The 128264-nt window shown below is 38.0% G+C and overlaps 4 protein-coding genes, 2 non-coding genes and 1 pseudogene across 9 annotated transcripts; 4 read left to right on the top strand and 3 right to left on the bottom strand.

The window, feature by feature from the left end:
- The first annotated feature begins 5881 nt into the window (after positions 1 to 5881).
- Clec4d (C-type lectin domain family 4 member D) lies at positions 5882 to 18846 on the top strand. 4 transcript variants are annotated; one of them, XM_076940539.1, is made up of 7 exons: positions 5882 to 6055; positions 8116 to 8208; positions 10200 to 10307; positions 11210 to 11361; positions 13117 to 13230; positions 18199 to 18294; positions 18537 to 18846. In XM_076940539.1, the coding sequence occupies exons 1-7, from the start codon at positions 6028 to 6030 to the stop codon at positions 18558 to 18560; spliced, it is 615 nt and encodes a 204-aa protein (XP_076796654.1). In that variant the 5' UTR covers positions 5882 to 6027; the 3' UTR covers positions 18561 to 18846. The 4 variants fall into 4 exon arrangements, with proteins under 4 accessions (XP_076796654.1, XP_034368386.1, XP_076796653.1 ...); XM_034512495.2 differs by having other exon boundaries at positions 13117 to 13232; positions 17651 to 18846; XM_076940538.1 differs by having other exon boundaries at positions 18199 to 18846.
- Positions 18847 to 21034: 2188 nt separating this feature from the next.
- Clec4e (C-type lectin domain family 4 member E) lies at positions 21035 to 29199 on the bottom strand. The gene is made up of 6 exons (XM_034512247.2): positions 29027 to 29199; positions 28198 to 28293; positions 25718 to 25804; positions 25493 to 25644; positions 24747 to 24862; positions 21035 to 22945 (listed from the first exon to the last, which is right to left on the bottom strand). The coding sequence occupies exons 1-6, from the start codon at positions 29061 to 29063 to the stop codon at positions 22789 to 22791; spliced, it is 645 nt and encodes a 214-aa protein (XP_034368138.1). The 5' UTR covers positions 29064 to 29199; the 3' UTR covers positions 21035 to 22788.
- Positions 29200 to 31682: 2483 nt separating this feature from the next.
- On the top strand, positions 31683 to 59168 carry LOC117715374 (vomeronasal type-2 receptor 26-like; annotated as a pseudogene).
- Positions 51447 to 51578, bottom strand: LOC117715853 (small nucleolar RNA SNORA17). The gene has a single exon (XR_004607656.1). It is a non-coding gene; the product is annotated as a small nucleolar RNA SNORA17 (small nucleolar RNA).
- Positions 59169 to 67923: 8755 nt separating the features above from the next.
- On the top strand, positions 67924 to 87407 carry LOC117715364 (vomeronasal type-2 receptor 26-like). Its single transcript, XM_034512142.2, has 6 exons — positions 67924 to 68228; positions 69047 to 69344; positions 72912 to 73718; positions 79910 to 80134; positions 81434 to 81557; positions 86515 to 87407. The coding sequence occupies exons 1-6, from the start codon at positions 68011 to 68013 to the stop codon at positions 87405 to 87407; spliced, it is 2565 nt and encodes an 854-aa protein (XP_034368033.1). The 5' UTR covers positions 67924 to 68010.
- Positions 87408 to 99057: 11650 nt separating this feature from the next.
- Positions 99058 to 126685, top strand: LOC117715372 (vomeronasal type-2 receptor 26-like). Its single transcript, XM_034512152.2, has 6 exons — positions 99058 to 99355; positions 100139 to 100436; positions 104014 to 104820; positions 110812 to 111036; positions 112324 to 112447; positions 125793 to 126685. The coding sequence occupies exons 1-6, from the start codon at positions 99138 to 99140 to the stop codon at positions 126683 to 126685; spliced, it is 2565 nt and encodes an 854-aa protein (XP_034368043.1). The 5' UTR covers positions 99058 to 99137.
- Positions 114856 to 114987, bottom strand: LOC117715844 (small nucleolar RNA SNORA17). Its single transcript, XR_004607647.1, has one exon. It is a non-coding gene; the product is annotated as a small nucleolar RNA SNORA17 (small nucleolar RNA).
- Positions 126686 to 128264: the final 1579 nt, after the last annotated feature.

A 128264-nucleotide genomic window follows, 5' to 3' on the forward strand; every position in this document is an offset into this window, starting at 1 on the left:
AGTCCTTCGCAGTTTTACCAGGTGTTTTATAATGGTCTCTGTCTACACCAGTCTACAGCTTAAAGCTGCTTTTCGAGTTGAAGGATTAGAGATAAGGATAACTATTTCCTGTCTGTCCTAATCAGACACCCCAACTTCATGGAAAGCGAAGAGGAGATGGAGATATTTCTTAGAATTATTTTGTCTTGTCTCTACAAAATAAATCTTTCTTGAAGAAGCACAATTTATCTATGCTGATCTGTGAAGTCGTAGTTTATGAACTTTTAGTGAATAGTTAAGTTGACAAATCAAAGATCACGTTTGTTTTCCTATTGACATTTTCCCTTCTAGAACAGAGTCTCTTCTTGATAATTAATTCATTAAAATATTCTGAGCTTGTGAACTATGGTTTGCAATTCTGCTACTTTTATGCATAATGGTTTTGTTTTCTTTGTTTTTAAGGCTGGGTTACATTATTTAGTCTGGAGGGACTTAAACTTAATATCCTCCAACCTCAGCCTTATGGGTGCTGATAGAAAAGGTTTGAACACCATGTCTGTATTATTTTTTTTTAAAAAACTTATCTTAGTAAAATAGATTCTAATCTCCCATACCATACAAAAGTCATTTCAAAATGTAAGATCCTGTGCACACTACTCAGAGAGGAGTCAGTACCAATGTTATACAACTGTGAACCCTGGCAAGATATGCCCAGTCATGCAATAATAACACCCATGCTACGGGACTAACCAACCATGTTCTGATTGAACTTAAAGTCTACTTTACAAGATAGAACACATGACTGGTAGTGTTAACAGGGTCCCAGATTTATGGCTGGATAAGTCATAGGCCCGGGGGACAACCTAGTACTACTATTCTGCTAAAAACACAGTATTAAACTGCTTCCTAAGATCTTACATTTATATCCATAGACTAAACCCTCATCAGAGAAGCTTCTTTTTACAGTAGATGAAGATTAATAGAAACTCACAGCTGGTCAACACACAGAGAATAAGACACTGTTCAGTGATTGGCTCTAAATATGAAATGCATATCTCATACTGTCATCCTCCAAGGCTCATGAATCATCATCACAAAGAAGGAGGCAGAAAGATGGCAAGAGCCAGAGGGAGTGATTTTTGTAGTTATACAGTATTTTCCAGATGTGACAGTGCAGTTGCTCACATGAACTCAACAGCTGGCACTATAGACACAAGCCTTCCATAAGACCAAACCAGTTAGCATCCCAGAATGAAGTCCTACCCTTTGCCATGGACAGTTGAGGGTGACTGGGAGAGGGAGAGCCATTTTCCTTCAGTGATATGGACCCAAGAGGCTACCATGCTCTAGTAAATGGTGTGACACTCATGTACATGCAGGCAGCACTAGTGGACTTAGCAAATATTAAATTAAAGAGGGCAAAGTGCCTCTGTGTGTGTGTGTGTGTGTGTGTGTGTGTGTGCAACAGCAGGGTGAAGAGACAACAGAGTATGAGAATATATTTAATAGCTAACTATATGACAGAATTAATACCCAGGATGTGTTAATAACTCAAATAATTAAACATCAAAAAGCAAATCATACGGGCAATATATGAGCAATACATGAACAATAAGTACATGAGAACATTCAACATCTTGCACCATTGTATAAATGAAAATCAAAGTCGCACTGAGAAACCTGCTGTGATGGGGCTCTCTGTCCTTGTCTCGCTTTGTCTCTCTGTTGCTCTTTCTTTGTATGACAAAAGTTTATAATTTCATTAGATATTTTCAGCTTCTTGTGAAGGAAGTGCAATTTAAAAATAGGAACAAATGTCTATTAACCCTAGTGACCTTACAAGATAGTCGGTTCAAAAGAGTTCTAAGTAGGTTCTAAGAGTTATATGTAACTCTCACAGAAAGAGAACTTCTTTTTTCCTTCCTGGAAAGAGATTTTTGCTTCTCTATAAGCTTTTTCTTGAGATTCAGTTATTGTCATTTCCTTATGTGTGTGTGGATGTTTCGCTTTGCACATGGTGCAGTGCCTGCTGAGGTCAGAAGAGGGCATCAGACCTCCTGAACCTGGAGTTACACTGGTTGTTAGCTGCCATGTCAGCGCTAGGAATAAACAAACCAGTGCCCTCTGAAAAAGCAGTCCATGCTCTTAATTGTTGACCCATCTTTACAATCCCCGCACTTTATTTATCTTGCCATTATACTTCGAGTCATTTTGAAGCAATATAAATAAATAAACAAACAAAAAATAAAGGATTTAAGAAAATGACCATTTTCTAGTTAAATTAATACTAACAAGGACTGTGTAGTGTTATGGAGTTCTTCAAGATTTTTATGGAATGCATAAAAATTACAAATGTTATCATATGTTTTTGGTCTAAGAACAATGAATGTAGTACTTTTTATGAGAGGCATAGCTCACTGGAAAGTTTTAGAACCACTTCAGCAAGTGGGTGTCACCTGCTGACTTCAAGATAGGAACGTGGCTCTTTCTTAAACCAGGACGTGGCATTAATGTCTTTGTAGTGAAGAAAAGAACAGACTGGAGAAGAAGCAAGCAAAGCTGTACTAGAGAATACTTATCTAAGCGAGAAGGTCTGACTGTAAGGGGCCTGGTACTCAGTCTTACTGCTGCTATTGAAAAAGCAGTACAAGAAGGAAGTCAAAGCAACTTTGTTAGCACTGTCTTATTTGTGCCAAATAGCCTTGTCCCTCACAGCCACTGTGGAACTGAGGCAGGTGACATTCCACAGGCGAGGACATTCTGTTGGATGGAAAAAGCTGCAGGCCGCTTATCTTGTCTCTGATTCTTGGGCTCGTATTTGGTGTATTTAAAACAGCATGTTCTCAAAGGAGCACTGAAACAGGCTGTCTGCCTCACTTCTTGTCAACTGTTGCACTTGATTTTCACTAGACCTTTATTTTATTAGCCAATAAATGCATTTACTTATCTATTATTGTGTTTATGGTGTACACATGTCCATGTGCATAGAGTCCTCCTCTATGGCTCCCTCCTCTGGTCTCTTAAGACAAGCTTGAACTTGGAATTTCTTGGTTTTTTTTTGTTTTTGTTTTTTTGATATGCTGGTGGCCAGCAGGTCCTAGTGCAATCCTCTTGTCCCCAACACTGCACTCTTCTAGCATTCCTCTAGGTTCAGGGGCCCACTGTTGTGACATTTTACATGTGATGCTGAGGATGTGAGCGCAAGTCCTTATGAACCATCTCGTTCAGCCTTTCGAGAAATCCTTTCAAATTTAACACTGAATTTCTAGGTAAGATGGAAATGGCGGCCTGTTCTTGGTATCTGCAACAGTGCCTAGGAGGTGAGGCTTGTGCATACGCATTCTCTCATAAAGATCAATCTTCCCACATTACATTTCTACTGTAAAACTGTGTGTATGTAGCTTATAGTTATTGCTAGTGTTGTTTTTAGCTTACCAAAAATTGTGTATACTTAAGATCTGAGTGTGATGGGACACAGCTATAATCCAAGACTCACTCAGGATTTAGGGACAAACATATCATAATTTAAACCAGCTTGGGCTTCATCTTGGGCATAGAAAAACCCTTTGTTCAAAAACCAAACTTGCAAGCCAAGCAACCAAACCAGACTGAAACAGCAACTCCACAAACATCAACATAAACAGCTGACACAAATTCAACAATTACAAAAGTGGACGCTACATTTAAAGGTATTATGAAGTGCCAATGTCACATGATCAATTTTAATTCATGAATGAAACAATTTTGAATTAACTTTAAACATATGTACTTACTTTTCTATTTACTTAACAGAGACGCAACAAGCATATCGCACACTGGCTTGCTTGCTAGCCCCACAAATGGTAGAGAAACTTCTACACCACAGTGTTTAATACATACACACACCACCTCCCCATTGCCACCATGTTCCTCTCCATGAAACCCACAATAAGAGCTTGCTTGAATGTGCTCTTCTCACCTAGGTTGACCTCTACGAATCTGTCTGCAACTATACCTGCCCACCTCTGGCACCCTCCATATCATTTGCCCAGCTCTCACTAGAAACATATCTTACATGGAGCCTATAGCTTTTACCCAATAGCTTACCAAATAATGCAGCTATGATACAACCAAATATTTCTCAGATGACTTAGAAGATTTTGTCTCTTCCACAACGATATGCTTACGATAGCACGCCTGGCTTGTGTTATCTGCTTCACCAATTGCCTATTTCCCAAACCATAAGGTACTTACATTACCACAACCCAGAGGGCCATGTTGGGGTTTTATCTTCTGGAGGGAAGCCTGCATTGTTGACTCTTCTGATGAATGTCTTTGACTCCCTCTTGTTGTACATGATGAACCTTCACTATGTGTGGGTGCCTGGCTTCTTCTTCCTCCTGTTATTAGGTGTAACAGTTTACACGTGTTGGCCTTTCCTGTTCAGGGTACAGAATGGATTCTCCTGCCCACAATCACTTGCCTTATAATTTCTTGTATCTGTTATTTAATTTTCCAAAAACAAAACAATAAATATCTATACTGAAAATATATATGTAGTCTTCATTTAAGAAAATAGTACATATTTTAACGTACATAATCATAATTATTTGCTCACTGAGATCCATTGAAAACAGATGAAATCTATAACATTTTTTATGTTTTATGACATATAAATTATTCCCTCTCTGAATAATTGTGAATCCAGGGTGAGTCTTATACATTCAAATAACAACCACATATTTTATTGTCATAATGAAATAAATTATTTTTATTACTGAAGTTAAATTTGCTTGTCAAGATGGCCATTTTGCCTTTTACCATTTATAAATTTTTCTTAGCATAGAATCTCACATTTCCAGTTTTATCTCTGATTTTGTTGCTGCTTCCCCTTGACAAACTTGCTATCTGTCATTTTGGAAAATTATGGAATGTAGCCAACAGGCCCACCACTTAGTTAATTTTGACACAAGGATAATATACAATAAGAACTATGATCTTTCTTTCTCCAAGCCTCCAATGATGCTAAGGAAAAAGAAATCAGGAAAAGTGTGTTATATGCTGTACAATAGACTTTAAAAAACATTTCTCTATTTATGTTAATAGAGTTCAGCCACAACAACAGTGTTATAGAAGCATAGTATATATTTATTATCAAGATTATATGGAGGCTACATGAGCAAGGTCTCTTTGTGGTGGGAACCCTTATCCAAGCTTGGAGAAGGCTGCTCTCTTGCTGTGTCCCAGCGTTCTAGAAAGGGTTAGGGAATGAAAGGAGAAGGAATAAGGAGAGGGAAGAGGAAATAAAGGACTAGGGAGGGGGAAGAAGAAAGAGGAGAGAGGAGAGAAGAGAGACAAGAGACCAGATAAGGGAGTAGAGAGAGAGAAGACATAGTTCTAAGGATGCAAATTTTATCAGAAGGACTCCTTCCTTAAAAACTTTGCTAACTCTAACAACCTCCTTGGTTCTACCTTTAAACACCAACAGAAGTGTTTATGGCTTCAACAAATAAAGTTTGGGGGAACACAAATATCCATTCTTTAATAATCCTGTAGGTGGAGCCAAGAAAATGTTGAAATCAATGTTGTCATCAACCTCTTCCTCAGTTCTAAAGCAAAGGATTTCATGTCTCCACATGCATCATGTGCACAAAATCTACATTAAAAGCTTTGTTCATTGTCATCTTGGACACACCTCATTGAGCTAGAGAACTTTCTAAGCCTTATTTCACCTAAAACTACCTTTGAAAACATGACATATGAGTAGCAAAAAACACATTAAGAAATCTTACATGACACACTTCTGGAAGTTTCCACTGACTGTTTTGGGGTTGCTTTCTCAATTTCCTTTTCCTCTTTGCTCCATCTGTTGGAGTACATTAGAGGAAACTGTTTTTAAGATTTATTCTATTTCACTTGGCCCTCTTGTACTGAATACTTACTGATCTTACCAGAATAAGTCAGATGTATTGATGTCCAATCTTAAGTGTTTCTGATGAGACACCTGTGATGGAAATATACACTCTGGGCAAGAAGTAAAGAGGACTCTGGAATCTCCTGACACACATAATGTGGCTGGAAGAATCCCAAATGAAATGTGAGTCTTTCTTCCTTGTCTGTCTGTCTGTCTGTCTATCTATCTATCTATCTATCTATCTATCTATCTACTTTCATTCCTCCTCTCTTTCTCTTCTCCCCTTCCTTTCTTCCCCAGATCCTCCTCTCCTTCCTCATTTTCCTCTTCTTCCCCTTAATTCATCCTTCTTCAAGATAAAGTCTTGTTACATAGCACAGGCTGGTCTTGAATTTTCTGTGTAGCCTGGTATTGCCTCAAACTTGACCTCCTTTTCTTCAACTTCTGAGGGCTGAGTTGACAGTTGATATGTGATCATATTCCACCCTTTTTCACATTTAACTAGTTGAAGTATTTAGGACTATGATTTTAAAATGTGAATTGATGATAGTGTAAAGATTTAAGATGAGGGGGATGAGAGCACAATGAGGAGAAAAAGGACGTGGCTGGATCCTGGTAAGCTGTATAACATTCTAAGACCAAGGAAAGGAGATACTAAAATCAGATAGAAGCAAAGGGGGAGATAACGTATATTTTTAAAAGAAACAAGATAAAAAGGAAAGGAGAATTAAATACTTTGAAAGATTCCTTTGACAGGAAGGGAGAGAAATAATATATAGAACACATAGACATAGGCTCATAGTATGCCAGAGACTCTATCAGGTTTCCTGATTGATTTAAAGGATGTTACTGGATCTGCACTGTGAGACTGTTAAATAATACTTTGTTATAGTGATTATATTTCATTATTGTAAGCAAGCTATTGATACATCTTCTGGATACAGCATGGCCATTGAAGCCATGAACTCCCAGCAGCTGTGGTCACTTGTGCAAGACTTGGTGTAAGATTAAACCAACAAGATCAGTCAATATTCCAGCAGACAACACTTAGTGGACTCATTGAATTACAGAGACAAAGCAGCAAAGGAGAGAACATGAAAGGAGAAGTGGGAATGTGTAGGGGATGCCAGGGGATGGGAGAAGGAGGGTGAGATGGGGCGGGACTTATGGATGATCAGGATAAAGTGCTTAGATATATGAAATTATCAAAGAATAAATAAAAGATATTCTAGTAATAAATATATTAGAAAATATTAAATTATGCTTACAATTTAAATCTTGCTTAATCTCATCAGTCTGCTAGAGCTAACTTCACCAGGACCATGCTGTAACAAAAAACCTGCTTGTCTTTTTGTTTTGTTTGTTTCTTTGTTTGGTTGCTTTTTTTGTTTGCTTGGCTGGCTGTGTGTGTATGTATGTGTGTATATTTTGCTTGTTTGCTTTGGGTTGTTATTTTGTGCTGGGGATTAGAAACAGTGTCTATACCACATGCTAGAGACTTAAGTGCTCCACCCTGAGCCATACACACCAGCCTTTTTAAAAATCTATTCACAGACTATCACTATGTTTCCTAGGCTAGACTTAAACTCCCTCTATAATCTCCCTCACCTCCTGAGTAGTTGGTATTACATTCCGCTTGTATCAGACCTGGCTGAAAAAAAATAGTGCATGAAGTATCTTTTTATAGAAAAAAAATGCAGTTATTTCTGGATCATGGAGTTTTAGACTGAAGTAAATGTAATGCATTTAAAAATGGGTAAATGCTGTGCCAGCGAGGTGGCTCAGTAGGTGAAGGCACCTGCCATCAAGCCTGAGGACCCACGCAGTGGAGGGACAGAACAAACTCCCACAAGTTGTCTTCTGACTTCCATACGTGCACCATGGCACATGCACACACACACACACACACACACACACACACACACACACACACTACATACATACATACATACATACATACATACATACATACATAGTTAAGAGTGAATAAATGCTGCTCATTGAAGGTTCTCAGGGTTTATTTTTTCCTTCCTACTCTCAGCAACACAGCCATCTCTCTCCTTGAGTTCTTTCTGTCAGCCATGCCAAAACACTGCATGCTTTCAATATGCTTTTCGAATAGGTATGAAAAATCTTGCCATAAGATACTTTACACACTCTCACATTTAGCCTGCTCCTTGATAATCTTGACTTCCCTCATCTATGGCAGAGAGAAGACTAACGTAGTTTCCTTTTTGTTTTAGCAAAAGGTGCCCGACATCCCCAGCTGATACCTTGCGTCTTCGCTGTTGTTTCCATCTCACTCCTCAGTGCCTGCTTTATCTCAACTTGTCTGGGTAAGCCACTAGCCAGAGTGAAGCCCCTTTTGAATACTCTTCTCCAAGAATTTCCAACATGTGTTCCCGAAGCCTCTCTTTTCCTCAGCTTATCCACATACAACAGATTTGCTGTCTAAGGCTTACTATCAGAGCTGTGCATTTAATCTTTTTAGATTTGTATGATACTGCTTGTTTGCTTCCAAAATAATTACTTTGCTGAGGTATAACTGACATATAAAAGTCCTAAGCATTAAATGTGTCCACATCAAGATTGGGAACAAATATGTATCCATGAAGCCAATGCCACCATTAGTGTCATGGAAAATGTTGTTCTTTCTGACATCAAGCTATAAGATGAGGTTATGACTAAATTAGTGTGTTGTAGGCCTAAGACAGGCTGGAGGAAAGAATAAAAGTGGCAGCATAGACTGAACATGTAATTCCTAATCTAATATTGAGGGGGACATTGCAGAGTTATGGGGAAAGGAGCATTTTGTTGACTTAATGTTGTAGACTTTGATTGATTTTATTTAATATATTTATTGATTGATGATATTTAATAAATGAAATTGATTTAATAAATGACATCATACCATGTACAAACAATAACCTGCTATAGTGAAAACAGAAATCTGTAAGATAGATATTTATACTGCTTTGATGTGTGAAATGCATATTAATTTGTCAAAACAATTGGAAACATTCAGCAGTATAATAAAAATGGACAGTCTTAAGTAGGTACTACAGAAAAGGAAAATACACACACACACACACACACATACATAGACACACAGACACATAGACACACACACAGACACACACAGATACACACAGACACACACAGACACCCACACAGACACAGAGACACACACACAGAGACACACACACACACACACACACACATGCACACACATACACGGTGTCAACCTCCTTGGTTGATAGGGAAGTAAAAGTGCAATTCACAGTGAGTCACCACTGCAGCAACACCAGGATGGTAGTGACTCAAAATACACGTCTAATGACGAAGGTACAGAAAATTTGCATCTGTCATGCTTACCTGTAGGAGGAAGCCCAAGTAAATCTGTTTGGAAAGCTTTCCCAGGTACCCCATTTATCACACTTGCATACAAACACTGACCATCCCACTCCAAGGCACACACACCTTACAGGGATGTGTACTTACTCTCCTTAGGATGCAAGGTCAAAGATGCTCAGAGTAACACAGTTCACAACAGCTTAACATTGGAAGCCACGTAGTGCTAGAAGCCGAAGAAATCAGGGTATTTTATTCCATGAAGATAATAGGTCACTGTCCAGTTACGAAAATGGATGGGCTACAACCGTAGGCAGTAGTATTGCTTCAGAAACAGTGTGGGCATAAGACAGCACCAAAGGATGCAGGGCATCTGAGTCTATTCATAGAGAAGTCTAACAAAAGTCATTCTGATCTGTGTAGTCTTAGCTGAATCTGTGAAGCAAAGCACAAGGTGAATATTCTAAAAGCCACAAAATGGAAGAATGGGTTGTTCTGGGCTATAATGGCTACCTGAGGTGTTGACAATATTCTATTTTTTGAACTGGGCAGTATTTGCCAGGAGTGTTCACATTACACTAATATATTAGCCTGTACATTTATGGTTTTCTCTTTTACTGTTCAATATTTGATTATATTTCAAAGTAAAGATATTATTAAACTTGTGAAGTTTATAAAACTTTGTGGAACTAGCTCAGGGTTTACCAAAATCCCCACTCTTATGCAAATTCTGGAGAAATGAACCGGAAGCAGCATGCATCTGAAAGATTCCAAATTTCTAATGTAAATCATGGACAATATGATCATAAAATATTAGCTTTCATTGAATTTACCTGGGATCATGAAATGGCATACGAAAGAAAGAGAGTATGGGAACCTTAACTGTGAGGGAAGGAGAAAGGTGGGAAGATCAGCCCACTTTTCTAAATCGGTGGCTACACAGCAAAAGAAAAACAACTGCTTTTCCTGACAACAGTGACTCATCATTACTTTTTACGCTGGAAGAGAGGAGTTGTGGTGAAGCTATCAGACTACCACACAAGGCTAACATGCATCGGAGAGGAGCCACAGCCCGGAGCTACAGGTAGGACAGGAAACCTCTTTATTTGCTTCCTTCCAGCCTTTTAGGGAGCATCTGTAGGAATGAGAATTGGCTGCAAGAATGAATATCAGTCAACTAGGACAGAGAAGTTTCTCATGATTGTAGTCAAATGCTGCAACACATTATTGGTGTTTTTTTTGTGTGTGTGTGTTGTGTATGTGTGTGTGTGTGTGTGTGTGTGTGTGTGTGTGTATGCGCGCGCGCGCATGCGCGTGCACGTGTGCGTGTGTGATGCTGAAGATCAAATGCAGCACCTTGTATTTGCTCCACGTCAACAGAACTGGTTCTTAGAGACAGGTTCTCACTGTGTAGCCCAGGCTGGCCTGGAATTAGAGATGTTCTTGCCTCTGTCTCCTAAGAGCTTAGATTTCAGGCTTGCATTATTATTTCTAGATTGTGGGTACTTTTGATATCTGAAATATAACAAGAACTTCATTCAATTTTTTTCCTTGACTCAGATATATCATGAAGACAGTTTCTTCTTGCTGAGATGCCTGTATCTTTATTTATATTCTGGAATTTATAAGGTTAGGAAGAATAGAGAAGTGTTTGAGTTTTCTATAGTTTTTGTTTTTCTTACAAATAAAATATCATGTAAAAGGCTTTGTTATAGGAACATTTTGCTTAATTTAACTTACCCCCACCCCATCTTTCAATTCCTTTCTTTCTTTGATAAATATCAAACTCAGGACTTTTCACATTCTAGGAAAGTGCTTTACCATTGAGTTGCACTGCTAATTTGGGAAATATTTTAAATATGAAAGCAAAATACATGTAGGGACACTGGATATCTTCTGAGGTAATACTTGAAGTAAGATGACTGTGTACCTGTCACAAATTAAATGTTCCTTGTTAACTAACATCTATGTCTATTCTCACCTGAGGAGGTACGTGGACCTGCTGTCCTGTTAGCTGGAGAGCCTTTCAATCTAACTGCTACTTTCCTCTTAATGACAACCAGACCTGGCATGATAGCGAGAGGAACTGCTCAGGGATGAGTAGTCATCTGGTGACCATCAACACCGAAGCAGAACAGGTATGCATTAGCTTAGTTTATCTTGATGTTCTGGTTTCATTCTACTGCTGTGGCAAACACCACAACCAAAGTAACTTCAAAGAGGGGAGAGTTCATTTCAGCTCACAACTTAGAGTCCATCGTTGAGGGAATTCAAGGCAGAGATCCATGCAGGAACTTGAAACAGAAACTAAGGAGGAACACTGCTTTCTGACCCAATCAAAGACTTAGCTTAGTTTCTTTTCAGCCCAGGACCACCTGCAGGAGTGGTGCAGGCCACAGTAGTTGAGACCCTCCAATACCAATTAACAATGCACACAATTCCACACAGATGTACCCAAAAAGCCAATCTAATTTAGATACCCATCAACTAAGATTCCCTTCTCAGGTAATTCTAGGCTGTGTCAAGTAAACAGTTTAAGTTAACTAGGACCATCAGTTATTCTGTTTCTTTAAATCTCTTCATAGAGGAGAAATTTCCTGGGTCTCTAATGTTGTTCCTTGTCTTTCTGGGTAGAAATGTAAATACTTTATATGTTAGAAGATTGGTCAGTTGTTTTCTATATAGCTAATTTTTAATCTCTTTAGACTTTAAGGATGTGCCAGTTCTCCCAGAAACCCATCTTTTCCTCCTCTGTACTCACTGGTCTATGAAGTAGGCTCTGCTAAGGCTCTTTGAGCACAGTGGGGTGTCAGCATCTACTCCAGTAAGTGGCAGGCCTTCCAATGACTCTCACTTGATGGAAGGCTCAGACCACACTTTCCTTACTTTTATATTTCCAATTATCTGTGAAAAGTCAGGCATAGAGTAGAACTCCTGAATATATAATTACATGAGTAGTTAGTTAATTAGGACTGAAGTGGTTTCTTGGAAAATAGTTCTGGCATATGGTATTAATTCTAAATGCATGCATTTGAAAGCAAATTCAGTTTTTTAAGAGCTGAAATTGCACTCTTTGTGTGATACATTTTCTATAGGTGCCCCACCCAATCTTCTGTGTTCTGTTGGTCAACAGAATTTTTTTAGGGATCCTGTATTCTTGACTACCATCTATAAGTTTTCCAACTCTTTAAATGAAATAGAATTGAATGAAATATACAATTAAAGGGTTTTTCTTTTATCAAAAACAGATTCTTTGCTCATATAATATATCCTGACTACAATTTTCCCTCCCTCTACTCCTATCAGCTCCTCCCCACCTCCCGTTACCCACCTCCAGATCAACTCCATTTAGGTCTCTTATTAGAAAAGAACAGGCTTCTAAGAGATGATAAACCATCACAACAAAATAAAATACAATAAGATGAAGCAAAAAGTATCACATTGAAGTTGGCATGCAACCCAACAGGTGGAAAAGAGACCCAAGAGCAGGCAAGAGAGTCAGAGAGCTGTAAATTCTCATAGTTAGGAGTCTAATAAAAACACTAAGCTAATAGTTATAATATATACACAGAGGTCCTGGTGTAAGCTCATGTAGGCCCTGTGCTTCAGTGCAAGCCCAAGTAGGACTTGTGTTTATATGAGCCTTTGCAAATATAATATCACTTAATATTTTACAGTGATCCTATGTAGCAGTGGAATTGTTAGGAGACTCGGGGTTTGGTGAGGTTAAAGCTCCCCCTACCACAGTGAGCAGATTTGAAGACAGACTTGTCTGATCCCGTGATGTTTATGCTTAGCCAGCAATCTCTCTCTGAGCTCTTTCCTCCTTATCGGCCTAATGGACATTACAAAAGTGCGTTTACTAAAAAAAAAAATGTATATTTTGTATGCAGAATTTTGTGACTCAGCTTTTGGATAAACGGTTTTCCTATTTCCTGGGACTTACTGATGAGAAAGTGGAAGGTCAATGGCGATGGATGGACAAGACACCATTTAACCCACGCGAGGTGTGAGTATATTGGTTGGGGATAGGGGCATTTATAGGCAAACATGAGAAGGATGGTGTTGGAAACCGCACTAGCCCCACGTTGGGTTCCAAAAATGTCGTGGCCCGAGCAAAATGTTGAGGCCAAGGCTGCCCTGCGTTTGGCGGCCACTGTATCCTGGTCCAAGCTGCCGCTCTGGTCTGCGGGTTGGGGTTCAGCAAGAGAGAGAGAGAGTGAGGCCGGACTCGAAGAATGGAGACCAGACAGAATGTGTTTCAATCCAGTTTATTCTTCAGTCTCTCTTCCTCTCTCTAAGTCCCAAGTCCTAAGTTCCTAGTCCCTAGTTCCTAGTGCCTCCAAGTTCCAAGTTTCTTCTTCCAAGTGCCAAGTGCCTAATGTCTAATAACTAACTCCAAGTTGTTCTCTCTAACCTAATTCCTAGTTCCAAGTTGTACTCTCTGAAGTATCTGCTTCTCTGTCTCCTCTGTCTGATTCTCTGATCTCTGTCTGCCTCTGCCTTTTATATGTCTCACTTCTAAGCCATGCCTTTTGGTCACACCTATAATCATGCCCTTAGGTCTTGTCTCTAAATCTGATCTCTACGACACTCTTAAATCACACACCTTTAATCTCACACACCTTTAATCTCACACACCTTTAATCTCACACACCCAAGGTATCTAAACCAAGATTATCGGAGTGTGCTCAGCTGTTGTAGGCTATTGTAATCCAAGTCTCATGTCAGGATATATGGCTCAAGATGGCTGCAAAGCTGATAGCCGCTTTCTGCTAAAAGTCGGCCCCCAACAGGATGGCAAGGAGAACTTGTTTTAGAATAGGATACACCACTGTAAGTGCTTACTCAGTGGAGCACCAGCAGCTGGGCAGTCTCTGTATGCTGTGTTCCCACTGCAGAATAACCCTATGACTTTGGCACAGTGTTTATGAAAGAACAGACAGCATGAGAATAATATGAACAAGGGTTTTTTTTTTTTTTTAAGAGTATCATTTACATAAACAGTATTGTAAAAGCTAAAATTAATTTTGAAAGAGTTTTTATTCAGTTGATAATTTTTTTCTGATTTGTAATTTTTTATTGGATATTTATTTACATTTCAGATGCCATCCCCTTTCCCCATTCCATCCACAGAAAACCCCTATCCCATGCCCCCTTTTCCTTTTTGCTTTTATACACTTTTTAAAAATGTTAATCAAAGGCTTTATAAGTTTGATAATTCTCAATCAGAACTGTAACCCAATACCCAGCCCAGATATATCAACTATCTTTGACTGGTGGAGACACAAAACATCTCCCTCCATGTCCACCCCTCCCTTTCTTTCTCTTTCTCTCTCTCATCACCTAGCTTCTCCTCTCCTTCTTATCCTCCTCTCCTTACTCCTTCTCTTCCTCTCGGTACTCCTCCCACCTTAGCTCCTCCTACATATCACCCTTCCTGTTAAAATAAAACTTTTCTCTCAAAATACAATTAGAGCATAATTATACCAATTTGTACCAGTGAGGTACAAGATAGTCCTAATAGCCAGTCCATCATTTTGTTGACTAACCAGAACCTCTGTCATCTCTCCTAACTAAGACACTTAGTTCTGAACCTGGCTTTTTTCTTGGCTTTAGAATGAATGTCAGCTGAAAGCCATCCACTCAAATCTTTTCTCTCAAACTAAATAGCCAGGATTGGCTATGAGACTATAGGTCTTCAACCCCATCAGAAATCCAGAATGACTGAGTTAACTGAAATTATGGGAAGCAACAAAGCATAGCTTCTAAAACTTAGCCAATTTATAGATACCGCTGAACACCTGGACAGTCCCTATACTACAAAATGTTGGAGCATCTGATCTTCAGCCTTCTGGCCCAGGATCATCTGAAAGACCTTAGTGATGCAGAATTATTAAGGGCTGATTACTCTGTCTAGGCAGACATAATCAGTCGACTATTCTGCAAGTGTGTCCTTTTCTGGACAGTAATTTGTCTGTAGATGGAAAGAGGCAATTCTTGCCTAGTGGCTGTCTCACCACAGCTGGAGCAACTCCAAAGATGCTCAATTTCTTCTTAGAATCCACAACAGGAAGCTATCAGGAGCAGACAGGTCTCTAATCAAAATGAACATTAATACAGAAATGTTTGTAACATCAATTCTGTGGACTTCTGATGTTTTGAAAACCAATGATCCATGTAAAGTAATCTGGACTGTTGTCTGTTAACTCCACTCAGCTAAATATTTCTAAATAAAACATAGAAAACACACAAACAATAAACTCCAAGCCATGAATTTGCTATAGTCCCTTAACTCACAGGCTAACCATCAATTTTGAAAGAGTTTTAAACTGTTAATTTTCTTTTTTGAAACCGTCATATTTTAATAATATAATTCCATACATATAATTTGAATTTTCTTAGAAGTCATGTTAAGAAAGTAAAAAGATGCTAGACATGGTGGCACACACATATAATCTTTGCATTTATGAGTTGGAATTGAGAGGGTTGATATATAGGGAGTTCTAGAAAGGACTTAAGTACATAGCAAGACAATGCTTTGAATAGAAAAATAACAAAACATAACAGACACACAAACACACACAGACACACACACACAGACACACACACACACACACACACACACACACACACACACACCAGAAGAACAAAAAAGGAACAACTGGTAAAACTTATGGTAATAATACATTAACTATCAATTATTAATCATGTTTTAATACAGTACATTCAGGTGCACCTAACACTCAAAGGACATCTCAGTATGAAGAAACCGCATTTCCTCCTTTCTCTTTTAATATCATTTTCCCCCTCTGAGAATTTCATACAATGTGTTTTGCTCATTGTTTTCCTCTCCCACCTGGCTTTGTGTCATCTTCATGTTTTTCCCACACATTTTGTGTTATCTGTATGTTCTTGGATATATGGTAGAAGGTCTACCAGGAGCCACACTGTAAAAATTGGCTCCCTCCCTCCTGGCAGTTGTCATTTCCCATGGCTAGGGATGGGACTTGGTGCCCACCTCCACTCTCCATGCTGGGATCTGATTTGCTTTGAACTTGCATGTTAGTACATGCTGCCAGAGCCACTGTGAAATTGTGTGTGCAGCTGCCATGCTGTGTCTAGAGAACACTATTTCCTTGTAGTCACCCACCTCTTCTGGCTCTACCACTTTTTTCATCAGGATCCCTGAGTTTTTAGGGGAGAGGATGTGATACAAATGTCTCATTTAAAGCTGAGCTTTCTTTAGCCTCTCATTTATACCTTGGCCAGTTGCGGATCTCTGTGCTAATTTTATCTGCTGCAAACAGAAGCTTCCATGATGAAGACTGAGAGATGCACCAGTCTATGAGTATAATATTAAGTCATTAGGAGTTGGGTTAGTACTGTGTCCATTTATAAGACTAATGATGTAGATTCTCTCCTAGGACCTAAGATCTGTACCACAAATTCTTGAGCTGGCAATGGTGTCAGATAAGAGGTTCATCTTGTGGTGCAGGACTTAAATCCAATAAGGAAGCTCATTACTCCTATAATGTTCGTGTCACTACCATAGTAGTTGTGATATCTTGCCAGACAGTTGTTATTATAGCTTGCCAGGTTTACAGCTGGATAAGGTTTACCCTGATAGCATCCACAGCACTTTCCAGCACTACAGAATCGAGTCAGTACGGACAAAGCTTCCAAGTAGTACCAACTTTATTTCTGTGACTCAGTATGTCGTTGGCCATACTGTCACGTTGTGGAGTGTAACCACTAACATTAGTAATAGGTTGTAATATTTAGGAGTCTATTGAACCTCACTGGCCAAAAAATCCAAAGGAGGTGACCTGGCACCAGGCTTTTAATTTGTTAGCTTGAGGTATTTAAAGGGGGCAAAACTTAGGGTAACTTCATGTTAAGTCTATCTATTTATATCTGTCTGTCTGTTTCTCTGTTTGTCCTTATGGGTTACTTCACTCAGAATGAATGTTTCCAGCTCCATCCAGTGAATTTCATAATTTGATTTTTGTTGACAGCCAAATAATATTTCATTGTGTAAATATGCCCCATTTTCAGTATCCATTCATTAATTGTTGGACATCTAAGTTATTTTTTATTTCTTTAGTTCCTTGTTAGTGTATTAGAGTCTTCATTATATGAGTCTTTCATTTGCTTCATTAGACTTATTCCAATTTCTTTGGTTAAAGAAATGAGGGCTATTGTGAATTGTGTTGTCTCCCTGTGTTCTTTGTGTGTTTGCCATTGTATATAGGAAGACTGCTGACTTTTATGTGTTAAGGAAGCTGCACACTTCAAATGCTTAATAGCCACATATGGCTGGTGACTCTTGCAGTGCAGATTGTAGCTCTGCTTTGCCCACATGTTCTATTTCTCTGGGTTGTCCTGGGACAAAAATCCTATTTCACTGCTCTGCTTCTCTTTCAGATTCTGGCAAGTTGGGGAACCCAATAACTTTATGGAAGAAGACTGTGTTGTCCTTGTTTATAAACAAGATAAATGGGTCTGGAATGACTTTCCTTGTCACTTTGAAGTGAGAAGGATTTGTAAATTACCTGGAATAACATTCAATTAGAAGCCTTATGATGGGAATGGAGAAGATCCTTTCAGAATAAGCAGGCACCTCCCAGGGATAGCTACTGAATATAACATAACAAGTTACAGCACACTACACAGAAACCCTCATATCAAGGCTGGATGAAGCAACCCAGTAGGAGAAAAAGGGTCCCATTTAAACCTAAACCACAGTTTAAACTTTTAACAATTTTAGTGATTGATATTTTACTTCCACATTTAAATATTTACTAAAGATCTCCCAGGAAAACGGTGTAAAATAGGCTTCAGTGATGATATTGTACTGATAGAAAAGAATTTTAACAATTTTCTTCTTTTTTCATTCTAGCTGCTGAGTCAAAGCAGGTAGTCTCAGGATGACCTAACATCATTGTAATGGGCTCTTTTCAACCCCCTTTTAGCTGAGGAAACAATGTCCTGAGAAGTTAAAGAACCCGCATTCTCATTGCTTGTCCATGGCAATCAGGACTCTGGCTCATATCTACCTTTTCCTGGAGGTGAGCTCTGTCTCCTTTGTACTTATAAGAAAGTTAATGGAGATAGGCTGACCTTCTTACTTGGCTAAGGACTCAATTTTCTTAATTATTTGAAGTTTCACTTTATTGGCATTTTTATTTTGAATCATAAAGAGACCACATTTTAATTCATTTGTATAAACTATTCTAATGTTTAAGAGCTGTACTATTGGCAAGAAAGCCACTGAATTAACAACCTACAATTATGATATTTGTACCATTAGTGGTTCAGTCGTGACTTACCATGAGAAAGCCTACTGGGGGCTATGAAGATGGATCAGTGGTTGTGATTGCTTGATCGTCTTCCAGAAGACCTGAGTTTGGTTCTCAGTACCTACATCAGGTGGCTCATGGTAGCCTACAGCACCAACTCTGGGGGGGTCTGACTCTTCCTTCCGGTCTACACAACACAAGTTCTTCTGCATATACAATACACACATGCACATTCACACATGCACATACACATACACACATAAATAAATAAATGAATAAATAAATAAATAAGTAAATAAATAAATATTTAAAAGAAAAGTACTGTTCTGGTTTGGTCTGAAATTTGATTTGCTAATATTCCCTACATCTGAACTGAAGAATTTCCAAGCAACAACATTTTAACCTTTTTTCTTCTCCCCCACTTTGAAAGACAACAGCTACTTTGTAAGTTTGTTAATGATTTTCTGGGTTAAGTGTAGAACATTAATGTTTGGTTCAGTGTGACAGTGTGACATGTGTTTTGCATTTGTTCACATTAAAGCTGATATGTTTAAAAGAAGTGGAACTAATTAACTTGACATTGGGTTGGACACGTTAATTAAATCATAAAGCACAAGACGAGTTGAAATAATTTTATGCATTAATGGGATTTATATATTTATAAGTATATATTAAATATTTAATATATTTAATATTTATATTAAATATATTATATATAAATAATATATAGTAAATATATTAAATATTTAATATATTGATATATATTAAATATATAAATACACATTAAAATATTATTTATTTTTATGTATAAACCATACACCTGTCTAAGATGAAATCCAGTTGTCAATAAAATATGACCCGCCACAATTTTCTTCACTGTTTCGGTAACTCTGTCTACAGTCTGTTCCTGCTGCGAAGGACAATCATTCCCCAGAGCCTTTGCAGTGCCTCAGGCTCCCACCTCCCAACTGGATGAAGGCAGCAGAGTCTTTCCCTTTCCACATTTCACTGATAGAAAATCAATACATATATGTGTTGAAATGTAAACATTAGACACATTAATAAAAACACGAAGTAATGTCAATGTATGAATGTAACCCTATGTAGGAGGAGTTGGACAACGTGGCTGTTTCAGCCACTTGCTGCCCCTGCTGCAGTAAATAACCTCCCACCTATGCTTGAACAAGGTCCTCGGTCTGCTCAGTGGGTCACACACAGGAAGAAGACATGAGAATGGGAGAAGGACTAATTGTGAAGGATTCTAGATGGAGAGGAAGGAGAATGATAAAAGGAAAGAGAGAGTGTGAAAATGGCTAAATATTATGCAATTATATTATATATAAAATCATATATAGAATCATATATAATTATAAAAATATTATATAGTTATAAAAACTTATGAAGCAATCAAACAGGAAAAAGAGAAAGGAGAGAACTGAGGGGAGTCTCTCTTCCTTTAGGAAGTCTCATGCCCTGGTGCCTCTTTAGAGTAATTCCAACCATTAGGTTTTGTTTCTGTATTTTAAACATTTTTTCTTTAGAATTCCATAATGAGTACTGAATATCCATGTGTAGAAAAATGAAACTAGACATGTATCTCTCACTCTGCAAAAGTCAGTTCCAAATGGATCAGGGACCTCAATTTAAGACCTGACACTTGCAAACTGCTACAGCAGAATCTAGAAGAATTTCAAGATATAGGCTGCTGTTCAAGGCATGCAGTCCATGGATAAATCGTTGAGGACACATTGCTGTCTCCTAAAGCTGAGAGTGTCATCAGATAATACTTGAAACCTGTCCCAGTATTTTCCCTACTTTGCTGTAACAGTTCTACATTTTTTTTCCTACCAATACATTTGAAAAATGCCTGAATTGGATTCATTGTTTGGTGTTTTTCTCATTGTTATACTAATTTTCACACAATTACTTTCATGTAGGGACATTATCTAAGGGCAATCTGAATTCATGTATCTAAGAGGATAGATTACAAGAGAAAGATATACAAAAATATATTTAGTTCCACAAGACACACAGTTATTCAGAAATAAAGAAATGGAAATCTGTTTTGTTAAGTCTGAAAAAGAGGGAAGGTTAAAATGTGAAATTTAGGAAATAAAGACACACTACTGCTAATAAAGTAGGGGAACTTATAAGGCCTGGGAGTCTTCTTAAAGGGGTAGAGCCCTTGAAACCTGAGAGTCTAGAGAGGGTAAGGGGGAGGGGCTCAGGATTATATCTTCATTTAGGGAAGGCAGGTATGACCACCCTGTTTTTGCTACTTTGACTTTCTGAGGTGTCATATTGTGAAACAGTACTTGTTGCACCAGTCAAAATTCACATACTCTTTTCTGGAATGATATTTAATGTTCATGCTAAGTATTTCTCTAACTAGAGAGGTTTTCATTCATACATCTTTGCACTCCATAGAAAAATTTCATAATGAGCATGTATAATTTTTATAAAAAGTAGTAAAGTGACTATTCTATAAAAAAAATTGGGGCCATGAATGTTGTATTTAAATTCTAATGTTGTCTTTATTGAGGAATATGTTGTTGAGAATATGAATGGTTTATTACTCCATTTTTTGTGACTAAATTTGTTTTTCTATAACTTCATGTAGAAAACAGTAGATTTTTAAAATTTCAATTAGATGATCTCCCATCTCTAATTTTCTGAATAGGAAATTTATGTTAAATTAAATTAAACTTTTCCCTGCCCAAGCTAGTTTTTGCTCATGTTTCATCACAGCAATGGAAAAGTGGAAACACCCAAAAGGTCCTCACGATCACATCCTTGAGACGGAGAGATGTCACAATATATACAAGTCAATGAATGTATTCAACCACATTAATAAACCCAATGACAGAAACCACATGGTTCTTGCTGTTTCTTTGTATGACCTTTGATGGAATCCAAATCTTTTATGATGAAACTCCTAGAGATTCTAGGGACACAGGGGACATATCTTAATATAATAAAAGCAACAACAACAAAAAAAAAAAATCCCAAATTCCAGCATGAATGGCATGGAGCTCATGAAATTCCATCCCCAGCTGAGGAATGTCAGTTGGCAATTGTTGGCTGGTTGCCGAGAGGTTATCTATGTTCCAGTAGAAAGCCTTATACTCAAGTGCATTCAGGAAGCACTGAGTGGACACAGTGGGTTTAAAACAAAAAGGAGCACATGAAATTGGGATGGAAAAGCAGTGAGGCAGATAGGAGCAGGTTGTAGTGAGGAGAGTAAGGATGGGTTCATTAAAAGTGAATTATATAAATGCATACAATTTTCAAACAAAAATAATTAAAAAAGAAAAGTCAAATGTATGGTTGTAATATGTCTTTGTTTTTAAAAGAAGGTTATCAATTTCAAAATCAGATTGTTGAAAAGTCTAATGGAAATGCCTATCAAAAATGCTAATATATCAAATTAATTTATTTAGTTTAATTTCCCTACTCAAGGATACATGTTTATTACAACGTGTGAATGCTGCTGAAGGTTTCTGAAAGAAACATGGTCTACATTGACAGAATAATAAATGCAAAGTCCTGAGACAGAAAAATGTGAAACCGAATTTTTAAAGGATAATTTCACTTTGAACTCTGGTTCTACTTGAGCAGTAGATACAAATTTAAGTGTAATCCAGTTGATAGAAGAGAACACCGAGAAAACAGGGGTCCAGAAGAGTGGACCACAGTCTGTTAGGAGCTGAAGTTTCACTGGCCTTTCCATATGGAGATGCGCTGAAGGCCATGCCTTTCTCCCAAGCAGCAGGTAAGTTTCAAGGCTCAAAGATGCATCTTCCTCGCTGTTGGAGAACACGGAAGTGTCCTATGCATCCATGGCATGAGGAGATAAATTAGACCCAAGGATGTAGAAAGAAGAGGAGGATGAGACCATCCAAAGTCTCTTTCTACAGACAACTTCTTTGCCTGACAGGGTACATGCTCTCTACTTGTCCCTTAATATCATTTCTCAGGACCCAGACAGATGTGAAAAGGAGAGTTCCTTTTCTTTTGCTGTGTTTATTAGAGAATTGCTTTGTAAGGTCTGAAAAGAGTACTTGCAGGTTTTGGTGAGAACATCAGACAATATCGTGGTTTTTTAAGAATGGGAACAAGTCATTTTACTTATGTCAGGGTACCACACACGTGTGCAGCCCTTCTGATGACTGATGGACATTTTCTCATGTTGGATTTTGGGTGTTACATTCACTATTGTTCTTCCTCATGCATGTAAATCATGTCCCTTTTATTCCTTTGCACTTAGCCCAAAGGACTTATTTCTGGCATCTCACAAATCCAAGGCATATTGTAGAAACAGGGTATATCATTCCAGTTCTTTCTGGAGTTTGAAGAGTCCCTTATGGTGGCGCAGTCCTCCACTAAAACTATATTGTTGGGCTCCCCAGCATCCCAGAAGCTGTGAAGGGAAAACACAGGAGATCTTAAATCTCAGCAACAGGAGGCTTAGTACAGTAAACAACTTACATATTTGTTATTTAACTATCATTTTGGGAGATTGGAATTATAATCTCCATTTTCTCAATGAATAAAACCCATTTGCCTGTGTCATCAGCTGATGGGACCTTACTGGATTTCTATGCTGTCATGCAGGTCCATGGATTTGAACCCAGAAAAAGTCATCATGGTGAGGACTGGTGGCCTGGCAGATGTGCTGCCTCTGTACTTCTACCTCACTCCACTCTCAGTCTCTGTGCTGTGCTAGAGTCTGTGTTTTCCTGAGGAATCCTTCCTGTATAGTTTTCAGGTTTCAGGGCAGCCAAGCCTCCAAATCCACAGCTGCTGCTTTACTGAAATGTGTGATTTCAATAAAGAGAAATAATGAAAACCAACTGCAAACTCTAAAACATGGTGTAAGAGGGGGGAGGGAGGGACCTGGGTGGGAAGGGAGACAGGGACGGAAAGAAGGGAAAATGATCAGGTATTGGATTGGGGGGTGGGGGTGGGGGGAAGAACAGGACTGAAGCCCTGAGGGCCAGGAGAAAGAATGGAAACAGGCAACCTCGGAAAGTAGGAGGTGGGGGGACCCATCAGAATGCACCCAAGACCTGGGAGGTGAGAGACTCTCAGGACTCAAAGGGAGGGACATTAGATGAAATGCCCTGCAGTGAGGAGAGGGAACTTGTAGAGCCCACCTCCAGCAGAAAGACAGGGCATCAAGTGAGGGATGGCTTGCCATCCCACAGTCAAAAACTCTGACCCAGAATTGTTCCTGTCTGAAAGAACTGCAGGGACAAATGGAGAACAGGTTGAGGAAAAGGAGGTCCAGCAACAGGTTCAAATTGGGATCCAGCTCAAGGGGAGGCTGCAAGGCCTGACACTATTACTGAGGCTATGATGTGCTCACAAAAAGGGGCCTATCAGACTGCCTTCTGAAAGACCCAACAAGCAGCTGAAAGAGTCAGTTGTAGATATTTACACCCAACCAGTGGACAGAAGCTGCTGACCCCTGTAGTTGAATTAGGGGAAAGCTGGAAGAAGCTGAGGAGGAGAGCGACCCTGTAGAAAGAACATCAGTCTCAACAAACCTGGACCTCCAAGATCTCTTAGACAATGGGCCACCAACCAGGCACCATACACCAGCTGATATGAGGTCCCCAACACATATACAGCAGAGGACTGCTGGGTCTGGGTTCAGTCAGAGAAGATGCACCTAACCCTACAGAGACTGGAGGCCCCAGGGAATGGGGAGGTCTGGTGGAATGGGGTGTGGGGTGGGTGGGGACGTCCTCTTGGAGACCAGGTTGGGGGAGGAGGTATGGAATGTGGAACAGTCAGAGGGTGGACCTGGAGGGGGATAAAATCTGAACTGTTAAAAAAAGATTAAATAAAATTAAAAAAAGAAAAAGTAAAAAAAAAAAAAAGATTATTCTGTCTTTTCTAAGTTATTATTTTTCCATTATTTCCATTTTAAGGCATAATATTCCATTTTACCCTTTAAAAACATCTGCACTGTAAGTCAATGATGCTTCAGTTCCTTATCATTTTCCCCTAATATTTCTCTTTCCTTCCTTTGGCAATCCTAGGGGATGGGAAAGCTAGGAGCCTGTGCCTCCCAGCCTCTTCTTTCTGCATCCACTGTCATCAGTGATGGACCTGAACTTGCATGACTGTAACAAAAGCCAACCTGAGCATTTCCCTCAGTATGCTTTCACTTTAGGACTATGTAATGAGACATTTTCCTGCATAAGAGGACTTACCTCAGGGACTCAGTGAAAGGTGTATCATCCACCCATTGCCACTGACCCTCCACCACCTGGTCTGTCAGTCCAATATAAAACTCTTTCTTTTTAGGTTTTGTGTGAAAAAGGAATTCCTAAGGAAGACATATAAATTAATAATAATGATGATGATGATAAATATTAATAGATGAAATCAAGTGTTTTCTGAAGAAATGTTAAAAGTGATTAGTTTTTGGAAGAGGTGAAGCAGAATTGAGATTAGACCTGATAGATTAAGCATGCTTAAAACGGTAAGATTACTGAAGGCTATCTATTAATTTTTTTATGGTAAGAAACTACAAGTAACAAAATTCAGCAGACGAAGACCCTCTAAGTTCTAGGAGATTCTTGGTAATTCATTTAAAGTTTCTCTATTGTTAATGGCGATTACATATGATGTCTCTATTTATCATGAGAAAATATCAGCCTGAAGACAGCCTGTATTAGAGGTTTGCCTTCATTAATATAAAGTGTCCTTAAACAAAACATTATTCTAGAGTTAGCTTCTTAGCCCCCACATTCCAGTTAATATGGGAACTCCTCATTTAAATTAGCATTTTAAAGGCTGTAGTAAGGCTGAGACAGAATATAAGTTATGGGGAGAACCTGACAGGAGCACATTTCAGCACACATCATTGGGAACAGTTGCAGCTCAAACATCACAGGTTCAGGTGAACATATCTGTGAACATAGCATCAGCACTGCTGAGCCTATAGGCCAATTACCTGTTCTTCCTGTGTGTTAATAACCACCAGGTGAGCCCCCATGTCTGAGCAATTCCTTAAACTTGATGACCAGCTCAAGGTTGTCTTAGAGAAAAAGTAACAACTAGATTGAAAATGTTTCCAGTTCAAAGGACAGCAATTCTTGACTGAACCTAGGAGGAGAAAGGCTTTAGACGATGCCCAGCAAACTTTGCTACTGAGTCTGTGTGTTGCAGATGGTTATACCTGGTGCTTCACTGAAGCAGGAAAGCTCCTTGATAGTTTCATATGGCTGTAACTTCTGCCCGTAAATTTGAAAGCTTCGATATGTTACTGTAAGAGGAAAGGGAAGCGGTTAATGCTTTGCGTCCTTTTCAGTGCTGACACCCTCGCCCTCTGGTTTTGCGCTCATAACAAAACAACCGAGAATCGTTGCAATGTTTCCTCCCTATTCTCCCCTCCATACTGGAATGGTTCTCCTCAAAGAAAGAGTAATTCCTATTTGGTGGCTTTCCTAACTTAAAAATAATAAGCTTTATTTCCGATACATGTTTTCAGTCCCTTCTGAACCATGTCTAGCCGTCTAAACCTTCCATTCATAAAGAACATTGTTGTGCCCTTTGTCGTTTCCAGGTATCTCGGCTGAAGGTTAAAAGTTCATAGAGAAAGCTGACCTAATGATAGTGGTCTGAGAGGAAGAAATCCAGAGCCCCAAGGGAATGGGAAATATGCACTGCAAAAATATGTAGAGATGACTGAAATTCAGTTATAGTTGAGTTTCTGGCTTAGGAAATAGCCTATAGTTTGAGAATGGATAGGGAGAAAAGTGAAATAAAATGATGCTATACATCTGATCAAAAGACCCACAGCAGGTAACATCACAAGCCCTAACTGAACCTATGGATATTGCTGCTCAGGTAGATTAGTGGTTCTCAACTTGTGGGTCTCGATCCCTTTGGTGGTTGCATATCAGATGTCTTGAATATCAGATATTTATTTTTATTGCTATTCATAACAGTATCCAAATTATAGTTATCAAGTAGCAATAAAGTAATTTTACACTTCAGAGTCACCACAACATGAGAAACTATTTTAAAGGGTCGGGGCATTCAGGAGGTTGAGAACTGCTTAGCTGAATTAATGTGGGGGCATGCAGACCATGCCACAAGAGGACCCAGTATGGAACTGGTGAGGTAGAGCACAGTCAAACCCTGGAAAGCTCAGAATTTGAGTGTCAAGAGTAGAAGTAGCTCCTTCCCTGATTCTGTGCCTGCTTCAGAGCATGGAACCAGGCGACCCTCAACCAAGTGGTCAGTCACAGACCCAGCACCTCAAACACCTCTCCATGAAAATGAGGCATCTCAGTAGCCTTAGCTTTTAGCCAACGACCTTTACCCCCTCTGGATATTCTCATGTACTTCCCCAAAACTATATAATCCTTGGTTCACCCTGAATCAAGTGTATGCGTTCAACCCTACCACGGAAAACAGAAATACTAACAAGCTAAGATTGTCTCGGAGAGCTGCTTCATTAAAGATGTCAGAGAAGACCTTCACTTAAAAGAGTCATAACACTAGGAATCTTAGAGAACACACACACACACACACACACACACACACACACACACACACACACACACCACTCAATCCCAACCAAACTGGGATCCTGCTTCAATCTGTCAGCCCAGCCTGCAGCAGCGACTCACAGCACCAAGGGAAGACTGTGGACCCCATGCTTTCAGGACTTTGCCCTGCCCTCCCCAAGACAGTGTACCAGCAGCATCTGGACTCCCTGAGGGGAAAGGTGAAACCCAGAAGCAGAAATTAATATAGTATCAAGTTGCCATTTATATATTTGTGTTTATGTCCACAGATGGTTAAACACAACTCATCCTCTATCCGTGGAGCAGAGCTTGTCATTCTGGTGACTGGCAGAGGATACAGAAGTTCAGGACCACACAAGATGCTGAGACTATATGACAGATAGTGTTCATCTCTAAGCCAGATATTAGTCACCCACTTTATGGCCCTGGGTACACTTCAGAAGAGGGAAAAGATGTAAGAGCCTGAATATAAGGAGAATAGTTGTGAAACATCATCTTCTGGACAGAACACAGCTATTGCAATCACAAACCAACAGTAGCTGTACTGGGTTTGCCAAAGAACGGGTCCACTCACTCTCAGACATGGTTGGAGGAGGGTACATCCTCTGTTGGAGTATTTCCTATTGATATATTTGGGGATTGAGGCAATTGCTCCCTTCAATTGTGTACTCCGAATGATGATATCATCCTCCAATAAATGCCCTCCTCCAATGGATGCCCTCCTCCAATAAATGCCCTCCTCCAATGGATGCCCTCCTCCAATAAATGCCCTCCTCCAATGGATGCCCTCCTCCAGTGATCACACAGATGGCCCATATTAAACGAAACGGGTCACAAAACAAAACTAAATGTCATGAAACTGTGAAAGGGACCAGGTGTAATTGATAGTAAAGGGAGGGATGTAAGACAGAGTGTGAGAGAATGAGTAATCTGAAAACATTATATACACGAAGGAAACTGTTAAACAACAAAATCGGTCAAGAATAATAAAATATAGCATTCATAAAACTTTGTAAAAACAAAAACAAACAACCTTTTTATAGAAAAAGTGATGTGCCAAGCAAGAATCTACTGCTAGTATTTGCCATGGAGAAACAGAGTGGATTTTATTGTCAGGACCCACCGACACATCTGGTGATGAAACAGACACTGAGAAACAGGATGGAGGCCCCAGCCATAGTCCAGGAGAGCACTTGGGAGTTTCTGAAGCATCCTCTCTCTGTAGGAAGAAAGGTAAAATACTCAGTGGATCTTCCTAAGGCAATATGCAGAAGAGATTTGAGTTGACTCTATCTTTATTCATTCCTGTTTTCCTTGTCTATATCTTCTAGACCCCAGGCTTGCCCATGCATCCGTGCCCTCTGGAGATTGCTGGCCCTCACCCCCAGAGCTAACAATCCAGAAGAGTGGTGTGGAAGCATCTGTTTCCTGGGGCTGCGAGTCTGGAAACCACACATTAAGAAGCACTGAGCAATTCATTTCTATTTCCCCCATTTAAAACGCTTCTGCACTTTAAGACCTTCCTTCTGTGCTTCCTCCCTTTCTTCTCTTCTCATCTTATCTCACTTTCTCCCTTTGCCTTCCAAGTCTCTCTCCTGCAGGCCTCTTCTCAGCATCTCGGTTTTAAGCCTTTTGTAAATTAAACAAAACTTGGCAATCACACAGTAGGTACTTTCTTATCCCCAATATACATTTTACAGACAATTAGAGTAAATTCCACAGAAGTGAAGGACTTGCTCAAAGACATTCAGAGTACCACAGAAGGTAGAAACAGTGAACAGGCAGGTTCCCCCTTACGGCCCCTGGTCCCTTCTCCCAGGACTTCTCAGAAAAGTTCTGACCTTTCTTCTCCTGTTTTGTTTCTACCTCACCACCTGCTTTTCCATCACCCTAACCCTTAGCAAGCTTTCAATAAGAGAGCCAAGCAAGCAAAGGAAGACTTGCAGTTGTACCTGTGTGTTGGGATGCAGGCGATTTGATTGAATTCATTCTTTTTTCCCTGCCTTTTTCCCTTTCCTTATCTTCTCGGTTTAGAAAGAGCCTCTGAGTGAGTCTGGGAAGTGACTCCTTTGCCTTCTTTTTAAAAGTTCAGGCCTAACAGACCGGATAGCAGTGTGTCAACGTACTCTATAGATGTGCAATTAAGTCAGAATTTCCTCTCTTGCACAAGGACCTCAAAACCTCAGACCACAGAAGAGGAAGTGATGATGTATATGGTAAACATTAAGAGAAATGGCAGAGAGGTCTGAAAAAAGTCTATGTTATTTTGGTTGGTAAACGCCTTACTTTTCTCAAAGTTTAACTTGGTCCCAATTTTGCTTTGGCACTATGTGCCTCAGCGCCACATTCTGACTGGTTTTGTTTTGTTGTTTGTAACAAGTACACATTTGTTTACAAACAGGAGACTGAGAGCCTCTAAATTCTTTCCACACACAGCACACAGCTAGGCCCATATTGTGCATATTTACAAGTTAGCAATGAACATTTCTTTTGTTCCTTTCTGTTTCTTTTCTTTTCCCAGCTCTTAGATGTATGGACTTCCCAGCTCTTAGATGTGTGGACTCTGACCCCTTTATCCAGATGCTATCCACTGGATTGTTTCATAGATCAGCCTCACGTGACTTTGTGAGTCAGTTCAGTTTCTTAAACTGACACACAATGTCTAAAGACTCATTAGGTACTTTAATTCTATTTTTTATTTATTTGGAAATTTTTCGAAGAGGAACAGATTGAGTGTCAGAAGAAGCAATTTCAGTTAGACATTATTGCTCAGAGCTTCTCCGGAATGTGAGCTTGATATAGGATGTCTTTCCTAAACTTCCCACAAGTTTTCTAAAGACTCTTTAGTGTCTGTAAAGGTCACACTAGGATCAGCTGTCTCAAGGTTGTGAGTGTCAGGAGACAGAAGTGCCACACATATGACTTGGTAATTCCCATGCTCGATGAGCCAGATTTCCTATGTGTTACACAATATTTGTTTGCCTCAAGGAAACTTTCTATTATTTCCATAGATTGGAAATTTTTCTAAGAAATTTTTTATTTTAAAGACACATGGATTTTTTTTTCAAGTATCTTGAAGCATATTTTAAAATTGATATGGGTTGGTTGAGTTGTCACTGAAATTCCCATGTAGAGCTTTGGTCCCTAGAGAGGAGGCTTTGTGGATGTATAGAGATGAGCTCTTGTGAAAGGGACATAGCTTCAGTGGCTTTGAGACAGTCTGAACTATTTCAGTCTTTTATGGTTTCTTGTCTTTACCAAGACCCAAACCATGAGTTACCAAAATCTTTGACCTGATGCTCCAAATCAACATGCCAAAAGAAAACTCTATTTCTGTATCATTGGTCTTCTGTGTCTCAAAATTCTTTTGGTAGCATGACCAAAGCTTAGGCTAGATTAACTTTTGAAATCCATAAGCAAGATAGATTTTTGCTATTCTCTAGGTTTTTTTCCCCCTAAGTCTTTTTTCTTCAGAGTCTAAAAGTTTTCACTGTAGTGTTTTGTTTGTTTCCTTGATTGGGTTTATTTCTATGTTTTTTTTGTGTGTGTGTGTGTGTGGTTGTTTTTTTTTCTTTTCTCTATCTGTCTTTCACTCTTGCCATGTGTGATAACTTCCTATGTTATTAAGTAATTTGTGTATGACTTAATTTCCAGTATTTGTCATTGGAAATTAGGAATTCTTGTGTGCCTATCACAATTGCAAGGACAATCTGGGCAGCCTAGTACTTACCCTTAAAGATTTAAAAAAAAATAAGGATGTGACTCTATGGTAGAGTATTTTCTAGCAGACACCATGCTCTAGGTTCAGTCTCCTAGAGTGTCAGCACCAAAAATAAATGAATTAAAGATAGAGAAACAAAGGAAAAAAGAGAAAAAGCATAACACATTGGACCTCATGCACAATAGACATTTTTAAAAGCTACTAGTATTCCATGTATTACATTCTTTGAAGTATGTAAATTTGAAATCATGCCAGTACTTGAAAAAGAACTGTGTGAATTAAATATTTATATTTAATTTTCACAATATATATTTCAAAACATTCTATTCATAAGCATATACAATGTAAGGTATTAAAAATACACATTAATAATTTGCCTTATAGAGTAATCAGAAGTAATTTTTTCTAATAAAGTATTTTGTCTTGGTCATGCAGAAATATGTTAGAATTACATTTATGTTAAAAGATTATGAATCCAGCCCTGCTCTCCCACAGAACCCATTGATGCCTTCTTCCAGATGATGCTTCATGATTTAATTATGTTTCCACTGGTTAGTCTCCCTTTACCTTGGGACCTTGAGAAGTCTCAGCTCAGTAATTGTACACAATCTGCAGGTGTTTTAGAGGACTTTACACTTTTTCTTAATTGTATGTTTTCCTGCTGAGAATCAGGATTCCCAAGTCCCAAGTGAGAGGTCCCTGAGCCTTTGGGGACTCACAGTGACTCTGTGAAGGGGGCACAGTCTAGGGCTAAGTAGGTGCAAAGCAGATTATCCTCCCAGGAACTGAGGGAGTGTTTGGGTACTGGTGGGCCTGTATCAGGACAAAAGGATGCTTTATAAAGTTCATCGGCATAGACCAGACAGACCCATGTTTTATCAGTTTGCTGATGTGCTGTTGGGCTTGATTAGTCCAAGATTCTCAACTGAACAGATAACTGAGTTTTATTAATTATTTATCAATGTTAGTATGAAATTACTCTTTGCTTTCTCTCTCTGGATTGTTCTTGTTGTATTACAGGAACAAATTTCTTGTTTCTCCTTAAGTATACCTGCTTCTCCTGGCTACTATCAAGATGGAAATTTTGTGATTGGAGGACTCTTCTCCCTTAGACTGACGGCTAGACCCATCATAAGTAAATTTAGCTTTAAAAATGCAATCTACATACCAGAATATGTTTATGCGTAAGTGTTTGGCTTCTCTCATTAAGGAATATTGCTTCAGGAGTTCATACATATATACAATGTAGGTTGATTAAATCTGCCTCTTCTGCTTCTCCTCCAATATCCAGTGTCTTCTCTCTCACAAGTTCATGCTATCCCGTCTCCGTCTCTCCGTCTCCGTGTCTCCGTCTCCGTGTCTCCATCTCTGTGTCTCCCTCTCTCCCCCTCCCCCTCCCCCTCCCCCTACCTTCCCCCTCCCCCCTCCCCCTCCCCTCCCCCTCCCCTCCCCCTCCCCTTCCCCTCCTCCTCCCCCTCCCCCTCCCCCTCCCCCTCCCCCTCTCCCTCTCCCTCCTTCATAGATTCTGTCTCGCTCTCACTTTTTTAGGCATGCCAGTACTGCAGGAGTATAGGACATCATCTAGAGTCTAGGCAAGCTAAACCTTATGGAAGGAAACTGACTCTTTGTTTCCCAGTAACCACCAAATGCCAATAGCTACTCAGCTGTGACTGACTCTCAGTGTGTCTCCCCTACTAATGCTGAATTCTACTAAATATGTAAAAAGCTGTTGAAAGTACTTTGCAATAGAAAACAATTTTTCTTTGTAGTTATTTAGTGTATTGTACTGAGAACATTTTATTTTTCCTGTTTTGATGTACTTGACACCATTTTCTCTCAATTGCTATGCTTGATCAAGCACTGTGAATTTTCCTGAGGTTTGTCCTATTTCCCAAGACCACATGAAATACGAAGTTTTAATGTTTGCTATTTCCCACATGCTTTACTCCTCCATTTTAATTTCTCAGACACTAATTGCATAGTAAAAGTGAAAGTTGTACATTTGATAGTATGTGGTGGTGCAAACCTTTAACCCTAGAACTTGAGAAGCAGAGGCAGGTGGATCTCTATGAGTCTGAGGTTAATCTAATCTACATAGTGAGTTTCAACCCAGCCTTGGGTGAGTAGTGAGACTCTGTCTCAAAAATTTCAAAAGCAAAAATTGTGAATTTGATAATAAGTTGTACTATGAATCTTCTTTTTTTATGACCAATTTCGCTATATTTTAAATATAGGATTTGCTGTTTATTTATTGGGTTATTGTGTATATTCTTTATATTACTTAGATTGGTAGGAATAAAAATCCAGAATTTGAGAGGACCATGAGAGGAACTCCAGAGAGAAAAGAAAAGGAGGTAACTGATAAAATTATATTTTAATTAAAAATTAAGATTAAAAAAGAACATAAAAATTGTCTTTTCATTATTTCCTACTAGGGATCTCACCAAAAATTATCAGCACATGTTGGCAATGGTTTTTGCTACAGAAAAAATCAACAAGGACCCAAATATTCTATTCAATATGTCCCTGGGATTCTACCTCTTCAATGTTGACTTTTTTGAGGTGAAGGCTATGGAGAGTTCTATGGCTCTACTCTCAGGAGAGAGCCCCCCAGTTCCTAACTACAGTTGCAGGCCTGAGAAGTCTGGTAAGCTGGTTGCTGTGATAGGAGGCATTTCAACAGGAATATCAACTCAGATCTCCTGAGTTCTATGTCTCTACAATGTCCCACAGGTATACAAAGAATCCTGGCTCCTTAGTTAAACATAGCAACATAGTAAAAAATGCTAACTAATTCAAATACTGTTTACTGATGTACTTGAAATTTACTACTTAGTTATCATTTTAAGTCTACAGTATAATTTATTCATGAGATGAAATCATGTTTGTATAATAAATTTAATTTAAAAACCTTTAAATTAAAAAAATATAGAGAAAAGTAGTGACAATCTGTATTCTTTCCACTCCAAGAAAATTTCCTTTTCCTTATGCCATTGTCAATACCGTCTTTCTTTCAGTTCTAGTTTTAGAGCATCACAAAGCATGAGGACTCTACTAATTCTGCTCACGTATCTTCACTGTAACTACTGTGGACATATTCCTGATTCCTTTACTGTGGTATGAGCTCAGATTGACACATAACATTTAGTTTTCCAAAGAACCGTGGGTCAGACTCACTCTGGCTGGTTGTTGGGAATGATTAGAATTTTTCTCTGTTGGCATGAATGTTTTAATATTTGTCTTTAAAATTCTTCCTGTTGATCAGTAATGATTTCCTATAAACAATGCTAGAGGAGTAGCATTTATAATTCAAATGCATCTTACTTAGTAATGAGCTTGAGAAGGGCTCTTTAAAATTTAAGTTTGCAAATAACAGTTATCTGGTACTAACCGTTTCTCGCTACATTCATGAAATAACTCAAAATCTTGGTCAAATGCATTAGGCTGACATTTTATTTTTAATTTTTACCTATTTGTTTACTTTTGAGACAGGTTCTCAGCATGCAGTCATGAATTTTCTATGTAGCTCAGGATAGCCTCACAGAAATCATTCTGCATTTGCTTGCCCAGGGCTGGGATTAAAGGCGTGTACCAACATACCTGACCAGATGTTTATTTTTATGGGTTTCATCAATTTTATTTCTTCTTTTAAATATTTGGCTTTGGACATATGCTTATTATGACATTTGTAATAAATTTAATTATTTAAAAGAAATTTATATATAATTGTACTTGACTCATTTTTGTCACAGATCCTCCTACCTGCTTCTTACTGGTTTCCGATCTGTCACCTAACAGCTCCCCATTCTGTTTTCCTGCCATGAGCTGCTTTGAATTGATTTTTGCACAGAGTAGAGAGAGAGAGAGATAACTTCACCTTAAATTTTCTACATGTGGCTAGATATTCAATCTTCCTAGCAATTGAAGCTATTGTCTTTTCTCCAAAATCTGTTTTTGACTGTAGCTCTGTGAGTTTGTTTATTGGTCTTCTGCTTAGTTTGTCAGAAGGTTTATATTGTGTCAACATCAGGCTGCTATGTTACTCTGGCTCAGTAGTGTAATTTGAGATCTGGTGTTGGAAAACACGTACCAGCACCCTCTCTATTTAGGATGGCTTTGCACAGTTGGGGGTCTTTGTGCTTCCATATGAACTTTAGAATTGTCTTTGCTAGTTGTGTGAAAAGAGTCATAGGAAGATTGATGTGAATTATTCTTAATAATATATCATTTTGGCATATTTTGTAATATTAATTTGGCCATTCTGTATGCATCCATGTTCATCCAATTTCTAGCCTCGTCTTTAATACCTTTACAGTCTTCCACCTCTTTGTTTAGGCTTACCACGAAAGCCTAACCTCTTTTTCTTTTTTTTTTTTTCCACCTCTTTGTTTAGGCTTTGTTTAGGTGCTTTTTTTATTGTACATGGTAATACTCCCATTATTTCTATCTCTACAAATTCATTATTGATGTATACATAGCTAGTGGTATGGATATCTATTTTGTGTAGTTACTTAAAGTGTGTATAAGGTCTGAGAATTTCATATTTAAATTTCTACGACGTGCCCATGAGAAAACATTCAGGCATAAACATATCAAGTGCAAACAGGAATAATTTACCTGCTTCTTACCCCATTTGTGTGTGTTTTTACTGTATTGATTTTGCTAGGATTTCAAACTAAAATTGAATGGCAAAGGTGAATACACTCTAGACCTTTGTTTGTAATTTTACTAGTAAATTTCATATTTTTCATCTGGCATTTTATTGACATCAGTGTCCCTGTGTTCAGTTGTTAAGGAATCATATTTGGGTTGTCACATTGTTTTGGGTATTCATGTTTCTTTGGTCTCTTTGTTTGAGTTGGGATTCTGCTGGCTTGGATATTTCCTTTTGTTTTACTTACATATATTATTACTTAGCCATGTTCTATCTTTATGTAAATATATTTAGATTATTTATAAGATTGTGGAGAGAGAGAGAGAGAGAGAGAGAGAGAGAGAGAGAGAGAGAGAGAAAACAGAGACAGAGTGAGTGGTTATGAACCACCTATTACAGTTGCTGGGAATTGAACTTTGCTCCTTAGAATTACTTTTTTGTCATCACAGGATGCATGGGTTTCAGTATGCCCATTCACATGCACTTTGTTCTTACTGTCTGCATCCTGATGCCACTCACACTCTCCCATGTTGCTGTTCTGATTTCCGAACAAAACTCTTTCAGCTTTTAGTTCAGTGTTTTATTACCTTCCCCTGCCTTAGGATTTCTTTTACAATTGCAGTATTTCCCTTTTTACTTCTCTCTTTCTCCCTCTCCCTCTCCTTCTTACCTCTCCCTCTCTCTTCCTCTTTCTGTCTCCCTCCTCTCTCTATTCCTCTGTACATATATTTCTGTGTATGTATGTATGTATGTATGTGTATGTTTGTGTATGTATGTATGTATGTGTGTGTGTGTCTGGTAGCTGGCATGTATGGGAATGGTGTGTGTCAGGTGTGTGTTACATGTAAATGTGTCCCGTGACTGTGCAGGTAAGTATGTCAGCACACCCACATATGGAGATCAAAGAGTCTTTCTCCATCTCTATCTACACTGCTGCCTTGAATCAAGGTTTTTCACTGAACCAGAAGCTTGAGATTCCGGGCTGACTAGTCAGCAAACTCTTAGAATTTACCTGTCTCTACTGCTCTTTGGGATACAAAAACATGTATGCATCTCTGACTTATTATGGAGATACTGAGAATTCAATACAGGCCCTTATGCTTGAAAAGCAAATACTTCCAACCCACAGTGCCTCTTCCTCAGCCTCATGATATATATATATATGTGTGTGTGTGTGTGTATACATATATACACAAACATATATACATACATGTGTACATGTATGTATACAGATATATAGTGTGTTCGTGTGTGTGTGTGTTTGTATAAATATATGTGTGTATGTGTATGGCATATAATTTTAAGTGAGTGTACAAAATGGATTTATCGTGGCATCTTCAGGCATCTTTAGCACTATAGCTTATTCACCAGTCACCTCAAGCTTTGGCTTATCAGATTCCACAGTTTATAGTCAGCTCCTAGTTAGCAAGACAGTGAACTTAAATTCTCCCTCCATAAACTGCCTGAGCAAAGCCTTCTCCTACCTAACTATTCAGTTTGTTGCCATTGTGAACTTCCATTTCCACACCTGCAACCTGAGGCAGCCTCATCCAGGCCTGTTTAGATGTCTGCAGACTCTGTGAGGTTTGTTACTCCCCATTCTCAGCCCCTGTCACAGTAGGTCAGCCTTAGATGATCTGTTCTCTTCTGAGATGGCAGCCTGCCACAGCCCTCTCAGTCAGGGGGACTGACAAACAAAAGCTCTTGTGTTTGGTCAGACCTCTCTCTGCATCTGTCTTCCTGAGAGCAACAACTGGATTGGAGACCTGAAAGAACCCTGGGTTTGTCCTTTCAGCAAGACAAAAGATCTTTCTACCACAGACACTTGCCTTATCTTTTGGATGTATTTTTGTCACATTTCAAAAACCTAATTTTTACATTTATGGTTTAACAGTAGTTCATTAAGATTTTGGAATATTTTAAGTAAACTTAATTATAAAGTTTTCAGGGCCTCATGAGCCCATTATTAATGTTTAATAATATAATAATTGTATCATGTTGTATCATCTATTTAAATTGCTGAATTTGGGCATTTACTAAATATTGTGTATTTCTTTATGTTACTGTCTCCTTTTTCAACGTATTCATGTTTACTTCATTTTCTGATTTCTTCTTTCTTATTTCTCTTCCTTCTCCCTATCTACCTCTCTCTCCTCCCAGTTAATTAGCATGTATTAAGTGTCTGTATTTAATTACCATGAATTTGGATTTAATAAGTTAAATAAATGTTCACTAAACATTCAAATTCAGATGCCTGGTGTGAAGTCAGTGAATGCAGCCACGGTGTGAGCTGTGGATTGTGGCATGATCTAGTGGTATCAGATTTTAGAAGATTATTTAGGGAATTTATGTGGAAAAGGGGATCAAGTCCAATGTGAGCCTTGGGACACTGGGATATTCTGATACCAATAATGTAGAAAATGATAGAAGATTCAGTAAGCAGACTGACAGTGTTGGCCAAACCTTGAAATACATTCCTTGATCAAAGAAAAAATAATCCTGGAACTCATTCAGGAGCTCATCTTAAAGAAATGGATTGTTTCATGTCAATAAGTGCAATGAATTTTAATAAATGGTAATTTGATTTCTACAAATTCATGGTCTAGTCCAGTCTGAGCCCCAGAGGAGATGCCCTAAAGTACATAGGAATAACAATGTAGTCATATCAATTGGTGTTTTCTGGTAAGCAATGTAATGGGGGTGACCAGAGGGTACTGTTAAAAAGAAACTTCATAACATTAATTGATGTAGTTAGTCATCATTCTATCCTAGGCAAGCTTATATTAAGCATTACAGAAACACAAAAACAAAGAAACTTCTAGGGAAATATAGACTTCATGAGTAGGTTTTAAAATACTCCTTAGGTTCCTCTTTATTGGTTAATTAGTTATGACTTCATGAGTTCAAGTAAAAGGTCTTTAGTTTTAAACTTTCTCCACTTCCATATCAGGAGGAGGAAAGTTTTAGTATGGGAAATTACAGATTTGCAAATGCTCTTGTTTGACTGGTATTGCCTGAACTGATAGAAGGAGACAGACACATTGTAGCCCTGTTTGATACATTTTATAAAAGTGAAAAGATAAAGACACACTTCATCTAAGGACTAAAAAGTAAGTGATGGGACATAGGTAACAAATTAGTATTTCTTAGCAAGTTATTTAACTGTTTACTTTCTCTTAGTGTTTATGTCTTAAGAGAAGACATAAACAAAATCATTTGAGAATAAACATAATTGTAATATCTTTAGTGGTAACTTTCTCTTTAGATCAGCTATGCTCCTTTTGACCAGAGTCTTGGGACCAGAGTCCAGCTCCAGTCTCCTTATCAGTTTCCTGTGCACACCACAGCTCTGTATCAGGGAATTATTCAACTGCTGCTGTACTTCTCTTGGGTCTGGGTTGGCCTGGTGGTTCCAGATGATATGAGGGGAGAACTCTTCCTTAGGGACATCACAGAGGAGATGACCAAACATGGACTTTGTGTTGCATTTGCATAAAAGGTTCCAGATATTCTTACTAAGGACACAGTAAACAAGAAGCTTCTTTTTGAAAGATTCACATTGACACGTGTTATTGTTGCATTTGGTGACAGTTATTCTCTTGTGAGGTTTGTCGATAACATCATTCACTATGCTTTTTTTCATAATGTCTAGATCACAACTTCTGATTGGGATTTTACCACATTTCCTTTTCATCAATATAAAACTAATTTGTTCACTGTTGGAGGATTATCATTTTCTGTTCGCATTGATGAAATCCTGGGATTCAAGGATTTTCTCGCAAGTGTCCAACCTAGAAAATACCCTCATGATATCTTTATCCAGGATGTGTGGTCAATCTTATTTGAATGTCCATACTTCTATGAGCATGGCATCATGAAACGTAGTCAATGTGAGCAAAATGGAAGCCTGAGTACATGTCCTCTGCAAGTTTGGGATATGAATACCTCACCCTATAGCTATAAAGTCCATGCTGCTGTATACACCATTGCCCAGGCACTGCATGAGGAGCTGTCACTCAGAGTGGAAGGAGACTCACTTGATAAAAGTGTCCTCCAGGCTCCTCTCCCATGGAAGGTAATCATAGCTGGTCTTGTGTTTCCTTACAGTGTTGGGCTTGGCTTGTAAATTCTGCATTTTGTTTCATGAACTTTCAGAGTTACTCTCAAATTAGAGATAAAATTAAAGAAAAACACATTGTGGTGCTTAAAGTAGAACTAACATTTCTGTCAGAAAACAATACTTGCATGGTGCTGAAAAAATGGTTTTCTATTTTAAACACATTCAAACAATTATATTCAGGCTCTTTTATTTTTACATCTTTTTATTATTGCTTTTATTGTTTTGTGAAGAAACTATAGAATATAACTCAAACGCCTTGTACAAGTATAAATATGGCATATTTATAGCTATTTTAGGCATATTTGATGACAATAGTCTGTTTTATTTTGATAAGCAGATCTTAGAAAGAACACATAGCTCTATAAGGCTACAACATTGTCATCCACAACTATTCTCCAGTGTATGTGGCTGCATGAGTTTGAAGGCAGCCTGGACTGTATAGACAGACCTTGTCTTTATAAATAGAATCCAACCGCAACTGAAACAAAAACAGTTCCTTCAAAATGAATATGGATTGAATGGAAAGGCACTAATCAACTTTCCACGGTTCCCCTGCTCATCTTTTCAAACCTCTAGAGTTTCTAATATTTACCAGAGTTGCTCCCTCTACATTGTTATCAACACTTTTTTTTTTGAGATTGTTTAAATTTGCTCATTGTTTGGTACTTTCAAACTCTTAGTTAATGAATGTTGTGTATTTTCTACCTCTGCCCCCATTGCATTCCTTACCCGTCTCTTCCCTGTTGGAGCCTTTCTCCCAACCAGCCCTCTCTCACTCTCATGACCTCTTTGTCAGTGGGGTCCTCTGAATTTAATTAAAGATTCTAATCCAAGAGTGGAAAGTTATTTCTGGACTAAGGGCTAACTATCCCTTTAGATCATATAAATCTTTTGTGTGTTTTGAGTTTTGACACCAGGCATCCTAATACATAGAAAGTGGTGTGGCTCATGGTGAGCTGCATTCGCCTTTCTCTCAGACAGGTGATGTTAAATGTCTTTCCACACACTTTGTGACCACATGTATTCCTTTCTTGAAAAACCAGTGTAACAGACACTTTTCCTTATTTTAACTTTTTGGCTAAATAATTTATTAATTACCTATAAACTTGGGTAATAAACATTCATTAGGTATCCTGTTGTGAATATCTTCTTCCATTCCATGAACTATCCTCTTATACTGTTGGTTATTTTCTTTGCTGTGCAGATGCTTTATTGGTAGGATAATTTATCTTATCTTTCATTGATTGCTTTTGAAATCATATTTGAAAATATCATCATCAAGACCAATGACATTGAAGAACTTCTCTCTCTGTTTAACTCTAGGAGTTTTACTCTGAGGTTTTGATCTGTTTTTCTTTTATTTGGTGTATGAAACAGACAAAAATCCAATGGCAGTTTCTCACCCTGTTTTCACAACACCATTTGTAGAAGAGACTACATTTCATCCTTTGTGTGTTCTTGGTATCTTGTGTGTTCAATTGGTTTCTGGATTTCTGTTCAGCTCTTCTGTGATATGTGCATGTTATAGGCCATGCTTTTACTGCTGTAATTTTACAAAACTATTTGGAGTGGGAAATGCAAGGCTTTCATTTTGTTCTTATTGATCAAGTTTGCAAAAGACATGTGATTTCTTTGTGGCTCTCTTCTCCTGTGGGGATTTTAGCCCTTGTTAATATCTGAGAAAAATGTCATTTAAATGTTCATATAGAATGCCCTGATCTGTGAAACTTTTTGTATAATGATCTATTTAAACAGTATTACCTCTTCTAATCTTTGATGCTGTTTCCTTTCGATGTCTTTTCAATCTCTTTCACCAGCATCTTACAGGTTTTATCTAAGGGATATTTTATCTACTTGGTTAATTTTTTCCTAATTATGTAAAATAACTAGGAATATTGTTTTATTGTTTCTATTGGCATATCTTTATTATATATGGTATTGGGTTTCATAAGGATAATTTCATTCAAGTGTATACAATACTCATTTGACTATGTTTCCCCTCAATTCCTTTATTCCACATTCTACTCCCTGCAGAGATGTGGTGGTTTGAATGAGAAATGTTCCCCACAGGCTCAGGTTTTGCACAATAGGTTCTTGAGGTATTTGTCTAGGGAAAAATGGATGATGCAGTTTTCCTGGAGTAAATACGTCAGTGCAGGTTTTGGCATTTATGTATCTTCATCTTACTTCATGGCCATCTTCTTGTCTTGAAGGTGAGTATCTGAACATTCAGCTTCCTATGCCATCACATGTGCCTGCTGCTGTGCTCCTCCCCATGATAGACTCTGGTTCCCCTGGAACCATAGGCCCAAATAAACTCTTCCTTCTGTCAGTTGCTTGGGTCATAGTGCTTTATCAGAGCAATAGATCAGTAACTAATATACACTTGTGTTAGTCACATTTGATCCTCTACAAAGTTCTTCCTTTATTTCCAAGTCTTCTATTTTTATGTGTGTGTGTGTGCTTAGTGTGTACTTTTCTGTGTGTCTGTGTGTGTACAAGTGTCTGTACAGTTATGTGCAAGTGTGTGTTCATGTTATTAATGTCTCTGTGTGTGTGTGTGTGATAAACTGAACTTTACAAATGAGATAAAAAAATATTTGACTTTATGAGTCTGATTTTCCTTAATATGAAACTTTTCTTACACCAATTTTCTCATAAATGGCATAACATTGTTAAGCTTTATAGATGCATGTAATTCTTCTATATGTATTCCAAATTTTCTTTAAGCACTTATTAATTGATAGTCACTATGTAATTACTTTCCCATTGCTGTGGCAAAACACTACAACCAAGTTCACTTATAAGAGAAAGGCTTTGGTTTACAGTTCTAGGTATAATGGGTTCATCTGGCAAGCAGCCTTGTCAGGAAGCATCAGGTATGGTGACAGGGGTAGACCACATTTCAACCACAAGGCAAAGCAAAGAGTAGCAACTGAAAATTCTCTACACTCTCAAAGTCTATCCCCAGTGACATTCATTCTCCTGCAAGTCTACACCTCAGAAACCTCCTGAAACACTGCCAACCAACTAGGTGGCAAGTATTCAATAACTGAACCTATGGGATGCAGTTCTTATTCAAACCACCCACTCTTAAGCTGAGTGATGAACTCATTATTGTTGCAGTAAGTCCTAATGTCAAGTGCCACTGACACACTGACTTAAAGTCCTTCAAGTAAACACCAAGAAGTGATGGAGCTGGATCATGTGGAGCTGGATCATATGGTAGGTCCATTTCTGTTTTATTGAGAAACATCCTTTCTGGATTCCAGAGTGGCTGGGCTAATTAACATTCCCACTAGTAGTGTGTAAGCATTCTTTTTCTATATAGTATAGGCAATATTTGTTATTATATGGGTTTTTCTATTGCTGTGATAAAGTAACTAAAAAGGGACTTATGGTAGAAGGCGTTTATTTTGGCTAAGGTTTCAGAGGGAAATTCCTTAATGATGGGGAGGCATAGCAGCAGATAGCTAGAATAAGAAGTAGAGAGATCATATCTTCAACCATATGAAGGAATCTAAGAGAGCAAGTGAGATGAGGTGACACAGTCTCAAAGCCCAGCCCAGTGGCTTACATCCTTAAGCAATGTTCCATGGTCTAAAAATCCCATCACCTCCCAAAGTAACACTTATAACAGGGACCAAGTATTTACATAACTGAATCAACTGGGAACATTGATTATTCAAATCACTATGTATATTTCCACTCTTTGTGATCTGTGTGTGTGTCTTTGATAATTCTGAGAAGTTTGTATAGTGAGTTTTGATCTGATTCATCCTCCTTCCCCCCAACTTTCCCTGTCTATACCCAGATTTGAATCCTACCTTCTTAAAATCCTTCAAGATTAATTCTTGCTCTACTAATAATTTTGGATATGTTAGCTTCTGCTGGTGCACAGCCAAATTTTCAGAGGCTATACTCTTAGATAAATTGACACTCCCTTCCAATAGCTTTTAATTGCCAATGGCATCTGAGGTACAGGTGGGACTTAATGTTCAAGTACTTTAGCCTGGCTTAGGTTTGTGAGTTCTCATGTATGCTATCAAAACTGAGATCATATGAGCAGCTGCTCTGCAGTGGCCAGAAGATACAGTTTTCTTGTAAGCATCTAGTCTTGTTACATGGGGAGTCATCCACTGGCTTGAATTTCATAAGGCTAATATTGCATCATTCCAAACATTTTTAAATTTAACTATATTTTGTTTATATTCTCCTGATCCTTACCTCCTCCCAAACATAAGTTCATTCTCAAAAAACGAAGCAAAACTCAATAGAACAACCCCCCCTCAAAACCAGGAGAACAAAATAAAATCATATAATCCCAAACAAGACAAAACAAAATGTCACACTGTAACCAACTTAAAGCGCATGCGTGCACACACACACACACACACACACACACACACACAAACCAATGGAGTCCATTATGCCATTATGTTGGTCATTTGCTCCTGAACATGAGACCTTCCTTGGAGGGGTTGATATACCCAGTGTCACTCCACGGGAGAAAACTCATTTTACCTTTCCGAGAAAGTATAAGTGACAGTACAGTTGTTGTTTTTAATGAAGTGAGTAGATTTTCATTCAGTTCATTCATTCATTCATTCATTCATTCACTCCTTCATTTGCTTTTCTTAAATGAAACAAAAATTATTTAATAAAACAAAACAAAACAAAACTATCAAATGAAAATCATACAAAAGAAGAGTGCCTCCTCTTCTATAGTGTTCCCTGAGCTGTAAGGGAGAGGTTATTATTTTATTAGTTTTTTTAAAAATTATTCTTCTTTCCTATAAGACTTCAGTTGCTCCATTTCCTCTATTCGCCTCCCCAACCTCTCTCCCCCAGATCCCCTGGTCCTCTGTTTTTCTTCTCTAAAAAAAGAATATTTCTCAGGGATATCAACATGGCATGACAAGATACAGTGAGCTTGGGCACATATCCTAATATCAAGGCTGGATGTGGCCACCCAGTACTGGGAAAAGGGTACCACAAGGAAGCAAAAAAGAGTCAGATATGCACTCTTCTATTGTTAGGAGTCCCTCACCACATCAAGCTAAACAGCCATAGCATGTATGCAGATGAATTAGGGTAGATCTGTACAGGCTCTGTACTTGTCAATTCAGTCTCCGTGAGCAACTATAAACCCTGCTTTTTTGATTCTTTGGGATGTGTTCTCTTGGTGTCTTGGACTGCTCTGGCTCCTACATTCCTTCCTCCCCATCTCCCATGGGTTCCCCAGGCAATGCATACCATTTGGCTGTGGTTCTCTGCATCTGCTCCCATCAAATGCTACATGAAGTCTCTGATAATAACTGATCTAGGCACTGCTCTATGACTATAGCAGAATAGCCTTAGGAATCTGTTTCTGACTAGTTGCTGTTGTGGTCTATGGTGGTTAGTTCTCTGAGCAACCTGGCTTCAGGTTCCTGGCCACCCTGTCGGTGTCTGGCTTATGATGCATCTCATGGTTTGAGTCTCAAGTTAGATCACTCATTGTTTGTTTACTCCCTCAGATTTAGAATTACTGTTGTCCCAGCACATCTTGCAGTCAGGACAGATTGTCAAAGCTACACTGTCTGGAGCCTTGCCTAGTTACAGAAGGTAGCCAGTTCAGGTTCCATATGCTCCATTACTAAGTTCTTCCTAAAGTCACCCTCATAGGTCCAGGAAGCTCCACTCCACTAGGTTTTGACATTGCCTGTAAATGCCCCACTATTCCATAACTCACTGTCTCTGTCCATAACTTCTCTGCCATACGTCCCTCCCCAAAGTCTTTACTTCTTGTTTTTATCTCTATCCACCCTCCAGTCTACACACAAAATCTATTCTATTTTCCATTCTCAGGGAGATGCTTATGACCTGTACCCTCCACGCACAGAATCTTCCTTGTTACTTAGCCTCTCTTTGGGTCTGTGGATTGTAACATGATTATCTTTTATTTTACAGCTAATAACATCATACAAGTAACTACATGCTATGTTTGTCTTTCTGGGTCTAGATTGCAGCACTCTGGATCTTTTCTAGTTCCATCAACTTTCCTGCAAATATCACAGTCTCGTTTTTCTAACAGCTGAGTAGGAATTCATTGTATAAGTATATTTGATGATCCATTCTTCAGTTAAAAAACATCTAGGTTTCATCCAGTTTCTGGCAATTTTAAATAAATCCACAGTGAACATAGTTGAGCAAGTACCTTTGTGGTAGGATGGAGTGTCATTTGGGTATAAACCCAAGAGTAGTGTAGCTGAGTCTTGAGGTAGATTGATTCCCAGTTTTCTGAGCAACCAGCATATTGATTTCTATAGTAGCTGTACCAGTTTGCACTCCCTTCATCAATGAAGAATTGTGCCCCTTGGTCCACATTCTTGCTGTCATGAGCTTCTGTCTTTGCTTTTATTCATTCTGAAAGGTGGAAGACAGATCCCAAAGTAGTTTTGTTTTGCATTTCCCTAATGGCAAAGGACATTGAATATTATTTTAAGTGTTTCTTAGCAACTTGAGATTCCTCTATTGAGAATTCTCTGTTTAGCTATGTGCTTTGCTTTTTATTTAGATTGTTTGGTGTGTTGTTGCCTAGGGTCTTCAGTTCTGTATATATTTTGGTTATTAACTCTCGGTATGATATAAATTATTTTCATTATATAGACTTTTTAAGTTGTTCTTTGTCTTGCATAAGCTTTTTGGTTCCATGAAGTTCCACTTATTAATTATTGATTTAAGTGCCTGCATTATCAGTGTTCGGTTTAGGAAACTGTCTTCTGTGCCAATGTGTTTAAAGCTGTTTTCTACTTTATCTTCCTTTTCCAATGTGTCTGGTTTAATGTGATTGGTAATCGGCCTTGAGTTTTATTCAGGGTGATAAATATAGATCTACTTGCATTCTTCAATGTGATGATATTCAGTTTGAACGGCACCATTTGTTGAATATTCTTCACTTTTACCTTGGTATTTCGGTCTTCTTTATTAAATATGTAATTGGTGTACAAAGGTGTCTGGGTTTACTTCTGGATCTTCAATTCAATTTCATTGCTCAACATGTGTGTTTTTATATAAATTCTTTGTGGCTTTTATTACTATAGCACTGTTCTATAATGTACAATTAGGAATAGTGATACCTCTTGAAGTCATTTTTCTATTTACTATGCTAATTCTAATGATCCATGAGTATGGGAGATATTTCCATCTTTACATATTTTCTTCTGTTTCTACAATTCAAGACTCAAAGTTTTATCAAACAAGTCTTTTAACTGATTAATTTGGCTACCCATAAATATTGTATATAGTTTGTAGCTATTGTGAAGAGTTGTGTTTTCCTGATTTTATTCTCAATTTGTTCTCATTTATATACAGAAAGACACCTATTTTTTTAGTTAATCTTGGGTCCAGCCACATCTATGAAAGTATTCACTAGTCATAGGAGTGCCCTGGTAGGGGTAGTTTGTATATGTACTATCATGGAATCAGCAAATAATGATATCTTAAATTTTTATTTGCTAATTATTATTTATGGTTCTCCTACAGCTACCGTATTGCTATAATGTCCATTTGGTTGAAAACATCTTTTACCTCCAGTATTTGTTGAGTGTTTGTCTGAATGTATGTGTGTGTATGTGTGTGTATGTGCATGTCTGTGTGTGTCTGTGTGTTTGTATGTGTGTGCATGTTTGTGTGTATCTGTGTAGGTGTCTGTGTGCATGTTTGTGTGATATAGTCCTACTGCTGGCATGGATTAGTCCTATGACAAATATTTGATATAAAGAACAGTAATGAAAGCCACAGGATCATACAGATAGAGAAAGACAGGGCAGTTAAATTAACCAGGTTTATTTACATCTCAGTGACTTATAGTGCAATTCTGAATGTAATTTTTCACTTTTAGCTCCATCCATTCTTACAAAATGGCCAACTTGGGAGAAGCACCAATGAAGGGAATGTTGTGAACAAGAAGGTTTCAGCAACCAAGCTCGACATCCTTAATTACCAGTCTGTGCCAAGTGGTACCAAAGCTCAAGTGAAGGTTGGAGAGTTTGTCTTTGAATCTCACAGTGTTCAGCATCTTTCCCTAAATAAAAAACTCATAAAATGGGGCAAATATTATAAGGAGGTGAGTATCATTGAGGCCCATACCATGAGCTGTTCTCAGAGTGGAATTTCTCAGAGAACAGGGTTGTCAGAACTCATCAGCTTTTGGCCTAAGAAGAGCAAAGAGAGTTAACTGCCGAAAACCAAAAGCTTCTGGTGGCAGAGTAGCAAGAGAGAGTTAAATCACCAGAAGTCATCAGCTTCTGAGTCCCAGAAAAGTAAGGGAGGGTTAATGAGTCATTAGCCTTTGGCTTTCATCCATCACTGTGTCCCAACTCAGTACCTGACTGCTGGTGTAGAAGCCAATCAAGTTACATCTTCCCTGCCTATTTTTATGAGGACTGGATATATCCCATCTCTGACTCAGTCTGTCAGATCTTTCTCTGATTCATCACTTTGTCTGCCCCATCAATTAGATATTACTTTCAAATATGGGTGCTTCCTTCTACCAACAAATTTTACCTTTGTTGTTTGGTATTAAAGATTTGCTGAGGGCCGAGCCATTCCACAACCAAATAAGCTATTTTCAGTAAATAACACAATCTATTGCTGCACAGTATAATTAAATATCCTGGACACATATTTCTGGATTTGAATTTTAAATCTATATGCACATTCATGCCCTTATTGTTGGAACTGTTTACCCTGAATATCTCAGTGATCTGATAAAAAGAGATGCTACATAGTAATGGGGGACATTATAGTCTGCAAGAGACCCGATAAATTTTCTTCAATGTAAAACACTGGGTATATCAAATACTTCATTCAGGTCTCATGTTCAGGAGTAGTTTAGTAGAACAATGAGGGAATCAACAACATTTATATAAATAATTTTATTTGGTTACAGTTTAGTGGGTTTTGTTTTGCTTTGCTTTTCTTTTTGTGCTATTGTATTTTATCTTCTATGTTTTAAGTGACTGTTGTTTTATTGGGATTTGGGGTTTTTTTTGTGAAAGATCATAAATTTGGATGAGTAGGGAGCAGAAGAAGATCTGGACAGAGTTGCAGTAGGGTAAGAATAGGATCAAATTATCTCCAAATTTAAAAATTGTTTTAAATATAATAACAGTATACAAGATATAATAAAATAAAAATATCAGCTGAATGAAATAAAAAGCAAGGGCTCAAAAGAGAGACAGGAAAAAAGTTCAAGAGAGAAAGAGACACTTTGGGTTCACACTCTCTAAAAGCACAGTAGTTCTTAGTTGTCACAGTATACAGATTCCTGCTGAAATCTACCATCTGGATGCTAATACTTAATGTCATGTGTTGACTGTTTTCCCTCCTCTCATGTCCCCTACACAGACTCCTGTATCTGTTTGCAGTCACAGTTGTTCACTTGGATTTAGGAAAACACCTGTTGAAGGGAAACCATTCTGTTGTTTTGATTGTGTCCTATGTCCAGATGGAGAGATTGCAAATGAAACAGGTATTTATAAAATGATTCTGAATGTGGAATTTTTGGAAATGGTTCTAAATGTGAAAATTTCTAGAAATGTTCCTGAATGTGGGAATGATTCACAATGGGGCAGAAGTATGTAACTAAAAGCCTGAAGACACAGTTACAGTTAATATATGTAACTCTTAATACTTTAAAACAAGTTCTTCCTTTATGGAGGTTGCACAGGTTTTTATTCCCAACACTCAGTAGGTGGATCTTTAATTTCAAGGCTAGCCTGGTCTACAGAGTGAGTTCCAGGACAGCCAAGGCTGCACAGAGAAACCCTATTCAAAACAAGCAAACAAAAACAGTCTTTTTTTGTTATTGTTGTTTGTTTATTAGTTAGTGATTTGGCTTGTCCAGATTGGTATCAAACCAGTGTGCTCCTGCAATGCTCCAAGCTTAGCTTCCTGGGTAAGTAAAACCAACAGAGTGCTTCTACTTTGGGCCCTATTTGTCTTCTGCACATCTGCATTGAGTTCAGTTTCTTTTCTTTGTACCCCTGTTTTTCAGCAATGGTTATGTTATGGTGAAATTTATTACCCCCTGCAAACTCTATGCACAATGGTCAAAGATAGTCTTTGTATACCTCAAACAGTTGGCAGTACCCTAACAATAGATAAAGTTAATACTTTTGCTTTGGAATTACTTTGATTCTTGTGGGAGTTCATATTATGCATTGCCTGGTAAGGTAAACTAGCCTGAGGTCACTGCACAACTAAGCCCTGAGAGATCCCAGAGAATAGGTGATGTTCTGGCTGTGAGAGATGTGTGGGACATGAGTGATGGGCAAGTATATTAGTGATGTGCAGGCTGCAAGTGATATGCAGAGATGCCCCTTCCACTGTCCTCTGACTGTCAAGATGTCACATCTTCTTCAAACTGATTCTCATTGCAAAGCCTCCCCAGAGCACAGCAGCAAAGCTTACTACCAGCTTTGTGTCCTTATATCACATCTAACATCTATTTCAAAGCAGGTCTTTTGTAAATCCAATTTTATTCTCCTGAATGAAATCTGTACTTATCAATGACTGTTTAAAATAATGTTCTTTGCTTCGTTTGTTGGTGAAGAAGTGGTAGTCTGCAAGCCCATGACGTCCTCAGTGCTGGGGTGCAGATGAGCACCAAGTCCTTGATCTTGTTTTAAACTGAACTTTGCATTGGTTCTTTGTGATTTTCACATCGTACAACCCAATCCCTCTCATCTTCCCCTCCTCTAGTATTGATCCTCCCCCTTGCAACCTTCCACTGCACTAAGAGAAAAATGTATCGTTGTAATAGCTGTAATATGTCATAGTGGGTCCCATGTCATACCCTTATATTTACACTCATTTTCTTGCCAGAGTTCCTTGCTTGTACTCTGGATTCTGCTACTCTATAGTTACTGCGGCTCCTCTTGGATGTCCTGTTGTTGTCATCATGTGTTATAAGGTCCTGAAGTTTTAGATATTTGGACTGGCCCCTTCACAGACTCCAGAATTTCGTAGGGCAGTAGATGTTGGGAAAAGGCCTAGATCATAAAGACTTTCCTGACTTTATGCTCTCTCCTCCAGTTCACAAACAAACACTCATGCAAAGGGCAGCTCTACCCTGCTGCTCAGGTGAAGTTCAGGGACTGTTCTCCTATGCGCTGCAGCTGGTGAGAGACAAGGCCAGTTCTCCCATCCTCACAGTCCCAGGACAAGCTCTTCTGCCTACCATAGATGGCAAGGGACAAGGGAGGGTAGGAGAGAATCTCTCCTTGATTAGCACCACCAGCCAGCAGATAAGAGGCATGACTGGTTCTCCCACACTCATGTCCTCGGCTCTGGCTCACCTGCAACCATCACATCCAGGGACAACTCTACTGTGCTGACAAGGCAAGGTTCAGGATCTGGTGTCCTGAGTGCTGAGGCAGAGAAGGGGTACTGACAGCTCTTCTGCTGTGATGACCTTGGGGCCAGCACTATTACAAGTTATAGGTCACACAAGGTAAGGAAGAGGGCAACTCTCCCGCACCCATGTCAGTGCATGGTAGTCAAGTGCCTTGCCAACTCTGCCATGTTCATGCCCTTGGGACTGGCTTACCTGTGTCCCAACCAGCAGGGTCACCTCAATTGTACTAACCAGGAGAGGTGTAGGGCTCATTCTCCTGTGTGCTGCAGCTGGTGAAGGCATTATATCAGGATCATTACTCATCTGGCCTGAATGACCCCTTCTGAGGATTGTCTGAGTTGAGTTCATTCCAACCTGGTGGCTTCAGGCCTAGAAAGACTTCTTCTAGTCTCTGCCTTGTTCCTCGTACTGGGAGTTATTTGGGTTTGTACAGCAATGGAATAGAGGTCATCTCAGGCTTTCTTTTTCTAGGGAATGTTAGGCTACTAATCATTCAGATATTTCTAGGTCAGAACATTGTGGGTAGACATAACCTCTCTCCTCTCTGCCACCTACTGGTGTGCATGTGACACAGCAGCCATACCTGCAACTCCTCTAAGAGCTGTCCTTACTCTTGATCCTTATCAACTACTAATCCACCCTTTGTTTACTTTTAGAAAAGTAACACACTGACTTTAATAGATTAAAATTGAAGAAAATATATCCACACTAATACTCTCTAGGGATAACATCTCTCTAAAATACCATTATTTTCTACCTAATATGCTTGTGGCAATTTTTCCCTCTTGTCCTCATCGGAGTACATTATAAGCTGTCAACAGAAGGCTTAATGTTTACAAGTATATATGACTGAATTTCTTTTCCTTAACAATATCTTCATACTTCAATATTTACATGTTTCATAATCTGAAACAATAATTTTTATGTTACTTCTAAATATATTGACTCTCACAAAATGAATTTGCCAATGTAGAAGTTTATATTTACTGAAAATCTGGAGATTAATTGGCTGATATCCCCACATTGTATTAAATAATTCTAAGAAAATTACTTCTATTATCATCATGCATTTAGCACATTTTTGTGCAGTAAATTGAACACAAAGTCTTGAAATATATTAGGTATGTGTTCTTGATGCATCTGCATTCACAGATCATGCAATTATCACCATAAAAATATTTTATTACATGGACTAAATTTAATCAGAGCTCACCATACACCTTTGAAAATACTTTCAGACTCGGTTATATAGCCCACTCTGTTTTTCAGTGGTTACTAAGACTTCATTATATGGTTTTAGAACATTCAATCTATTCTCTTGTAGTAAGAGGACTGAGTTAACCAGAGGCAGGGTGACTCCATAACATGTTTCAAACTGGTAATTTGGGAGACTAGGCCCAAGTTTCTGTTTATCAGTCCTGAAAAAGTGCAAAAGAAATCAATTTCAGGAAAAAAACCACATACCCTTGAGAGCCAGACAAACAGTGAGCTTTCTTACCACCTAAGCTGTGTCCACTTCACAGACATCTAGTCAGCAGTTGTAGTAGCTGCCTGACCACCTAACTGGATCCAAGTATACTTGATCAGAAAAACTCCCCCACACCCCCATGAGCCAATCACAAAGTCACCTATATGTCTGGAGATGGAGGCAACTATTCAAAGGTAAAAGTCACTTCCACTATAACAGGCTTTAAATTGACCCTGCAAAGTCCACACCTGTGTCTTCCATTCTGAGTTATGGTACACCCCTACATTCAGGTTTTCTGCAGAATAAATGTTCTTTACTGCTGCATACTATCTGAGTCTGGAGTGTCATTCTTTGCAAATCTTAGACCCTTACATTTGGGGGCTTATTTGTGATTTACTGAATTCCCCTAACATGAATATTTGAGCTTTTTCTTTTCCAATTGGTACGTCTAGGTGCTTGGTTATCTAAGACCTCTGTGTTTCTGTTTTGGGTTTGATCTGGAGTAAACGAAGGGCAAAGTAGATGAATATTTTGTAAAACAGCCAGGGGCTAAGGAGTATGCTCACCAACCTCTGTATAGCAAGAACTTCCTAGTTCCCATCTAATTTCTGATTCATCTCTGGGTTTATGGGTTTTTCCTGTGCAGGAAGGAAGACCATGTAGAACAATCTTCTGGTTTTGCTTTTATTTTCCCAGTAATATCATTTGTGTCTCTCTGTATGTTCTCTATCTGTGCTTTTTGTCTTTTTGTACAAGATTTTAATTGATTCCTAAGAGGAGACAGGTGCAGAGCACCTCACTGAACTCTGTCCTGAACCATTTTACAGAGTTGTGGAAGACTCTGCTCTGTTTGTTTAGCCTGGCAAACTAACCATTGTTTGCAGGAAATAATGGCCCTCTCATAAAGAAGGATGTCCTGAAGAAGAACCTTTGAAATGTGACTTTAATCTTTATTTCTAAGTTCTCTCTAAAAAGTTTTCTATGAAAGTTCTCTAAGAAAGTTCATCAAAAAGGTTCTTCTCTTTAAAAAGTTATTCAATTCTCTAAGGGGGATTTCTTCTCTCTTTTTTCCTCAGCACTTATTCATCTTTCAGAATATATCACCACATGGTAAAAAGTTCACCACAAGTTTACACATAAATTCAAACCATAAATTGAGTAAGGAGGTTACCACAGAGGATGTTGGCATGCATATCCATCAAGAGTATTTATCTAGCTAAATGTTCACCGTTTTTCACTTGCTTTACATGTTCACTGAAAGTTAAAAACCATAACATTTGTGACTAACGTATTAGTGAAGTTTCATATAGTTAAACCCAGTCAATATTTTATAGTCTGTTTATGCAGCTATAGCAAATCATTAGTTAATTTGGTTAATTAACTAATTAGATGTTTGGTTAATTGTTTTACAACTTCTTGATGCATGCCTATCTCAGAAGCAATTGACTTGGGACACTTGAAGAATGGCATAGTTCTCATTGCAGTTTTGACATCAGAAAGAAAATAATAGCAGTGTTTTAATAAGTGATCTTAATAATTACTAATATAATTTTTGGAATTCTTATAAGATTATCATTAAGAATTAAGAAATCCTTTATTTGACTATAGAGCATTACTACAAGAACGTACATCTTCTTTCTTCTGCAGAGACTTATACTCAAAAGGGTGGGCTAATATCTAGTAATTGTTATATATATTTAATGATAACAGGGGAAGCATACTAATCTCAAGAATCTTTCCTTGAATGTAAATCTTCTTGGCCTTGACTAGAGAAACATGTCTGCCATTATAGTCCATGGAAGTATAAGAAGATCACCAGCTAGTTTTTAGCTTCTCTTTGATGGCTCCTGGCAATAACGGTTATTGTCTATGAGGCCACAGGCCACAGATCCTCAGATGGCAGTGCTTGGTCAAAAAGACCCTTGTTTGGTTGAAACCATTTTTGTCACTAGCTGCAATGGCTCCCAATACTCTATCCTCTGCAGGAGAGTCTATCCTGTCCCTTCTAACTTGATTGCTCCCTCTGCCCCTGTAGAAGGTTTCTGCCCCCTCCTTATATTTATGCTCCTGCCACCACTGGCCCTGCTCAACCAGCACAGTCAGAGGAAGCAACAGCCCTTGACCCCTCTGACTCTCCTGACTCCATTTGGACTCTAACTTGCACTTGGTCAGGTACTGCCCAGAGGGCTGACTCTACTACAACCTTATCCCACCAGACTGCAGGACTTCCAGATGTACAGAGGAGATAGTTCATAACATATATGCCATTTGCTAGTAACAACATTTACAACTGAAAGTTGCAAACTCCCACATTTTCATAGGGACACTCAGTACTCATTTGTCTTTTAGATTCAGTCATGTAACTCACTGGCTCATCTGAGGCAACAGTCATCAAATGCTTCAGGTCCTCTTCATGACAACAAAAAGGGAAAAAAATACAAAAACATGGGAGCTGTGTGGAGATTGGTTCTGGGTACAAATGGACTGCTAACCCAAGTCTAGTCTGATACTGATGTAGTCTTCCCCTTGACTTAACCTATCTGATGAAGGTAAGTAGAATCTCTGGGTCTACCACCACCAGATTTTGATAGGGTTTGGAGGGGGTCCCCGAGAAGGCATTAGGATACACACAAATTTTCTAAGGTAAGCCAGGTGATGTAGAGAAAAATGAGAACCATAGAGAATGTCTCAAAAGACTTTTTGAAGCTTATATGAGAACCAAAGGGGACAATATGACAAACTAAAATGAACATGGCTTTTAAAACCATCTAGTGTATGTGGATGGAAATGGGGGATAGCAAAAAAAAAAGTACTCACTTAAATGTTGGAACTATGAAAGAGACAAGTGGCTTATTTATCTAAGAAACAGGATCTGATGGCACAAAAATGGCCAAACTGCCTTTGAATCATAGCTGCTACTCCCCTGCTGGTCAAGGATGCTGACAAGATAACCATGGGACAGAAACTTGTTATCCCCACCTTTCATGCTATTGAGGGGACACTCCAGAATTTACATAACCAATAGCTGCCCAACACCAAACTGTTACACTGACATCCAGGGACCATCTGAGGACTGCTGAATTCTGACTTATTAAAAGTTGATGTTAACTAACTCAATCAACATGATAGTTCCTTGTCTTTCAGCTGGATCTCCTAATTAGATGTTTCTTATACATGCCCCCTTGCCCAATCTTTGGACAATCTTTAGCATTACAACCTTCCTAAGCCCCCAAGAAAACAATGTATGTCCAAATACCAGCAAAAATCAAATATTAAAAAGTAACATCTATTATGCCACCATTCAGGCTGAGATTCTAATCAAAAAGGCCCTTATTTTTGACATTAATTCATGATTCTTACTTCTTAATTGACCCTTTAGATAATGTCTAAGACTTTGGGCAAAAAAATGAGTCAGATCAAATCAGAAGTTGGAATGAGAGGACAGAGCCAGAGCCAGGCTGACTCCTTAACAGGCTGGCAGTTTTGGAGACTAGGCCTAAGTTTCTGTTTTCCAGAACTGCAATCTTTCAAAACAAGTCAATTCCAGAAAAAAAATCAACCTTCATGGGCAGCCATCAGGAAGCCCCCATTACCTAGCTGGAGCCAGTCTCATAAGCAGCCAACCAGGAGCTGTAGAAGCTGCCCCACCATCTAGCTTGAGCTAAATTAGCAAAAGTCTCCAAAATCCCCCAGTATCTTAATCAATCACAAAGTCATTCATACCCCTGGAGATAGAGCCAACCAATCAAGAGAAAGGTAAAAATCAGGCACTTCTACCATAACATGCTTTAAATTGGTCCTGCAGACCTCACATATCCATCTTCCATCCTAAATTATGGTAGACCCCTACATGGAGGTTCCCTGAAAAGTAAATGCTCTTTGCTCTTACATACTATTTGAGTCTGGTGTATCATTCTTCACAAATCACGGATCCTTACAATAGTATTTCAACCAGTTTTAATTCCTATCTACCATTTTCCTTCAAACCACTAGTATCTAGCTGCTTACATATATCAAAGAATATATTTTTCAAAATCAAAAGGGAGGGTAAGCAGAACTGATAGCCAAGCACACTGACTTTGGTTAAGGACCACGAAGAAACCATTCTCTCTCAAAACAACCTATGTATGCCTGTGGAAAGAGTTGGTTTAAATCACCTTTTGGAAAAGAAATTTATATTATAGATTGAACTATACTGGTATTTTAAGATTTTTTTTGACGTATAAACTCACAGTCAAATATGTAAAGAGTTTCTGCTTTCCTTCTTTCCTTTCTCTTTTTTCTTTTCCTTTCCTTTTCTTTCACTTTCTCTTTTTTTCTTTTAAGACAATGCTTCAATATGAAATTTTGTCTGGCTGGGAAAGTGGTATGTAGATCAGGATTGGTGGTAACTCTCCTGTTTCTGTCTCTGAGCACTAGAGGTACAGGTGTCTATTACTGTGACTTGCTGTAATTCATAATTAAACATGGGTCTCATGCAAGTGTCCTTCAGAGTGAGTGAAATCTAAGCTAAGTGAATTAGGATTTCCATCCTACTGCATTTGTCTTAAATATTTAAATATTCAAAGTCTGACCTCCACCTGTACCTTTTATAAAAAATGATACTACATGAAGAAATTTACTAATTTTTTCTGTAAATGTACAGAACACTCAAATAATACAAATGTAAGTAATAAATTTATAGTGAAAATTAAGTGCAAAAATTGTTCTTCCATCAATAAACTTCTAGTCAGAATTCAATTAAGGGTTTTAAGAAATTCACTCAAACTAGTACTTTTTATTTTAAGAAGAAAATATTCACCACAAGAATATATTGTCTAAAGCATTATTTCTAAAACAATGATACATCATTTGGTAAAATCAAAATCAAAGAAACAAAAGAAAATACCACAGTTCCTAAACATAGATGTCAGCAATTGATAGAAAGTTTTATATTCTAGGCCTTCCACAATAATAACTAAGAGCTCCCAGAAACAAGAGTTCCAGGGATCATTGTGAACTAAAGCTATAAACTCTGTAAGAACTATAGAGGGGACATCTGTAGTAAAGCAGTATTTATCAGACGTGACAGGGTACTTGAACACATAAACTCACAGAAGCATGCACCAGACTAGCAACAGAGCAAGTCACAATATTCTAGGATGGACGGGGGACAAGCTCATAAAGTACCAGCCCTAGCAAAGTGCTATTGACAGTTGATGCCTGCTAGAGACAGTCAGATTTCTGAAGATATGTGGTGCTGGTAGGTTGCCCATGTTATGGTGAATGGTCCTAAATCCATATAGACACAACAGCATTAAGTGACTGCACTGGGTTAAAAAAACAAGAGCAAATAAGGTTTTGAAGAACAATTGTTGGTGGAATAGAGACAAAAAAAATGCATGACAAAGAAATTGGTGGTAGATTTGATCAAAACACATTATGTGCACGTATGAAATTCTCAAGCAATAAAAAGTTTTTTAATAAAGAAAATATACAAAATGAAAGAAAAAACTAAAAGCTTCAAAGTTTATATTCTCTTCCATCCATATGTAATCAAATATAATTTTCATATTGTCTGATTTCACCTCATTTTATTTCTAGATTTCTGATTCTTCCATATTGTTTAAGTCCACTCAATCTCTGATTATTTTAGGAATTCAAGTGTACATGTATTTTTCTCTTATGAAAGAAGAAATAATTCATCTATTGTTTTTCAACATTACAGTTCAGTAACTATAACTAGGGATATTTCTTTCAGAATTCAAAAATCGTTCCACTCAAGAAATACATCTCAAATGTCCTTCTTTGAACTCACCAGAGGAATGTAATAAACCAATCTGCCTCCCTTTCAGATATGGATCATTGCATCAAGTGTCCTGAAGATCAGTATCCAAATAAGCAGAGGAATTACTGTCTCCATAAAATTATGACATTTTTGTCCCATGATGATACTCTAGGAGCTGTTTTGGTCTCTGTGGCCATTAGTTTATCTGTATTTTCAGCCATGATTTTAGGATTATTTATCCACTATCGGGACACACCCATTGTCAGAGCAAATAACAGAAATCTCAGTTATCTCCTCCTAGTTTCTCTAATGCTCTGTTTCCTTTGCTCATTAATATTCATTGGCCAACCTAGCACAGTCACTTGTGTCTTGAGACAAGTGATTTTTGGGGTTGTATTCTCTGTTGCTGTTTCTGCTATCTTGGCAAAGACCTTCATTGTGGTTGTGGCCTTCAAAGCCATCAAACCAGGAAGCACCTTACGAATGTGGATGGTGACCCGACTCTCAAATGCTATAGTCTGCTGTGGTTCCCTCATTCAAGTGTGCATCTGTGCAGTCTGGCTGGGAACATATCCTCCTTTCCCTGATGTTGACATGCAGTCAGAGTTTGGGCAAATCATCCTGTTGTGTAATGAGGGGTCCACCCTTGCTATCTATTGTGTTTTGGGGTACTTGGGCTTTCTGGCCAGTCTGAGCTTGCTTATTGCTTTTTTGGCAAGAAGGCTACCTGACAGCTTCAATGAGGCAAAAACAATCACATTCAGCATGCTGGTTTTCTGCAGTGTATGGATTTCTTTTGTACCAGCCTACCTGAGCTCCAAAGGCAAAACCATGGTGGCTGTGGAAATTCTTTCCATTCTGGCCTCCAGTTCTACCTTACTGGGCTGTATATTTCTTCCCAAATGTTATGTGATCCTACTGAGGTCAGGTGGCCATTCTAGAAAAATGCTCTTTAGATGACTTCTTCCTTAAACAAAGGAATTTATTGTGATTTGTGCAAAACAAACTATGTAGAAATAAAGATTCAAAATAGTTGTGTGAATTTAATGTATTTCTCTTGACAATGGCAATATCTATTTAATCCATTGTCCTTGCTATCATTGGAGATGACCAGACACATTGAACAAAGCCATCACAGGTTAGATAGTTGCCAACTATAGATGACTTCTGGTGTGTCCAATACATATTTCTTTAAATCACAGTTCTCTCATTTTTCAACAGAATGTAAGAGGACTGGAAATGATTACTAGTAAGAATGAGAGAAAATCATCTGTGTGGCAATAAAAGTAATAGATGTTTTAAAATGTGCTTTCTCTCTATTAGTTATATGCTGTTATAATTAGTACAAATTAATAGTAGAACAACCATGAGTTCTGTTCCAAAGAGCTCATGTTCTCAGCTTCTCTTTTATACGGGGCCTCACAAACAAGACAATATATGATTTAAAGTTCAGAATCTCGTGTGGGTTTTTTTTGTTGTTTTCTATGTTCTGGTAGAACAACATGAATAATATTTTAGGCAGAGTCCCCAGGGAAACACAAACATTTTTACTTTGAGCATATCCAACACATCAGTGGGTAGTGGGTCTCTGAGAAAACAGCAAGACTTCATGGATTGCTTGCTGTTCTGTAGCAGAGTAAGGAATTTCACATTGTCTTCTACAAGTTCACTGAGCAAAAGCTGATAGCATTTATATTCAATGGATTCTGTTCTGAAGCAGGAAATGTTTTTGATGGTAGATGTGGACAACTATATGTTTTAAGGCCATAGATTCAACAGGACATGGGGAATTGTGGAATCATGCATCCTAGACCATGTGGCTTTTCAGGTATTTGTTTTTATCTAGCCAAAAAATCTCTTTCAACATGATGTCAGATCATGCTAAGGGCAAATTTAAGTTTTAGCCTACAAGAGTGGGAGGAGTCACTGCTCAGCCATGGTCAAAAACATGCTCAGACAGGAGTCCATGTCCAAAGTAGTTTTGTTTATGCCTTGAGACAAGAGTTATATATATATATATATATATATATATATATATATATATATATATATATATATCATCCATAGTTTTAAACTCCAGAGAGTGTTTACACACTACAATATTGCACATCTGTATGGCCAAGAAACGTTTAAGGTATTCTTAGGCTATTTGGAGTCTCAATTACTGCTTAACTTGCATTTATTTATACTTATACAATATTGGACTAAGTTTCTTATTTTTTGGCCATAAAAACAGCTGAGAAAATTCCATTGGAATCTGCTTTTGGTACAATAATTGTTTTTACAATAGTATTTTCCCCTATACATGAGGATAAGAAGTCTTTCCATATTCTGGTGCCTTCTTTAATTTTTTTCAGTGCTTTAAAGTATTTATTCTTGATGTCTTTCACTTTCTGGGTTAGGTTCAGTGTGGAGAGCCCTTAGTGCCACTTGTAGAAATTTGGTAAGCACCTGTCACTAGACTCAAGGAAGTAGGCTCAGATAATAATATTCACATTTGGGCTAAAACAAAGCTCAAAGCAAACTCAGCCTAGAAATGTGTGACATTCCATTTATCTTTGTCATTCTGACAAGCACCTAGAAACAGTGACCAGGGGGCTTTGTTTATTGCCTTGTTTGATCTCTTTGTATATTACCCTGTTTGATTACTTTGTCTTTGATCTAAGAACTGATCCTGTCTTCTGCAAGTACCTAAAATGGTACAAAAGCTGACTGGGAAAAAATAAACGTGCTTCAGCCTCAACACTGGCTGGAGTCATGTCATACTATTGTCTAGTTGTCTTTTTCCCCCATCTTCCCTCCTGCCCTTGAGACCTGGTTGACTAACTGGTCTCAAGGGCAGGAGGCTAGCTAGCTTGGTCAGTTCAATGTTTTTTAGGAATTTGTTCTTTTTAAAGAATGTTTTCCTGATTTATTTTTCAATATATTTGTTATTAGTATAAGGGATAATAGCAAACAACAACAACAACAACAACAACAAAGGATAGTCAAAACAATCCTGAAAAATAAAAGACTTTCAGGAAAAATTACCCACCCTGACCTCAAGTTGTACCACAAAGCAACTGTAATAAAAACTGCATAGTATTGGTACAGAAAAAATATATGTTGATCAATGGAATTCAATAAAAGACGTAGAAATACAGACATATATACATGGACATGTAATTTTTGATAAAGAAGCCCAAATTATACACTAGAAAAAGGAAAACATCGTCAACAAATAATTCTGGGCTAACTAGATCCCTACATATTGAAGAATGAAAATAGACCCAGTTTTAGCAACCTTCACAAAACTCAAGTCCAAGTGGATGAAGGACCTCAACATAAAACCAGGTACACTAAATCTCTTAGAAGAACGTGTAACATATCCTTAGAGCACTGGTACAGGAGACATTTTGCTGAATAGGACATCAATGGCTCAGGCTTTAACATCATCGGTTGATAATTGGAACCTCTTGAAACTGCAAAGTTTCTTTAAGGCAAAGAACACTGTCAAATAGAACAAAACATCAGTCTGTAGATTAAAAAAGGATCTTCACCAAATCTACATCTGACAGAGAGCTAATATCTAACGTTTACAAAGATCTCAAGAAGTAAGATACCAACAACTGAAATAACCCAATTTTTAAAACTGGGGCACAGAGCTAAACAGAGAATCCTCTACAGAGGAATCTCAAATAACCAAGAAATGTTGAACTTCAAGAAATGTTCAAATTCCTTACTCATAAAAGAAATGCAAATCAGTACAACTCTGAGGGACATATTCCACCCCCCAGAATGGCTCAGATCAAAAACTCAGGAGATAGGATATGATGTTAGGATGTTGAGCAAGGGGATACTTCATTGCTGTTGAGAGTGCAAAGTTGTACAACCACTTTTGAAATCATTTGGTGGTTTCTCAGAAAACTGTGACTAGTTCTACCTCAAGACAGATATACAACTCCTGGGTATATATCTAAAATGTATTCCACCGGCATACAAAGGCACTGGCTTAAATGTCCATAGTAGCTTTATATGTAATAGCCTGAAACTGGAAACAACATACATGTCCCTCAATTGAAGCATGAGTAAAGAAAATGTGGTACATCAACACAATGAAATACAATTCAGCTATTATATACCAAGTTACCATAAATTTTGCAGGAAAATGGATAAAACTTGAGACTATCCTGAGTGAGGTAACCCAGTCAAAAGGGCATGCACAGGATGTATTTATTTATAACTGGATATTAGCCATAAATACAAGCACCGTGCTATATCCCACAGGCCTATCAAAAGCTAAACAAGAAGGAAGGCACAAGAGCATATGCTCAAATCTCATTTAAAATGGTGGAATAAAATAGTCATAAGAGGCAGATCAGGGAAAGATGTGAAAAGGAGTGGGATGTAGAAGTGAGTGGGAAAGTTCAGGGATATGTGTGGGAAACAACAGCAGAGGAGGCTAGAAGGCCACAAAGATGAATGAAAATCTGCAGATGACAAGAATAAGGACGTGGAGGCATCTCAAGGAGGAGATGGAGATCTGAGATAAGAGAGGTGTCCATGAATCAATGGGGTACGTTAGCTATGACTAAGAATTTTGGGGATATAGAACCTAAAGAGGCCAGCTCCTGTAGCCAGACAGAAACTGCAATGAAGCAATAGAGACATCAACCTGCCCATAAAACTTTCAACCAAAAACTTTTTTGTATATAAGAAATGCAGTCCTAGTAACTGGAGCAGAGACTGAGGGAATGGCCAAATAGTAACCACCCCAATTTGAGACCCATCCCATGGGCAAGAACCAATTCCCAACAATATTAATGAGACTTTGTGAAGCTTGCAGACAGAAGTCTGACAAGGATGCCCTCTGAGAAGTGCCACCCAGCAGCTGACTCAGACAAATGCAGATACTTATATCAGTGGACAAAGCTTGGGGATTCCTATGGAAAGATACGAGGAAGAAGTAGAGATCCTAAGGCAAGAGGAACTTCACAGGAAGACCAGCAGAATCATGTAACCTGGACCCTTTGGTCTCTCAGGGACTGACTGACCAACCAAAGAAGAAACACAAATGGACCTAGGCCTCCCTGCATATACGTATCAGAGGTGCAGATTGGTCTTCATGTGTGTACTAAATAACTAGAATGGAGCTATGCCAGAAGTTTTTGCCTGTCTGTAGGATATGTTCTTCAACTGGGATGCCTTGTCTAGAAACTTGAAGAAGCATGGTGGGGGAATACCCAGAGGAGCCCCTACCCACTCTGAGGGGAAAGGAAGGGTAAAGATGGAAATGGTATATGCAGTGACTGGGAAGAGGCAGTATGTGGGATGTAAAGCGAATCAGTAAAAAAAATTAAATTAAAAAATACTGCCATATAGTAATACCTCCTTTTTATAAAAGAGTCCTCCAAAATACAAATTAATCAGCTAAACTGATGTAAGTGCCACAGTTCAAACATGAAGTGTCAACTTATATTCTTTTAATCTCTATATGTTTAGATGTAACTTTCATGATCTTTTCTAGCTTTGAAAATTGTTGCTTATTTTTAGTATTTAAGTACTTAGAGAAAACGTTATTCTACTGATATATTAAGCCAGACTTCATTCCTGAGATAACAAGAGCACCCTGTGTAGAGGTCAAATCTTCCTCAAGTAATCACTCAATCATAAGCATGAAATAAGGCTTCCTTCCTTGCCTCTATTTTATGAGTTAAGCTGCCTATCTGCATCAGTGTGGAAGAACCTAGGAAAAAGTATAAAAAGAACCAACAAGACCAGGAGCTTGTTCTCTAAAAAAAAAAAAAAAAAATCAATAAGACAGATAACCCCTTTACCAGACTAATCAGAGGGCACAGAGACAGTATCCAAATTAACAAAATCAGAACTGAAAAGAGAGCTATAACAACAGAAAATGAGGAAATTCAAAAAATTATCAGATTTTACTACAAAAGCCTATATTCAAGAAAATTCAAAAATCTAAAATGGACAATTTTCAAGAAAAGTGTTTCAGGTACAAGAGTTAAATCAGGATCATAAAAACGATCTAAACAGTCCCATAACCCCTAAAGAAATAGAAGCAGTCACTAAAAGTCTCCCAAAGAAAAGAGTCTAGGACCAGATGGGTTTGGTGCAGAATTCCATCAGACCTTCAAAGAAGAGCTAATACCAGTACTCTTCAAACTTTTCCACAAAATAGAAATAGAAGGAAAACTACTCAATTCATTCTATGAAGCCACAGTTACACTGATACCAAAACCACACAAAGATCCAACAGAGAAGAGAACTTCAGACCAATTTCCCTTATAAATATCAGTGCAAAAATACTCATTAAATTCTCACAAACCAAATCCAAGAACACATCAAAATGATCATTCACCATGATCAAGTAGGCTTCATTCTAGGGATGTAGGGATGGTTCAATACACACAAATCCACCAATGTAATCCACTATGTAAACAAACTCAAGGAAAAAAACACACTATCATTTCATTATATGCTGAAAACGCATTTGACAAAATTCAACATCCCTTCATATTAAAAGATTTGGAAAGATCAGGAAATTAGGACCCATACCTAAATATAGTAAAAGCAATATTTACCATACGGTAGCCAACAGCAAACAAAATGTAGAGAAACTTGAAAAGATAAACTCACTAAAATAAGGGACTAGACAAGGCTGCCCACTCTCTCCCTATCTATTCAATATAGTACTCAAAGTCCTATCCAGAGGAATTAGACAACAAAAGGAGGTCAAAAGGATACAAATTGGAAAGGAAGGAGTCAAAATATCATTATTGGAAGATGATATGATAGTATACTGAAGTGACCCCAAAATTCCACCAGAGAACTCCTGAAACTGATGAACAACTTCAACAAAGTGACTGGATATAAAATTAACTCAAACAAATCAGTAGTCTTCCTATACTCAAAGGATAAACAGGCTGAGGAAGAAATTGGGGAAATGACACCCTTCACAATAGTCAGAAAAAATATAAAATACTTTTGTGTGATTCTATCCAAAGACCTCCCAGACCTTATTCTTCTTCTTTGTTCCCTCCCCCTCTTCTCTTCCTTTCAAAACCCTCCCTCACTCTACTTCCCTTGATTATTTTGTTTTCCCTTTTTAGTAGGCCTGGAACAGCCACTTCTTGCTCTTCCTTCCTCTTGCACTTCATACGGTCCTTGGGTGGTAGAGGAATGCTAGGGCTTTGAGACAGGAGGGAGTGAGGGGGTAGGTTGGTGTGTGTGTGTGTGTGTGTGTGTGTGTGTGTATGTGTGTGTGTGTGTGTGTAAGCACCCTCATAGAAGTAGGGTAAGGGGGGGGGGAGAGATAGAGGTTTGGAAAGGGGAAACCAGAAAAGAGGATAACATTTGAAATGTAAATAAATAAAATATTCAATTTAAAAAAGAGAATTTACTAGAATGAAAACTCCTACCCAAAAACATTAACAACATGCAAGAAACTATAGGAAATATATAAATCCATACCAGAAGCCAGAAGTAGAGAACACACATGCATGGACACACAAACACAAACAGGCATGTACACAAACATACATCATCACCAACAACATCAAAACAAAGATTAACAATCACTGATCATTAATATCTGTCAACATCAATATACTCAATTTTCAGAAAAACACACAAAGCTAACAGAATAAGGGTGAAAACAGAACCCATCATTCTGCTGCATACAAGAAACACACCTCAACATGAAGGATGGACACTTCCTCAGAGTAAAGGGCTAAAAATGACTTTCCAAGCAAATAGATACAGGAAACAAGCTGGTGTAGCTGTTACAGCATTTAACAAAATAGACTTGCAACCAAAATTAATCCAAAGAGATGTGAAAGGAGACTTCATAGCCATCAAAGGAAAACAAAGATGAAGTATACATCCTGAACATTCACGCCCCAAATGCAAAAACACACACCTTCATGATGGGAACATTACTAAAGCTTAGCCCACACATAAATTCTCACAATTATTAGTGAGAGACTTCAACTCACTACTCTTACCAATGGAAAGGTGATCCAGACAAAAACTAAACAGAGAAATAATGGAGCTAACAGATGTTATGACTCAGATGGACCTCAGGCATATCTACAGAACACTTTACCCAAACACAAAAAACTTTCCTATTTCTCAGAACCTTCTCCAAAACTGAGAAGTCACAAAACTAGCCTCAACAGATATAAGAAAAGTGAAATATAATAGGTCTACCTCAGGACCCAGTATACAATTCCTGCACATTTAGCCAAAGGGTGCTCTACCATACCATAAGGATACCATAAGGATACTTGCTCAACTGTGTTCATAGCAGCTTTATTCATGATAGCCAAAAATTGGAAACAACCTAAATGTCCTCATCATAAGAATGGATGAAGAAAATGTGGTATATTTACACAATGGAATATCACTCAGCTGCTAAAAACAATGACATAAAGTTTGCCAGCAAACGGATGGAACTAGAAAATAGCATCCTGAGTGAAGTAACCAAGTCTCAGAAAGACAGACATAGTATGTAATCACTTATAGTCGATATCAGCCTTAAGTAAATAATAACCATGCTACAATCCACACACTCAAAGAAAAAAGATAAAGATATTATTGTAAAGAATGTGATTTTCATCAAGATCTAAGCAAGAAACACTGTATCCATATTCTTACCTGCAGGCTGTCATCCTCTTAAGGACTTTGATAAGATGTGTTATCCTTGAGAATGGATTTCATTTGATTTGAAAACCATAAAGGACATATATCTTTAAACATCTCAGTTTTTATTACAAATATGTATTTGTTTTTCACATCAAAATATGGTAACAACTAGGATTGGTGAAACACCATTGTAACATTTACGGATCAGATGACTGAAACAGGGTCACATATTCAAGGACAACCTGGGCAGCCTACTCCTTTAAAGATTTTTTAAAAAGTTAAGGATGTGACTCTACGGTTGAGTACTTCCTAGCATGCACCATGTTCTAAATTCAGTCTCCTACAGTGCCCACACCAAAAATGAAAGAAAGAGAGAAAAAGAAAGAAAAAAATCAACACAATGTACAACTGATATTTTTAAAAGCCAAAAGTATCTCTTCATTTAATTTCTTTGAAGTAAGTAAATTTCATATTGTGGCACTGGTTAAAAACAACTATGTTTGTAGTAAACATTTATATTTAATTTTTATATTGTATACATATTTCAAATATTGTACTCATAAGTATACACAATGTGAGATATTAAAAATGCAAAAGTTGATAATTGACTGTATAAAGTAATCAAATAATTTTTTCTAATGTAAGGCTTTGGTTTGACTTACAGAAACACTCTAAAATGACAGTGATGTTAAATGATTCAGAGTCTAACCCTTTCCCAATTGATGCCTCCTTCAGATGACCCTTCATGACTTAACTATGCTTCTAGTCTCTGTCTTGAGACCTTAAGAAGTCTCAGCTCACTAAGTGTATACACCCCACAGGTGTTTTAGAGGACTTCACACTTTTTCTTAATTGTGTTTTCCTGCTGAGATTCAGGATTCCCAGGTCCCAAGTGAGAGGTCCCTGAGCCCTTGGGGACTCACGTGATTCTGTGATGGGGACACAATCTATGGCTAAGTAGGTGCAAAGCAGATTATCCTTCCATGAACTGAGGGAGTGTTTGGATACTGGTGGACCTGTATCAGGACAAAACAATGCTTTATAACCTTGATCCACACAGATAGACCTATGTTTTATCAGTTTCCTGATGTGCTGGATTGATTAGCCCGAGATTTTCAACTGAAGAGCTTTCTGGGTTTTATCATTTATCATTGTTAGCATGAAATTACTCATTGCTTTCTCTCTCTTGATGGTTCTCACTGTATTCCAGGAACATATTTCTTGTTTCTCCTTAAACTTACCTGCTTCTCCTGGCTACTATCAAGATGGGGATTTTGTGATTGGAGGACTCTTCTCCCTTAGAGCGTCTGCTGGAAACATTAGAATAAGGAGATTTGACTACACAGATATAAACTATATTCCAGAATATGTTCATGTGTAAGTGTTTGGCTTCTCTCTTTAAAAAAATATTAATTCGGGATTTCATACATGGATAAGATATATGTTGCTTAAACTCACCTTTCTTGCTTCCCCTCGAATGTTTTCTGTCTTCAACTTCATGGAGTCTCTGTCTTTGTTTCTCTATGTCTCTGTGTCTCTGCCTGTCTTCTCTGTCTTTCTCCATCTCTCTGTCTCTTCTGTGTGTCTCTGTCTCTGGATCTCTCTGTCCCTCTCTGCCTCTCTGTCTCTGGATCTCTCTGTCCCTCTCTGCCTCTCTGTCTCTCTCTCCATCTCTGTCACTCTCTGACTCTCTGTCTCTCTCTGTCTCTCTCTATCTATCTTTCTGTTTCCCTCTACCCCCCCCCATCTCTCTCTCTCACCTTTTCATTTAGGCATGCCTTTAATCCCAGAGCTTTAGAAGCAGATGCAGGAGGATCACTGTTAGCCCAAAGTTAACTGGGTCTGAATAGTGAGTTTAAACATATCCTGGGCTGGATAAGCAAAACTCTGTCTCAAAAATATCAAAAAGCAATAATCTTGAATGTGAAAATAAGTTGTACTATGAATCTTCTCTTTAAAGACTAATTCTTCTATATGTTTAAAACAGAATATCCTGCTTGTTTCTTGGATTATTGCTATATTCTTTATATAACTGAGATAGTTATAAATAAAACACCAGAATTTGAGAGAGAGCATGGGAGGAGCTGCAGGGAGAAAAGAGAGAAAGTAAATGAACTAATTACATTTTAATTAAAAATGAATTTTAATTAATTAAAATACCCAAAAAAATGGTCTTTTCCATTTTTTCCTCCTAGCTATCTTACCAAACATTATCAGCACATTTTGGCAATGGTTTTTGCTATAAAGAATATCAACAAGAACCCGAATATTCTATTCAATGTATCCCTGGGATTCTATCTCTTCAATGTTGACTTTCTTGAGATGAAGGCCATGGAAAGTTCTATGTCTCTGCTCTCAGGAGAGAGCCCCCCAGTTCCTAACTACAGCTGCAGGCCTGAGAAGACTGATAAGATGGTTGCTGTGATAGGAGGCATTTCAACAGGAATATCAACTCAGATCTCCCGAGTTCTAAGTCTCTACAATATCCCACAAGTATGCAAAGTATCCTGGTTACTTAGTTAAACCTAGCAACATAGTAATAAATACTAAATAATTAAAGTTCCTATTTATTGATGTACTTAAAAATTTACTACTTAGTTATCATTTTAAGTCGACAGTATAATTTATTCATGAGATGAAATCATGTTTATATAATAAATTTAATTTAAAAACCTTTAAATTTGAAAAAATATAGATAAAAGTAATGACAATCTGTATTCTTTCCACTCCAAGAAAATTTCCTTTGCCTTATACCATTGTCAACACTGTCTTTCTTTGATATCCAGTTTTAGAGCATCACAAAGCATGAGGACTATAGTAATTCTACTCATGTATCTTCACAGTAACTACTGTAGACATATTCCTGATTCCTTTACTGTGGTATGAGCTCAGATTGACACATAACACTTATTTTTCCAAAGAACCGTGTGTCAGACTCACTCTGGCTGGTTGTTGGGAATGGTTATAATTTTTTCTCTGTTGGCATGGATGTTTTAATATTTGTCTTTAAAATTCTTCCTGTTGATCAGTAATGATTTCTTATAAACAATGCTAGAGGAGTAGCATTTATAATTCAAATGCATCTTACTTAGTAATAAACTTGAGAAGGGCTCTTTAGATTTAACTTTGCAAATAACAGTTATCTGGTACTAACTGTTTCTCACTATATTCATGAAGTAACTCAAAATCTTGGTCAAATGCATTAGGCTGCCATTTTATTTTTAATTTTTACCTATTTGTTTACTTTTGAGACAGGTTCTCAACATGCAGTCTTGAATGTCCTATGTAGCTCAGGATAGTCTCACAGAAATTCTTCTGCCTTTTTTTGCCCAGGGCTAGGATTAAAGGCATGTACCACCATGCCTGACCAGATGTTTATTTATATGAGTTTTTATGAATGAGTTTTATTTCTTCTTTTAAATATTGGATTTTAAACATATACTAATTATAACATTAATAATGAATATAATTATTTTAAGAAATATGTATATAATTGTACTTGACTCATTTTTTCAAAGATCCTCCTACCTGCCTCTTACTGGTTTCCGATCTGTCACCTAACAGCTCCCCATTCTGTTTTCCTGCCATGAGCTGCTTTGAATTGATTTTTGCACAGGGTAGAGAGAGAGAGATAACACCATCAAAATTTCTCTACATGTGGCTAGATATTCAATTGCCCTAGCAATTTGTGGAAGCTATTGTCTTTTCTCAAAAATCTGTTTTTTACTGTAGCCCTTTGCTTTTATTTATTGATCTTCTGTTTAGTTTGTCAAAAGGTTTATCTTATGCCAATACCAGGTTGCCATGTTACTATGGCTCAGTAGTATAATCTGAGATCTGGTGCTGGAAAACATGTACCAGCACCCTCTCCATTTAGGATGGCTTTGCACAGTTGGGGGTCTTTGTGCTTCCATGTGAACTTTAAATTTATCTTTGCTAGTTTTGTGAAAAGAGTCATAGGAAGACTGATGTGAATTATTCTTAATAATATATCATTTTGGCATATTTTATAATATTAATTTGGCCGTTGTGTATGCATCCACGTTCATTCAATTTCTAGCCTTGTCTTTATTACCTTTAAAGTCTTCCACCTCTTTGTTTAGGCTTACTACTAGGTGCTTTTTTTATTGTACATGGCAATACTCCCATTATTTCTATCACTACAAATTCATTATTGATGTATATATAGCTACTAGTGTGGATATCTATTTTGTGTAGTTACTTAAATGAAAGTGTGTATAAGGTCTGAGAGTTTAATACTTAAGTTTCTATGAGGAGCCCATGAGAAAACATTCAGACATAAATATACCATATGCAAACAGGAATAATTTACCTGCTTCTTACCCCATTTGTGTGTGTTTTTACTGTATTGATTTTGCTAGGATTTCAAACTAAAATTGAACGGCAAATGTGAATATACTCTAGACCTTTGTTTGTAATTTTACTAGTAAATTTCATATTTTTCATCTTGCATTTTATTGACATCAGTGTCCCTATATTCAGTTGTTAAGGAATCATGATACTTGGGTTGTCCCATTTTTTGAGGCATTCATTTTTTTGGTCTCTTTGTTTGAGTTAGGATTCTGCTGGCTTGGATATTTCCTTTTGTTTTGCTTGCATATATTATTACTTAGCCATGTTCCATCTTTATGTAAATACATTTTTGTTATTTTTAAAACTGTGGACAGGGGGAGAGAGAGAGACAGAAAGAGAGAGAGAATGAGAGAGAGAGAGATAGAGAGAGAGAGAGAGCGAGAGAGAGAGAGCGAGAGAGAGGGTGAGAGAGCAGAGACAGAGTGAGTGGTTATGAACCACCTAATACAGTTGCTGGGAATTGAACTTCAATCCTTAGAATTATTTTTTTGTCATCATAGGATGCATGGGTTTCATTATGCCCATTCACATGCACTTTGTTCTTACTGTCTGCATCCTGATGCCACTCACACTCTCCCATGTTGCTGTTATGCTTTCTGAACAAATCTCTGTCAGCTTTTAGTTCAGTGTTTTATTACTTCCCTGCCTTAGGATTTCTCTTACCATTCCAGCATTTACTTTTCTACTTCTCTTTCTTTCCCTGTCCCTCTTTCTCTCCCTCTCCTTCTCCCTCATTGTCTCCCTCTCTCCTTTTCACTGCCTCCCTCTCTCAGCCCCCCTCTCTCTCTCCTCTCCCTCTCTCTGTCTTCCTCTCTCTTTCTCCCCCTCTCTCTATCTCTCTGTACATACATTTCTGTGTATATATGTATTTGTATATGTATGTGTGCAGGTATGTGTGTATCTGGTAAGTGGCACATATGGGAATGGTGTGTGTCAGGTGTGTTACATGTAAATGTGCCCTGTGACTGTGCAGGTAGGTATGTCATCACAACCATACACGGAGACCACTCCCAACCCCAGAAGAGAGCATAAAGTACACTTTCTACATAAAGCCTAAAGTACATAGGAATGAGAGTGTACAAATACCAATGGGAGGTTTATTGTAAGAAGGGTAGAGATGTGATGGGGGTGACCAGATGGTACTATTAAAGAGAAACTTTACAGCATTCATTGATGTAGATATTCAGCCTTCTGTCCTAAGCAAGCTGATGTTGAGCATTACAGAAAGAGAAAAACAAAGGAACTTCTAGGAAATATAGAATTCACTAGTGGGTCTTAAAATACTTCTTAGGTTCCTCTTTATTGGTTGATTAGTTATGGATTCATGACTTCAAGTAAATGGTCTTTAGTTTTAAATTTCTCCACTTCCATATCAGGAAGAGGAAAGTTTTAGTATGGGAAATGACAGATTTGCAAATGTTCTTGTTTGACTGCTATTGCCTGAACTGAGCGAAGGAGACAGACACTCTGTAGCCCTGTTTGATACATTTTATAAAAGTGAAAAGATAAAGATACACTTCATATAAAAACTAAAAAGTAAGTGATGGGACATAGGTAACAAACTGGTATTTCTTCACAAAGTTATTTAAGTGTTTACTTTGTCCTAGTGCATTAAGAGAAGACATAAACAAAATCATTTGAGAATAAACATAATTGTAATATCTTTAGTGGTAACTTTCTCTTTAGATCAGCTATGCTCCTTTTGACCAGAGTCTTGGGACCAGAGTCCAGCTCCAGTCTCCTTACCAGTTTCCTGTGCACACCACAGCTCTGTACCAGGGAATTATTCAACTGCTGCTATACTTCTCTTGGGTCTGGGTTGGCCTGGTCATCTCAGATGACATGAAGGGAGAACTCTTCCTTAGGGACATCACAGAGGAGATGAAGAACCATGGACTTTGTGTTGCATTTGCACAAAAGGTTCCAGACATTCCTACTAAGGATACAGTAAACAAGAAACTTTTATTCGAACGATTCACATTGACATGTGTTATTGTTGCATTTGGTGACAGTTATTCTCTTCTGAGGTTTGTCAATAACATCATTGGCTATACTTTTTTTCGTAATGTCTGGATCACAACTTCTGATTGGGATTTAACCATGTTTACTTATTATCGAAATAATACTTTGCTCACTTTTGGAGGATTATCATTTTCTCTTCATGTGGATGACATTCTGGAATTCAAGGATTTTCTCGAAAGTGTCCAACCTAGAAAATACCCTCATGATATCTTTATCCAGGAAGTGTGGTCAATCTTATTTAAATGTCCGTACCTTTATCCGCATAGATTCGTAGAACGTAGTCAATGTGAGCAAAATGGCAGCCTGAGCACACGTCCTTTTCATGATTGGGATATGAACACCTCACACTACAGCTACAAAGTCCATGCTGCTGTGCATGCCATTGCCCAGGCACTGCATGAGGAGCTGTCACTCAGAGTGGAAGGAGACTCCCATGATAAAAGTGTCCTCCAGGCTCCTCTTCCATGGAAGGTAACAATAGCTGGCCTTGTGTTTTCTTATAGTGTTGGGCTTGGCTTGTAAATTCTGCATGTTGTTTCATGAACTTTCAGAGTTACTCTCGAGTTAGAGATAAAATTAAGGAAAAACACATTTGTGGTGATTAAAGTTGAACTAACAATTCTGTCAGAAAACAATAAGTGCATGATGCTGAATAAATGGTTTTTATTTTATGCACATTCAAAAAATAATATTAAGGCCCTTTTACGTCACATCTTTTTTATTATTGTTTTATTCTTTTGTGAAGAGACTAAAGAATACAATTCATATACCTCACACAAGTATAAATATGGCATATTTTAAGGTCTTTTAGGCACATTTGATGCCAATAGTTTGTTTTATTTTGATAAGCAGATCCTAGAAAGAGCACATAGCTATGTAAGGCTAGACATTGCCATGTCTATTCTCCAGCGTGTGTGGCTTCATGAGTTTGAAGGCAGCCTGGACTGTATAGACAGACCTTGTTTTGAAAATCAGATCCCAACACCAATGGAAACAAAACAGTTTTTCAAAAATGAATACTGATTGAATGGAGAGGCACTAATCATGACACATCAACTTTCCACATGTTTCCCACCCCCCCCCTTCTGCTTATCTTTACAAACCAATTGAGTTTCTAACACTGTAACAGAGTTCCTCCCTCTACATTGTTATCAGCACTTTATTTGTTTGCGCATTTTTTGGTACTTTCAAACACTTAAATAATGAATGTTGTGCATTTTCTACCTCTGCCCCATTGCATTCTGTATCCCTGCCTCTCCTGTTGGAGCCTTTCTCCCCACCAGCCCTCTCTCACTCTCATGCCTTCCTTTTTGTTGGTGGGATCTTCTGTATTTAATTAGAGATTCTAACCCAAGAGTCAAGGTTTATTTCTGGACTAAAGGCTAATTATCCCTTTAGAGCACATAAATCTTGTGTGTGTGTTGAATTTTGACATCAGTCATCCTAATACATAGAAAGTGGTGTGGCTCATGGTGAGCTGCATTCGCCTTTCTCTCAGACAGGTGATATTAAGTGTCTTTCCACACACTTTGTATTCTTTTCTTGGAAAAAAAACCAATCTAACAGACACTTTAACTTATTTTATCATTTTGGTCAAATAATTTCATTAATTACCTATATACTTGGGTAATAACCATTCATTAGGTATCTTGAGTGCAAATATCTTCTTCCACTTCATGAACTGTCCTTTCACACTGTTGGTTTTTTTGCTTTGCTGTGCAGATGCTTTCTTGGTAGGACAATTTATCTTAGCTTTCATTGACTGATTTTTATATCATATTTGAAAATATCCTCATCAAGACCATTGATATCAAAGAACTTCCCTCTGATTTTACTTTAGGAATATTTATTCTGAGGTTTTGATCTGTTTTTACTTCATTTGTCATAGGAAACAGACAAAATGTGTATCCCAGGCTGGACCTGAACTCATGATTCTCCTGCCTCTGTCTTCTTCAGCAAATCCTACCAGCGTGTACCACCACAATGCACACCTTTAATCCCAGCACCTGGGAGGCAGAGGCAGGCAGATTTCTAAATCTGAGGCTAGCGTGGTCTACATGGTAAGTTTCAGGAGAGCTAGGGCTATACAGAGAAACCCTGTCTCAAAAACAAAACAAAACATAAGAAACAGACAAAAATCCAACAGCAGTTTTTCACACTGTTTCCAAAATTTGTTTTCACAATTTCACCGTTTTTCACAATTTTAGCATTTGTAGAAGAGACTACATTTCACCCTTGTGTTCTTGGGGTCTTTTTGGTTCAGTTGGATTCTGGACTTTTGTTCAGCTCCTCTGCAATGTGTGCATGTTATAGGCCATGCTTGTACTGCTGTAATTTTACAAAACTATGTGGAAAAAGAAATGCTGCAACGCTTTAATTCTGTTCTTGTTCAAGTTTGCAAAAGGCATGTGACTTCTTTGTGGCTCTCTTTTCCTGTGGGGATTTTAATCTTGTCAATGTCTGAGGAAAATATCATTTAAATGTTCATAGAAACTGCCCTAATCTGTGAAACCTTTGTATAATGAACTATTTAAACAGTATTACCTCTTCTAATCTTTGATGCTGTTTTCTTTCTACATCTTTTCAATCTCTTTCATCAGCATCTTACAGATTTTACCTAAGGGATATTTTACCTACTTAGTTAATTTTTCCTAATTAGTAAAATAATTAGGATATTGTTTTATTGTTTCTATTGGCATATATTTATTACACATGTTATTGGGTTTCATAAGGATAATTCCATTCAAGTGTATGCAATACTCATTTGACTACGTTTCCCCTCAGTTCCTTCACTCCACATTCTATTCCCTGCAGAGGTCTGGTAGTTTGAATGAGAAATGTCCCCTACGGGCTCAGATTGAACAATGGGTTCTTGAGGCATTTGTCTAGGGAAATATGGATGATGCAGTTTTCCTGGTGTAAAATGTCAGTTCAGAGGGGTTTTGGCCTTTATTTATCTTCATCTTACTTCACAGCCACCTTCTCATCTTACAGATGAGGATGGGAACATTCAGCCTCCTATATCATCACACATGCCTGCTGCCATGCTCCTCCTCATAATAGACTCTGGTTCCCATGGAACCATAGGCCCACATCAACTCTTCCTTCTCTCAGTTGCTTGGGTCATAGTGCTTTATCAGATCAGTAACAAATACACACTTGTGTTAGTCACATTTGATGCTCCACAAAGTTCTTTCTTTAATCCCAAGCCTTCTGTTTGTGTGTGTGTGTGTGTGTGTGTGTGTGTGTGTGTCTGTGTCTGTGTGTCTGTGTGTGTGTCACTCAGTGGGACAAAACTCATTTTGCCTTTCTCAGAAAGTATAAGTGACAGTACAGTTGTTAATTTTTAACCTAGTGACTAGGTTTTCATTAAGTTCATTCATTCATTCACTCATTCATTTACTTTTCTTAAATGAAACAAAAATTATTTAACAAAATGAAACAAAATTATCAAATGAAAGTCACACAAGAGAAAGAAAAGTGCCTTTTCTTCTATGGTGTTCCTGAGCTGTAAGGGAGAGGTTATTATTTTATTAGATTTTTAAAAATTATTCTTCTTTCCTATAAGACTTCAGTTGCTCCATTTCCTCTATTCTCCTCCCCAACCCTTCTTTCCCACAGATCCCCTTGTCCTCTGTTTTCCTTCTCTAAAAAGTAATATTTCTCAGGGATATCAACATGGCATGACAAGATACAATGAGCTTAGGCACATATCCTAATATCCAGGCTGGATGCTGCCACCATCCAGTAGTGGGAAAAGGGTACCACAAGGAAGCAAAAAAGAGTCAGATATGCACTCTTCTATTGCTAGGAGTCCCACACCACATTAAGCTAAACAGCCATAGCATGTATGCAGAATTAAGGTAGATCTGTACAGGCTCTGTACTTGTCAATTCAGTCTCTGTGAGCCACTATCAACCCTGCTTTTTTGATTCTTTGGGATGTGTTCTTCTGGTGTCCTGTACTGTCTGGCTCCTACAATCCTTCTCCCCATCTCCCATGGGTTCCCCAGGCAATACATACCATTTGACTGTGGATCTGTGCATCTGTTCCCATCAAATGCTACATGAAGTCTCTGATAAAAATTGGTCTAGGCACTGCTCTATGACTATAACAGCATAGCCCTAGGAATCTGTTTCTGACTAGTTGCTTTTGTGGACTATAGTGTTTAATTCTCTGAGCTACCCAGCTTCAGGTTTCTGGCCATCCTGGCAGTGTCTGACTTGTGATGCATCTCATGGCTTCAGTCTCAAGTTAGATCATTGTTTCTTTACTCCCTCAGATTTAGAGTCACTGTTGCCCCAGCACATCTTGCAGTCAGAACAGATTGTGAGTCCCAGGTTTTTTCCCTGGGTGGGTGTCAAAGTTACACCACTGGGAGCCTCACCTATTTATAGAAGATGGCCAGTTCAGGTTCCATATCCTCCATTACTAAGTTCTTAATAAAGTCACCATCATAGGTCCAGGAAGCTCCGTTCCTCTAGGTTTTGACATTGCCTCTAAATGCTCCACCATTCCATCACTCACTGTGTCTCTGTTCATAACTTCTCCACCATACGTCCCTCCCCAAACTCTTTCCTTCTTTTTTCTATCTCTATCCACCCTCCAGTCTACCAACAAATTCTATTCTATTTTCCATTCCCAGGGAGATCCTTATGACCTGTACCCTCCACCCACAGAATCTTCCTTGTTACTTAGCCTCTCTCTGGGTCTGTGGATTGTAACATGTTTATCCTTTATTTTACAGCTAATAACATCATACAAGTAACTACATGCTATATTTGTCTTTCTGGATCTAGGTTGCAGCACTCTGGATCTTTTCTAGTTCCATCCATTTGCCTGCAAATATCACAGTCTCGTTTTTCTAACAGCTGAGTAGGAATCCATTGTATAACTATATTTGATGATCCATCCTTTAGTTAAGAAACATCTAGGTTTCATCCAGTTTCTGGCAACTTTGAATAAACCCACAGTGAATATAGATGAGCAGGTGTTTTTGTAGTAGGATGGAGTGTCATTTGGGTATAAACCAAAAAGTAGTGTAGCTGAGTCTTGAGGTAGATTGATTCCCAGTTTTCTGAGTAACCAGCATATTGATCTCTATAGTAGCTGAACCAGTTTGCACTCCCTTCATCAATACAGAAGTGGGCCCCTTGGTCCACATTCTTGCTGTCAGGAGCTTGTGTCTTAGATCTTATTCATTCTGAAAGGTGGAAGACAGATCCCAAAGTAGTTTTGTTTTGCATTTCCCTAATGGCAAAGGACATTGAATATTATTTTGTTTCTTAGCAATTTGAGATTCCTCTATTGAGAATTCTCTGTTTAGCTATGTGTCTCACTTTTTATTTAGATTGTTTGGTGTGTTGTTTCCTAGCATCTTCAGTTCTGTATATATTTTGGTTATTAACTCTCAGTCAGATGTAGAGTTGGTATAAATCATTTTCCATTATGCAGACTTTTGAAGTTGTTCTTTGTATTGCAGAAGCATTTTTGCTTCATGAAGTCCCACTTATTAATTGTTGATCTAAATGCCTGCATTATCAGTGCTGTTTAGGAAACTATCTTCTATGCCAATGTGTTTATAGCTGTTTTCTACTTTATTTTACTTTTCCAATGTGTCTGGTTTAATGTGATTGGTAATTGGCCTTAAGTTTAATTCAGGGTGATGAATATAGATCTATTTTCATTCTTCAACATGAAGATATCCAGTTTAAACAGCACCATTTGTTAAATATTCTTTCCTTTTACCTTGGTATTTTGGTCTTCTTTATTAAATATGTAATTGGTGTGCAGAGGTGTGTGGATTTATTTCTGAGCCTTGAGTTCAATTTCATTGCACAACATGTGTGTTTTCATATAAATACTTTGTGACTTCTATTACTATAGCACTGTTCTACAATGTAAAATTAGAAATAGTGATACCTCTTGAAGTTATTTTTCTATTTAATATGTTAATTCTACTGATCCATGAGTATGAAAGATCTTTCTATCTTTAGATATTTTCTTTTTTTTCTATAATCCAAGACTCAAAGTTTTATCAAACAAGTCTTTGAACTGATTTATTTGGCTAACCCTAAATATTGTATATAGTTGTAACTATTGTGAACAGTTTTGTTTTCCTGTTTTTTTTTTTCAGTTTGCTTGTCATTTATATACAGAAAGACTACTATTTTTTTTAGTTAATCTTGGGTCTAGCCACATCTATGAAAGTATTCATTAGTCATAGGAGTGCCCTGGTAGGGGTTGCTTGTATAAGTATTATCACGGAATCTGCAATTAATGATATCTTGAATTTTTATTTGTTAATTATTATCCATTGGTTTACTACAGCTACCTTATTGCTGTAATGTCCATTTGGTGGAATACATCTTTTACCTCCAGTATTAGTTGTATGTTTGTCTGAATGTGTGTGTGTATGTGTGTGTGTGAATATCTGTGTGTGTCTGTGTGTGTGCTTGTGTTTGTGTGTTTGTGTACATATTTGTGTGATATAGGCCTACTGCTGGCATGGATTAGATCTATGATAAATGTTTGATATACAGGACAATAATGAAACCAACAAGAACATACAGTTAGAAAAAGACTGGACAGTGAAATTATCCACGTTTATTTACATCTCAGTGATTTATACTGCAATTTGGAATGTTATTTTTCACTTTTAGCTCCATCCATTCTTACAAAAGGGCCAACTTGGGAGAAACACCAATGCAGGGAATGTTGTGAACAAGGAGGTTTCAGCAACCAAGCTTGACATCCTTAATTACCAGTCTCTGCCAAGTGGTACTGAAGCTCAAGTGAAGGTTGGAGAGTTTGTCTTTGAATCTCACAGTGTTCAGCATCTTTCCCTAAATGACAAACTCATAAATTGGGGCAAATACCACAAGGAGGTGAGTATCTTTGAGGTCAGGACCATGAGCTGTTCACAGAGTGGAATTTCTCAGAGAACAGGGTTGTCAGAAGTCATCAGCTTTTGGCCTAAAAAGAGCAAAGAGAGTTAACTGCCAAAAACCAAAAGCTTCTGGTGGCAGAATAGCAAGGCAGGATTAAATCACCAAAAGCGATCAGCTTCTGAGTCCCAGAAAAGTAAGTGAGGGTTAATGAGTCATTAGCCTTTGGCTTTCATTCATCACTGTGTCCCAACTCAGTACCTGTCTACTGGTGTGGAACTCCAGAAATTTATGTCTTCCCAGTTTATTATTTGGAGGTCTGGGTATATCCTATCTCTCACTCAGTCTGTCAGATCTTTCTCTGATTCATCACTTTGTCTGCCCCATCAATTAGATGTTACTTTCAAACATGGGTGCTTTCTTCTACGAACTAATTTTACCTTTGTTGTTTGGTATTAAAGATTTGCTGAGGGCTGAGCCATTCTACAACCAAATAAGCTATTTCCAGTAAATAACACAATCTATTGCTGCACAGTATAATTAAATATCCTGGACACATATTTCTGGAGTTGAATTTTAAATCTATATGCATATTCATCCCCTTACTGTTGGAACTGTTTACCCTGAATATCTCGGTAATATGATAAAAAGAGGTCATACATAGTAATGGAGAACATTATAGTCTGCAAGAGACCCGATAAATTTTCTTCAATGTAAAATACTGAGTATATCAACAATTTCACCCAGGTCTCATGGTCAGGAGTAGTTTAGTAGAACAATGAGGGAATCAACAATATTTATGTAAATACTTTTATTTGCTTATAGTGTAGTGGGTTTTGTTTTGATTTGATTTGCTTTTTGTGCTATTGTATTTTATTTTCTATGTTTTAAGTGATTGTTGTTTCATTGGGATTTTGGTTTGTTTTTTCTTTTTTTGAGAAAGATCATAAATTTGGGTGAGTAGGGAGCAGAAGAAGATCTGGACAGAGTTGCAGTAGGGAAAGGATAGGATGAAATTATCTTCAAATTTAAAAATTGTTTTAAATACAATAACATAGTATACAAAATGTAATACAATAAAAAAAAAACACCTGAATGAAATATAAAGCAAGTGTTCAAAATATAGACAGTGTGAGAGTTCAAGAAAAAGAGAAAGAGACACTTTGGGTCACACTATCTAAAAGCACAGTAGTTCTTAGTTGTCACAGTACACAGTTTCCTGCTGAAATCTACCATCTGGATGCTAATACTGAATGTCATGTGTTGACTGCATTCCCTCCGCCAATGTCTCCTGTACAGACTCCTGTATCTGTTTGCAGTCACAGTTGTCCACTTGGATTTTGGAAAACACTTGTTGAAGGGAAACCATTCTGTTGTTTTGATTGTGTCCCATGTCCAGATGGAGAGATTGCAAATGAAACAGGTATTTATGAAATGATTCTGAATTTGGAAATTTTTGGAAATGATTCTGAATGTGGAAACTTCTAGAAATGATTCTGAATGTGGGAATAATTCACAGTGGGTCAGAAGTGTATAAAATCCTGAAGACACAGTTACAGTTAATATATGTAACTCTTAATACTTTAAAACAAGTTTTTCATTTGTGGAGTTTGCACAGGTTTTTATTCCCAGCACTCAGTATGTGGATTTCTAATTTCAAGGCTAGCCTGGTCTACAGAGTGAGTTCCAGGACAGCTAAGGCTGCATAGAGAAACTCTATTCAAAACAAGCAAACATAGACATAGACTTTTTTGTTATTATTGGTTATTTATTAGTTAGTGAGTTGGCTTGTCCAGATTGGTATCAAACCTGTGGGCTCCTGCCCTGCTCCAGGCTTAGCTTCCCAGCTAAGTAAAACCAACAGGGTGCTTCTGCTTTGAGCCCTATTTGTCTTCTGCACATTTGCATTGAGTTCAGTTTCTTTTATTTGTACCCATGTTTTTTCCCCCCAATGGCTATGTTACTGCTGTAGCAATAGAAATGGTGAAAGTTATTGCCCCCTGCAAACTCTAAACTATGAACAATGGTCAAAGATAGTCTTTATATACCCCAAACAGTTAGCAGTACCCTAACAATACATAAAAAGTTAATACTTTTGCTTTGGAATTATTTTTATTCTTGTGGGAGTTTATATTATGCATTGCCTGGTAAGGTAAACTAGCCTGAGGTCACTGTACTACTAAGTCCTGAGAGATCCCAGAGGATGGGTGATGTGCAGACTGTGAGAGACGTGTGGCATATGAGTGATGTGCAAGTATGTTAGTGATGTGTGGGCTGCAAGTGATAAGCAGAAATGCCCCTCCCACTGTCCTCTGACTGTCAAGATGTCACATCTTCTTCAAACTGATTCTCATTGCAAAGCCTCCCCAGAGCAAAGCAGCAATGCTTACTACCAGCTTTTGGTGTCCTTATTTCACATCTAACATCTATTTCAAGGAAGGTATTTTGTAAATCCAATTTTATTCTCCTGAATGAAATCTGTACTTATCAATGACTGTCTAACATAATCTCCTTTACTTTGTTTGTTGGTGAAGAAGTGGTAGTTTGCAAGCCCACGACATCCTCAGTGCTGGGGTGCAGATGAGCACCAAGTCCTTGATCTTTTTGTTTTAAAATGAACTTTGCATTGGTTCTTTGTGATTTTCACATCATACAACCCAATCCCTCTCATCTTCCCCTCCTCTAGTATCGACCCTCCCCCTTGCAACCTTCCACTGCACTAAGAGAAAAATATATCATTGTAGAAGCTGTACTATGTCACAGTGTGTCCCATGACATACCCTTATATTTACACTCATTTTCTTGCCAGAGTTCCTTGCTTGTACTCTGGATTTTGCTACTCTATAGTTACTGGGGCTGCTCTTAAATATTCTGTTGTTGTCGTCATGTGTTACGGAGATCCTGAAGTTTTAGATATTTTGGACTGGTCCCTTCACACTCTCCAGCAGTTCACAGGGCAGTAGATGTTGGGGTGGACCAATTAAAAGGCCTAGATCATAAGGACTTTCTTGCCTTTATGCTCTCTGGTCCAGTTCACAAACAACCCCTCATACCTTGGCCAGCTCTACCCTGCTGCTCAGGTGAAGTTCAGGGACTGTTCTCCTAAGTGCTGCAGCTGGGGAGAGACAAGGCCAGTTCTCCCAGTCTCACAATAACAGGACAAGCTCTTCTGCCTACCATAGATGGTAAGGGACAAGGGAGGGTAGAAGGCAATCTCTCTTTGGTTAGCACCACCAGCCAAAAGATAAAAGGCAGGACTGGTTCTTCCACACAAGTGGGCTAATACTGAGTGATTGTTATATATATTTAATAATAACAGGAAACGCATATTAATCTCAAGACTCTTTCCTTGAATGGAATCTTCTTGGCCTTGCCTAGAGAAACAAAGCTGTCATTAAATTTATAGTCCATGGTTGAACTATCTTAGGATGATCACCAGCTAGTTTTTGGCTTCTCTTTGATGGCTAAATGTTATTGTCTATAAGGCCACTGGCCACAGATACTCAGATGGCAGTATCTGGTCAAAAAGACCCCTGTTTGGTTGAATCCCATTTTTTTTTTACCAGCTGCACTGCTCCCAACACACTTTTGTCTGCAGGAGAATCTATCCTGCCCTGTCTACCTTGATTCTTCCCTCTGCCCCTGAAGTTCAGTTCTCCTCCTTATATCTCTGCTCCATTAAAGATGGGTCCCATGCAAGTGTCCTTCAGAGAGAAGGAAATCTAAGCTTAGTTAATAAGGCTTTCTATTCTACTACATTTGTCTTAAATATTTAAATATTCAAAGACTGACCTCCACCTGTACCTTTTATAAAAAATGACACTACATGAAGAAATTTAATAAATTTTTCTGTAAAAGTACAGAAAACTCAAATAATATAAATGTAATTAACAAACGTACATTGAAAATTAAGTGCAAAATTATTCTTCCATCAATAAACTTCTAATCAGAATTCAGTTAAGGATTTTTGGAAATTAACTTAAACTAGGACTTTTTAATTATAAGAAAAAATATTCATCTCTAAAATGTAATGTCTAACGTATTTTCTAAAACAATGATACATTATTTGGTAAAATCAAAATCAAAGAAACAAAAGAAAATACCACAGTTCCTAAACATCGATGTCAGCAATTGATAGAAAGTTTTATATTCTAGGCGTCCACAATAATAAATAAGAGCTCCCAGGAACAAGAGCTCCAGGGATCATTGAGAACTAAAGCTATAAACTGTGTAAGAGCTATAGAGGGGACATCTGTAGTAAAGCAGTATTTATCAGACGTGACAGGGTACTTGAACACATAAACTCACAGAAGCATGCACCAGACTAGCAACAGAGCAAGTCACACAATATCTCAGGATGGATGGGGGACAAGCTCATAAAGTCCCAGCCCTAGCAAAGTGCTACTGACAGTTGATGCCTCCTAGAGACAGTCAGATATCTGAAGATATGTGGTGCTGGTAGGTTGCCCATGTTATGGTGAATGGTCCTAAATCCATATAGACACAAGAGCATTAAATGACTGTACTGGGTTATGAAAACCAAGAACAAATAAAGTTTGGTGGAACAATTGTTGGAGGAATAGAGAGAAAGAAGCGCAGGACAAAGAAATTGGTGGTAGATTAAATCAAAACACATTATATGCATGTAAGAAATTCTCAAGCAATAAAAATTTTTTTAATGAAGAAAATGTACAAAATGGAAGAAAAAACTAAGAGCTTTAAAGATTATATTCACTTTCATATGCAATAAAATATAATTTTCAAATTGTCTGATTTCACCACATTTCATTTCTAGATTTCTGATTCTTCCATATAGTTTAAGTCCACTCACTTTCTTAATATTTTATTTTTTTATCAGATATTTTATTTACACTTCAGATGGCAACCCCTATCCCCATTCCCCCCCACCCCCCTTAGGAAACCCATATCCCATGCCCCCTTTTCCTTTTTGCATTTATACATTTTTTAAATAAATGTTAATCATAGGCTTTAAAAGTTTGGAATTGTTCAATCAGAGGTGTAACCCACTGACCGACCTAGATATAACAACTATCTTTGACTGGTGGAGATACATGAATATCTGCCTCCCTGTCTCCCCCTCTTTCTCTCTTTCATCACCTAGCTTCTCCTCTCCTTCTTCTTCTCCTCTTCTTACTCCTTTTCTTCCTCTCAGTACTCCTCCTACCTTAGCTCCTCCTACACATCACCCTTCCTGTTAAAATGAAACTTTTCTCTCAAAATACAATTAGAGCATAATTATGCCAATTTGTACCAGTGAGGTACAGGATAGTCCTAATACCCAGTCCATCCTTTTGTTGACTAACCAGCTCCTCTGTCATCTATTCTAACTAGAACATTTAGTTCTTAACCTGGCTTTAGGATGAATGTCAGCTGACGACCATCCACTCAAATCTTTTCTCTTAAGGTCAATAGCTATATGTTTTCAACCCCATCAGAAATCCAGAATGACTGAGTTAACTATAATTGTGGGAAGCACAAATTATAGTTTCTAAAACTTAGCCAATTTATAGAGACTTCTGACCACCTGGACACTCGCTCTACTTCAAAACGTTGGAGCATCTGTTCTTCTGCCTTCTGGTCCAGGATCTTCTGACAGACCTTAGTGCTGCAGAATTATTAAGGGTTGATTACTCTGTCTAGGCAGATATAATCAGTCGACTATTCTGCAAGTGTGTCCTTTTCTGGACAGTAATTTGTCTGTAGAAGGAAAGTGGCAATTCTTGCCTAGTGGCTGTCTCACCACAACTGGAGTAACTCCAAGGATGCTCAATTTCTTCTTAGAATTCAATATAGGAAGCTGTCTGGAGCAGACAGGTCTCTAATGAAAATGAACATTAATACTGAAATGTTTGTCATGTCAATTCTAAGGATTTCTGATGTTTTGAAAACCAGCTATCCATGTAAGGTAATCTGGACTGTTGCCTGTTAACTCCACTCAGCTATTTCTACATAAAACATAGAGAATACCCTTATAATAAACTCCAAGTCATGAATTTGCTATAGTCCCTTAACTCACAGGCTGACCATCTCAAATCAGTTAAAAAAAGTTAAAGAAGGACTGGGTCTAAGCTTTGTATTCCTAAATGTGTTATACTGGTATAATGCATATGAGAGTAACAATATTCGTCTCACTCTTATATCACTAAGAATGAATATTTTATAGATTCAAGTGTACATGTATTTTTCTCTTATAAAAGAAAAAAATAATTGTTCTATTGTTTTTCAATAACAGTTCAGTAACTATAACCAAGGACATTTCATTCAGAATGCAAAAATGATTCCACTCAAGATATAGATCCCAAATGTCCACCTTTGGACAAACGAGAGGAATGTAATAAACCAATGTGCCTCCCTTTCAGATATGGATCACTGCATCAAGTGCCCTGAAGATAAATATCCAAATAAGCAGAGAAATCAGTGTCTCCCTAAAATTAAGGCATTTTTGTCCCATGAAGATACTCTGGGAGCTGTTTTGGCTTCTGTGGCCATTAGTTTATCTGCCTTTTCAGCCATGATTTTAGGGTTATTTATCCACTATCGAGACACACCCATTGTCAGAGCAAATAACAGAAATCTCAGTTATCTCCTCCTAGTTTCTCTAATGCTCTGTTTCTTTTGCTCATTAATATTCATTGGCCAACCTAGCACAGTCACTTGTGTCTTGAGACAAGTGATGTTTGGGGTTGTATTTTCTGTTGCTGTTTCTGCTATCTTGGCAAAGACCTTCATTGTGGTTGTGGCCTTCAAAGCCATCAAACCAGGAAGCACCTTACAAATGTGGATGGTGACTCGACTCTCAAATGCTATAGTCTGCTGTGGTTCCCTCATTCAAGTGTGCATCTGTGCAGTCTGGCTGGGAACATATCCTCCTTTCCCTGATGTTGACATGCAGTCAGAGTTTGGGCAAATCATCCTGTTGTGTAATGAGGGGTCCATCCTTGCTTTCTACTGTGTTCTGGGGTACTTGGGCTTTCTGGCCAGTCTCAGCTTGTTTATTGCTTTTCTGGCTAGAAGGCTACCTGACAGCTTCAATGAGGCAAAAACTATCACATTCAGCATGCTGTTTTTCTGCAGTGTGTGGATTTCTTTTGTCCCCGCTTACCTGAGCTCCAAAGGCAAAACCATGGTGGCTGTGGAAATTCTTTCCATTCTGGCCTCCAGTTCTACCTTACTGGGCTGTATATTTCTTCCCAAATGTTATGTGATCCTACTGAGGTCAGGTGGCCATTCTAGAAAGAATTTGTTTAAATGACTTCCTTCTTAAGACAAGGTATTTATTGTGACTTGTGTAAAATGAAGTATGTAGAAATAAAGATTCAAAAGAGTGGCATGAGTTCAACGTATTTCTCTTGACAATGGCAGCAGCTATTTAATCCATTGTCCCTGCTATTATTGGAGATGACCAGACACATCGAACAAAGTTGTCACAGGTTAGATAGTTGCCAACTACAGGTGACTTCCGGTGTGTCCACTACATGTTTTCTTAAATCACAATTCTCTCATTTTTTAACAGAATGTAAGAGGACTGGAAATGATTACGAGTAAGAATGAGACAAAATCATTTCTGTGGCAATAAAAGTAACAGATGTTTTAAAATGTGACTCCTCTTTGTTAGTCATATGCAGTTATAGTCAGTGCAAACTAATTTTAGAGCAACCATGAATTCTGCTCCAAAGAGCTCACGTTCTCTGCTTCTCCCTTTTAAGGGGCCTTACAAACAAGACAGCATGTGATTTAATGTTCAGATTCTCGGGAGCATTTTGTGTTCTTTTCTAGGTTCTGTTGGAACAACATGAATGAGATCTTAGGCAGAGTCTCCAGGGAAACAAAAATATGTTTACCTTGAGGATATCCAACACATTAGTGGGTAGTGGGTCTCTGAGAGAACAGGAAGACTTCACAGGGTGCTTGCTGTTCTGTAGCAGAGTAAGGAATTACACATTGTTTTCTATAGGTTTACCAAGCAAAAGCTGATAGCATTTATATCCATAGGATTCTATTCTGAAGCAGGAAATGTTTTTGATGGTAAATGTGGACAAAGAGATAAAGTTTTAAGGCCATAGATTAAACAGGATATGGGGATTTGTGAAATCGTGCATCCTAGACCATGTGTTTTTTTGGAAAAATATGACCTGGTGTTTCCAGAAGTCAGCTTCTAATTTCGAGGGAAACCTTATGAATTTCAGTTGGAGTCAAGTACAGAACACTTTTGCTCTGTATTTCCATTGCTCCTTAGCCCTGGATTAGAGGCATGGGCCACCGCATCTTTTGTCCTTTTAAAACATCTTCATATAAGTACTTACTCCATGATGAACAAATCTTCCCTTCCCCTCCCATCAGTCCTGTAGATGTCCAAGTCCGATTGGACTGTACTTTCACCCAGTAGGTCTTACAATTACAAAAATGTTAATTTACATACAATATTAATAAATGTATTTTAATATGACTTTTATTTTAATGTTGCTTATTTTAGTAGTATGAATGATGTTGCTGGAATTTGTATTGGGTTACACTAAACCTGTAGATTACTTTTTGTACAATAATTGTTTTTACAATAGGATTTCCTCCTTTATACAAGGATGAGATGTCTTTCTATATTCTGGTGCCTTCTTTAATTTTTTTCAGTGCTTTAATGTATTTATTCTTGAAGTCTTCCACTTTCTGGGTTAGGTTCAGTGTGGAGAGCCCTTCTTGTCACTTATAGAAATTTGGCAAGCACCTGTCACTGGACTCAAGTAAGTAGGCTCAGACAATAATATTCATATTTTGGTGAATGAAAAGATCAAAGCAAACTCAGCCTAGAAATGTGTGACATTCCATTTATGTTTGTCATCCTGACAAGCACCTAGAAACAGTGACCAGAGGGCTTTGTTTATTGCCTTGTTTGATCTCTTTGTGTATTACCTTGTTTGATTACTTTGTCTTTGATTTAAGAACTGATCCTGTCCTCTGCAAGTACCTAAAATGGTATAAAAGCTGACTGGGAAAAAATAAACCTGCTTCAGCCTCAGGACTGGCTGGAGTCATGTTATAATATTGTCTAATTGTCTTTTTTTTCTAATCTTCCCTCCTGCCCTTGAGACCTGGTTGACTGACTGAGCTAGCTTGTTCAGTTAAATGTTTTTTAGGAATTTTTCATTTTAGGAATGTTTCCTGATTTACTTCTCAATTTATTTGTTATTGGTATAGGGGTTAATCAACTTTTTAAACATTATGTTTGTATCTTGACAATTTGCTGGACTTTTTTGAAAATTTAAATGGCATGAAGTTTTAGGATCTGGCAATGAGAGAATCATGTAATCTTTACATAAGGACATGCTGGCCTCTTCCTTGCCTGTTTGTATTTTTCTTATTGCTTTCTCTTGTTTTATTACTACAGCTCTGTATTCAATGTGAGTAGAGAAAACAGACATCCTTCTTATTCTTTATTTTATGAGAAATTCTTTGATTTCCTCCCATTCAGTATAATCTATATGTGATTCGCTCTGTGTTGGTTATCTTTGAGTTTGTTGAGAATTTTTCCTTCTATTTTGAGTGTCTTCAAAGCTTTTACCTTGATAGAGTATTGGAAGATATCAAAATCTATTTTTTTTATAATTAGATGATTTTGGGATTTCTGTCTTTGTGTTTGTCTCCTCTAGTTCCTGAAGATCTGACAACCACTTTTGCCTCTGTGATAACTAGACTGAGGGATAGGCAAACACACACACACATGCCTACACACACACACACACACACACACACACACACACACACACACACAAATGAATGTGAATTATGATTAGCAAGAAAAAACTCAAGTCATGTTTGTACATGGTTGTTTAATCCCAGCACTTGGGTAGAAAAGGTAATTGGATCTCTATGAATTCAAGGCTAGCCTGGTCTACATAGTGAGTTCTAGCACAGTCAAAGGTACACAGTGAGACACTGTGACATTTAGATATCACACATTTTCTCATTGTAGGACCCTGGTCCTGCAGGATGTCCCGTGGCAGTCTCCCGGCTGGTGGCAGGGCGTGAGCGGGGAGGGGAGATTGCCTGCCCCTGCCGTTGCTTCTGGCGTCCGTCGTTGCTGGCCAATCTTCTCCAGGTGTTGCCCCTGCTACTCCGTGCTGAACTGGTCCAGGCTTGGGCCAGGCCGATAAGGAGCCGACTAGCTGACAGAAAGGCAGCCGGGCATTCCAGGCAGGCTCCAGGGAGAGCCAGCGTGTTGTCAAGCGGTACAGCTCTTTGTTTAGCCGGGGAATGCCGGCTAGGTATCGGAAGAGCCCAGCGGGCTCTGAAGCGTTACAGCTCTTAAGCCGGGAAGTGCCGGCCAGGTAGCGGAGAAGGGCTGCGGTGGGTCAACAACGGAAGGAAGTTCTCGGACACCTGGATGGTTCTTGTGTGTGTTTTACTTCTCAATTAAGCTCAATATATACAGTTTGGGGTGGGTGAAGGTTTTAGTAGCAGGTAACCTCATTGGCTTAGTCTGAGGTTTTGGGGATGCCTCATATGCATGTGAAGAGAGCCTGGGGCACCATTCCTACGTGACCCAATGGTCGTAGACCTCTCAACCTCTCTGAGGGAGGGGCTGTGAAGCGGTGAAGCATGGAAGCTGAGAGAGCCAGGGGGCCAGGAACAGAGCTGAATAGTCTACCATCCCTTAAAGGGTCTCTGGGGTTTGAAGCTCGTTCAACCAGACACCTGGTTGTCTCTCAGCTCAGTGCCCTACATCTCATAGCCTTTACCAATTCTCTGCCCTATAGCAGACAATGCCAGTACTTTAAAGCAGATAGCCTGCTTCAAAGCTCACAAATACATTTTTTAAAAAGAAAAAAATGAGACAATGTATTACCATATTGAATATTTTTGTCTAGCTTGGAACTCACTATGTAGAACAGGCTGGTCTTAAACTCACAGACACCCTCTGCTGTGCCTCCCAAGTGCTAGGATTAAAGACATTTATTATGAAGGAAGTAAATACCTTGGAGCATAGCAAATGTAAAAGAAGATACAAACTACCTCTGTTGATAAATAATATAAAAAGGAATGGGGGAAACCCAACATAAACCATGAAAGACAATCAACAAGGGTATACAAATTTTAAAAGAAGTCAAAATATCTCTAATTGTGGATGATATGATAGTATATAATAGCAACTAAAAATATTCTCTGAGACACTGATACAGCTGATAAACAGCTCCAGTGATGAAATCAGTAGCTCTTCTTTATACAAATGATAACCTGGTTGAGAAAAAAAATAGAAAAACATCACCATTTACAATAGTCACAAATAACACAAAATATCTTGGTATAAATCTAACTAATCAAGTGAAAGTTATGTATAACAAGGTCTTCAAATACAAGATGAAAGAAATCAAAGAAGATATCAGAAGACGGAAAGATCTTCCATGCTCATGGAAAGGTAGGATCAATAAAGGTGAAAATAACCATCTTGCCAAAGCAATCTACTGATTTAATTCAACACCCACCAAAATTCCAACACAATTTTTTATAGACCTTGAAAGAGCAATTCTCAACTTCATATATAAAAACAAAACAAAGCAAACAAACAAATAAAACTTTCAGGATGCTCAAAACAATCCAGAAAAAATAGAAGACTTTCAGGAAAAAAATCACCAACCCTGATCTCAAGTTGTACCACAGATGAATTGTAATAAAAACTGCATAGTACTGGTACAGAAATACACATGTTGATCAATGGAATTCAATAAACGACCTAAAAATACACCCATATATATATATGGACATGTAATTTTTGATGTAAAAATGCCCAAACCTTACAATAGAAAAACAAGAAAGCATCATCAACAAATAATTCTGGGCTAACTAGATGCCTACATGTTGAAGAATGAAAATAGAGCCACTTTAGAAAACTACACAAAACTCAAGTCCAAGTGGATGAAAGACTGTGGGGAAGAAATCTCGTGGGTGGGGGGAGGGAGTCTGGCGACGGGTCTCAGCGGCGGGCTTCCCATTCTGCCCGGAAGGTCCCACATTCACGCGGCTGTTGGCGAGCAGGCTGGCAGCTGTATCGGCAAGGCTCTAGAGTTCCAAAGGCTGGGAATCTGGCGGAGAGACCGGTTTTCCAAAGCTTTTATTGTTCATGGCATGGTGAATGGATGTGTGTGGTACGTGCTTCCCCCCCAAAAGCCAGGGGAGACCAATCTTATAGGGAAGGGAGAAAGGGGAGGGAATAACTTAATTAGCTACGCCCCTGGCCTTTTGATAATTTATTAATATTTAAATCTCTGGAGGTGGAGACTTGTTAGTCACGCCCTCTACCTGTGTCCTACATGACTGAAGGTAACAGGTTAAATGGAGTTACCTCGTCCAAGGCCCAACAAAAGACCTCAACATAAAACTGGATACATAAAATCTCTTAGAAGAAAGTGTAACATATCCTTAGAGCATTGGTGCAAAAGACATTTTGCCTAATAGGATATCAGTGGCTCAGACTCTAACATCATCAGTTGATAAATGGGACCTCTTGAAACTGCAAAGTTTCTGTAAGGCAAAAAACACTGTCAAATAGAACAAAACAGCAGTTTGATGATTGGGAAAGGATCTTCACCAAACCTACATCTGACAGAGAGCTAATATCTAACATTTACAACAATCTCAAGAAGTTAAATACCAACAACTGAAATAACCTAATTTTAAAAATTGGGGCACAGAGTTAAACAGAGAATCCTCAACAGAAGAATCTCAAATAACCAAGAAACACTTCAAGAAATGTTCAAATTCCTTACTCATAAAAGAAATGCAAATCAGAACAACTCTGAGGGTCAATATTATATCCATCAGAATGGCTAAGATCAAAAACTCAGGAAATAGCACATGATGGTTATGATGTTAAACAAACAAAGGGATATTTCATTGCTGTTGAGAGTGCAAAGTTGTACAACCACTTTTGAAATCATTTGGTGATTTCTCAGAAAACTGTGACTAGTTCTTCCTCAAGATGCAGATATATCACTTCTGGGTATATACCTAAAAGATATCCCACCATCCTACAAAGACACTGGCTTAACTATGTCCATAGCAGCTTTATATGTGAAACTGGAAACAACTTTATGTGTGAAACTGAAACTGGAAACAACATAGATGCCCCTCAATTGAAGCCTGAGTAAAGAAAATGTGGTACATCAATCAACACAATGGAATATAATTCAGCTATTATATACCAAGTTACCATGAAATTTGCAGGAAGATGGATAAAACTTAAGACTATCCCGAGTGAGGTAACCCAGTCACAAAAGACATGCACAGTATGTCTTCACTTGTAAGTGGATATTAGCCATAATTAGAGGCACCGTGCTATACTCCAAAGACCCATCAAAAGCTAAACAAGAAGGAAGGCACAAGAATGTATGCTCGAATCTCATTTAGAATGATGGAATAAAATAGTCATAAGAATCAGATCAGGGAGAGATGTGAGAAGAAGTGGGATGTGGAAGGGAATGGGGGACTTCAGGGATAGGTGTGAGAAACAACAGCAGAGGAAGCTAGAAGGCCACAGAGATGAATGAACATCTGCAGCTGACAAGAAAAAACAGATGGAGGCATCTCAAGGAGGAGACAGAGACCTGAGATAAGAGATTTGCTCATGAATCAATGGGTCTCATTAGCTATGACTAAGAATTTTGGGGATATAGAACCTAAAAAGGCCAGCTCCTATAGCCAGACAGAAACTGCAGTGAAGCAATAGAGACATCAACCCACCCACAAAAGTTTTAACCAAAACCTTTTTTGTATATAAGAAATGCAGTCCTAGTGAATGGATCAGCGACTGAGGGAATGGTCAAACAGTAACCAGCCCATTGGAGACCCATCCCGTGGGCAAGAACCAATCCCTAACACTATTAATGAGACTTTGTTAAGCTTGCAGACAGAAGTCTGACAAGGATGCCCTCTGAGAAGCTCCACCCAACAGCTGACTCAGACAGATGCAGATGCCAATATCAGTGGACAAAGCTTGGAGATTTTTATGGAAAGATAGGAGGAAGAAGTAGAGACCCTAAGGCAAGAGGAACTTCACAGGAAGACCAGCAGAATCATGTAACATAGACCCTTGGGTCTCTCAGGGACTGACTGACCAACCAAAGTACAAACACAAATGGACCTAGACCTCCCTGCATATATGTAGCAGAGGTGCAGATTGGTCTTCATGTGTGTACTAAATAACTAGAACGGGGCTATCCCAGAAGTTTTCACCTGTCTGTGGGATATGTTCTTCAACTGGGATGCCTTGTCTAGCCTCAGTGGAAGAGGAAGTGCCTAGCCTCACAGAAACTTGAAGAACCATGGTGGAGAAATACCCAGAGGCGCCCCTATCCACTCTGAGGGGAAAGGAAGGGTAAAGAGGGAAATGATAGTGTTAAGTGGTGAGTGGGAAGAGGCAGTATGTGGGATGTAAAGAAAATCAGCAAAGAAAATGAAATTTAAAAATACTACCATTTAGTAATACCTCATTTTTGTAAAACAGTCCTCCATAACACAAATTAATCAGCTAAACTGTGGTAGGTGGCACAGTTCAAACATGAAGTGTCATTTTATATATTTTTATTCCCTACATGTTTACGTGTAATTTTCACAATCTTTTCTAGCTTTGAAAATTGTTGCTTATTTTTAGTATTTAAATACTAAGAGAAAACGTTATTCTACTGATATATTAAGCCAGATTTCCTTCCTGAGATAACAAGAGCAACCTGTGTAGAGGTAAAATCTTCCTCAAGTAATCACTCAATCATAAGTATGAAAATAAGGCTTTCTTCGTTGCCTCTATATTATGACTTAAGCTTTCTGTCTGCATCAGTGTGGAAGAACCTAGGAAAAAGTATAAAAAGAATCAACAATACCAGGAGCTTGTTCTTTGAAAAAATCAGTAAGACAGATAAGCTCTTTACCAGACTAATCAGAAGACACAGAGACAATATCCAAATTAACAAAGTCAGAAATGAAAAGGGAGCTATAATAACAGAAACTGAGGAAATTCAAAAAAAATTCAGATTCTACTACAAAAGCCTATATTCAAGAACACTGAAAAATCTGGATAAAATGGACAGTTTTCAGGAGGATAGTTTCAGGTACAAGAGTTAAATCAGGATGATAAAAACCATCTAAACAGTCCCCTAACCCGTACAGAAATAGAAGCAGTCACTAAAAGTCTCCCAAATAAAAAAGCCTAGGACAAGATGGGTTTGGTGCAGAATTCCATCAGACTTTCAAAGAAGAGCTAATTCTAGTACTCTTCAAGCTTTTCCACAAAATAGAAATGGAAGGAAAACTACTCAATTCATTCTATGAAGCCACAGTTACACTGATACCAAAACCACACAAAGATCCAACAGAGAAGAGAACTTCAGACCAATTTCCCTTATAAATATCAATGCAAAAATACTCAGTAAAATTCTCACAAACCAAATCCAAGACCACATCAAAACCATCATTCACCATGATCAAGTAGGCTTCATTGTAGGAATGCAGAGATGGTTCAATACACAGAAATCCACCAACATATTTCACTATGTAAATAAACTCAAAGGAATAAAAACCACATTATCATTTGACAAAATTCAACATTCCTTCATGTTAAAAGATTTGGAAAGATCAGGATATTAGGACCCATACCTAAATATGATAAAGGCAATATTTACCAAACCAGTTGCCAACATCAAACAAAGTGGAGAAAGTGGAGAGAAACTTGAAAAGATAAACCCATTAAAATAAGGGACTAGACAAGGCTGCCCACTCTCTCCCTACCTATTCAATACAGTACTCAAAGTCCTAGCCAGAGCAACTAGACAACAAAAGGAGGTCAAAAGGATACAAATTGGAAAGGAATAAGTCAAAATATCATTATTGGAAGATGATATGATAGTATACTTAAGTGACCCCAAAATTCCACCAGAGAACTCCAAAAACTGATAAACAACTTCAGCAATATATATAGGATACATATATATCAGGATATAAAATTAACTCAAACAAATCAGTAGTCTAGTAAGGATAAACAGGCTGAGGAAGAAATTAGGGAAATGACACCCTTCACAATATTCAGAAAAAGTATAAAATACTTTTATGTGATTCTATCCAAAGACCTCCCAGAGCTTATTCTTCTCCTTTGTTCCCTTTTCCTCTTCTCTTCCTTTCAATACCCTCCCTCACTCTACTTCCCTCGATTATTTTGTTTTCCCTTCTAAGTAGGCCTGGAACATCCACTCTTTGGTCTTCCTTCCACTTGCACTTCATATGGTCCTTGGATGGTAGAGGAATGCTAGGGCTTTGAGACAGGAGGGAGTGAGGGGGTGGGTTGGTCTGTGTGTGTGTGTGTGTGTGTGTGTGTGTGTGTGTGTGTGTGTAAGCAGCCTCATAGAAGTAGGGTAAGTGGGGAAGAGATAGAGATTTGGAAAGGGGAAACCAGAAAAGAGGATAACATTTGAAATGTAAATAAATAAAATGTTCAATTTAAAAAAGAGAATTTACTAGAATGAAAACTCCTATCCAAGGACATTAACAACATGCAAGAACCTATAGGAAATATATAAATCCATATCAGAAGCCAGAAGAAGTAGAGAACACACACTCATGCACATACAAATACAAACATGCATGTACATAAATGTACATAATTACCAACAACATCAAAACAAAGATTAACAATCATTGATCATTAATATCTGTAAACATCAATGGACTCAACTTCCAGATAAAGAAACAAAACTAAAAGAAAAAGGTCGAAAGCAGAACCCATCATTCTGCTGCATACAAGAAGCACACATCAACATGAAAGATGGACATTTCTTCAGAGTAAAGGGCTAAAAATGACTTTCCAAGCAAACAGACGCAGGAAGCAAGCTGGTGTAGCTGTTACAGCATTTAACAAAATACACTTTCATCCAAAATTAATCCAAAGAGATGTGAAAGGAGACTTCATAGCCATCAAAGGAAAACAAAGATGAAGTATACATCCTGAACATTCACGCCCCAAATGCAAAAACACACACCTCCATGAAGGGAACATTACTAAAGCGTAGCCCACACATCCACCCTCACAACTATTAGTGAGAGATTTCAACTCACTTCTCTTACCAATGGAAAGGTGATCCAGACAGAATCTAAACAGAGAAATAATGGAGCTAACAGATGTTATGACTCAGATGGACCTCAGGCATATCTACAGAACACTTTATCCAAACACAGAACACTTACCTGTTTCTCAGGACATTTCTCAGAACCTTCTCCAAAACTGAGAAGTTACAAAACTAGTCTCAACAGAGATAAGAAAAGTGAAATATAATAGGTCTACCTCAGGACCCACCTATACAATTCCTGCACATTTAGCCAAAGGATGCTCTATCATACCATAAGGATACCATCAGTATACTTGCTCAACTGTGTTCATGGCAGCTTTATTCATGATAGCCAAAAATTGGAAACAACCTAAATGTCCTCATCATAAGAATGGATGAAGAAAATGTGGTATATTTACACAATGGAATATCACTCAGCTGCTAAAAACAATGACATAAAGTTTGCCAGCAAACGGATGGAACTAGAAAATAGCATCCTGAGTGAAGTAACCAAGTCCCAGAAAGACAAATGTAGTATGTAATCACTTAAAGTAGATATCAGCCTTAAGTAAATAATAACCATGCTATAACCCACAGATTCAAAGAAATAAGATAAGATATTATTATAGAGAATGTGATTTTCATCAAGTTCTAAGCAAGAAACACTGTATCCATATTCTTACTTGCAGGCTGTCATCCTCTTAAGGACTTTGATCAAGTGTGTTTTCCTTGCGAATGGATTTAATATGATTTGAAAAACACAAAGGACATATATCTTTAAACATCTCAGTTTTTTATTACAAATATGTATTTGTTTTTCACATCAAAATATGGAAACAACTAGCATTGGTGAAACACCATTGTAACATTTATGGATCAGATGACTGAAACAGGGTCACATATTCAAGGACAACCTGGGCAGCCTACTCCTTTAAAGATTTTTTAAAAAGTTAAGGATGTGACTCTACGGTTGAGTACTTCCTAGCATGCACCATGTTCTAAATTCAGTCTCCTACTGTGCCCACACCAAAAATGAAAGAGAGAGAGAGAGAGAAAGAAAAAAGAGAGAAAGAGGGACAGAGAGAAATAAATAAATAGAGAGAGAGAGAAAGAGAAAAAACACATAGTATCTCATGCATAACTGACATTTTAAAAAGCTAACAGTATTTCTTCATTTACTTTCTTTGAAGTAAGTAAATTTCATGTCTTGCCACTGGAAAAAAAACAATATTTGAATTAAAATTTATATTTAATTTTTACATTGTATATGTATTTTAAAATATCGTACTCATAAGTATATACAATATAAGATATTAAAAACACACAAGATGAGAATTGAGTATATAAAGTAATCAGAAGTAATGTTTTCTAATGCCAGGCTTTGGTCCGACTCACAGAAACACTCTAAAATGACAGTGATGTTAAATGATTCAGTGTCTAACCTTCCCCCCATTGACACCTCCTTCAGATGACCCTTCATGACTTAACTCTGTTTCCACTGGTTAGTCTCTATCTTGGGACCTTGAGAAGTCTCTGATCACTAAGTGTACACACCCCACAGGTGTTTTAGAGGACTTCACATTTTTTCTTAATTGTATGCTTTCCTGCTGAGAATCAGGATTCCCAGGTCCCAAGTGAGAGGTCCCTGAGCCCTTGGGGACTCACAGTGACTCTGTGATGGGGACATAGTCTAGGCCTAAGTAGGTGAAAAGCATATTCCAGGAACCGAGGGAGTGTTTGGATACAGGTGGGCCTGTATTAGGACAAAACAATGCTTTATAAAGTTCATTGGCATAGACCAGACAGACCCAGGTTTTATCAGTTTGTTGATGTGCTATCTGGATCGATTAGCCCAAGATTTTTAACTGAAGAGATTTCTGAATTTTTTATTTATCAATGTTAGCATGAAATTTCTCATTGCTTTCTCTCTCTTGATAGATCTCACTGTATTCCAGGAACATATTTCTTGTTTCTCCTTAAATTTACCTGCTTCTCCTGGCTACTATCAAGATGGGGATTTTGTTATTGGAGGACTCTTCTCCCTTAGAGCATCTGCTGGAGACACTAGAATAAGGAGATTTGGCTTTACAGATATAAACCGTATTCCAGAATATGTTCATGTGTAAGTATTTGGCTTCTCACTTTAAAAAATATTAATTTGGTAATTCATACAAGTATAAAATATGTGTTGATTAAACCCACCTTTATTACTTCCCCTCGAATGTTTCCTGTCTTCAACTTCATGGAGTCTCTGTCTTTGTTTCTCTCTGTCTCTGTATCTCTGCTTGTCTTTCTATGTCTTTTTCTGTCTCTCTGTGTCTTCTGTGTGTCTCTGTCTCTGGATCTCTCTGTCTCTGTCTGTCTCTCTGTCTCTCTCAATGTCTCTGTTACTCTCTGTTTCTCACTGTCTCTCTCTGTTTCTCTCTCTGTTTCTCTCTCTGTCTCTCTCTGTCTCCCCCCTACCTCTCACTTTTTCATTTAGGCATGCCTTTAATCCCAGAGCTTTAGAAGCAGATGCAGGAGGATCACTGTTAGCCCAAAGTTAACTGAGTCTGACTAGTGAGTTTAAACATATCCTGGGCTGGATAAGCAACACTCTGTCTCAAAAATATCAAAAAGCAATAATTTTGAATTTGAAAATAAGTTGTACTATGAATCTTCTTTTTAAAGACAAATTCCTCTACATGTCTAATACAGAATATCCTGCTTGTTTCTTGGATTATTGCTATATTCTTTATATGACTGAGATAGTTATAAATAAAACACCAGAATTTGAGAGAGAGCATGGGAGCAGCTGCAGGGAGAAAAGAGAGAAAGTAAATGAAATAATTACATTTTAATTAAAAATAAATTTTAATTAATTAAAATACCCACAAAAATGGTCTTTTCCATTTTTTCCTCCTAGCTATCTTACCAAACATTATCAGCACATTTTGGCAATGGTTTTTGCTATAAAGAATATCAACAAGGACCCAAATATTCTATTCAATATGTCCTTGGGATTCTATCTCTTCAATGTTGACTTTCTTGAGATGAAGGCTGTGGAAAGTTCTATGGCTTTGCTCTCAGGAGAGAGCCCTCCAGTTCCTAACTACAGCTGCAGGCCTGAGAAGACTGATAAGCTGGTTGCTGTGATAGGAGGCATTTCAACAGGAATATCAACTCAGATTTCCCGAGTTCTAAGTCTCTACAATGTTCCACAAGTATGCAAAGAATCCTGGTTCCTTAGTTAAACCTAGCAACATAATAATAAATGCTAACTAATTCAGTTACTGTTTATTGATGTACTTAAAAATTTACTACTTAGTTATAATTTTAAGTCTACAGTATAATTTATTCATAAGATGAAATCATGTTTGTATAATAAATTTAATTTTAAAACCTTTAAATTTGAAAAAAATATAGATAAAAGTAATGACAATCTGTATTCTTTCCACTCCAAGAAAATTTCCTTTGCCTTATACCATTGTCAACACTGTCTTTCTTTGATATCCAGTTTTAGAGCATCACAAAGCATGAGGACTATAGTAATTCTACTCATGTATCTTCACAGTAACTACTGTAGACATATTCCTGATTCCTTTACTGTGGTATGAGCTCAGATTGACACATAACACTTATTTTTCCAAAGAACCGTGTGTCAGACTCACTCTGGCTGGTTGTTGGGAATGGTTAGAATTTTTCTGTTGGCATGAATGTTTTGAATTTTGCTTTAAAATTTTTTTTGACCAGTAACAATTTCTCATAAACAATGCTAGAGGAGTAGCATTTATAATTCAGATGCATCTTACTTTGTAATAAACTTGAGAAGGGCTCTTTAGAATTTAACTTTGCAAATAACAGTTATCTGGTACTAACTGTTTCTCACTATATTCATGAAGTAACTCAAAATCTTGGTCAAATGTGTTAGGCTGCCATTTTATTTTTAATGTTTACCTATTTGTTTACTTTTGAGACAGGTTCTCAACATGCAGTCTTGAATGTCCTATGTAGCTCAGGATAGCCTCACAGAAATTCTTCTGCCTTTGTTTGCCCAGGGCTGGGATTAAAGGCATGTACCACCATGCCTGACCAGATGTTTATTTATATGGGTTTTTATGAATGAATTCTATTTCTTCTTTTTAAATATTTGGCTTTGGACACATACTAATTATAACATTAATAATGAATGTAATTAGTTTTAAAAAATGTGTATATAATTTTACTTGGCTCTTTTTTGTCACAGATCCTCCTACCTGACTCTTGCTGGTTTTCGATCTGTCACCTAACAGCTCCCCATTCTGTTTTCCTGTCATGAACTGCTTTGAGTTGATTTTTGCACAGGGTAGAGAGACAGATAACTCCACCTTAATTTCTCTACATGTGGCTAGATATTCAATTGCCCTAGCAATTTGTGGAAGCTATTGTCTTTTTGCCAAAATCTGTCTTTGACTGTAGCCCTGTGCTTTTATTCATTGATCGGTTTACTTTGTCAAAAGGTTTATCTTATGCCAATACCAGGTTGCTATGTTACTCTGGCTCAGTAGTATAATTTGAGATCTGGTGTTGGAAAACATGTACCAATACCCTCTTTATTTCAGATGGCTTTGCACAGTTGGGAGACTTTGTGTTTCCATATGAACTTTAGAATTGTCTTTGCTAGTTTTGTATAAAGAGTCATAGGAAGATTGATGTGAATTATTCTTAATAATATATCACTGTGGCATATTTTGTAATATTAATTTGGCCATTCTATATGCATCCATGTCTATCCAATTTCTAGCCTAGTCTTTAATACCTTTACAGTCTTCCACCTCTTTATGCTTACTTCTAGGTGCCTTTTTAATTGCACATGGTAATACTTCCATTATTTTTATTTCTACAAATTCATTATTGATGTATATACAGCTACTAGTGTGGATATCTATTTTCTGTTATTTTACTTTGATGAAAGTGTATATAAGATCTGAGAGTTTCATATGTAAATTTCTATGAGGAGCCCATGAGAAAACATTCAGAAATAAACATATCAAATGCAAACAGGAATAATTTACCTGCTTCTTACCGCAATTTGTGTGTGTTTTTACTGTATTGATTTTGCTAGGATTTCAAACTAAAATTGAATGGCAAAGGTGAATACACTCTAGCCCTTGGTTTGTAGTTTTACTAGAAAATTTCATATTTTTCATCTGCCATTTTATTGACATCAGTGTCCCTATATTCAGTTGTTAAGGAATCATGATACTTGGGTTGTCCCATTTTGGGGGGCATTCATGTTTCTTTGGTCTCTTTGTTTGAGTTGGGATTCTGCTGGCTTGGCTATTTCCTTTTGTTTTGCTTGCATATATTATTACTTAGCCATGTTCCATCTTTATGTAAATACATTTTTGTTATTTTTAAAATTGTGGACAGGGGGAGAGAGAGACAGAAAGAGAGAGAGAAAGAGAGAGAGAGAGAGAAAGAGAGATAGAGATAGAGAGAGAGAGAGAGAGAGAGAGAGAGAGAGAGAGAGAGAGAGAGAGAGAGAGAGAGAGAGAACAGAGACAGAGTGAGTGGTTATGAACCACCTAATACAGTTGCTGGGAATTGAACTTCAATCCTTAGAATTATTTTTTTGTCATCATAGGATGCATGGGTTTCATTATGCCCATTCACATGCACTTTGTTCTTACTGTCTGCATCCTGATGCCACTCACACTCTCCCATGTTGCTGTTATGCTTTCTGAACAAATCTCTGTCAGCTTTTAGTTCAGTGTTTTATTACTTTCCCTGCCTTAGGATTTCTCTTACCATTCCAGCATTTACTTTTCTACTTCTCTTTCTCTCCCTGTCCCTCTTTCTCTCCCTCTCCTTCTCCCTCATTGTCTCTCCCTCTCCTTTTCACTGCCTCCCTCACTCAGCCCCTCTCTCTCCCTCTCCTCTCCCTCTCTCTTTCTCCCCCTCTCTCTATCTCTCTGTACATACATTTCTGTGTATATATGTATTTGTATATGTATGTGTGCAGGTATGTGTGTATCTGGTAAGTGGCACATATGGGAATGGTGTGTGTCAGGTGTGTTACATGTAAATGTGCCCTGTGACTGTGCAGGTAGGTATGTCATCACAACCATACACGGAGACCACTCCCAACCCCAGAAGAGAGCATAAAGTACACTTTCTACATAAAGCCTAAAGTACATAGGAATGAGAGTGTACAAATACCAATGGGAAGTTTATTGTAAGAAGGGTAGAGATGTGATGGGGGTGACCAGATGGTACTATTAAAGAGAAACTTTACAGCATTCATTGATGTAGATATTCAGCCTTCTGTCCTAAGCAAGCTGATGTTGAGCATTACAGAAAGAGAAAAACAAAGGAACTTCTAGGAAATATAGAATTCACTAGTGGGTCTTAAAATACTTCTTAGGTTCCTCTTTATTGGTTGATTAGTTATGGATTCATGACTTCAAGTAAATGGTCTTTAGTTTTAAATTTCTCCACTTCCATATCAGGAAGAGGAAAGTTTTAGTATGGGAAATGACAGATTTGCAAATGTTCTTGTTTGACTGCTATTGCGTGAACTGAGCGAAGGAGACAGATACTCTGTAGCCCTGTTTGATACATTTTATAAAAGTGAAAAGATAAAGATACACTTCATATAAAAACTAAAAAGTAAGTGAGGGGACATAGGTAACAAACTGGTATTTCTTCACAAAGTTATTTAAGTGTTTACTTTGTCCTAGTGCATTAAGAGAAGACATAAACAAAATCATTTGGGAATAAACATAATTGTAATATCTTTAGTGGTAACTTTCTCTTTAGATCAGCTATGCTCCTTTTGACCAGAGTCTTGGGACCAGAGTCCAGCTCCAGTCTCCTTACCAGTTTCCTGTGCACATCACAGCTCTGTATCAGGGAATTATTCAACTGCTGCTATACTTCTCTTGGGTCTGGGTTGGCCTGGTCATCTCAGATGACATGAAGGGAGAACTCTTCCTTGGGGACATCACAGAGGAGATGAAGAACCATGGACTTTGTGTTGCATTTGCACAAAAGGTTCCAGATATCCCTACTAAGAACACAGTAAACAAGAAGCTTTTATTCGAAAGATTCACATTGACATGTGTTATTGTTGCATTTGGTGACAGTTATTCTCTTCTGAGGTTTGTCGATAACATCATTGGCTATACTTTTTTTCGTAATGTCTGGATCACAACTTCTGATTGGGATTTAACCATGTTTACTTATTATCAAAATAATACTTTGTTCACTTTTGGAGGATTATCATTTTCTCTTCATGTGGATGACATTCTGGGATTCAAGGATTTTCTCGAAAGTGTCCAACCTAGAAAATACCCTCATGATATCTTTATCCAGGAAGTGTGGTCAATCTTATTTAAATGTCCGTACATTTATCAGAATAGAGTCGTAGAACATAGTCAATGTGAGCAAAACGGCAGCCTGAGCACATGTCCTTTTTATGAGTGGGATATGAATACCTCACACTACAGCTACAAAGTCCATGCTGCTGTGCACGCCATTGCCCAGGCACTGCATGAGGAGCTGTCACTCAGAGTGGAAGGAGACTCCCATGATAAAAGTGTCCTCCAGGCTCCTCTCCCATGGAAGGTAACAATAGCTGGCCTTGTGTTTTCTTACAGTGTTGGGCTTGGCTTGTAAATTCTGCATGTTGTTTCATGAACTTTCAGAGTTAGTCTCAAGTTAGAGATAAAATTAAGGAAAAACACATTTGTGGTGCTTAAAGTTGAACTAACAATTCTGTCAGAAAACAATAAATGTACGATGCTGAATAAATAGTTTTTCTATTTTAAGCACATTCAAATAATAATATTAAGGCCCTCTTATTGTCTTGAAAAACAGATCCCAACACCAACGGAAATGAAACAGTTTTTCAAAAGTGAATATGGATTGAATGGAGAGGCACTAATCATGACACATCAACTTTCCACATGTTTCCCCCCACACACTTCTGCTTGTCTTTACAAACCATTTGAGTTCCTAACACTGTAACAGAGTTCCTCCCTCTACATTGTTATCAGCACTTTGTTTGTTTGCTCATTGTTTGGTACTTTCAAACACTTAAATAATGAATGTTGTGCATTTTCTACCTCTGCCCCATTGCATTCTGTATCCCTCACTCTCCTGTTGGGGCCTTTCTCCCAACCAGCCCTCTCTCACTCTCGTGACCTCTTTTTTGTAGGTGGGGTCCTCTGTATTTAATTAGAGATTCTAACCCAAGAATCAAAGTTTATTTCTGGACTAAGGGCTAATTATCCCATTAGATCACATAAATCTTGTGTGTGTGTTGAATTTTGACATCAGGCATCCTAGTACATAGAAAGTGGTGTGGCTCATGGTGAGCTGCATTCGCCTTTCTCTCAGACAGGTGATGTTAAGTGTCTTTCCACTCACTTTGTATTCCTTTCTTGGAAAAAAAGCAATCTAACGGACACTTTAACTTATTTTAACATTTTGGTCAAATAATTTTATTAATTACCTATAAACTTGGGATAATAACCATTTATTAGGTATCTTGAGTGCAAATATTTTCTTCCATTTCATGAATTGTCCTCTCACACTGTTGGTTGTTTTCGTTGCTGTGCAGATGGTTTCCTGGTAGGACAATTTATCTTAGCTTTCATTGACTGATTTTTATATTACATTTGAAAATACCCTCATTAAGACCAGTGATATCAAAGAACTTCCCTCTAATTTTACTCTAGGAATTTTTATTCTGAGGTTTTGATCTGTTTTTACTTTATTTGGCATAGAAAACAGACAAAATATGTAGCTCAGGCTGGCCTCAAACTCAGGATCCTCCTACCTCTGTCTCCTTCAGCAAATCCTACCAGCATGTGCCACCACAATGCACACCTTTAATCCCAGCATCTGGGAGGCAGAGGCAGGCAGATTTCTGAGTCTGACACTAGCCTGATCTACAGAGTAAGTTTCAGGAGAGCCAGGGCTATACAGAGAAACCCTGTCTCAAAAACAAAACAAAACAAAACAAAACAAAACAAAACAAAACAAAACAAAACACAAGAAACAGACAAAAATCCAATGGCAGTTTTTCACCCTGTTTTCACAACAGCATTTGTAGAAGAGATTACATTTCACCCTTTGTGTGTTCCTGAGGTCTTATTTGTTCAGTTGGATTCTGGACTTCTGTTCAGCTCCTCTACAATGTGTGCATGTTATAGGCCATGCTTGTACTGCTGCAAGTTTACAAAACTATTTGGAATGGGAAATACAATGCTTTAATTTTGTTCTTGTTCAAGTTTGCAAAAGGCATGTGACTTCTTTGTGACTGTCTTTTCCTGTGGGGATTTTAGGCCTTGTCAATGTCTGAGAAAAAAATGTCATTTAAATGTTCATAGAGACTTCCCTATTCCCCTAATCTGTGAAACTTTTGCATAATGAACTATTTAAACAGTATTACCTTTTCTAATCCTTGATGTTGTTTCCTTTCGATGTCTCCTCAATCTCTTTCATCATTGTCTGACAGGTTTTACCTAAGGGATATTTTACCTACTTAGTTAATTTTTCCTAATTAGTAAAATAATTAGTAATATAGTTTTATTGTTTCTGTTGGCATATATTTATTACACATGGTATTGAGTTTCATAATCATAATTCCATTCAAGTGTATACAATGCTCATTTGACTACGTTTCCCCTCAGTTCCTTCACTCCACATTCTACTCCCTGCAGAGGTCTGGTGGTTTGAATGAGAAATGTCCCCCACGGGCTCAGGATTGAACAATGGGTTCTTGAGGCATTTGTCTAGGGAAATATGGATGATGCAGTTTTCCTGGTGTAAAATGTCAGTTCAGAGGGGTTTTGGCCTTTACTTATCTTCATCTTACTTCACAGCCACCTTCTCATCTTACAGATGAGGATGGGAACATTCAGCCTCCTATGTCATCACACATGCCTGCTGCCATGCTCCTCCTCATGATAGACTCTGGTTCTCCTGGAACCATAGGCCCAAATCAACTCTTTCTTCTGTCAGTTGCTTGGGTCATAGTGCTTTATCAGATCAGTAACAAATACACACGTGTGTTAGTCACATTTGATGCTCCACAAAGTTCTTTCTTTACTCCCAAGTCTTCTGTGTGTGTGTGTGGGGGGGGGTGTGGGTGTGGGTGTGTCTGGTGTGTGTGTGTTGCTCCATGGGAGAAAACTCATTTTGCCTTTCTCCAAAATTGTTACAGTACAGTTGTTCATTTTTAACCTAGTGACTAGGTTTTTCATTGAGTTCATGTATCCATTCACTCATTCTTTTGCTTTTCTTAAATGAAACAAAAATTATTTAATAAAATGAAACAAAAGTATCAAATGAAAGTCACACAGGAGAAAGAAAAGTGCCTCCTCTTCTATAGTGTTCCCTGAGCTGTAAGGGAAAGGTTATTGTTTTATTAATTTTTTAAAAATTATTCTTCTTTCCTATAAGACTTCAGTTGCTCCATTTCCTCTATTTGCCTCCCCAACCTCTCTCTCCTCCAGATCCCCTGGTCCTCTGTTTTTCTTCTCTATAAAGGAATATTTCTCAGGGATATCAACATGGCATGACAAGATACAGTGAGCTTAGGCACATATCCTTATATCAAGGCTGGATGTGGCCACCCAGTAGTAGGAAAAGGGTACAACAGGAAACAAAAATAAAGAGTCAGATATGCACACTCTTCTATTGCTAGGAGTCCCACACCACATTAAGCTAAACAGCCATAGCAGGTATGCATATGAATTAGGGTAGACCTGTACAGGCTCTGTACTTGTCAATTCAGTCTTTCTGAGCCACTATCAACCCTGCTTTTTTGATTCTTTGGGATGTGTTCTCTTGGTGTACTGGGCTGCTCTGGCTCCTACAATCCTTCCTCCCCATCTCCCATGGGTTTCCCAGGCAATGCATACCATTTGGCTGTGGTTCTCTGCATCTGCTCCCATCAAAAGCCACATGAAGTTTCTAATAAAAACTGGTCTCAGCACTGCTCTATGACTATAGCAGAATGGCCTTAGGAATCTGTTTCTGACTAGTTGCTGTTGTGGTCTATGGTGGTTAGTTCTCTGAGCAACCTGGCTTCAGGTTCCTGGCCATCTAAACAGTGTCTGGCTTGTGATGCATCTCATGGCTTGAGTCTCAAGTTAGATCATTGTTTGTTTACTCTCACAGATTTAGAGTCCCTGTTGTCCTAGCACATCTTGCAGTAAGGACAGGTTGTGGGTCCAAGGTTATTTTTTCCCTGGCTGGTGTCAAAGCTACACCACCGGGAGCCTTGCCTAGTTGTAGAAGGTGGCCAGTTCAGGTTCCATATCCTCCATTACTAAGTTCTTCCTAAAGTCACCCTTATAGGTCCAGGAAGCTCCACTCCACTAGGTTTTGACATTGCCTGTAAATGCCCCACTATTCCATCACTCACTTTGGCTCTGTCCATAACTTCTCCACCATACGTCCCTCCCAAACTCCTTTTTTCTTGTTCCCATCTCTATCCACCCCCCCCCCAGTCTACCCACAAAATCTATTCTTTTTTCCATTCCCAGGGAGATGCTTATGACCTGTACCCTCCACGCACAGAATCTTCCTTGTTACTTAGCCTTTCTCTGGGTCTGTGGATTATAAAATTTTTATCCTTTATTTTATAGCTAACAACATCATATAAGTAACTACATGCTATGTTTGTCTTTCTGGGTCTAGGTTGCAGCACTCTAGATCTTTTCTAGTTCCATCCACTTGCCTGCAAATATCACAGTCTCATTTTTCCAATATCTGAGTAGGAATCCATTGTATAACTATATTTGATGATCCATTCTTCAGTTAAGAAACATCTAGGTTTCTTCCAATTCTTGGCAATTTTAAATAAACCCACAGTGAACATAGGTGAACAGGTATCTTTGTGGTAGGATGGAGTGTCATTTGGGTATAAACCCAAGAGTAGTGTTGCTGAGTCTTGCGGGAGATTGATTTCCAGCTTTCTGAGGAACCAGCATATTGATTTCTATAGTACCTGAACCAGTTTGCACTCCCTTCATCAATGCAGAAGTGTGTCCCTTGGCCCACATCCTTGCTGTCATGAGCGTCTGTCTTTGCATTTATTCATTCTGAAAGGTGGAAGACAGAATCCCAAAGTAGTTTTTTTTCATTTCCCTAAATGCAAAGGACATTGAATATTATTTTAAGTGTTTCTTAGCAATTTGATATTCCTCTACTGAGAATTCTCTGTTTAGCTATGTGCCTCACTTTTTATTTAGATTGTTCGGTGTGTTCTTGCCTAGAATCTTCAGTTCTTTATATATTTTGGTTATTAACTCTCAGTCAGATGTAGAGTTTGTATAAATCATTTTCATTATGTAGAAATTTGAAGTTGTTCTTTGCCTTGCAGAAGCTTTTTGTTTTCATGAAGTCCCACTTATTAATTGTTGATCTAAGTGCCTGCATTATCACTGTTCTGTTTAGGAAATTGTGTTCTGTGTCAATGTGTTTAAAGCTGTTTTCTACTTTATCTTCCTTTTTCAATGTGTCTGGTTTAATGTGATTGGTAATTGACCTTGAGTGTTATTCAGGGTTATAAATATAGATCTATTTGCATTTTCAACATGAAGATATTCAGTTTGAACAGCACCATTTGTTGAATGTTCTTTTCTTTTACCTTGGTATTTCGGTCTTCTTTATTTTATGTGTAATTGGTGTACAGAGGTGTGTGGATTTATTTCTCAGTCTTCAATTCAATTTTGTTTCTCAACATGTGTGTTTTTATATAAATACTTTGTGACTTCTATTGCTATAGCACTGTTCTACAATGTAAAATTAGGAATGGTGATACCTCTTGAAGTTATTTTTCTATTTAATATGTTAATTCTACTGATCCATGAGCATGAGAGATTTTCCATCTTTAGATATTTTTTTCTGTTTCTACAACCCAAGACTCAAAGTTTTATTAAACAAGTCTTTTTAACTGATTCAGTTGGCTACCCCTAACTATTGTATATCGTTTGGAGTTATAGTGAAGAGTTTTGTTTTCCTGATTTTTTTCTCAGTTTGTTTGTCAGTTATATACAAAAGACTACTAATATTTTTAGTTAATCTTGGGTCCAGCCACATCTATGAAAGGATTCATTACTCACAGAAGTGCCCTGGTAGGGATAGTTTGTATATGTACTATCATGGAATCGGCAAACCATGATATTTTGAATTTTTATTTGTTAATTATTATCCATTGAACTCCTACAGCTACCTGATTACTGTAATGTCCATTTGGTTGAAAACATCTTTTTCAGTATTTGTTGAGTGTTTGTCTGAATGTGTGTGTGTGTGTGTGTGTGTGTGTGTGTGAGAGAGAGAGAGAGAGAGAGAGAGAGAGAGAGAGAGAGAGAGAGAGAGAGAGAATGTATGTGTGTATCTGTGTTTGTGTTTGTTTGCATGTTTGTGTGATATAGGCCTACTGGTAGCATGGATTAGACCTATGACAAATGTTTGATATAAAGAACAGTAATGAAAGCCACAAGAACACAGTTAGAAAAATACAGGACAGTGAAATTAACCAGGTTTATTTATATCTCAGTGACTTATAGTGCAATTCTGAATGGTATTTTTCACTTTTAGCTCCATCCATTCTTACAAAAGGGTCAACTTGGGAGAAGCACCAATGAAGGGAATGTTGTGAACAAGACAGTTTCAGCAACCAAGCTTGACATCCTTAATTACCAGTCTCTGCCAAGTGGTACCGAAGCTCAAGTGAAGGTTGGCGAGTTTGTCTTTGAATCTCACAGTGTTCAGCATCTTTCCCTAAATGACAAACTCATAAATTGGGGCAAATACCACAAGGAGGTGAGTATCTTTGAGGTCAGTACCATGAGCTGTTCTCAGAGTGGAATTTTCCAGAGAATAGCATTGTCAGAAGTCATCAGCTTTTGGCCTAAGAAGAGCAAAGAGAGTAACTGCCAAAAACCAAAGCTTCTAGTGGCAGAAGAGGAAGAGAGAGTTAAATCACCAGAAGCCATCAGCTTCTGAGTCCCAGAAAAGTAAGGGAGGGTTAATGAGTCATTAGCCTTTGGCTTTCATCCATCACTGTGTTCCAACTCAGTACCTGACTGCTGGTGTGGAACCCCAGAAATTTATGTCTTCCCAGGTTATTCTTTGGAGGGCTGGATGTATCCTATCTCTGACTTAGTCTGTCAGATCTTTCTCTGATTCATCACTTTGTCTGCCCCACCAATTAGATGCTACTTTCAAACATGGGTGCTTCCTTTTACCAACTAATTTTACTTTTGTTGCTTGGTATTAAAGATTTGCTGAGGGCTGAGCCATTCCACAACCAAATAAGCTATTTCCAGTTAATAACACAGTCTATGGGTGCACAGTATAATTAAATATCCTGGACACATATTTCTGGATTTGAATTTTAAATCTATATGCACATTCATCCCCTTATTGTTGAAACTGTTTACTCTGAATACCTAGGTGATCTGATAATAAAGTGATGCTACATAATAATGGGGGGACATTATAGTTTGCAAGAGACCCGATAAATTTTCTTCAATATAAAACACTGGGTATATCAACTACTTCACTCAGGTCTCATGTTCAGGAGTAGTTTAGTAGAACAATGAGGGAATCAACAATATTTATGTAAATACATTTAATTGCTTAGTGTTTAGTGGGTTTTGCTATGCTTTGCTTTTTTGTGCTATTGTATTTTATTTTCTAGGTTTTAAGTGATTGTTATTTTATTGGGATTTTGGTTTGTTCTTTGAGAGAGATAATGAATTTGGATGAGTAGGGAGCAGAAGAAGATCTGGACAGAGTTGCAGTAGGGAAAGGATAGGATCAAATTATCTTCAAATTTAAAAATTGTTTTAAACATAATAACACAGTATACAAAATATAATAAAATAAAAATAACAGCAGAATAAAACAAAAAGCAAGGGCTCAAAATAGAGACAGAGAGAGAGTTCAAGAAAGAGAGAAAGAGATACTTTGGGTTCATACTCTCTAAAAGCACAGTAGTTCCTAGTTGTCACAGTACACAGAGGTCCTGCTGAAATCTACCATCTGGATACCAATACTGAATGTTATGTATTGACTGCATTCCCTCCTCCATTGTCTCCTGTACAGACTCCTGTATCTGTTTGCAGTCACAGTTGTCCACTTGGATTTAGGAAAGCACCTGTTGAGGGGAAACCATTCTGTTGCTTTGATTGTCTCCCGTGTTCAGATGGAGAGATTGCAAATGAAACAGGTATTTATAAAATGATTCTGAATTTAAATTTTTGGAAATGGTTCTGAATGTTTAAATTCCTAGAAATGATTTTGAATGTGGGAATGATTCACAATGGGGCAGAAGTGTGAAACAAAAATCCTGAAGACACAGTTACCGTTAATATATGTAACTCTTAATACTTTAGAACAAGTTTTTCCTTTGTGGAGTTTGCACAGGTTTTTATTCCCAGTACTCAGTATGTGGATTTTTAATTTCAAGGCTAGCCTAGGTTACAGAGTGAGTTCCAGGACACCTATGGCTGCACAGAGAAACCCTATTCAAAACAAGCAAACAAAAACACAGTCTTTTTTATTGTTGGTTGTTTATTAGTTAGTGAGTTGGCTTGTCCTGATTGGTATCAAACCTGTGGGCTCCTGCAATGCTCCAGGCTTAGCTTCCCGGGTAAGTAAAACCAACAGAGTGCTTCTGTTTTGTGGCCTATTTGTCTTCTGCACATCTACATTGAGTTCAGTTTCTTTTTTCTTTGTACCCCTGTTTTTCACCAATGGTTATGTTACTACTGTAGCAATAGAAATGGTGAAAGTTATTGCCCCTGCAAACTCTAAACTATGAACAATGGTCAAAGATAGTCTTTATATACCCCAAACAGTTATCAGTACCATAACAATAGGAAAAGTTAATACTTTTGCTTTGGAATTATTTTGATTCTTGTGGGAGTTCATATTATGTAGTCCCTGGTAAGGTAAACTAGCCTGAGGTCACTGTACAACTAAGCCCTGAGAGATCCCAGAGGATGGGTGGTGTTCTGGCTGTGAGAGATGTGTGGGATAAGAGTGATGTGCAAGTATATTAGTGATGTGCGGGTTGCAAGTGATAAGCAGAAATGCCCCTCCCACTGTCCTCTGACTGTCAAGATGTCATATCTTCTTAAAAATGATTCTCATTGCAAAGCCTCCCCAGAGCACAGCAGCAAAGCTTACTACCAGCTTTTGGTGTCCTTATTTCACATCTAACATCTATTTCAAGGAAGGTATTTTGTAAATCCAATTTTATTCTCCTGAATGAAATCTGTACTTATCAATGACTGTTGAAAATACTGTCCTTTGCTTTGTTTGTTGGTGAAGAAGTGGTAGTCTGCAAGCCCACTATGTCCTCAGTGCTGGGCTTGCAGATGAGCACCACTAAGTCCTTGATCTTTCTTGTTTTAAAATGAACTTTGCATTGGTTCTTTGTGATTTTCACATCATACACCCCAATCCCTCTCAGCTTCACCTCCTTTTGTATGGATTCTCCCCCTTGCAACCTTTCAATACACTAAGAGAAAAATGTATCATTGTAGAAGCTGTAATATGTCACAGTGTGTCCCATGACATACCCTTATATTTATACTTCTTTTCTTGCCAGAGTTCTTTGCTTGTACTCTGGATTTTGCTACTCTATAGTTACTGGGGCTGCTCTTAAATATTCTGTTGTTGTCGTCATGTGTTATGAAGATCCTGAAGTTTTAGATATTTTGGACTGTTCCCCTCACACACTCCAGTAGTTCATAGGGCAGTAGATGTTGGGGTGGACCAATTAAAAGGCCTAGATCATAAAGACTTCCCTGCCTTTATGCTCTCTGGTCCAGTTCACAAACAACCCCTCATACCAGGACCAGCTCTACCTTGCTGCTCAGGTGAAGTTCAGGGACTGTTCTCCTAAGTGCTGCAGCTGGGGAGAGACAAGGCCAGTTCTCCCAGTCTCACAATAACAGGACAAGCTCTTCTGCCTATCATAGATGGCAAGGGACAAGAGAGGGTAGAAGGCAACCTCTCTTTGGTTAGCACCACCAGCCAACAGATAAGAGGAATGAGTAGTCCTTCCACACTCATATTCTTGGTGCTGGTTCACCTGCAACCCCCACATCCAGGGCCACCTCTAACATGCCGACAAAGCAAGGTTCAGGACCTGCTCTTCTGAGTGCTGAGGCAGGGAAGGTATATAAATAGCTTTTCTGCTGTGATGATTTTGGGGCCAGCACTACTACCAGTTAATTGTAGGTCACACGAGGTAAGGAAGAGGGCATCTCTCCCTCACCCATATCAGTGCATGGCAGTCAAGTGGCTTCCCAGTTATGCCATGTTCATTCCCTTGGGATTGGCTTACCTGTGTCCCAACCAGCAGGGTCAGCTCAATTGTACTAACAAGGAGAGGTGTAGAGCTCATTCTCCTGTGTGCTGCAGCTGGTGAAGGCATTATATCAGGATCATTACTCATCTGGCCTGAATGACCCCTTCTGAGGATTGTCTGAGTTGAGTTCACTCCAACCTGGTGGCTTCAGGCCTAGAGAGACTTCTTCTAGTCTCTGCCTTGTTCCTCGTACTGGGAGTTATTTGGGTTTGTGCAGCAGTGGAATAGTGGTCATCTCAGGCTTTCTTTTTCCAGGGAATGTTAGGCTACTAATCATTCAGATGTTCCCAGGTCAGAACACTGTGGGTAGACATAACCTCTCTCCTCTCTGCCACCTACTGGTGTGCATGTGACACAGCAGCCACACCTGCAACACCTCTAAGAGCTGTCCTTACTCTTGATCCTTATCAACTACTAATCCACCCTTTGTTTACTTTTAGAAAAGTAACACACTGACTTTAATAGATTAAAATTGAAGAAAATATATCCACACTAATACTCTCTAGGGATAGCATTTCTTTAAAATACCTCTAGTTGTACCTAATATACTTGTGGCAATCTTTCTCTCTTCTCCTCATTATAGTACCTTCCAAGCCATCAACAGAAGGCTTACTGTTTACAAGTATATATGACTGATTATCCTACCCTTAACATTATATTTATGCTTCAGTACTTACATGTTTCATAATCTGAAACAATATTTTTTGCTATTTCAAATATACTGACTCTTAGAAAATGAATTGCAAATGTACAAGTTTATATTTACTGAAAATCAGGAGATCAATTGGGTGATATCACCCTATTGTATCAAATAATTCTAAGAATATATTTCTATCATCATCATGCATTTAGCATATTTTCATGCAGGGAATTGTTCACAAATCCTTGAGATATACTAGGCATGTGTGATCTAGGTGCATCTGCATTCACAGATTATGCAGGTATCACCATGAAAATGTTTAATTACATGGACTAAATTTAATCAAGTCTCACCATACACCTTTGAAAATTCATTCAGACTGGCTTATATGGTCCACTGGGTTTTCAGTGGTCACTAAGACTTCATTATATGCTTTTTATAAAATTCAATCTATTCCCTACATAGAAGACTGAGTTAACTAGCACCAGAGTACCTCCATAACATGTTTCAAACTGGTAATTTGGGAGGTGATGCTCAAGTTTCTGTTTATCACATCTGGAAAAGTACAAAACAAATTGATTTCATGAAAAAAAAAAAAAAAACGCCCTTGAGAGGCAGACACTGAGCTTTCCTACCACCTACCCTGCGCCCACCTCACAGGCATCTAATCAGGAGCTGTAGAACTGCCTGACCACCTAACTTGAGCCAAATATACTTGATCAGAAACACTCCCCCACAACCCCATTAAGCAATCACAAATCACCTATATGTGTGGAGATGAAGGCAACCATTCAAAGGTAAATTCATCCATTTCTACCCTGACATTTTTAAATTGACCCTGCAAAGTCCACACCTGTGTCTTCCATTCTGAGTTATGGTACACCCCTACAATCGGGTTTTCTGCAGAATAAATGTTCTTTACTGCTGCATACCATTTGAGTCTGGAGTATCATTCTTTGCAAATCAGACACCCTTACATTTGGGGGCTCATTTGTGATGTACTGAATTCCCCTAACCCAAAAACTTGAGCTTTTTCTTTTCCAATTGGTTGTCTGGGTGCCTGGTTATCTACTGTCTTGCCTGTCTCTGTGTTTCTGTTTCAGGTTTAATCTGGTCAGAGAACTGCAAAGTAGATGAGTATTTTGATAAGCAGGAGGGGCTGTGGAGTATTCTCACCAGGCTCCCTACAGGAAGAAATTGCTAGGTCCAATCTGATTTCTGAATCATCTCTGGGTCTGTGGGATATTCATGTGTAGGACAGAAGACCATCTTAAACAGCTTCTGCTTTTGTTTTTATTTTCCCAGTAATGACATTCCTATCTCTCTGTGTATATTCTGTTTGTGCCTTTTATCTTCTTGTACAAGATTTTAATTGATTCCTAAGAGGAGACAGGTGCAGATCACCTCACTGAGTTTTTTCCTGAACCATTTTATAGAGTTGTGAAAGACTCTGGTCTGTTTGTTTAGCCTGGCAAACTAACCAGTGTTTGCAGAAATAAATGGCCCTCTTATAAAGAAGGCTGTTCTGAGGAAGAAACTTTTAAAATGTGACTTTAATCTTGATTTCTAAGTTCTCTCTAAAAAGTTCTTCTAAAGGGTTTTTCTCTCTAAAAAGTTCTTCTTCAATTCTCTATAAAAAAAGGGGGGGAGGGATTTCTCTTTCTTTGTCCTAAGCATGTATACATCTTTCAGTATACATGATCACATGGTAAAAACTTCACCACAAGTTTACACATAAATTCAAATTACAAATTTAGTAAGGAGGTTACAGCACAGAAAGTTGATATGCACATTAATTATGAGTACTTATCTAGCTAAATGTTCATCATCTTTCACTAGATGTACATGTTCATTGAAAGTTAAAAACCATAAATTTTGTGACAAAAATATTACTGAAGTTTCATATAGTTAAAGCACTCATTATTTTGTCTTCTTGTTTTCGACCTGTATTAAACCATTTGTTCCCTTTTTATGTCCTGTGTTTAATTATTTTACAGCCTCTTGGGATGTGCTCTAAGTTCTAGATGCATGTCTATCTCAGAAGCATTTAACTTGGGACTCTTGAAGTATGGCACAGTTCTCACTGCAGTTTTGACATCAGAAAGGAACTAATAGCAGTGTTTTAATAAGTGATCTTAATAATTTCTAATACAACTTTTGGAATTCTTATAAGACTATTATTAAGAATTAAGAAATCATCTATTTGAGTATATATCATCACTACAAGACAGTGCATCTTCATTATTCAGCAGAGACGTACTCAAAAGTGGGCTAATGCTGACTGATTGTTATATATATATATATATATATATATATATATATATATATATATATTAACAGGAAAAACATATAAATCTCAAGAATCTTTTTTGAACGTAATCTTCTTGGCCTTGTCTACAGAAACAAAATTGTCATTAAATTTATAGTCCATGGTGGAACTATTTTAGGATGATCACCAGCTAGTTTTTACCTTCTCTTTGATGGCTAAATGTTATTGTCTATGAGGCCACTGGCCACAGATACTCAGATGGCAGTATCTGGTCAAAAAGACCCCTATTTGGTTGAAACCCATTTTGTTACCAGCTGCACTGCTCCCAACACACCTCCCTCTGCAGGAGAGTCTATCCTGCCCTCTCTACCTTGATTCTTCCCTCTGCCCCTGAAGAAGGTTTCAGTTCTCCTCCTTATATCTCTGCTCCATTAAAGATGGGTCCCATGCAAGTGTCCTTCAGAGAGAAGGAAATCTAAACTTAGTTAATAAGGCTTTCTATTTTACTGCATTTGTCTTAAATATTTAAATATTCAAAGACAGACCTCCACCTGTACCTTTTTAAAAAAATGACACTACATGAAGAAATTTACTAAATTTTTCTGTAAAAGTACAGAAAACCCAAATAACATAAATGTAATTAATAAATGTACATTGAAAATTAATTGCAAAATTATTCTTCCATCAATAACCTTCCAGTCAGAATTCAATTAATGGTTTTAAGAAATCCACTCAAACTAGGACTTTTTATTATAAGAAGCAATATTCATCTCTAAAATGTAATGTCTAAAGCATTATTTCTACAACAATGATATATTATTTGGTAAAATCAAAATCAAAGAAACAAAAGAAATTACCACAGTTCATAAATATAGGTGTCAGCAATTCTTAGCAAGTTTTGTATTCTAGGCCTTCCACAATAGTAACCAAGAGCTCCGAGAAACAACAGCTCCAGGGATCATTGTGAACTAAAGCTATAAACTCTGTAAGAGCTATAAAGGGGACATCTGTAGTAAAGCAGTATTTATCAGACATGACATAGAACTTGAACACAAAAACTCACAGAAGCACGCACCAGACTAGCAACAGAGCAAGTCACAATATCATAGGATGGACAGGGGACAAGCGCATAAAGTCCCAGCCCTAGCAAAATACTATTGACAGTTGATGCCTGCAAGAGACAGTCAGATTTCTGAAAATATGTAGTTCTGTTAGGCTGCCTATGTTATGGTGGATAGTCCTAAATCCATATAGATACAACAGCATTAAGTGACTGTACTGGGTTAAAAAAAACAAGAACAAATAAAGTTTGGTGGAACTATTGTTGGAGGAATAGAGACAAATAAATGCAGGCCAAAGAAATTTGTGGTAGATTTGATCAAAACACATTATATGCACATATGAAATTTTCAAGCAATAAAAAGTTTTTTAATGAAGAAAATGTACAAAAGGGAAGAAAAAACTAAGAGCTTTAAAGAATACACTCTCTTTCTTTAATATGTAATCAAATATAATTTTCTTTTTTATTGGTTATTATATTTACATTCCAGATTTTATCCTTTTGCCCCACTCCCCCCCCAGAAATCTCCTATTCCTTCTCCCCTCCTCATGCTTCTATGAGGCTGTGCCCCCACCTACCCCACTCCATTCCCACCTCCCCACCCTCACATTCCCCCACATTCAGTGTTCGTCCTTTATGGGACCAAGAATCTCCTCTTCCACCTATGCCCGACAAGGTCATCCTCCCCTACATATACAGCTGGAGTCATGGGTCCCTCCCTATGTGCTCCCAGGCTGGTGGCTTAGACCCTGGGGAGCTCTGGTTGGTTGGTATTGTTGCTCTCCTCATGGGGGTCACAAACCCTTTCTGCTCCTTCAGTCTTCCCTCTAACTTCTCCATTAAGAAACCATTGATCAGATCAGTGGTTAGCTGTGAGCATCGTCTTCTGAATGTGTCAGGCTCTGGCAGACCTCTAAGGAGACAGCTATATCAGGTTCTTGTCAGCATGCACTTCCAGCCATCTACACCAGTGTCTAGCTTAGGTGACTGTAGATGAATACCCAGGTAGAATGGTCTCCAGATGGCCCCTACTTCAGTTTCTGTCCCACATTTTGTTTCCATATTTGCTCCCTTGAGTATTTTTGTTACTCCTTCTAAGTTGGACTGAGGCATCCCCACTTGGTCTTCCTTCTTTATGAGCTTCATGTGGTCTGTGAGTTGAGTCTTCGCTCTTGCAAGCTTTTGGGCTAACATCTGCTTATCAGTGAGTTAATACCATGTGTGTTCTTTTGTGATTGGGTTAACTCACTCAGGATGATAATTTCTAGTCCCATCTATTTTCCTAAGAATTTCTCAAATTCATTATTTTTAATAGCTGAGTAAAAGTCCATTGTGTAAATGTACCACATTTTTTGTAACCATTCCTCTCTTGAGGGACATCTGGGTTCTTTCCAGCTTCTGGATATTATAAATAAGGCTGCTATCAACATAGTGGAGCATATGTCCTTGTTATATGTTGGAGCATCTTCTGGGTATATGCCCAGGAGTGGTATAGCTGGATCCTCAGGTAATGCTTTGTCCAGTTATCTGAGGAACTGCCAGACTGATTTCCAGCGTGTTTGTACTAGCTTGCAATCCCACCAGCAATGGAAGAGTGTTCCTCTTTCTCCACATCCTCCCCAGCATCTGGTGTTAACTGAGTTTTTGACTTAGCCATTCTGATTGGTGTTAGGTGGTATCTCAGTGTTGTTTTTGATTTGCATTTCCCTGATGTCTAAGGATGTTGAACATTTCTTTAGATGCTTCTCAGTCATTAGAGTTTCCTCCATTGAGAATTCTTTGTTTAGCTCTGTACCCCATTTTTAATAGGGTTATTTTGTTGTTTGGTGTCTAATTTCTTGAGTTCTTTGTATATCTTTGATATTGGCTCTCTATTGGATGTAGGAAGGTAAAGATCTTTTCCCAAACTGTTGGTTGGCATTTTGTCTTATTGACAGTGTCCTTTGCCTTACAGAAGCTTTGCAATTTTATGAGGTCCCATTTGTCAATTCTTGATCTTAGAGCATAAGCCCTTGGTGTTCTGTTCAGGAACTTTCCCCCTGTGTCTAGGTATTCGAGGGTCTTCCCCACATTCTCTTCTATTAGTTTCAATGTATCTGGTTTTATGTGAAGGTCTTTTACCACTTGGACTTGAGCTTTGTACAAAAAGATAAGAATGGATTGATTTGCATTCTTCTACATGTTGACCTCCACTTGAATGAGCTGGAAATGCTTTCCTTTTTCCACTGGATGGTTTTAGCTCCTTTGTCAAAGGTCAAGTGATCATACCTGTGTGGTTCATTTCTGGATCTTCAATTCTATTCCATTGATCTTCCTGCCTGTCTCTGTACCAATACCATGCAGTTTTTACTACTATAGCCCTGTAGTATAGTTTGATGTCAGGGATGGTGATTCCCCCAGAAGTTCTTGTATTGTTGAGAATAGTTCTCACGATCCTGGGTTTTTTTTTTTTGTTATTCCAAATGATTTTGCAAATTGCTCTTTCTATCTCTATGAAGAATTGATTTGGAATTTTGATGGGGATTGCATTGAATCTATAGATTGCTTTTGGCAAGATGGCCATTTTTACTAAATTAATCCTGCCAATCCAGGAGCATGGGAGATTTTTCCATCTTCTCAGATGTTCTATTTCTTTCTTCAGAGACTTGAAGTTCTTGTCATACAGGTCTTTCACTTGCTTGGTTAGAGTCACTCCAAGATATTTTATATTATTTGTGACTATTGAGAAGGGTGTCATTTCCCTAATTTTTCTCTCAGCCTGTTTATCTTTTGAGTAGAGGAAGGCTACTGATTTGTTTGAGTTGATTTTATATCCAGCCACTTTGCTGAAGTTGTTTATCAGGTTTAGGAGTTCTCTGGTGGAAATTTTAGGATCACTTAAGTATACTATCATATCATCTGTAAATAGTGAAATTTTGATTTCTTCCTTTTCTATTTGTATCCCTTTGACTTCCATTTGTTGTCTAATTGCTCTGTCTAGGACTTCCAGTACTATATTGAATAGGTAGGGAGAGAGTGGACACCCTTGTCTAGCCCCTGATCTTAGTGGGATTGCTTCAAGTTTCTTTCCATTTAGTTTGATGTTGGCTACTGGCTTGCTGTATATTTCTTTTACTCTGTTTAGGTATGAGCCTTGAATTCCTGATCTTTCCAAGACTTTTAACATGAAGGGATGTTGAATTTTGTCAAATGCTTTCTCAGCATCTAGTGAGATGATCATGTGGGTTTTTTCTTTGAGTTTATTTATGTAGTGGATTACATTGATGGATTTCTGAATACTGAACCATCCCTGCATTCCTGGGATAAAGCCTACTTGATCATGATGAATGATTGTTTTGATGTGTTCTTGGATTTGGTTTGTGAGAATTTATTAAGTATTTTTGCATCAATATTCATAAGAGAGATTGGTCTGTAGTTCTCTTTCTTTGTTGGGTCTTTGTGAGTTTTAGGTTTGAGCGTAATTGTAGCTTCATAGAACAAATTGGGTATTGCTCCTTCTGTTTCTATTCTGTAGAATAGTTTATAGGGAATTGGTGTTAGGTCTTCCTGGAAGGTCTGATAGAATTGTGCACGAAAACCACTGGTCCCAGACTTTTTTTGGTGGGGAGACTTTTAATGACTGCTTCTATTTCTTTAGGTGTTATGGGACAGTTTAGATGATTTATCTGCTCCTGATTTAATTTTGATATTTGGTATCTTTCTAGAAAATTGTCTATTTCATCCACATTTTCCAATTTTTTTGAGTATAGGCCTTTGTTGTAGAATCTGATGATTTTCTTAATTTCCTCAATTTCTGTTGTTATATCTCCCCTTTCAGTTCTGATTTTATTAATTTTCGTACTGTCTCTGTGCCCTTTGGTTAGTCTGGCTAAGGGTTTGTCTATCTTGTTGATTTTCTCAAAGAGCCAGCTCCTGGTTTTGTTGATATTTTGTATAGTTCTTTCTGTTTCAACTTGGTTGATTTTAGCCCTGTGTTTGATTATTTCCTGCCGTCTACTCTGCTTGGGTATACTAGCTTCTTTTTGTTCTAAGGCTTTCAGGTGTGTTGTCAAGTTGTTAGTGTATGCTCTTTCCAGCTTCTTTTTGTGGGCACTTAGAGCTATGAGTTTTCCTCTTAGTACTACTTTCATGGAGTCCCACAAGTTTTGATATGATGTGTCCTCCTTTTTATTAAATTCTAAACAGTCTTTAATTTCTTTCTTTATTTCTTCCTTGACCAAGTCATCAAGCAGAGCATTGTTCAGTTTCCACGTGTATGTGGGCTTTCCGTTGTTTTTGTCCATATTAAAGATGAGTCTTAGTCCATGGTGATCTCATAGGGTACAAGGGATTATTTCAATCTTTTTTTTATCTGTTGAGGCCTGTTTTGTGACCAATTATATGGTCTATTTTCGAGAAGGTACCATGAGGTGCTGAGAAAAAGGTATATTCTTTTGTTTTAGGATGAAATGTTCTAAAGATATCAGTTAAGTCCAATTGGTTCATAACTTCTGATAGTTTCATTGTGTCTTAGTTTGGTTTTTGTTTCCATGATCTATCCATTGCTGAGAGTGGGGTGTTGAAATCTCCCACTATTATTGTGTGAGGTGCAATGTATGCTTTAAGCTTTAGTAAAGTTACTTTTATGTATGTGGGTGCCCTTGTATTTGGGGCATAGATGTTCAGAATTGAGAGTTCCTCTTGGTATATTTTTCCTTTGATGAACATGAGGTGTCCTTCCTTATTTTTTTTTGTTTAGTTTTGGTTGAGAATCAATTTTATTTGATATTAGAATCGCTACTCCAGCTTGTTTCTTGGGACCATTTGCTTGGAAGATTGTTTTCCATCTTTTTACTCTGAGGTAGTGTCTGTCTTTTTCACAGAGGTGCGATTCTTGTATGCAGGAAAATGCTAGGTCATGTTTATGTATCCAGTCTGATAGTCTATGTCTTTTTATTGGAGAACTGAGTCCATTACTATTAAGAGATATTAAGGAAAAATGATTGTTGCTTCCTGTTATTTTTGTTATTGGCAGTGGAGTTATGTTTGTGTAGCTATCTTCTTCTAGGGTTGTTGGAAGATTACTTTCTTGCTTTTTCTAGGTTGTAGTTTCCCTCTGTGTGTTAGTTTCATACCTATTATCATACCTATTTCATACCTATTGAAGTGCTGGATTTGTGGTAAGATAGTGTGTAAATTTGGATTTGTCATGGAATATTTTGGTTTCTCCATCAATATTGATTGAGAGTTTTGCTGGTTATAGTAGTATGGGCTGGCATTTGTGTTCTCTTAGGTCTGTATGATATCAGTCCAGGATCTTCTGGCTTTTATAGATGCTGGTGTGAAGTGTGGTATAATTCTTATAGGTCTGCCTTTATATGTTACTTTACCTTTTTCCCTATTGCTTTTAGTATTTTTTCTTTGTTTTGTACATTTGATATTTTGATTCTTATGTGGCAGAAGGTATTTCTTTTCTGGTCTAAACTATTTGGAGTTCTGTAGGCTTCTTGTATATTTATGGACATCTCTTTCTGTAGGTTAGGAAAGTTTTCCTCTATAATTTTGTTGAAGATATTTACTGGTCCTTTAAGTTGGGAGACTTCCCCCTCATCTATACCTATTATCCTTAGGTTTGGCCTTCTCATTGTGTCCAGGATTTCCTGGATGTTTTGGGTTAGTAGCTTTTTTTATTTTGCATTTTCTTTGACAGTTGTGTCAATGTTTTCCATGGTATCTTCTGCACATGAGATTCTCTCTTCTATCTCTTGTATTCTGTTGGTGATACTTGTGTCTATGACTCCTGATCTTTTCCCTAGGTTTTCTGTCTCCAGGGTGGTCTTCCTTTGTGGTTTCTTTATTGTTTCTACTTCCATTTTTAGATCTTGGATATTTTTTAATTACTTCACCTGTTTGGTTGTGTTTTCTTGCAATTCTTTAAGGGTTTTTGTGTTTCCTCTTAAAGGGCTTCTACCTGTCTACATGTGTTCTCCTTAAATTCTTTGAGAGTGTTATTTATGTCCTTCTTAAAGTCCTCTATCATCATCATGAGAAGTGATTTTAATTCTGAATCCTGCTTTTCTGGTGTGATGGGGTGTTCAGGGCTTGCTATGATGGGGGAACTGGGTTCTGATGATGCCATATAACTTTGGATTCTGTTGCTTACCTTTTTGTGCTTGCCTTTCACCATCTGGTTAACTCTAGTGCTACCTGTACTCACTATAACTGACTGGAGCCTGCCTTTCCAGTAATCTTGCTTGTGTCTTATCTTCTCAGGGTCCAGATGTCTCTGTGATCATTTAATGCTGAGCTCCAGCTGCTCTATGTACAGTGGTTCCTCTAGGATGTCTCAGGATATGGTGTCTCCAAGGTAGCAGACCAGCTAAGTGTCCGCTGTTCTCGGTGCAGTGTCTCCCCTAGGGTGTCTCAGGATAAGGTGTCCACGGCTCTGAGTGCAGTGGCTCCTCTAAGATGTCTCGGGATATGTTGTCTGTCACTTTGAGTTCAGTTGTTCCTCTGCTGCTCTGGATTCAGTGGTACCTCTGCCGCTTTGGGTTCAGTGGACCCTCTAGGATATTTTGTTATCTGGTATCCACACAGGAGCAGACCATGCAGGGGTCTACACCATGCCTCAGATCTGGGAGAGGGGCAGAAGGGAAGTGGTATTCTGCTGCTCTGGGTTCAGTGGAACCTCTAGGATGTCTCAGGATCTGGTGTCCACACAGGAGCAGACTAGGCAGGATTCTGCACCAGGCCTCAGATCCAGGAGAGAGGCAGAGGGAGAGTGGTATTCTGCATGGCCGGGTTTGGGTATCTGCTGGAATCTGAGAGCTCCCTGCACTGAGCTATGGGCATAGGGCAGTGTGTGGGTGTTCTTACCTATTTTTCTGGATACAGTGGGCCCTCTAGGAAGCCTCAGTATCCAGTGTCCACATAGGAGCAGACCAGGCTGGGGTCAAATATAATTTTCAAATTGTCTGATTTCACTGCATTTTATGTCTTGTTTTCTGATTCTTCCATATAGTTTAAGTCCACTCAATTTCTGAGTATTTTATGAATTCAAGTGCACATGTATTTTTCTCTTAAAAAGAAAAAATAATTGTTCTATTGTTTTTCAATAATAGTTCAGTAAGTATAACCAGGGACATATCATTCAGAATGCAAAAATGATTCCACTCAAAGTATAGATCCCAAATGTCCACCTTTGGACAAAAGAGGAATGTAATAAACTAATCTGTCTCCCTTTCAGATATGGATCAATGCATCAAGTGTCCTGAAGATCAATATCCAAATAAGCAGAGAAATCAGTGTCTCCCTAAAGTTACAACATTTTTGTCCCATGATGATACTCTAGGTGCTGTTTTGGTCTCTGTGGCCATTAGTTTAGCTGCCTTTTCAGCCATGATTTTAGGATTATTTATCCACTATCGGGACACACCCATTGTCAGAGCAAATAACAGAAATCTCAGTTATCTCCTCCTAGTTTCTCTAATGCTCTGTTTCCTTTGCTCCTTAATATTCATTGGCCAACCTAACACAGTCACTTGTGTCTTAAGACAAGTGATTTTTGGGGTTGTATTTTCTGTTGCTGTTTCTGCTGTCTTGGCAAAGACCTTCATTGTGGTTGTGGCCTTCAAAGCCATCAAACCAGGAAGCAACTTACGAATGTGGATGGTGACCCGACTCTCAAATGCTATAGTCTGCTGTGGCTCCATCATTCAAGTGTGCATCTGTGCAGTCTGGCTGGGAACATATCCCCCTTTCCCTGATGTTGACATGGAGTCAGAGTTTGGGCAAATCATCCTCTTGTGTAATGAGGGGTCCACCCTTGCTTTCTACTGTGTTCTGGGGTATTTGGGCTTTCTGTCTAGTCTGAGCTTGCTAATTGCTTTTCTGGCAAGAAGGCTACCTGACACATTCAATGAGGCAAAAACAATCACATTCAGCATGCTGGTTTTCTGCAGTGTATGGATTTCTTTTGTACTGGCCTACCTGAGCTCCAAAGGCAAAACCATGGTGGCCGTGGAGATTCTTTCAATTCTGGCCTCCAGTTCTACCTTACTGGGCTGTATATTTCTTCCCAAATGTTATGTGATCCTCCTGAGGTCAGGTGGCCATTCTAGAAAGAATTTGTTTAAATGACTTCCTCCTTAAGACAAAGGAATTTATTGTGATTTGTGTAAAATGAACTATGTAGAAATAAAGATTCAAAAAATGGCGTGAATTCAATGTATTTCTCTTGACAATGGCAGCAGCTATTTAATCAATTGTCCCTGCTATCATTGGAGATGACCAGACATGTCGAACAAACTTGTCACATGTTAGATAGTTGCCAACTAGAGGTGACTTCTGGTGTGTCCACTACATGTTTCTTTAAATCACAATTCTATCATTTTTCAACAGAATGTAAGAGGACTGGAAATGATTAAGAGTAAGATTGAGAGAACATCATCTGTGTTGCAATAAAAGTAATAGATGTTTTAAAATGTGACTCCTCTTTGTTACTCATATGCAGTTATAGTCAGTACAAATTAATTTTAGAGCAACCATGAATTCTGCTCCAAAGAGCTCACGTTCTCTGCTTCTCCCTTTTAAGGGGCCTTACAAACAAGACAATACATGATTAAAAGTTTAGAATCTTGGGAGCGGTTTGTGTTCTTTTCTATTTTCTGGTGGAACAACATGAATGAGATCTTAGGCAGAGTCCCTGGGGAAACACAAACATGTTTACCTTGAGGATATCCAACACATCAGTGGGTAGTGGGTCTCTGAGAGAACAGTAAGACTTCATGGAGTGCTTGCTGTTCTGCAGCAGAGTAAGGAATTTCACATTGTTTTCTATAGGTTTACCAAGCAAAAGCTGATATCATTTATATCCATTGGATTCTATTCTGAAGCAGGAAATGTTTCTGATTGTAGATGTGGACAACTATAGTTTTTTTAAGGCCATAGATTCAACAGGATATGGGGAATTGTGGAATTGTACATCCTAGAACATGTGGCTTTTGGAAAAATATGACCTGGTGTTTCCAGAAGTCAGCTTCTAATTTTGAGGGAAGCCTTATGAGTTTCAGTTGGAGTCAAGTACAGAACACTTTTGCTCCGTATTTCCATTGCTCCTTAGTACTGGATTAGAGGCATGGGCCACTGCATCTTTTGTCCTTTGAAAACATCTTCATATAAGTACTTACTCCATGTTGAACAAATCTCACCTTCCCCTCCCATCAGTCCTGTAGATCTCTAAGCCAGATTTGACTGTAATTTCACTGTGTAAGTCTTACAATTACAATTACAAAAATGTTAATTTACATACAATATTAATAAATGTATTTTAATATGAATTTTATTTTAATGTTTCTTATTTTAGTAGTATGAATGATGTTGCTGGAATTTGTATTGGGTTACACTGAACTAATAGATACTTTTGGTACAATAATTGATTTTATAGTAGTATTTCCCCCAACACATGAGGATAAGAGGTCTTTCCATACTCTGGTGCCTGCTTTAGTTTTTTTCAATGCTTTAAAGTATTTATTTTTGAAGTCTTTCACTTTCTGGGTTAGGTTCAGTGTGGAGAGCACTTGGTGCCACTTATAGAAAGCACCTGCCACTGGACTCAAGGAAGTAGGCTCAGATAATAATATTCATATTTTGGCTAATGAAAAGCATAAAGCAAACTCAGCCTAGTAATGTGTGACATTCCATTTATCTTTGTCATTCT

Source organism: Arvicanthis niloticus, chromosome 9 (assembly GCF_011762505.2).
Source record: "Arvicanthis niloticus isolate mArvNil1 chromosome 9, mArvNil1.pat.X, whole genome shotgun sequence".
Classification (NCBI taxonomy): Eukaryota; Metazoa; Chordata; class Mammalia; order Rodentia; family Muridae; genus Arvicanthis; species Arvicanthis niloticus.

What these genes read in the sequence shown, in the direction of transcription:
- Clec4d (XM_034512495.2), top strand. Translation starts at nt 6,028, where the DNA reads ATGTGGCTGGAAGAATCCCAAATGAAAT. An exon ending in GGAAGAATCCCAAATGAAAT is followed by an intron (nt 6,056 to 8,115) that starts GTGAGTCTTTCT and finishes TTTTTGTTTTAG; the next exon opens with CAAAAGGTGCCCGACATCCC. An exon ending in CTTTATCTCAACTTGTCTGG is followed by an intron (nt 8,209 to 10,199) that starts GTAAGCCACTAG and finishes TCCTGACAACAG; the next exon opens with TGACTCATCATTACTTTTTA.
- Clec4e (XM_034512247.2), bottom strand. Translation starts at nt 29,063, where the DNA reads ATGAATTCAATCAAATCGCCTGCATCCCAACACACAG. An exon ending in GCCTGCATCCCAACACACAG is followed by an intron (nt 28,294 to 29,026) that starts GTACAACTGCAA and finishes TTCTTCCTACAG; the next exon opens with AGAGAGGATGCTTCAGAAAC. An exon ending in TTTCATCACCAGATGTGTCG is followed by an intron (nt 25,805 to 28,197) that starts GTGGGTCCTGAC and finishes TTCCTCTTACAG; the next exon opens with TAACATATCGAAGCTTTCAA.
- LOC117715364 (XM_034512142.2), top strand. Translation starts at nt 68,011, where the DNA reads ATGAAATTACTCATTGCTTTCTCTCTCTTGATGGTTCTCACTGTATTC. An exon ending in ATTCCAGAATATGTTCATGT is followed by an intron (nt 68,229 to 69,046) that starts GTAAGTGTTTGG and finishes TTTTCCTCCTAG; the next exon opens with CTATCTTACCAAACATTATC. An exon ending in GTCTCTACAATATCCCACAA is followed by an intron (nt 69,345 to 72,911) that starts GTATGCAAAGTA and finishes CTTTCTCTTTAG; the next exon opens with ATCAGCTATGCTCCTTTTGA.
- LOC117715372 (XM_034512152.2), top strand. Translation starts at nt 99,138, where the DNA reads ATGAAATTTCTCATTGCTTTCTCTCTCTTGATAGATCTCACTGTATTC. An exon ending in GTCTCTACAATGTTCCACAA is followed by an intron (nt 100,437 to 104,013) that starts GTATGCAAAGAA and finishes CTTTCTCTTTAG; the next exon opens with ATCAGCTATGCTCCTTTTGA. An exon ending in AGAGATTGCAAATGAAACAG is followed by an intron (nt 112,448 to 125,792) that starts GTATTTATAAAA and finishes TCTCCCTTTCAG; the next exon opens with ATATGGATCAATGCATCAAG.